We start from the raw sequence: 144,179 nt of genomic DNA, 5'->3' as shown, positions 1-144,179 counted from the left end.
CCATTTAATCTTATCAGCATTTACAACCTTTTGAACTTCACATGCATACTCAAATGCATTCAACCAGTCCATAATGTAATTCTTCTCATCATACACACTGAACAGATCTTTAGGAAATCTTGGATGAGAGGAGGAGCCAGACCCATGTTCAGATCCATTGGATCCATTTGAAACTTGAAGCTTGGCAAGTTCCAACTGGTGATCCCTGCCCTTCAGTTTTTCTGCCTGCTCTATCTTCAGCTTAGCCATGTGGAATTCAAGCTGCTTCTGCCTAAGCAGCTCTTGCTTCTTGAATTCTAGCATGGCTTCAGCATCAGCACTTGCAGAGGCAACATTGGACATTAGTTCATCCAGATCCTCATGGGCACCATGGATGAGGGCAGTGACAGAACTGTCAGTTCTACCAGTGGGAGCAACCCCACCTCCTTCTGCACCTTCATTAGAAGTTATGGCACTGAGTTGCAACTCTTGCCATTCCATGACTCTCTGGATCATTTCCAATTGTGTACCTTGAGCATGTAAAGCCCTCTCAGTACACATGTTTCTCAATGTTTCTGATCTAGAAGCATTTTAGGTTATAAAGGTACTTGTTTCCATTATATTAGATAGTTCTATGGCCTTTACAGTTATCACTACAAAGTCACTATGTGTCCTGGGTAGGAATAACTTGAAATGCCTTCACTAGTGTGCAACACTAGATACCTTGATTCCTATCCCACCGGTGTACATCAATTTGTTAAGACGGATTTCTGAACTCTGACCTGGTGGGCAGAGGTTCAGAAGGCCAGCCTCATTTCTTGGAACAGGGTAACCTTCTGGACAAGCCAGACCAATCAAGGTAGCTTGGCAGCGGTCAAGACTAGGTATCAGGAGGGGTGAGGGTGACTGAAAGACCTCATTGAGTACACAGAGCAAAAGACACTCACAAATCACCCCAGGCAGGTGTATATTTATTAAAAATACAAATACATTTATTTCAAGGCTTTTGAGTTTCAACACACAAATCAAATCACAGTAATAATTTTAAGCCAACACAATCCTATCTAAATACACATATGCAAGACCAATGGGGTCTAATGGGTTAATGCACGAAATGGGTCCACAACCTAAAAGGGGAAGGAGACAGGCAGTGCAAGTAGTCTTTAGTCCCTTCTGCATCCAATGCACTCCTAACTAAGAGGCAGTCCAATCCCTAAGAAGAGTGGAGCCTTTTGCTCAAATATATTTGCAATGCTGGTACACGCGTTACTGCAGATTGGGCAAAACGGGGTCTCTTCAAGGGTTTGTAGCAGCTCAGGAAGGTGGGTGAGCTGATGAAGAATATTTTCCCATTATTCGAGGAGGGCATCCACTTGTGGGCAGAGTCGATTCCAAGAGTTGGAAATAGTTTGCTAGTTCGCACTAGCAGTGGAAAGGAGAGGGGCCCTCAGGGGCCACTCATGCATAAAAAAAGATGGAGACGCTAGGGGCCACCCTTTAGAGTTGTGATTACTCACCAACCCCTGGCGCACTCTTGCCCAAACTTCGGCAGTCAAGTCCACTTTGGTTGCAGGTTCAAGTGCGGCAATTTGGCGACTCTACGGCGTTCAGCGATGAAGATATAGTGATGATTACCAAACAGGACAGTGGCGATTTCTCTGCTCCTGGTGGATGGATCAGGCCAGTTTCACTGCAGCAGGCTTCAGGGGCAAGAAGGGCACAAATCCAATACACCTGCAAAGTCCGTCACCACGGCTGGGCGACACGGTAACCGCTTATGCTTTGGTTCGGGCACACTCACTTTACTCCAGACCTGGGAATGCCAAGTGTACAAAATTTGGTGTGAGATTGCTGTGAACATAGAGCTAGCAACCTACCAAGTTTCTAGTATATCCTTGAAAAGGCCGCAGTATCAGGGCAAAGAGTCTGCGTAAGATGTCAGCCCACTGGTTGGACCAGGGACACTTCCGAGATGGCTTAATTGCAGGGTTTGATGAAGGTGCAGAGACTAGTTGATCCCACTATTCCAATCGGTCAAAGCATATTTGCAGTCCTTCTAGGACGACCAGATGCAGAGGGTCCCACGGGATGACAGCGGGCTCAGGGTGCCAAACCTTCCAGCGGGTGACCATCGGTTCCTTGACTCGGCTTCTTAGTTTCAGGATACTTGGATTCGATCCTATGTTCAGTGAGAACTCCAGCGATCGACATGGTATGGGTGTTTGGACCCTTCTCTTATCCATAATCTACTTTGCGTCAAAATGAAGAGGACCCGGTGGGAGATCTGCTCACATACAGGCATACCATACGTGGACCAATCACAGACCACGGTGGTCCCAGGCATTCACAGCACCTCAGACTCTCTGGCACCCAGGATGTGTATTGGAACCAGACGTTCCAGCCCACATTCTGGAGGTACACACACAAGGGATGCAGAAGCCTGTGAAAGCTTGGCAGTTCGGGGGAGAATGCATGCCAAATAAGGACTGACCCGGGTTGGCTCGAAATGGGGAAGGTGAAGGGGCAAGATGGCCAAAAGACAGGACAAAGAACCTCGTGGCATGGCCATTTTGGAGCCAGGCCACCTGTGTGTGCCAAACACAGTAATCACGGTTTACCTGGAAGCAAAGGGTTAAAAATATACAAAATGATAAGCTGCCACCAGCCCTGTAAGGCACATCTACACTTCTCCTAAAGAAATCCTTTGAGAGTTATCCAGGGCATTTGGACATGACTATTAGACCCAAGTGCACTGTACTGGAGGGGACATGGTACACTTGTTACATGTTGCAGAAAAGTTGCAATATTGGTAAGGACTAAGGGAAACAAAGTTTCCCAGTACTGACTTTCTTAAGGGCATGTCAGTTTCCCCACAATAGGTGAGCGAAACGCCCAGGGGAGTGCAGCAGAAGTCTGGGCTCCTCTGGTAAAGTCAAACTATGGTGTTTAAACAAAGCAAAACATTGTGGAGTTCACAACTGGAGGGAAAATTACACATAAATGGGAATCTTTCCTAACAGTCACAAGTTTACATGGGAGGTAGATCACAATTTGACCACCGGTACTAGTACATATGTGTTCCGAACTGCCCTTAATTTGAGGGATGGATGACTCACTGACTTCCGGACTGCTAGGCTGCCTTTGTCACTTACAGCCACTTCCACAGTCGCATGCACATTCATGCTGTTTACTGTTTTTAAAGATACAGGCAGACTAATCACGCGGAGCACCGAGCTCTCAGGCTAGAACAGTCAATAGTGGATATATGGAAAACACTCCTCCAGCGTCTGCTTGCCAACAACCAGGACAGAATCCACTGCCAGACAGCCTTTACCACTCACAGCCACTTTCACAGTCACATGCGCATTCGAGCTGTTTCCCGGTTTTTAAAGATGCAGGCAGACTAATCACGCTGAGCTCCCGAGATCTCAGTTGAAAAATGTCAATAGTGGATAAATGGAAAGCACTCCTCCGGTGTATGTTTGCCAACAACCAGGACAGGATCCACTGCCAGACTCCCTTTGCCACTCACAGCCACTTTCACAGTCACACACGCATTTGTGCTGTTTCCCAGTTTTTAAAGGTGCAGGCAGACTAATCACGCTGAGCTCCCAGGTTAGAATAGTCAATGGAGGATATATAAAAATCACTCCTCAAGCATCTGTTTGCCAACAACCAGGACAAGATCCACTGCCAGACTCCCTTTGCCACTCACAGCCACTTTCACATTTGCCTACATTCTAGGCATGTAGCATATGCTATTATCCACTGTGTTAGACTCCCTTGCGTTTCTACCGCTCCAAAGTGCACGCTAAAGCCACTAAGTTGTCCAAATTAAAAGTACCATCTACTGGGAACGGGGTATGTCAGTTATCTTGCACTAACAGGTGCCAGACCTTGAGGAACTTGCAAATGGAACTATTGTAATTAGCAAACTTAAAATGGGTAGACGTGCCATTAACAGGGCTTCCATCTGCTTAGGCTGTTCCTTGACCCTGTCTGTCCTCATTTTAGTGTCAATCAATTTCACTTGCCCCTGTATCGCCCACGGTGTGTCTCCACTATTGTGGGGTCCTAGGAAGGGAGGGGACTTACTGAAACTCTGCAGAATGGGCCTAAAAGGGCCATGGGGCACTTGTTCTGTAGTCGCCGCCCCCCCAGCCATATTTAGACTTGGCAATATAGTTTCTCCCTTCCTAATGCATCCCATTTCATTGTCGCGTTTTATAGTTTTATTAATGTTACTAACTTTACCAAAAAAACAAAAATATGTTTAGGGTCCACAACCCTGTACCAGACCAGAAACCATACTATACCAGAGATCATATCGACCCTTAGCAGACAAGCCATTCCTATTCTAAAACTGCCAATGTTTTGCCAGATTTATACCAGAACATAACAAATATATGACACCTATAATCATGCCAATAAGCCAGGCAAGAATAAACAGCAGAACTAGATACATGACACAACATGTCTATCCCATGTTCAAATAAGCCTGAAACAAATCTATGTCCAGCTTAACCATTGTGAACTCTCAGCTAACAGGAGAGGACCACACAAATGCTACACTTAAGACCGTCCTTCTCCCGACCACACATGGAGTTTTTTAACCAGGACTCTTTACGTCTTTTATCAGTCAGACACAAGGGGCTTCCAAGAGGAGGCCGTCTGGAAGCTCAGCAGTGCAGCCATGTTGCGTAACAGGTCCAAGTCACGTCACCAACTTCGGAGAAACCAGGCTCACACATTACATTTGGCGTGCTGGTAAACAAGTCATTTATTAATTGGCTTGTAAGCAAGGAAAACAGTGCCTGCCTCAAACTGGGACTCAACTACCAAACCTGACTCGCCCTCCAGACCCTATACCTTTCTAGTTCACCGATTACCTGACTAGGGAAGATTTAAGAACAATATGACTAGGCCTACCAGCAAACTTATCCCGCAACCCACCAAAACAATGACCTGCTGGTCCTTCCCTAATGTCCATAGAAAGAAGTGAAGTCCATCCGGTCATGCATGACTTGACGAGGGACGTGATCATTTTCCTCCAGCAGTGCGTCCGTTCTTTGCCTCCTCATCCGAGGTGCGTAGGTTTTCCACCCTCTTGAAAACGTCAGGGATTAATCAACAGTCCATTGAACGGATCCAGTTCATGCCAGATCGGCCAACTCAGCCCAGGCCTGCGGCCTTGCTCCTGTAATCCCAAGGGGGCCAGAGTCCACAGCCCTCAGTCCTGAACAAGTACTGACTTCAACCAACATAGGGAGAGAGGTGGCCTAATAAAAGTTTGCCGTGTTTCATAAAGGCTCCCCCAAGATTCCTCCTGCAAACGAAATCCCTTCCCTTCATCATGGCTCTCTGATATTTATCGATTGATTTATTTATGGATGTTAACAACACTCCAACAGTTCTAAGAGGGAAAAAGAAACAGCCTCTCTGCGCACTTTCAAGGAATAGCACAGAATTTGAATGCAATGTAATGTTAAGTGATATGTTATATCAGGCGTCCAGTTTACAGTGCCAAATTATGTTAATTACATCTCCTCAAGACTTCAGATAGTTTACTTTTTACTTTACGCGCAAAAAAAACTCCGAAGCATAACTTTCTGTCACGCCAGAGCCGGTGTGCAATCGTACGTCCTTGGCTGGACTCAGTTTCCTGTCTGATGGAACTACATTAGTAGAGATCCAGAAATGGGCACATTAAAATGAAACGGAAATGCTTAAGCGAGAACCATTGTTGACGTGCCTTTTGCTTTAACCACTAGACCAAACCACATCCTTAGTTTGCTTACACAGGAATGCGTCAGATATCCACAGACGTGTGTGCAGAGTTGGTTTTCCCACAAGCAAAATGTTTTCCATTATTTTGCCTATAAAATATGTTTTTCCGCAGCTGAAAAAGACCGCCTCAAACCAGCACCCACACCCTCTGAAAGAGGGTGATGGGGGGGTGGGGCAGTTCAACACTCGAGTCTACCTTCTGCTGCAGCCTGTAACACTCCCCGAGGACACGGGCGAAGTAGGGCACGGCGTACTCTGAGATCCAAAATCAGAGCCGGCCTGGGCCGAAACTGCCTACGTCTGGAATAACAAAGCTGTCAGTTTGAGCTTGTAGAACATTATTGCCCATGAATTATTGATCGTTATTGTACCCTGCGGGCCATACATTATTGAGGTGACATATTGAATGGAGAATGAGAACTTTGCCTTCTGGTTGCAGCGCGTGGTACCTCGCCCACCCCACCTTGCACGTATTGGACTGCTGCTGCAGTTCGCCCAGGCCCCCCACCTCTCTCCTCGTGTGAATGGCATTTGATAGCGGCGCGCGGGACTCTAGGGACGGCGCTGAGAGGTTGTTTCTGCGGGCCTCCCGCTCTGCTCTCAGGAGCAGTTTTCACAGAGGGCCCAGGGAGACTTGAAGTTTAAAGTTGATCTGCAAGCTGCTGTTACACTAAGTGCACGCACGCTTCACGGAGGGGAGAGGAGGAATGCTGGCTTAAAGCTGCAGAGCTCAAGGGAGAAATGCAGAATGATGAGCAGCTACAGCACCTATAGATAGGCCTTGATCTTGATCTATCGGAAAATGGCGGACTTGCCCCTTAGGAACATCGGTGGATTTCAACAATAGTGTGTGCGTCTGTAAAACAATTTCCGTGGAGAGGAACATGAACCTGTAGTGAAATGCTCGTAGAGATCTATGGGTCATTGAGGTCATTAAAATGCCCATCTATAAAAAGTAGCATGGAAGGGCAGTGCTGGAAATGGGAACAATTTACTGGGGGAACCCTCTCATCCTTGGAGGTGCAGGGGCCCTGGGAAGGAGGGGGTGGGGCCTAGGGGCGTGGTCACACAATACAGTATCTCTTCATAGAACCCAATTCTGGTGATTTGCGTAAAAGCAAAGAGCATTATGGGAACATAAATATGTTCAGAATTTTAAATTTGAAACATGTGGCTCTGCAGTTTGAATTGGTCACACTACTCACCCTATGAACAATGTGTGTCTACAGTGCAGGACATGTACACCAGGCTGGACAGCTACAACAAGTATATGAGGCTTTGGCTGTTTGTGTGTTCAATTGCTCATGCCTTTTCTACTGACAGTGGGGCTCATTACAAGTATGCCGTTTCGGAAGCAGTGCCGGTAAGCTTACCGGCACCGTTGTTTCTGGAAGGTCATACTACAGGTCTGCCTGCCGGACAGCGGCCATGGTAGGCAGACCATCACGGAAGCATGGGTACATTAGCAAGGGTGCCGGTGCTTCCGTGGTCCCCACTCACATGTCCATGGGAACTTACAAGTTACCGGCGCCAGCATTTCTGGGCTGCCGGGGTTGTAATCCCCCGGTGGCACAGGGACATCAGGCTCTGGTAAATATGTGCAGTTCCAGTGGCAACACGCAGGTATCACTGGCACGGTTACCACCTGACACGTAATGAGCCTTGGTGTCTCTACAGTGCTGTAAAGTCTTCCGAAAGCTGCCTGCAAGGCATGTCTTGTCGGAGATTCGCAAAGTAACTTGCAAGTCTTTTCTAAGCAATGTTTGTGGGAACTCGTGTAAAATGAGTGACACATGGTCTTTGGGACACTGTCATTGCTGAAAAAGATGGTAGGGGTTGAAGAAAAAAACTCAGGTTTGTTGTTCTTGCCGGTCATCATTTTAATGCTTTGGTTGTGATGTGATTAGTGGTATGCTTGCTCAGTTGTCAGCGCATTCTACCGGCCCATCTCCATTATACGATAATACCATGTACGCCTGAGTTATGGTAAAGTTGCGGTCAGTGCTTTAAGTGGGGTGGGAAATCGAGGGGGATCTATAACCAGGGGGTGGGGCATAAATGATGGGCCTGGCCTGATGTGTTCCCAACATGGGACAATCAATAAAGTGGCTTTCTTCACTGTCAGTTATCCAGTGCAGGCTTTGGTGTCAAGCAGCCTATTAAATGAAAGAAAAGTAATCCAGCATCTGCCAAATAGCACAGTACGATGTAACACTGGCTTGTTGTCATCGAAGTAGCAGCACGGAATAATAATAAAAAGTGGATTTCCTCATCTTTCTTTTATTGTTCTGTGCTGGGGATTCAGACCCGAAACCTACTTGTGAAACACTTGTGTACAGGCATGCTATACAAAAAATATCATATCATACTGCTGATAAGCCAGTATCACATTGCACTGTGCTATTTCATAGGTACTTCATTTCTTTTGTTTCAATTAATAGACTTGTTGAGACATAATGCCCATTACAGGCTTCATGTGTCAAGCAGTATTAAATGAAACGAAAGAAATCCAGCACCTATGAAACCGCACTGTGCTATTTCATAGGTGCTGGAATCATTTTTGTTTCATTCAATAGACCGTTTGAAACATGAAGCCTGTCACTTCAAACAGTCTATTGAATAAAACAAAAGAGGTTCCAGCAACTCTGAAATAGCACATTGGCTGGGACACTGGCTTGATACCAGCAGTGCTTGGCTTTGAATCCCAGGCTACTGCAAAAATAACCAACATTAAAAAGTGTCCTTTGTTGCTGGCAGGGAGGGAACCCGGCTTGACCAGAGATTTGGGAGACGTCCGGGGATCAGCCCCAACCCACTTAAATGCCTGGTTGTGGGGTCTTTGAGGTGCAAATATGCATCAGTAGGAAGGCCGCAAATAATTTGGACTAAAAATTGTGTTTTTGTATGTGTGTCTGGCCAGAGAAACAACTGAAATGTCATCGCTTCGCGTAATATCACACAATTTAGGCTATCAAGGTATAAAAGCTGAAACAATAATGTTTTCTTTCTTAATAAAATAAATCTGGCCTCTTTGAAGTTTCCGAATTCAAAAAGGCTGCGCACAGAGGTTGCAATCGGTGTTCTGCTGGCCAAGGGGTGGCAACAATAACGACCCATCCTCCTACCCACCCTAATCATCAAACTTCCCTCCCTTACCAACCACACACCTTGACACACAACTCCTGAACCAAAAACATGTTTACACGATGAAACGCACACGCCCAAAGACATGTGTCTACACTAAATTATCCTACACATTACACTAACGCAACATGAACACACCAACACAACTCTTCAAACTCTCCGAAGACAACACTCCACCACCAAACACCGGAGACAACCACACGCTTTGCATTGCCCACCTGTAGTGTACATTAAGCCCTGCACCAGCCAACTTGCAAAATATCTAAAATGTACACACGTCACAGAGCTCTGTTGTTTCAGATCGTCCCACATCAACATTGCATTAAAGAAACCTTGCCCTTTCACCCTACCCCTATGTTAGATCTCCATCCTAACCCCTGCTCTTGCAAATTCTAAAGCACCAAGAGACCATTAACATTGACAAAGGCATAATTCACGATAGCATAACATAAAAAGGCATAGCAATGAGTTTCACTCACTCATTCCAACCTGCAGACAAGCCTCTCTGCTTTCAGGTAACTACAGTGGTGATTTGGCACAGTATAAAAGCTTGGTAACTTAACATTCTACTGTGGGTGGTGCTCCTCTCAGCCCATGCAACTCTAGTGACTGGCAGCAGGAGAGGAATGTAATGTTGGTCCTGCTGTGGTCAGTACGCTACAATAGACCATTTGGAGCACTGACTGGCTGGTGTGCATGTATATCCTCGTGTCAAAAAAGGGACATGCATGGGGCAGGGCTAGTGCTACAATAATGCAATTCTAGGTGACACCCCTGGGGGCCATTCACAGAGGAAAATGAGGGTACACCACTTTGTCCACAATCACATTAAATAAGGCCCATTGTAAAGGAATAGAGTAAAATGAATTGCTCCTAGACTCCTCATTTTTGTAGATACGGCACAGTGAACTTAAATTATTTGCCCAAGATCACACACTTTGATTGACCTTAAGTAGTGAAGCCAGTATTGCAACCTACTCTGCGATATTTGCACTTCGACCACTAACATTTCAAGCTCTAGTAGGTAAAAATATTCATTTTTGAGATTTCAAGACCTATAACAGTACTGTTGACTAGAGTTTACTTGAAAAGTGCAGAAATCACATGGCAATTTGATACTTCGTAAGTCCTTATAGAAACACGTTAAGCCAAAACAATATCATTGTAACCCCATGTTTCACACCCTAAACAGAAGACAAGCCACATGATGCAAAGAAATGCGAGCCTTTAAATCTCTTCTGTTTTGCACCACTATATTCTCAGCTCTGAAATGCCAGATGAAAGGAATTTTGCAGTAGGTTTACCTGCCTATACTGTTTGCCGTACACTTGCAGATTGTTCTTATAGATGATGCTGATAGTATTTCAATATCTACATAAACGAACACCATTTTTGTGCATGTCTCACTAGCAGACGTACATCAAGTCAACTTTTAAAAATGAGTTTTATTATCTGACTCATGTTGTCTTCGAAGAAGGCACAAATTTGATGGGAAACTGTGCTTTGTGTGTGGGCTTTCAGGTGTTAATATCCTGTCACAATTCTAATTGCCGTAACATTCATTCATAAGGAAAGGTGCTACTTATAACAGGGAGATGAGTGAACTAAGTAATTGGCAAGCCAGTGGTAAGGTGATTGCTGTGTAGCATGGTCAGAGGTTACCAGTTTATCCTGGGCATCCTGTCTGCCCAATGAAAGCTCTGGAGACCAGCAAGGTTCAATGAGCAACGGGGCTGCCCAGAAATGTGGGCAGGAAAGGCTAAAGCTCCATTAGCCCAATGCTATTATGCACCTTGTCTCTCTCCAGCAGATACCCAGAGTTACTCCTGGTAACTTGTTTGTGATTTGGCTACATAACGAGCAGAACTCTCCCACTGAAAGAATGTGTTATGCTAGGATAATGTAAATGGGCTTGGCATCATACTGGTAAGTATGAATCTTCCGGCTACAGTGCTCAAGGCACGTGGTAAAAGGCCACTGTGTTTTCCATAACCTAGACCTGTGAAGTCGTTACAGAACATGCAATCTAGTATTGTGAGCATACACACAATTCTTAAGTGTGTTCATGTGGCCCCAGGTTACATGGGTGAGGTTAGCTAGACATTCTATTAGCAGCAAGGTCAGTTTCTAATTGCACCCACACTGCGGGGAAAAAACCAAGCACAGGTACATAACCGAGTATGTTTTCTTACTGATTCAGTGCCAAGATGCGTGGCCTCAGTCACGCCGACAGGAACTAATGCAAAGGGTAGCAAACCTGATTTGTAAATGGGGTTTAGTTTCGCTTCCACGTCCCAATAGGGAAACCCGTCCATTTACAGCAACATCTGAATGATGTCCCTGCCCCAAATGAGGTTCGGGTACTCTCTTGCCCCCTCTTACCGTAAGTACTTTGTTTGCAACGATGTTGCCCACTGTAGCCGCTCAGAGAAATGAATCTGCTCTTGAAAGCAGTCAGTAACTGACGCAAATTCAATACACCCATACTTTTAAATCAAGACTCTCCCACTAACTGGAAAATATAATTGAAATCTCCACAAGATAGTATATGACAGTCATAATTCCTTTATTCAACATTGGGCCTCATTACGACTTCGGCGGCAGCCATGCCGCTATTGGCGGCATGGCTGCCGCCGAAATCGGGTCCGGGTTCCCAGAATGGGGAATTACCGGGCCATTCCGAGTTCGGATGGCCCGGTAATTCCTCCCTCCAGGAACCCGGGCCCGGACCATCCCCATTCCCATCTGAGCCCCAATAGGGCTCAATAAGAATGGGAGAGGGTGCAAACAACAGGCCGATTACAAGCAGCCCGTTGTTTGCTCCCTCTTCCCCTCGCAGGACCTGGTAAGGACACCTGGTTTGACCAGGCGTTACTTACCGGGTCCCGCGAGGGGGAGCTTGTAATGAGGCGGAACGGGTTTAACAGGTCCGCCTCCTTTAGCGGAGCCCGTTAACCCACTCCGCCTCAGTCGTAATGAGGCCCATTGTGTCTTCAGGTGCATACAAAAGACAAAGCAATCATACAAAGATGCAATAAAACCGTTTAAAAAGATAAAACAACATTAAAAACTCAGCAATAAAAATACACCCAGGATCATAGATTGTATCTAAGATGGCTGTTAACAATTTGTAACATACACGTGCTTGGCTAGTGTAGTGTTCTTTTACTCTGTATCCAAGTTCTGTGAATGTAGCGAGCCCTGACAAATGCTGCAGGTAGATGGGAGGTCTGCTTTCAAAAAAAGCCTAGCAGTTTTTAACATACACGAGCCAGAATCCTGTAGTATAGGGCTCAGATACAGGCACCTCAACCAAATTGTCGAGAGACAAATTAACAGGAAGTGAGACACAGTTTAATTAGCAACACCACACATTGGACATAGCTCTGATTCATATCCCCTCCATGAATGTGTGAAATCTTCAACTGGAAGAATACCCAGCCTAAAGCGGCCGTTCAGCAATTTTTGTATATGCAGGGGAGATTATGTTTAGGCACGTTTTCAGCGCCCTCATTGGCTCCTGACAAAAATACTCATGTTTCAATTTAGAGGTACCTATCATGAGCTGTTCTTTTTTTAATTTTTTTAATTTTTTTTCCCTGTTAGTTCAAAAAAGTACAAAAGTATACAATACAACATTTCTGTAAAATACATACATACATTTCCTTCAGTTTTCTATCTATTAGATTGCATTACACACAAAATTTCATTCCTTCTGCGTTTAAAGATTTTATTAGATGCATTAAGGTAAGCAAGGCCAATAATACAAACATCATATAATGAAAATAGCGGTAAATGTAAAACCAGGCAGATACAATAAAGTAAGGATTAATACAAAAGTAAGCTAAGCAACCTAATGACATATAGTTTCAAAACAGTTGTATACATTTTTGAATCTTAATGGGAAGAACATTACACACAACAATATAAAACATCTGGATAGAACATACACAAGAGGAAGAAAGGAGGGAGGGGAATGACGAGTAGGGTACAAGTATCACAAATCGTATAACAGGATAATGCTTTGCAGGATACTAAGGAGACTTTACAAGGATAACATTGCCATTTCAACTGATGTCTGTCTTGCAAGTCAGGTGTGGATGCATTACAGCTTTCTAATCTATGTATGTTGCATATGGAGTTCCACCAAAATGTATACTTAATTTGGTTCAGGTTTTTCCAATTACGTGTAATATTTTGGATTGCTACCACAAAGCATAGGTCAAAGAGGTATTTAGCATATTTGTTGAGAGAGTTGTTATTTAGCATGGAGCTACCTAATATAAGAAAATCAAAGCTGAAGTCCATATAAAGGTTAAAAATACATTAGATAGTTTTCCACACAGAGTTCCAAAAAGGTTTAACATATTGACATTCTACGAACATATGTTTGAAATAACCATGAACCTGCAAGCAGGTCCAATAATTATCATTCGGTGATAGACCACATTTGAAAAGGGAATAGGGGTGATAAAGGCTCTGTGATGAAAAAACAACAAAGTTTGAATAAGACTTGCAGAGGTGATAATTTTAGAAAAACATTGCCATCGGAGGTGCCAAGAAAACCGATGATCCAGCCATGATCAATCTCTTCTACAATTGTTTTGCAGACATTCAATTCTCGGGGCGAGAGGCGTGCTTAAAAGAATGTTATAATATGTAGAGGTGGTCGAATTGGAGTTCAACATTTTAATTAATTTTAGCGGATCAGGATTATTGGAACTATACAACAGTGTCTCAAATCTTTGTGCAATTGCAGCAATAACTGTAAGAAACTGCGACAAGAAAGAACCAGGCATATCTAATTTGGCAATACATTCATCAAATGCAATGGGGATGCCACATTTAAATAGTTGATTACAAAATATGATACCCTTAGAGAGCCACAGCTTCCAGTAAATGGATTTACCTTTAATTTTATCATGAGATGTTCTAACGACCATGTCCAAGATGATGCCTTCAGAGCACCAATGTTTGACAAAGTAATAGACTGTGGATATGCCCATAACTCAACTGTGTAAAGTTCAAGGAGCATCTTATTAATATAGACTAGACATTTCAAGATACCCCCCCATCCAGGGATAAAAGAGGTAAAATTGCATCCCTGAACTGACCCAGGCCTGGTTGAGTCCATGGTCTGGCCCAGAAGAAGACCGGCTTGCACATGGCTTCCACACTGACTGAGGTAGTTCCATATTCCTGGTAGAATAGTGTGCTCTTATTCCAGAGGAGGAGCGCGCTGAGAAGAGAGCATTTTTCTTTCCTGCCTGTTGTGCCTGTTGCTAGTGAAACACGCATTTAGAAGCAGCAAAAGACTTTGTTACGAAAACGCTCGCTTCCTGGAGGAGGCGGAGCTTGGCCAGATCAGCTGTTGGATCACGTGACCTTCTGCCCAGACAAAACGAAGCACAAACCACCCTTGCGGCGTTAAGCCCGACGGTGTCAAGGGCGCTGACTGTTTTGCGGCTGTTTGGCGCGGGTGGCGCATATGGCCCCATAAAGGATCACCCGCCATACCTGTATTGGAAACCAAACAGAGTCTGCACTATCTAACAACAAATCAAGTGGAACCGAGGTAAGGGGCCTCATTATACTTGTATAGTATCGTACCTGAGATTGGCTACCGCGCGAGACTGCGGGATATTATTTCCTTTGATCGCGCTGGTTTTGCCCAATAAAATCTGGGATATATTTACCTCTCTGGCCTTTGGAAAGGGCTCATCGATAGACTATCGTGACACACACATCCCAGGTTGCAAGCATCTCTGACACAGAAAGCTTCCATTCCATTCAGGTCCCAAACTACTATATACACATTATTTTGAAATTTTTATAGAGTGTTTTGCAACCCAAAAAGAGCTGAATGAAACTACGTAGCACAAAAGAAATGGAAGGAGCAGGGGAAGGATCATATTTAAGTAAAAATCAGGAAGCAAATACATCAATTGTTCGACATGTGCAGGAGAATGTAAACCCAAACACCCCGCAGCAAATCCAAGTACTGATACATGCTGAAGAATCTCACACCACTCCAGTAAAAAGCTCCATGGAGAAAAGCCCAAACATTGCAATAGTGAATAACTGGAAGCGGGGTTTGGAATATACTGTTACAACAAAAAAGATACAAAGTAAAATAGAAAGTCATTTTGGAAGAAAAAGACACAAAAGTCATAGCGACATCGAAGGAGATTCACTCATCCTCTGGGAAGATCCAAGACAATCGCATACTCTGGCTTCTAACACAGAAATGCATCCCACATTAACAAATGTGGAAAAAGAAGCCCCCATTCAAATGGAGGAGGATAATATGACTCCTCCACCGCTACAAAATCTACAAGTAACAAAAAATGCTACACATTTCTTTCAGGAACAAAGTGAAGCAGATCTCAAAGATGATGAGAAGACAAAATCAAAATTAAACACAGACACATTGAAGGCCTTAAATTTCGTTCTTAGCTCTTTGGTCACAGTCTTTGAGATGTTAAAAGGAGAGGTCCAATCGCAAAGCGGGACATTACTAGAAATGACAAAGGAAATCGCATCATGTGACTCTACCTTAGTGGGCTTGGCAAACATCTTTAATACAAAACTGAGCACTTCAATTCAGGCTCTAAATCTCAAGATTGTAAAACAAGGACTTGATATTTCCTCCATTCAGCAATCATTAAAGGAAAAAAATGAAATTGGAAATCTTAACAACAGATTGTTACAAGAGGTTCTCCTAACCTTGAAAGGACACCCGTCTTCAGCCCAAGCAGAGAAAACACCAGAAAAAAATCGGGAGTACTCACTTGATGATACACCGCTGTCAGACTCGATTATGGAAGAATTTCTAAGACTCGCTATCGTAATGGAGGAATATAAGAGACTGGAAATAACACACAAGAAACAGATAGTGATCAACAGAAAAATATACAAGCGGGTGAATCACAAGAATGGCAAGAACAAGGGGAACAAACATCAAGAGGTAGAAGAAAAAGAAGGAATCGTCTCGCAAAGAGAGAAAGATCTAAATCTATACACCCTGAAGGAAAAAGGAAACAAAATAAAGGGCGGAAATGCAACAAAACCGGAAATGAGATTGGAAAAATACACCATAAAATACAACCAAATGGGTACAATGAGGAACAAGAGAGTATTACGGGCGACTTTAAAACACCTCAAAACCACACAAAAAGAAATAAACCCGTCGCAGGAAAGGGAAACCAGAAGTGTAAAACTGCCACCCCCGTAAGAAGATCAAATCAAGGGAAGGGAACAAATTGGATGATATAGCTTTGGTAACAAAAGCAAGCATCGGTCTGCAAACAGAGGAGGAGACAGAGCAAAAGGATAATCTAAAAAAAAATAATAAAGAGGCTGATAAGGATCTGAAAGGGCAGCCAAATACAGAAAAATTACTAGAAAAAAACAACTCAAATGATCAACTCCAAAAGGAGCCCACAGTAAAAACAGTAAAATGGGCCCCTATCTTTCTAAAAAAAAACCTCCAGCTCGAAGAAAATAAATCCAAAGGGAAAGCCATTGCTCTAAATCAACACGAGAGCAGGAAAATCGCCCCTATCTTCCTATCAAAGAAACAGGTGGCTATCAAGGACTCAAGCCTAACTCCCTCCAATTCAATTATCTTAGCAAACGGGGTGGAAAAAAATATATCTCAAACAAGCGAAATTAAAATTCAAAATGGAGAAGGGAAATTTGTAAGACTTGACATCCCTACAAAGCATGAGGAGATCACTGCAGGCAACCAAACCCCCTCTATAATATCCAATCACCCAATCCAAAGCATACCAAGGGAAAACATTATTCAAAGGGTTTGGCTGAGGCTGCGATCAAACTTTGGGCACCATAAATCCTTGAATCGGGGAGTGATTTTAGGCATAATGCACAAAATTAAAAATCTTCATTCCTTTAAATCTGAGGACATTGAGAGCGTGAAATTTCCAATGTCAAACGATCCATTTCTGGTAGAACTTATTCTGACGTGTGAAAAAACAAAAAACGCTATCCTACAAAACTCAATTGAAATGGAATCCTATGGTTTAGAGGTCTCATGCAATGAAAAAAAAACAACCCTCATGAGTGAAGATCGCAATCCTGCATGCCCAAATAAAGGTAGATCATTCCAAAATGAGGCGATTGTTACAGAGAAGAGAAGTGCAGAAAAAGACACCAAAACAAAAGACAACACTCTCATGCTCCTTCCAGAAATACTGACAGAAGTATTACAGAAACTGGGATTGGGCACTCAGCGACTTTAGAAGGAAAAATATAAACATGTTTAGTTGGAACACAAGAGGCTCTAGCGTCATCAGAGGCAAAGAAACACGGATACATCTATTCAACCAGGGAGATGCAGTCCTGTTACAAGAAACCTGGCTGGTAAATCCTTTAAATATAGAAGGATATACAGTGAACTGTTTATCAGCTGCACAAAAACCATTAGGGCGTCCCTCAGGAGGCTTATTGATAGCACTGAAAAATCAAGTCTTTAAAAACGAAATAGAAATATGGAAAAATCCCCAAGGTATCCAGGCATGTAGAGCTGAAGTAAACTTACAAGAAACCACCAAAACCTGGATCTTTGTAAATATTTATTGGAACCCAACGACATCAAAACTAAGTTGTTTTTTGGAAGATCTAGCATCACTTTTTGAACTATTAAAAACAACCTTAACAACCAGTAAAATTGTGGTAGCAGGAGACTTTAACTCGAACTGTTCATATCCACAGAAAGGAGATTCAGATCGAAGAGCACATGGAAAAGGGAGCAGGGGAAGAAAATGGCGGGATTTCATGGAACAATGGGATCTTCACATGGTAGCTGGCACACAGGATGATGAACCGTATATAACATGGCGGAGAGGGAATTCATCCTCTGCATTGGATTTTATTTTTGTTTCAAAAACCTTGCAGGCTCTGCCCTCCATTTTAACAATAAAACAAGAAACTGGTAGTGATCACAGCAGATTGGAGCTGTCATTTGAAAACATTTTTATAACAGAAGCTGAAAGAGAATTACAGTTGTTAGAGGAAAAAAAAGGAAAACTCAGAGTCGTCAAATACAAAGATGGGGGAGAAAAACTAAATGGAAAACTTAAAAGGATCCCTGAACATATCTGGAAAATACAATGTAACCCAGACCGATTCACCAAATTTTTATGGTCGACTCTGCAGCCCAAATATTCAGCGGGAGAAACAAAACAGAAACATCTACATGCCTTTGACGAACCCACACAAAGGAGAAAAAGAGAGCATAGAAAAGCTCTGAGAGATATTCGAAAAGCAGGATACTCGTTTGAAGAAATGCAAATCGCGATAAAACACCAAAAAGTAAACTATAAATCATGGTCAATCTCACACAAAGCACTGTGGATGCAGACAGATGGGGAGCATATACTCACTACCCTTAGAGAAAGCAACAGCAAAAACTTCTGGGAAATAATGAACCAATTCGAAGGGGATCACAACCAATCACTATGTAATTTAGTGCCAGAAGATGGTTGGGTGAGATATTTGACAGAGATATATAAAAGTGACGACAATCGTGAATTTACAAACAAGCCAAAACTCCGCTGGCAACTTGATTTCATTGAAGAGGACATATACGAAATCATAATTAATTCATCAACATCTAAAGCCTCGGGACTAAATGGCTTGACCTTTCAGGCTTTGAAAAGCGAACCTATCCTGTGGTCAAAAATATTATTCGCTCTCTTTGATGAAATACTACAAAAACGGACTTTCCCAGCATCTTGGAAAATGGCCCTTATAATACCCTTCTTTAAACATGGGGATCGTCGTGCAGCAATGAACTATAGACCAATAGCATTGCTGGACATTGAAAGCAAAATTTTTATGAAGCTTCTACTAAATTACATCTCAAAATGGGTGGAAGACTTCAATATCCTATCACGCTTTCAAACAGGATTCCGTAAAGGACATTCAACATCACTAAATGGCCTGATTTTAAGCATCTTAAGTGAACAAAAAAGAGGGGGAAGAAAAACATTGTACGGAGCCTGGATAGACTTGTCCAAAGCCTTCGACCAAGTAGAAATAGTCTTACTTTGGGAGAAACTCCAGAAATGGGGACTGCCAGAGCCACTATTGTCCATCTTAGTGGAATTACACAGAGAAACTAATCTGAGAGTAAGGCTCGATGCAATGGGACACCTTTCAAGACTGGTTGAAGTAAATAGGGGGGTCAGACAGGGGTGCTTGGGAGCGCCTCTGTTCTTCAACCTGTTCTTAGCAGATATGGGCCTTTTTCTGCAACCATCTGCTTTATTAAGTCCAATATTAAACGGGAGAAAAATATGTTGGCTTGCGTACGCGGATGATATAGTCCTCCTCGACAGAACAGCAATTGGTTTACAACATTTACTGGACAAACTGAATGAGTATGTGGGAGTAAACAAACTGACAGTAAATCCGGCTAAATCAAATATCCTGATTTTCAAACATCCGCTACTAAAAACAAAACACATAAACTGGAATATGGGAGGAGAACGGATAAGAACGGTAGAAACTATAAAATACTTAGGATATAACATCTACGCCCATCCAGCAATACACAAAGCAGAAAGTGAAATCATGGCTAAAGTAACACAATTCACATTACAAATGATCAAATTAAACTATAAACTCTGTAAATTCTCTATTCTCCCATTGGTAAAATTCTACCTTGCCAAAGTGGTCCCAGTCATCCTGTATGGTTTAGAAGCCAAACCCGATCTTTGGCTCTTAAACTGGGACAAATTTGAAAGCCGCCTATGGAAAAAAGCTCTGGGTCTCCCAAACTGTGCCTCTTCACAAAGCTTGAGATTTGAACTTGGTCTAAAATCGCTGAACTGTATGGCAGACTCGAAGCTGATTACATTGTCTCGAGAAATAGCAACAAGCAAGGACTCGACACTGTACGGAGACCTCAGACATGAAACAGCGCAAAAAAAATCAACTATCCTCACCTTGCTAGAGGCGAGAACACTGGAGAGATTGAAGATTTTAGGCATAAACAAAGAGACCTTAATCCTAAACCCACTCAAAGTGAAAAGAAAACTAGAACAATGGGATTGGATCGAAACAGTAGAGAGAGTAAGAGACAAACCAACCCAAAATCCATTCTTGAAGGGAGAAAAGAAGCTTGGGTGTCTCTCCAGCTATCTACTAAAATCCCCAAACAGGCAACTGCGCTCAGACTTTCTTAGAATGAGATTGAACCTTGTCCAGTGCGGGGCTGTTCTGGAAAAGCGCAACCAAGGGGATGTAGCAAAAAAACTATGTTCAATTTGCATCAACCCTGCCAAACAAACATTAAGGCATGTTCTAATGGAATGTGAAGGCACATGGCCTCAACGATTAAGACTTTTCAGAGACTTTGTGTGGAGAGAGGAAGATATAATTTCAGACCTCTTTTGGGATAGAATTATCTCAGGAAGCAAGCAGTTTTGACATTTGCAGCAATCCAGGTGCTAGCAGAAATTGGACTGATCATCTAATAAAGTAAAGGACAAAAGTCTTCAAAACATTGATACAGCAGAAAAATAGAAAATTGGCAGGGTTGGGGGAAGGTAATGAAATTTAATGTAATTTTTAGGTGTTTTATACTAACAATTTTGTATTATTTTTGTAAAGGCCTAGGCCAAAAAAAATAAAAAAAATAAAAAATAGTGCAGTGGGGTACTCAAGAGAAGTAATAATCATTTCTTCAAGAATGTATTCTATCCTGTAACCAATTTCCTTGACATTCATATGTCCCCAGAAGTCTGCTTCGTACAGTACTGCTGTCAATACTTGCCTGTTATATAAATTCTGTTATATAAATTCATGGCCTGCGATATGGCACTGCTCCCATGTCGCTTGTAAAAAAGACAAAACAGCTGCACTGTACTTTTCCAAAGTTAGAGCAACTTTTCTATCTCAGTCGCCCATCCCTGGCACTCCTGGAATATCACTCCCAAAATATAGAAACACTCAACCTGTACTATTGGGACACCCTGAACCCCATCCTAATTGATACATGTATCGAAGATTGGGATGTGAACACCATCGATTTGGTCTTATTGATGTTCAGTTCCAGTTGGAGATCCTTTCAGTTGTCCAAAAATATAGCCAAGGATTTCTGCAAATTGTGCAGTGTGGTGGCAATCAGGACTGCATTGTCAGCATAGAATAAAGCTGGAAATCAGACTGCAGCGAGTTTAGGGCAGTTCTGTCCCCCACTCACCATGGCATCTATGATTTCCTGAATGTAGATGTTAAATAAAAGTGGGCCAAGACACAACCCTGTCTGATGCCCCACTCGACATTAGAGGGCACTCACCGCCAAGCCAACAGCAAACACAAGCACTGGTATCTGAATAGAGCTTAAATATTATCGAAATCATATACAGAGGTGCCTTGCGTTTCAAAAGAATCTGCCACAGTTTTGCTCTGGAAACTGAATCAAAATCTGTCTTGAGATCCAAGAACAGCGCATACACCTTCATTGTCCACAGGGCAGTATACATTTGAATTAGCAAGGAAAGAATGAAACATTGATCCACCATGCCCCTACCTTTCCCGAAACCTGCCTGGAGATCACAAATAACATTGTTGCTATCCACCCAGGCTTGCAGGGGATTCAACATAACCTTTCTGAAAAGCTTTCCTGTGCCATCTAGGAGAGAGAGCTGCCTGTAATTGGAAGGCCTTTCTTATAAATCGGAACTATCTCTGCCTTGTGCCAAGAATCAGGGATCTCCCCCTGTTACATGATGGCATTGAATATTTTGCACAGCACAGGTGCTCAAATGAAGGCCTCATATTTAAATAGACCTGACAGGAATAGATCTGGCACTGCAGCCTTCCCATTTTTCAAAGATCCAATGGTATCCACTACCTCTTTCACCGTAATAATGTATATTTCCAAAATTGGCAAATTGTGCATTACTTGAGGGGGTAAGGATGGAGAAGATGGCCAATATAAGAAATGAGACCTCCAATCTTCTTCACGAATACTAAGCTCAGAAGTCATTCACCCTTCAGCTCCCTGTCAGTTCCTTTTTAAAAAGACATTGTATCTGCAGATTGGAGGGTAGTGCGGAGAGCCTCCCACTTTTCCACTGCATCATATTTCTTTTTACTGATCATCAGGTTCTTGTAAATGGCTCTTAGCTGACGTAGTTTATTTTTATCCAACCCCAACTAGAGAACCAACACATTTATCAATTTCTTCTTTGGCTGCTCTACAGACCCCAGCGTATCAGATATCATGCCACAGTGTTTTCCTCTTAACCTGGGCAGCTCGAGCAGTAACATGTGGAAGGATTTTAGATTTTAACTTTTCTAACTCAGGCAAAATTGCCAGGTCCAAAAGGTCTAATTCATTTATCGACCTTAAGTTGTCAGCAATAGAAAAGTAGATGTTTCGTTTAGCTTTGCGGCCATGACATTGACCCCCTTCACTGCTGTGCATGCATGGCCATTAATCTCTATCTGCTGTGTAGCAGGGAAGACCCCTGCACTGCCCACCCCAGGATATTCCATGGGTATACAAACAAATAAAGGCAAATGATCACTCTCAGCCAATTCCAAAATTCCAAACTCCGCCACCGTCCCCCAGCGAACTGCCGATATAAAAATATAATCAATGAGTGAATGACCAATATGACCCTTAAAGGTCTGTTTCGCTGGCTGGTCATTGGCAAATCTTCCATTTTATGCTCTGAACCTGAGATTGTGCATGATACATGCAGAGTCAATTGCCAAACGGTCTGGTCTACGGGAGTAGGGAGCATTGAGGCTGGGTATATCCCAAGATAGTGTATATAGCCCAGACATTTCCAGTGACAACAGGAGTGTCTCAGAAATTGGTTAATGTAGCAATCACCCCCACTTATAGGGCGTACAGTGCCAGTAATGGTACGTCACCCAGAGCCTAGGTAGGCCCAAGCAAAGTGAGCTCCTGAACGAGGGCTCAGGCCCATTACTGACCTTATGCATCCCCCAAAACGGGGATGATTGCTTTTCATACCCGGTGCTAATAGTTTTATTTTATTATGTTTATGGGAGATGGACTCTGCATGTATTGTGCGAGCCCAATCTCCCATAAACAAAAGAAACAAATAAGATACTATTTCTATGGTGGTTGTGGGCGGGATGGAGCACTAGTAGGGTTGCACAACGTTCCAATCCAGCAGGCAGCTATGTGGGGAGAGGAGGAGAGGGTTGGGAAGGGTACAGAATGTCTTGGGAGTGGGTGGGAGCATCAGGAGACAACATGGAGCTTCCATGTTGCCTCCCTACAATCAATATGGTGTCACCCATTAAATGGCCTCAGGTAGCAGGAGACATGTGAGTGGTACACTGTGTGTCCTTCCCCTTGCATCATACATATTGTTAAAAGAAAGAGTTCCGCAAGCACCTAGGTTTAGAGCTTTCATTTTTACAAAAATGTTCTTGTCTAGTTTTAGCTTAGCACTGTCTTCTACACCCTGCCTAGCATCGAGACAAAACGACCTAATCCATGCAACAAATTTGACTGTCACAGTGCAAAGTCAGTATCTGTCATCCTCCTTTGGTTTCATTTGTGAAACAAATCCCATCTTCAACCATTGCACCGTAAAAGCCAGTTGCAAATAAAATAACTGTTGGACACTCTGGCCTGGGATATTGATATTAAAAATGGCTCTTAGTGGCCTAGGAAATTGTAAATATATATGTACGTACATTCACATGCCTTTTTTCGCTTTAAGGTTTGCTTGTTACATGTTGAACGCTGAATGCAACTTTCCGCCTCCCCCAAGGCAAATTAGGTCTGCATATGCAAAATATAAACAAAGACAAGACACCTTGAGCCCCTCCTAACCATTACCCAGTTCTTGATTTCTTTCTTAAAGGAGACTTTTGCTACGTGATGTGCCGCTTTGGGACTTACAAGAGAAGTGCCATCGGCCACAAGCCAAGACAAAAGGTAGACAGCAAAGACAGACTCGCTGTATAGACTCTTTTGACAAGGTCTAATACGATGAAACGCCACTGGAAATAGGTTTTATTTAAAATCTGGAAGGCACCCAGAGGGAATATGAGCGTGAGCGAACCATCACCCTGGTGTCTGCTTTAAGCATCTTAGCCTGGCAGGTGGGAAACTGGTTCTAGATGACGGAAAGGAAGCAGTAGGGACGTCTTACATGACGTATATTGATTACATTGTGTGCTTCTGCTTTTCTGGACCTCTGCCCTCGTGTGTAAGAGGTCAGCCTGTTCTGCTGAACAGCTGTAATGTGAAGCATGCTGAGATAACGCGTGGAAAGCAAATACGATCCTTCCTTCCTCTCTGTCAGTTGTTGTTTCTTATTATGTTTTACATTGCTCATATTTGGACATTCAACTTTGTTCCGATTTGAAGCTGATTTGCTCATTTTGACAAAACGAATCTGAATTTATTCTGTATAGTCTCACCCCGAAAAGAACCTCCAAAGTTATTGGAAGTATTATTTAATCTAAATCTGAAAAAGTGAACCAAAAAAAAAGAACATGAAAAAGGGAAATCGAGCAACTTCCCATATTTCACAGTTTCCAACTAAGAGATGCCATTAACATTGTATCTGATTTCTTGTGATTTGTTCATTTGAATCGTGTAAAAGGAACCATTACTGGTATGGCATGTTAAGTATTATTACCTTCTCATCCCTCTTTCTCGTTCCATAAAGGAAGTCTGCTCTTCCCCATAGACAAAAAAGTATCCCTGACTTGTCCTTTTTCGCTTTCAGTTGCACCCCTTAAAAGGCACCTTGCACTTTACATGTGTCCCTTGTCCTGATTTTTCCTTGGAAACTTCTGAGTAGGGCAGGCCTGCACCATTCAGCTCTGATGTTCATTTTTACAAACCATGTTCCCTGGCCGAGCCAGTGCTTAAAGTGGGCAGGGGCTAGCCAAGCTCGAGTAACTGTGGGTACTTGACCATCCAACGAAGTAAACGAGCTAGAAGTAGTGGACACTCATTTCCTACTTTAACAGTGTGGGCATGGAATGGATTGCACTCTGAGCTTCAGCTGGAAAACACCTGGTAACCTTTAGAACGTGGTTAAAAATGCTTCTCTTTCAGTAATCGACTTTTGATTCTCTTTCCGAGGATAGTCCTTGCAATAAAGATCTTATCCCCAACCCGGTGACTGGTTTAAACCTGGATTTCCCTCTCAGCTGTTGGTTTTTGTTGTCTTGTTTTACATTGTCCTTGTGTTTGTGTGCGCCCTGATGCCTGCAGGCATTTGGCACGTTATAAACAAATAAATAAAATAAATACTAAACGAAAGCACTTCAACTTCCCTGCAACTGGGAACATTCAAATATTGACCCCTTAAAAGGGAACAAATCATTACCGGGCTCTTATCACCCAGTATCTTCTTTGGACGTTCTTTGGACAGTGGAAGTTCTTTGGAAAGAGCTTCAGATATTTTGGGCCATCAAATTGATATGAGAATAATGCAGTGGCTTAATGAAAAAGCATTTTAGCGGATATTGCATGGGTCTCTGGAACGTCTGGGCACTATTAACCGGGCTATGAATCTCTATTTAGCTATATCCAAATAGTTAAATTCCAAGGTACAGCAATATGTGGATCTTTCAACATTTGTGGATCTCTCAAATGCATTCAATCTTATGGATTGGAATTAGTAGTGGGTGGTCATGAAGGCAATGTTGTTGCCCTACGTACCTTTCCACCTGCTTATTGCCTTTCACAAGGGCACTGAGGTGATGGTGAAATGGGGTAGGGTGGCAAGCATACAGGCCCAGTTTAGCTCAGGGGAGTAACTAGACTCGGCCCTCTCCTCTTAACATGTATAAAAAAGCTTTTCAAGGGATGATGGAAAAAGTGACTTCAGATCTTCCCCCTTTGCCATGTGCCGATTAACCATGCTTGAGTATGGTGCCGATGTGGTAGTAACGGGATGCATACCCAAGACATTACAGCTTTAAATTGCTGAATATACCCTTTTTATTAGAATAGAGCCATGAAAGGTATCGCTAAAAATCAGTTACATTACAAATTGTCAGGCCTTGGGGACCAAAAGGAAGAAACTAAAGGTAAAAGACATATAGCTAAACAGGCAGCTAGAGTGGCTCAGGCAGTGAGTGATTTGATTAGTTAATGAAGCATCAGGTGTGCCAACCTGCACAAGGTTCTACGTAAAACCCATAGGGTAAAAGTGCAGTCTTTGGCATGTCACTGGTGGAGATATTGGTAATTGAGACCCGGCAAGCATATGCCCGTATTGATCATAATTTATGTAGGAAACGACTGTCCCTCTCTCCGTTTGCTCAGTCATTTGTGATGCAAATAGAGTTAGGCTGGGAATTTATTAGCAATGTCTTGGAATTTGCACACACCTTATTCTGGCTGCCAATGCAGGGGAAACGAGCAAGCCTCATTGTCCCAAAAAATGTTTTTGTGGTTTAGGGAGAATTACATACTATATTCGGATAGCATGGATTAGGCAAGATAAAAAAAAGATCATTGTATTGTTAACTGTGAGACATAACCTTCATAGCCAAAAACCACCCTGGTGGCCACAAAACAGAGTAAAAAGCTGCTCTTGAGTCGAACCTAGTCAATTAGAGAAGAAGCCAAAATGTCCAAACATATGAATGGGGAACATGACATATTTTTTTTTATTTATTTACTTTTGTAAAGCGCACATCGGCCCTTAGGCATCGTGACCCAGTTGCAGAGAACTTACTTAGTTGCGATGGTAGTACAGATAGAAGACAATGCAGACATTTGAGAACAGTGTACAATAAACAGTGAAGATAAGTTTCACAAAGAAGCATATACAGTGTGTCACTTGGTTACATTGGAACCGGGTTTAGGCAGATTGTATGCACATTAAACAAACAGTTTGGTTTTAAGAACTTTGTGAAAGGTGGTGTAGGATGCTTCATTTCTGAGGGCTGTGGGCAAGGCATTCCAGTGTTTGGGTGCTAGAGGTTGGAAGATAGCCCCTCCTGGTTTAGCTTTTTTGAAAGTGGGGACAAACATCCTGTTGACGTGGTGTGAGTGGATGGGTCTGGCCGAAGTGATGGGAATGATCTTCTCAGCTAGGTAGGCTGGGGCATTCTGGGAGATGGATTTATGCGTGAAGGCCATGGTTTTCAAAAGGATGCGTTCTTTCACTGGGAGCCAATGTGCATCCCTCCTGGCTTGAGAGAGGTGTTCCCTTTTGGGGATAATAATGGTGTTGTTTTGTGTAACTTGTAGCCTATGGAGGTTTTTGGTGGAGGTGCCCAGTAGTAAGGCCTTGCAATAGTCAAGTTTCGCCCCAACTGTGGCTCTGGCTATTGCTAAGCGGTTAGTATTGGATAAGTAGAGTTTCACCCCATTAATTATTTTAGTGGTGAATGCGGAAGCTGAAGCAATGTCAGTGTCAGTGTTTGCCCTGGGTTTCAGCCATATTCATCATGGTGTGTCAAACACAATCAACGATTGTATTTCACAAGAACCAGATTGAAGTAGTTACAGTTGGAAACGGTGAACAGTGTTTGATTGGATAATAACCCTGCTACCTGATATTGTCTGTTTTGTCTCTGGGTGACTGAATCGTTACTAGATTGTCTGTTTTTGTGCCTAATGTACAGTGTGTTCAGACAGAAAGGCTTAGTAATGTTGATGTTTAGGCACTTATGAAAGGGACAGCGACCTGGCCCTGTCAAGGTGGGATAGGTACCCTGTAGCAGTGGGCCTATCAGCATGTTTGCCAGAGCCAGACCCACCTTAGAGCTGGGGTGAGTAGGGAGTTGGGAGGGCCTCATTATCTATCCTCTCTTCATGCACCTGGTTACAATTGAGGAGCACCACTTATAATCACATCATACCAACCATTTTTTATGCTGGCCATTGTTTTTTTCTTCTATTTCCAAACTACACATCGCTAAAGTCCTTGTCGCAAGGAAAGGAGTCTGTGATGCGGAGAGACGCTGCAATGAACACAGATCCAGCAGAACACCACTCGCTACAGACTGGAAATCAGAATGCAATTCAAGCACAGGAAACACATTTTGAAATAGAGAATTTCAAAAACAGGGAAGTGTGAGTTGTTCAGTTGAGGTCAAGGGAGGAGGTGGACTGTGTAACCAGGCAGAGGAAGGACAGTGGAGCGTGGCAGAGACTCACAGAGAGTGTGAGCAAGATGAGGCATTGGTTGGTGAGAGAAAGTGGTACTTGTGTGAGAGACTGTGTTAAAAGTTAGAAAGTGAGACTAAGTGGAAGTGTGGTTGGGAGAGTAGAAGTGGGGTGACTGGGAGAGAAGATGCGGAGGAGAGTATTGTAGAGCAGTGGGGGTGGGGAGTAGTAGCAGATAGGGTAGTGGAGAGTAGAGGGAGAGAAGGAATAGATGTGAGGTGGAGTAACATCAGAGGGACAGAGACTGAGACAATGAGGGAGAGAAAAGTGAGACTGGAAGGAAGAGAAAGGAGGGCAGTAGAAGGGTAAGCAGTGTGAGAGTGAGGAGATCAAGTGAAACTTCACTTGTAAGGCAGCATTTTCTGTTGTCATTCTTATTGTGGGACACCTGGTCAGGGTTCACCTAGAAGACCCCCAAAAAAAAGATAAGGCTGTTTCCTCTGGGCCCACACACCAAGCCGGCCAGATTCCAGATAATAGGGGTTACTAATTTTTAGTGACTATCTTGGGGATCATGGAAACTTAGCTAGGGTCGAGGGAGACCCAGGAATAGGAACGAAAGAGTGAAAGAGATGGATGAGCTGTGTTGGACCCTCTTGAAATTCATAATAAAAGCCCTTGAATAATCTTTGGGAGTTGGAGTACTCTTGAGGCCATCTGTGACACAGCGTAGACGTACACTATTTTTTTTTACTTATGGTGAATTGAAAGCTAGCAACTGAGTTTTACAAAGTTTTCTAGCAAAAGCTATTCAGGTGAGAACCAGGTAAATTAAAGTGTTATTCCTGATTAGCATCTAACGATTTATTTTATGATCTTTCCAGATTAAACTTTGGGCAGTTATGGGCAAATGTACATGTTATTATTATGAATGTATTTGAGTTTACTGCCCAAACACATTATTTTATAATACCTAGGATATATAAAGTGTTCTACTGGTTTTAAAATGTATTTTATTATTTTGATGTAACAGTTTTTTTTAATGTTATTGTTTGTAAAAATATGTGTATGTTTTATAGATGAATAAAGGACATTTTTGATTCTGGCATGAGCATGTAGCTTGTTGTTTGTGATGTTAACAGCGCATAACATTTAGTATTCCTGTACACATTATGAATGCAGGCCATCATTTACCAGAATTAATATCTCTGTAAAATACTCTATGAGTTGTCATATAAACACATTGCAGAACATCCTGTGTGATAGTCACCTGCATGTAGTCAATTTGTGACACATGCAAGGGCCTTGTTACTATGCACTACATTCATAACATTTGCACATCTACAAATAAAGGTGATACAAGTCCTTTTAGCTGATTCTCAGTTATGTCCTCCTATATAAGTATGCGCTATCAGTTGTCACTGGATTGTATCCAGGTATGTTTTAATAGCAAGCTCTTTCTGCAGATGCTCCTTTAAAGCAACGGGCTTTATACGTGAAAGACGTCTTATCATGATTCTACAGCTCCTCTGTGCACTTTGTTGAATTAACATCTAACATCAGAGATGGGAACGATGGTACAATACAGTGTGTGTGTTTAATTGTTTGCCCAAGCTCCAAATGCAGTCATGGAAGACACAGAAATAGGTGACATCATTCTATTGTATCTAATGAAGGGAGCCAAGTTGCAGGGAGTGTCCTGGCGCAGATGGGGCTTGCAGAGTTTATTTCCATCGTGTAATATGTGCTGATTCCTGTGAGATTGTTTCTGTACCTTTTTTTGTGTTCATTTATCCACACATTGTGAGCATAATAACAGAAGCAGGTATCTGCTCCATGCGCCCCTCAATCTCTACGTGTAATGGTGCAGGTTGGGAGCTAGGAAAAGAGGGCAGCCCTTGGCCCACTGCCAACAACCTGTCTTGAGCACATTCTAGAGGAGCTGCAAGCATGATTAATGGTTTTTGAGACAAGGGCTGGAAGAGGGATGGGGGTAGGAACACCAATGAAATGACCAGAACACGAGTACGCGTACATAAGAACAAACAAACAATGAATGCATGGATAAGCATTCCGGCGGAGAGCAACACGATGAGCTATAAGACAGGGAAAGGCACAAAGGCAACCATGCACACTTAGGGCTTATGATTTCCAACATACACAACTTAATATTAGTGAACCTCTGAGCGATGTCTAAGAGGGAGGAGGAGCAGCAAGAGGCTTCATTGTTATTCAGCTGTGAGGTCAACTGGAGTGCAGAGACTCTGTACCAGGGTCGTGGACACCAAGCCAAGAGGAAAGTGAAGCACGAAGCAATACCAAGCCTCATGCAGGAGTGACCTGTGCTGCTTAAAGTAGGAATACCAACACAACAGGGTAACAAAGTGTCAAGGGGGCTGACGTATCTGTCAATTCCAGGCACTGTGTCAGGAATCGTAGGTGGAAGCTATGGCATAGCTGGAAGCATTTGCCTTAGGAACATTTCCCCACTCTAGTCCTCATTCAAGATAGTGGACTTCCGTATTTAAGCAGACTCTGCCCCCTACTCTGTGTGTTGTATCTGTTTTTCTTCTACCTCTGTGCTTTCCTTCACTGCTTGAGGATATTTCCTTTAAAGTAATCCGTACTGGAACTCTGGGGTTTGTGTGCCTCTTTTACAAGATCCAGCTTCCATAGTCTACGGACATCCTTCCAGAGAATTTTGGATATCAGGGTTTTTTCCACCCATTGGCTTTTTCCCTGAATTTGGGGTTTAGCTCCTCGGGGTCCCCCAAGGGCAGGTGCCTATCCCTGCCAAGGTGGCCTCCGAGGGAGCCAGACCCTACTTGCACGACAGGAGATCCAAGGATAAACAACCTGCAGACAAGAGGAAGTCCTACAAGAAGACAACTTCTACAACCACGGACAAGTCCTCCGAAGATTCAGGTGAGGAGGAGGTTTGGGAAGGAGGACCGAGGCCTGACAGCATACAACGCCAAACAATACCCATGGCGTCCTTGGAGCAGTACCAGGAGTTGGTGGCAGCTATGCAAAACCTCACTGTGGAGGTACAAGCTTTGAGGACGGAGAACGCTGCACTTCGGCAACAAGTTGTGCTACATCGGGACAACTGTGGGGATCTACCACCCAGGACATTATCTTTTGGCAAGTACGATGGGCATCCAGGAGGACTCAAGGACTTTCTTGATGCTTGCCAGGTATATTTTACCTTCTGACCACATGCTTACGAAATGGCAAGATCACGAGTCGGATTTATCATTGCTAATCTGATGGGAAACGTATTAACTTGGGCTACTCCATTGGTAACCGGCAACCATCCTTCCTTAAATGACTATGAGCATTTTATGGAATCGCTTAAGGAGCGTTTTGACAGACCTGACCTATACACCACTTTGGAAGCAATCTTGGATGTGCGACAAGGAACTACGGATCTAAGACATACATTTCCCACTTTTTGAGTTTGGCAACTAAGACGGACTGGCGAGATTCAGCCAAACAGACCATTTTCAGACGTGGACTTCATGATGACATTAAGGATGAACTGGCAAGGGTGGCAAGACCAGCATCCTTTCAAGAACTGATGACTCTGTCCCTACAGATTGAGTTCAGATTGCAAGAAAGCCACCAAGAGAGACGAAGACCCATAATCACTCCTCAAGCAACCAGCCTACCTTCCCAATCTCCTAGAAACAGCCACGCTGCAGAGGAACCCATGCATATTGGTGCAACACGAGGACCCTTGACCTCAGATGAATGAAGGAGACGTAGAGAAGCAGGCCTGTGTATGTACTGCCGTTCTTCCAAACACTTACTAAGGAATTGTCCTGAAGTTCCACCTAGGAGGAAGGAAAACTCCAGCCCTCGATCTGCTGCAACGGAAGTATCGGGGGAGCTACCTTCAACCCTTGCAACGCTTCAAGAACAATAGAGAACATAGAGGACAGCCGACTTATGGTATTCCAAGTCTTAATCTGGTTGCCTGGTTCATACCCTAAGGAAATTCTGGCTATGTTAGACTCTGGTGCTGCAGGCAACTTTATAGACTTAAACTGGGCCAGAGAGAATCTGGTGTTGTCCATAACCAAGCAGAGACCCATACCAGTAGAAGGGGTTTACGTAACCCCTCTGTCGTCTGGTCCCATAACTAGAGAGGCGTTACCATTGAATATGAAGGTGAGAGAACACCAAGAGTACATGATCTTCGATTTGATCAGAGCGGCGCACTTCCCTCTGGTAATCGGAATACCATGGTTGAGAAGACACAACCCTCATATCGATTGGTCTTCCAATCGAGTGAGCTTTAACTCACAATACTGTGGATCCCACCGTATGAATCCTTCATTCAAATAGACAGAAGAAGAAGAGACTAGTATTGGTGGAACCATGACAATATCGGCAATTCCTCTTCAGTATCAAGAATATTCTGAGGTATTCCAAGATACCTTACCCAGATTGTTACCGCATCACAGAGCAGAGGATTGCACCATAGATCGGATTCCTGAAACTACGATACCTTTTGGGCGCATGTATCCTTTATCATTACCAGAAAGGCGTGCATTAAAGGACTACCTAGACGCCAACCTACAGAACGGTCTCATCCAAGAGTCTAAGTTGTCCTGTGGTTCATCACTGTTCTTTATTCCCAAGAAGGACTCCTCTGAACTACGGCCATGTATCGACTATAGAGGGCTAAATCAGATTACCATTCGAGACCGGTATCCAATGCCCTTAATACGAGACATTTTGGAGGTGGTGCAAGGTGCAGCCTACTTCACCAAACTTGACCTAAGAGGGGCCTATCATCTGCTGAGAATAAGGAAGGGTGACGAATGGAAGACGGCCTTCCGCACCCCGTTGGGTCTGTTTGAATACAGAGTGATGCCGTTCGGGTTGGTGATTGCCCCAGCGATTTTCCAAAGGTTCATCGACAAGGTCTTTGCTGACATGTTGTTCCTGTCCATAGTAGTATATCTGGATGACATCCTAAAATTTTCCCGGACGTTACAGCATCACCGCCATCAAGTGAAGAAGGTATTGCACCGCCTGCAATCACATAGACTACTGGTTAAACCAGAAAAATGTCAGTTTGAAGTTACATCTGTCTCTTATCTGGGATTTGTTCTTTCTAAGGAGGGAATCAAGATGGATCCCAGCAAGATCAAGGCTATACTGGAATGGAAAGAACCCATGAATGTTAAGGATGTACAAAAGATTTCTTGGACTAGCGAAATTTTATCGTCAGTTCATCCCTAACTTCTCCGGAATAGTATTACCCATCACATCTCTTCTCAAGAAGGGAGCCAAGTTTTCATTTGATCAGGAACCCAGAGATGCCTTCCAGCTTCTCAAGAGGCTGTTCACATCAGCTCCGGTTTTGGTACAACCGGATCAAAGCAGACAATTCACCCTAGAGACAGATGCTTCGATAGGAGCAGTTGGAGCCATCCTGCTTCAAGAGACAGCAGATGTCCTGGAGCACCCAGTGGCTTATTATTCAAAGACCCTGACCAGCAGTGAGCGCAACTACTCAGTCCTCGAAAGAGAACTATTAGCTATCAAGTTAGCCTGCCAAGAATGGCATCATCTTTTGCAAGGCGCGGCTCACAGGTTTCTTATCCGGACGGACCATCGCAACCTTTGAGTACTGCAACAGATGGAATGTTCAAACGCACACCATGCCAGATGGGCTTATTTTTTTTTTACAGTTTGATTTTCTTATAACCTACATTCCTGGGTCAGAAAATAAGAAGGTGGATGCTCTATCTCATTGTCATGGAGAAGACTCTGGTGTCTACCAGGGTCATGAACGGGTATTCCCAGAACTGAGAATAATTGCTGCAGCCACTCCATTTCTCCAATAACTGGTCCCACTTTATCAGGGTCTGGCAATCCTTCCCTCTACTGTCACACAAGGAATTGATGGGCTCTACTACCATGATTCTGCACTGTATGTCCCCACAAAGAAGCTTCAGGAACAAGTCCTTTCCTGGTGTCACGATTCACCATAGTCAGGACACCCAGGGATAAGGAAGATTTATGAGTTACTCAGCAGAGGGTTCTGGTGGCCTACACTCCAAAAGGATGCAGACGAGTATGTGTCTTCTTGCCCTGTTTGTGCATCCTGTAAATACCAGACGGGTAAACCTATCGGGTTGTTACAACAACCTCAGTTACCAGGATATCCGTGGGAACACATATCCACAGACTTCATTGTTGACCTCCCCAGCTCCTACGGTATCACTGCCATTATGGTTACTGTGGATTCTTATAGTAAGCTGGCCCACTTTTCAGCATTTTCTCAGATTCTTTCAGCCCCTGAAACTGCAACCACCTTTTTAAGGGAGATTGTTCGACTTCATGGTATACCCAGGACCATAGTGTCCAACAGGGGTACACAATTCACCTCCAAATTTTGGTCTGCCCTATGTCGGTTACTAGGTATTCACAGAGCGCTCTCATCAGGATATCATCCACAGAGTAATGGGCAGACCGAGCGCCTCAACGCCAGCCTCGAACAGTATTTAAGATGCTTCTGCAGTTCCCAACAGGATGAATGGTTCAGATTTTTACCTCAAGCAGAATTTGCCTATAATAACTCACTCCACACATCTATCCAGATGAGCCTGTTTTATTGCACCTATGGTTACCATCCACAACACTTACCTTGGTCCGGTTTACAATCTACAAGTGTTCCTACTCTTGACAGGGTGCTTAAAGACCTGCGCGATGCACATAATCTAGCTGAGAGGGCTCATGAGGCTAGTCAACAGTCGCAGAAGAGATGGGCAGGTAAGAAGAGACATGCTCATCCTGACTGGAAGGAAGGCCAGCTGGTCTGGTTATCTTCCAAATTCCTACCCAAATGGGTTCACGCTGGTAAATTTTCCCCAAGATTTTTGGGTCCTTTTCCTATAGTATCTCGAGTTAATCCAGTGGCCTACAGGCTAAGTTTGCCAAGGCATCTCCAGAGGGTGCACCCCGTATTTCACACTTCCCTCCTGAAGGCATACAAGGAAGGTTGCTATCACCAACACTACCGTAGAGTACAAACACCCACAGTTCAGGTTCCAGAAGAATACGAAGTTGCCTATCTAGTTGATTCAAGATATCGCAAGGGCTGAGTACAATACCTGGTCCATTGGAAGGGGTACCCGACGGCAGAAAGGTCTTGGGAACCATTGAGTCACATACATGCCCCACAACTGGTGAAGAGGTTCCACCGGTTGCACCCTGGAAGACCGGGGGGGTCCCCTGAGGGGAAGGGGGTATACTGTCAGGAATCATAGATGGAAGCTATGGCATGGCTGGAAGCAATTGCCTTAGGAACATTTTCTAGCTCTAGTCCTCATTCAAGATGGTGGACTTCCGTATTTAAGCAGACTCCACCCCCTACTCTGTGCCTTGTATCTGTTTTTTCTCACTACAGTGCTCCACTGCTTACTCGGTATCTTTACCAGTGCCTTTCTACCTTCTCTGTACTTTTTCCCTTTGTATTGGGGAATTTCTGCTTCTTTGCCCCTTCGGGTTCTGGCTACAATGTTGTCCATTTCTGTTTGTTTGTATGTCCTCGTTCCAGCATACTTGGCATTCAGGACAAGTTATCCACTCTTCTGAAGCCCCATTTCTTTCTGTACTTTTTGTGGTCTCTCCGCGATTCTATCGGGGTAAATGTCAGCATCTTCAGCCAGGCGCTGCTTGTTGTTCTATCGCTTGGTGTTCTACCGCCATTCATTCTTACCGAGTACCTTCCCTTGGTACCAGGTTTCTTCTGCGGCTCTCTGCGGCTCCACCCATGTAAGGGGCTCTGAGTCGTACTGCCTTCAAGTGCCTTACCGTTTTGGTTTCCTTTTTAGTTTTCTCTTCATTTTGCCATCCTTCTTCCTTCACCCTAATTCCATTTTGCTTGGGTAATTTCACACAGGGAGTCTATGCTCCTCTCACCTTAAGGGGCAGTCTACTGCAGCACGCCTTCGTTTTCTGTCTTCTTTCTTATTTCTGGTTCCTACGTCTTTTACCTCTGTGCTTTCCTTCACTGCTTGAGGATATTTACTTTAAAGTAATCCGTACTGGAACTCTGGGGTTTTTGTGCCTCTTTTACAAGATCTGGCTTCCATAGTCTACGGACATCCTTCGAGAGAATTTTGGATATCAGGGTTTTTCTGCCCATTGGCTTTTTCCCTGCATTTGGGGTTTGGCTCCTCCGGGTCCCCAAGGGCAGGTGCCAATCCCTGCCAAGGTGGCTTCCGAGGTAGCCAGACCCTACTTGCATGACAGGAGATCGAAGGATAAACATCCTGCAGACAAGAGGAAGTGCCGCAAGAAGATGACTTCTACAACCACGGACAAGTCCTCTGAAGATTCAGGTGAGGAGGAGGTTTGGGAAGGAGGACCGAGGCTTGACACACTGCTGCAGAAGCCCATGGATGTGCAGGAGTGTTTGCTTGTGATATTAACACAGGAAGAAGAGTCCTGTAACTGAGCGGCTTTGGCTGGCAGGCCGATGAAGCCTGCAGAAAGATCCAGAATAGCAATCATAGAGAATAAAGAAAATGAAAAAAAATCCTTTCACTAATTCAGAAATGGCACACTAGGAAATGTGATAGCTGTAGTCCTCTCTCTCCCATCCACCAATGAAAGCCAAACATGAATTAAGGATTTGCTGTCATGATGTGTACAAAGACCAAACCCTGGCTACACATGAACATCCTTCTTTTTTTAGGTTTCATAAAAGAGCAAACAAAATCCATTCTTTCCAGACCAAGAATGCACAAAACAACCTAATTCTGGTCAAAATGGTATGATATTATCAGACTCTATAATCAACTTAAGGACCAATGTCTCTCCTAAAGTTCCAAAGAAAAAGACCTTTCACTTCTTGTTAAAGCCGGCTCCATGGTCCATGCTGGCAGCTTAACACTATTAAACACATAAGGGAGTAGGTCCTAGATTTCACAAACAAAACAAAGAACTCCAAGGAAATTCCCCCCTTGTCATTTCAATTCAAACATAACTCTCCATTTTAGTCCACAGGCAGAGTGGCAATCTCTGGTATTCGTAACTGCCAGGTCAATGTTCTTGTGTAATTCAGGTCCATTTGGAAGACCTCCTAGTGAGAGACAAGTGCGAATTGGCGTCTGCTGGCTGTTTCTATCATCACTATCATGTTGGAGATGGCTTTTAAACAAAGGCCCAGGCCCATAAGAAAACAGATAGACAATCTATGGTGGCTATGTGGCTCTCAGTAGACCTCTCACTTCTTCCATCTCTAAGATCTACAGTTGTCCAATCCAGTCTCTCTGTCCTCTTGCATGGCTCGCCACGAGCGTGAACCTTCCTAGGACTGTTCAACAAATCTGCGAAGTAACAACCTTACATACCTTTTCCTGTATACCCCCAGGCAAATAATTAGTTCAACCTCTGCCAAACATATAAGGGAAAAAGTGGTAGGAAAAAGTGGTACTTCCCTTTTGAGATCCTGTGCTGATATGTGTTTCTTTTTTTAAGTAGTGTGCTGCTTTAAGTCCGGAGTGGGTGGGGTGGGTATATCAAGGGAACTGACTTAGAGAGGATCGAGTGTGCCATTACTGACCTCAGGACAGCATTGGCTGTGAGATGGGTGTCACCAAAATGTCAATTCCACACACTAGCAAGACCCAAATAACCAGTGTTGAAATTCAAGCATTTATCATTAAGGGAACTGCAATTCATTCTTCCAAATTACCCAAAGAGTGTGGTGGACCGTTGTTCCCCTTGGCACCATGCCAAGGGAACCTTTGCTTCAAATTCTCAAGCTGTCTGGAGTTCATAGAACTCTTATGTTGAGCTCATGAAGCAAAACACTGGCAGAGGATCTGGCACACATTCCTCACGGCTGCAGCCTACAAAACTCACAAGCAAAATTTCATCAAGATAAAGGAAGGATTTTATCCGCAGGTTTATCAAGGGCTTTCTTGAACACGAGATTACATGCTTCAGAGAAATTGTGTCCTGATACACTGCATAGCAAGCCAGCAACCCTCCAGGTATGAGTGGAGAGACATCTAGAGGTTTAAGAAGAGTAAGCAATCCAACATTGTGGCAAGCCTTAAAGTAGCCTCTGAGTCTACCCCCCTTCAACCAACATGATCTCGGGTATATGGATCAATGCCAGAGTAGCTCAGCCCACACAACAAAGCTGCAACTTGAGACTACAAGCACCATTCAAGGGGAGGGTGTCTATACAAAGATGGCAGTACAGTTTGGCAGTGTGGGGTACTGAAGAAGGAGCTAGTGGAAGATGTTTGGTGGAGATTGTTGTTTTTGAGTTGTATTGGAAGGATAACTGAAGCAGAGATTTTGAGGTTGGAGAAAGGGAGAACATGAGAAGGATCGAGGAAGAATTGAAAACAACTCAAAGAATGAGTTGTAGGGAGAGAGAGCTCAAGGAGCTTGAAGACTTTGGGAGAAAAATTGTTTATTCATCAAGGAGATAGTTGGAGGTTGGAGGAGAAGGATCAGCTAAATTAAAGCATGAAAGGAGGTCAAAGGACGAGCGGCCCAATACCGCCTGGGCAGAAGGACAGAGGAAAGGTAGAGGGGGAGATGTAGTAACAGCACATACGGAGGCGGGACGTTAGGTGCACTTGCTAGCAGAGAAAACACAGAGAGGTGGTGAAGGGGACCAAGACCTTCCACACACAACCCTATCCTAAAAAAGTCACTCTGAGTGGATGGGACATATGTCAGCCCTGCAATGAAAAAAGCCTGACGATTTGGATGAACTTGTGCCATCTGGACCATGAGAGAATCTTCCTACCAAGCAGAGAGAAGAGGTTTTGGGAACTTTGAAACCTGCACCCATAAGCCAAAGCAGAAGGAAATCTAAGTGATTGTCGATTTGGGCCAAATAGAGCACACCTCAACAACAGTGTAAGGCTTATGTATTTAATTTCTTTTAGCCCTTTTGGTTTCAAAAACAGTGAACTTCATTTATTTTGGACTTCTTTAGTGAGATAGAGACTATTTCCTGTCCCACTTGAGTTCCCTGAAACCACTTTGTGTGAGAAGAAGGGAAAAGGGCAGAAACATTTGCCCTTCTGTAATGGAGTGCTAAAAAGACGCTAGCGCTAGTGGAACAGACAGGCCAGGAAGTCCTGTGCCCAATGACGGAAATAATCAAAGTAAATGGCAAAGACTTCTTAATTAACAATCGACATAAAGAAGGGACAGCAATAAGCACACAAGTCTCAAAAGCTCTCTGTCGGTCCATTAAAGAATATAGGGGTTATAACCCCAAAAAAATCATAATTGACGTCACACCACAATCTTTGTTAAAGAAAACCTACGGGGTTGAGGGGTCGGTTAGGGGAACTTGTCTACATATAGTGTTTATATGTGTTAGTCTTTTGATTGCATATAACTATCTGATGGCCCCACCTTTGACCACCAATAAATTGATGAAGGTAAGGAAGACATCGTTTTAGCAACTAGTAATTGGCTAATGCAACAGTAACAGGGTGGTATCACATTGAGCGTTTAGATTGGTTGGCATCTATCTTACCAACCTTGAACACTTGGCAGGTCATCAGCACATGAGCAAAAATAGTGGTAGGGAGAGCTACATCAAGGAACTGCTTCTTCCAATGAAATAAGACAGCATCCCTTATTTCCTCGGCCACAGACCAGGGTCTCTAGCTTTGTATTTGTCCATGTTTGGCTCTCTCGCTTTGGGAATGTGTGGGGAGTCAAGCAGGTGCATGTCTGTGTCTGGAGTTAATGAAGGGAGACTGTTCTCCAATTGTAGTTCACGTGTGAGGAGACCATATTTTAAATTATTCTACTTGGCTTTGACTAGGATTTTAGCTTGCATTAATACGGGTGTCATTGCCCTATTTGGAAACTGGAGACTTGGTTTTAATTAGCCGGCACCTGCCTTTCAAAAGCGGTCTGGTCTCTATTTAATCTAAGAGAAATACGTCTTAGGCTTGGGAATCATCTTCTGTTCTCTTCTGAGCCATGCAGATCTCCCTTTTCCACAGTAACCTTGGAGGAGCGTCACACAGCCACTGCCTGGCCTGCATGGTTCTATATTTCAGCTAATTCAGCAAGTCGAATCTCCCTGCAGCTTTGAGGCTCCTTGAGGCATCCCATTCACTGCAAAACAAAAATGTGTATCGCTACACGAAAGCCACCTCTGCACTCCTAAGGGATCTACGTCCCAGGTCTAAATGTGTGCCAGGTTCAGAGATCCAAACACTCAGTTTGAACTCTAATGCCTGGAGTTTTTGTTTTTTAAGTTTGTTGTTGTTCTCTCTTAAAAAAAATAATACAGTAAGTCAGGAGAGGTCGATGGCTTCCCCCAACCGAAGTGATTACTTAACTAAATCCCATTCAGCATTTACATTCTGTACTGTTTGATTTCAATTTTGCCAAGTGTAACAAGAAAACAGTTTCAAGTAACAAACTTTTTTCAAATGAACCTAACGTTTTTAATTCAAACACCAGGTATATGTTTTTAAAACAACTTCTCACAATTCTTAACACATCACAATTATTGAAACCAATATTGAAACAAAAACACACTTTTCTTTTCTCTGTGTATAACCTAAGAATCGCCTTTACTTGGCGTAAACATCAACATAAGGTACTCTTATTCAAAAACCTTGTCAACCAAAGTATGTTGTAGGCACAGTTGTATATGTTCTCTTGACCAATGTTTTTTTTTCTGTTCTATGTGTATAACGGGGCCTATATGCCAAGGCCTTATTTCCTCCCTTGCACCTCAAAAATTCTAAAAACCAGTTAGTCTGGTATGATAACCCTAACTTAAACACATAGAATACATTTAGGTGTGCACCTATACCCCAATTTACCTTTCAGTTTTTTCAACTGGCGCAAGTCAGTGTGGAATATTCTGTAGGTAGCACCCTCACATATATCTCCGTTAACAACTATGTCATTTTCACGTATCAACAAACTTACAGATAAGCATGCTACAACATTAGTGTTCGATGCTAATGAGACAAAACGTATTCTGTCCTTGATCAAAGATACTGAAAAAATCATTACAGAGCACAGATAATCCAGAAAGACTTGTGTTTCAACTAGAGAAGCTTATCAGGCGGAAAATATCACAGAAACTTCACGCTTCTACTCTTGTGGAGTACTACAAATCTCAACGAATCCCACGTGGGTTAAGAGTTTACCTTAGACCAACGTTGTGCAGTGAAAGCAAAGCATTTGTAGCAAAGTGGGATCAAATTCTCAATAAGTGCTCTCTTGATTTAATCCTTCTGACCATTGAAGAGCTGTCCAAATCTCTAACAACAATAGCCACTGATATTAACTCTTTAAAAACCCAACTATCAGAATTTAAATCCACACAGGAATTATCAGAGTATTAGAAGAAATAACCATAAACTCAGTGGATATAAGTCTGATATTGAACAGAGGAAATTGAGAACAATTAAAAGGGACACGTTTGACTATCTAATCGACATCATTTATAACTGGCAAAAATATTACCAACGCCCCAACCAAAATAGAAACAAACAGCGTAATCCTAACACACCAGACTCAGGCAGTGACAGCAGCAGCGGTAGTATTGGTAGTATTGGTAGTATTGGTGAACCACTGAGAACAGATAGGACCCAACACCAATCGAACAACCAAGAAGGTACACCGGAGGACTCAACATCGAGATCTGGGGAAGTAACTCCGAGGGGCCCAGCAGAACCATCGGGAGCTTTTTTAGGCTTATGCGACAAACAAAGAGAAAACCCAGGAGAGGGAAGAAAGCCCCAAAAAGGAAAAAACAAGTAGTCGAAAATCTAGTGGTGAACATATCCAGCAAATCCCTAACAAGTGGACCTATTTTGAAACTGATATGGAGACAGAGACCATCACTCAACCAGAATCTAACTTGAAGATGCGCCCTAAGAGTACCTTCAACCCTCACATTCAGAATTTGATTCTCGATCTAGTCGAAAAAACCGTCCTGAATGATCTCAAGCAGATTAACTATCACAAAAAATGCCCCAATCAATATAAAAACCAGTTTACTGGACCATGTTGAACTATTAGCCAGGGATGAAGAGTTAACAATTAAACTGGCGGATAAAGGAGGTGCAATTGTTGTAATGGACTCAGCCTTTTACACATCTAAATGCTTGGAACTACTTGAAGATGATACAACATATGTGAAGCTGGACCATGACCCCATCCTAAGAATCAAGTCAACCATAGAAACAGCAATTGACAATGCTCTGGAAAATGGATGGATTAGCAAAAAACTGGGCAATACCTCATCAACCAACATCCAATCACTCTGGTCTTCTACGGCCTACCTAAACTACATAAAAATCCTTTAAACCGCCACTACGACCAATCGTAGCTGGAACAGATAGCATATTTGACACTTTAGCTATCTATTTGGACCGACTCATTGGTACAGCCATTTCAACCTATTTGAACGACACATCTGATTTTTTGAATTGTCTGTTGGAAATTTGAGCTGTCAGTGATGATTATATGATCTTTACTATGGATGTATGCAGTTTGTATACATCCATTCCTCACAATGAAGGGATTGAAGCAGTCCTATGGTTACTTTCGAACTCACCAGAAATCAAAGGAAACACAGAATTTGCCATAGAACTGCTGGAATTGATTCTAAAAAACAGCTATTTTCGCTTTCAGTCTAAATACTTTGGCCAAATCACAGGTACCTCAATGGGGTCAGCAATGGCCCCAGTATATGCTAATCGTTTCATGTATCATTTTGAGAAGAAATTTGTATTGGTCCATGGCCACTGGGCACCTCAGCTATTGATCTGGAAATGGTTTATAGATGATATTTTCAGGATTTGGTGCGGCACTAGATTTGACCTAGATCTATTCTTTAGCTATCTGAATCAAGTACATGAAAAAATCAAGTTTACTATGGAAATAGGAGCCCCATCCCTACATTTCCTAGAAGTTGAACTAAGTATCTTAAATGGCCAGATCTCAATCTCAGTTCATCATAAGCCAACAGACGCCAATAATCTACTACACCACACCAGTTTCCACCCTAAATCGATGCAGAAAAGTTTACCCTACAGCCAGATGCTGTGCTTCAAGAGGATTATCTCTGACCCAGCAGGTCTAGATGCAGAGCGATCCAAACTTATAGAAAGATTTGAAGCCAGAGGCTACCCGGAGGAAACCCTCAGTTCAGCACTTGAGAGATCCAACAATCTGAGTAGAGAACAACTCCTCTCACCTAAAACCCGAGAAAAATCCACACCGTTGCTCTACATTTCTAAATATTCTCGACAGAGTTTTCAAATAAGTAAAATGATCAGAAAACATTGGACCCTTCTACATAACAATCCTACATTACTTAAGCTTTTTCCTAACACCCCGATAATGGCTTTCAAAAGAGGTCGGAACTTAAAGGATAGACTTGTGAGAGCTGAAAGACCTATGAAGAATAGTCAACAACTACCAAGAACAAAGAAAAAAGGCACATTACCATGCTTAAACTGCAAACATTGCAACAATCTCATCAAGGGCGACACCATCTCTCACCCACAAACTGGGAAAAATTCAAGATAAAGGACTTTGCAACTTGCCTATCCTCAAGAGTGATCTATTTTATCAAATGCCCCTGTGGCAAACTGTATATTGGTCAGAACACTAGACCAGCAAAGGATAGATGGACAGAACATAAGTCCACAATTAGTGTAAAAGCAAGCGTTCACCAGTGGCACACAATTCTCTGAACAACAACACTCAATTGCCCAAATTAAATTCCAGATAATTGAAGTTGTTAAAAACCCCAAAGGGTAGGTAACTACCAGGCACTCCTATCCAGGAGGGAAACATTCTGGATCGATCTACTAGACACATTACAGCCCAAAGGGTTAAATGATGAATGCTCACTTACGTGCTTTATATAAACAGTATGTATGAAGTAACAAACTGGATTTATTCTATATGCATATTGTGACATATTATAAGGAGAATTAACTGTGACCCCAAGGGCATTACAAACAAATGTGTCGTGGAACTTATATCTGGTATAGATACATAACCACAAGAGTAATATCTATTGTTACTATGATGTATCTGTATTTTTTATTATTTGGACATTCCTTTAATATGCAGCTACCATGGACCTATTGATGTGGAGATATACCTGTCCTCAGATAAATGGCACCATATAAAATAATTAGTGGCTCAGAAGGAGACACCTTTTACTTCTTACATTAAAAGTCACATTTTTGCACATGTGTCTGTGATTAGAGATCCTGTTGTGATAAGTCTTCCTGACAAGTACTTTTAATGTTGTTGAATTTCTGTAGATGTATTCATTTATTGCGGAATGTTTCATTCCATACTTTCAATCAACCATCCAACAGATGCATTGTCCATGGGTTTGCATAGAATTAAGTAGATGGGTCTTTTGACACCATTCCATTCATACACATTCCCTTTTTACTACCACTACACTGGGAAACTACTTATTACCAGTATTCTCTTCATCGCTCTTCTGTATCTTTTTATATTTTCTACTCTTTACATAGTTGAAGTACATTTGAAGTGATTAGCAGAGTTTCAGCCCCTAACGGCTGGGCTACACCAGCCCGAGAAGGATGCAAGATTTATATTACGCAAGTTTTGCTACGGCTTAAGTAGCTTCAGGAATTATAAATTAAGGTATGCAATCTGTACACGTATCTTGTTTAGTTAATAACATTACTCCCCAGTTAAACAAAACGTGATGGCTATCTGAAGTTTGGCTTGACCTATGCTTAGTTTCTAAAAATGTTTTAACATTGTGCACCTGTATTGGCACAATCTCTAAAATTGACTGAAATTCATAGATCTGTAAGCATTGTCAGTAGCCTACTAACTATGGTAACCTAGTCCTTCTGTTGAATAGGTTTAGATGCATTCCACCTTTCTTCTGTAACTACTGGCGGCCATTGCTGTTTCTTCCTTTTATGAGACACCCACACACTAATAGGTGAGGTTTTTGTACCTTCCCATATTCCATTGGAGGCATATTGAATTCAGATCAGCCCATACACTGGGTAACTCTGCAATTTGTTAACTAGATGCCCTGAAGTATTTGAGTAGATTGATCATAATGGTACTCGGAGCAGGACCTTGCAAATACCCATGGACATAGACATCCTTGGACAGGTGTAGAGTTGGTTGACTCAAATCTTGCAGATTATTGAATGTATGTGCAGTATACGTAAATAAAATGGAGAATAAGTCATATGCTATAGACAGTAGCGAAAATTGAAGAGTTAGATATGACATAATTAAGTGAATGTTAACTGTTTGATCCATCATTTGAGTACAACTACTAATGTTTGGTGATTTTATGTTTATTTTTCTGTTCTGCTAATTATGCAATTTTGGAACATAAATTACAAATTATCATCAGTCCATACAAGGCTTCTGAAGAAGAGGGATACCCTCGAAACACGTAAAGCCACACTGTTATGTGTCTTGGAATTTTGAAGAATATGTTTACTTGACTTGTTTAAAAAACAATTTGTGTATTTTAAGATATCCGTTTTCTCTGAAATCTTTTTTCTGTTATTATTTTGAAATTATTGTGAATCATTTATCCTGACATCGATTGATGTCTATTAAGTATGATTTAACACCATTTTGGTGGATTGACAATAGTGTGCGAGAGACGGGAGGATCCCTATTGTTGGATCTTTTTTTTCTGCTCTTGACCAATGTTCACAGTGTCCTCCTTTGGTCATATAAAAAAAAGAAATTCTTGGGTTGAATGTCACCTATCCCAAATAGCACCAATTATTCAGTATTCTGCCAACGCGTTTCAGACTATACAAAAGTCCATCTTCAGGGCAAGGATTGCTAATGGTTCCATAACATTGGTGTATCCACACCTTAAGATCCTATGGAGAGATATGAAAAGGGATTGCTGTTAATACTATATTGTAGTCAAACTCTGTGTCAACTAAAGATACTAGATTGTCACAATCCTCTTAATTCCACTGATGAAATCTATCACTCTGACTTGACCACACTCGCTTGTTGAAATATACTGGGGCTCGTGCGTACTTGTGTGTTGTGGTGTACACCTCAGACGAGTGAATTCCAAAAAACTCTAGTATGTAAGCAAATCAATTCGTAAATAGTCTAAACTTCAAACATTCAAAGGACTCAAGTGTGTAAACCCACAATTTGTGAAGCTCCACCGCTCTACATATGCCTAGCCCTGTTTATTGAGTGTCTAGTAATACCTAGAAACCACACCCAAGCGTGCTGGTGTGGTCTCCTATGCTCCGAACCAAATGTTTAGTAGACAACAATATAGCCAAGTGGCATGCATCCTGGAGCAGAAAAGTCCCCCCGTGTGTCCATACCGAAAGGCATCATTCACTGTAACGTGGCTTCCCTATCTATTTTATTCAAGATGGCCACACTTTACTATAGCATTTCTACCTTTAGCAAGCTGTATATGTATATCGTGCGTGTTGCATTTCAGCGTATGCATTGATAATGTTATGTTCTTCATGTCTGTATGGTGCAGGTAATATTCTTCATGTCTCAATGCACATTTGAACTAGTATGCATGTTTCTTCATGGTGAGTGCACATCTGCTTCAAGACTATTGTACTCTCGTGTGTCAGTTTGGCAATGAGGTCACTTTCTCTCGTCGTGTTCAGTTACAGCATGTTCATTTCTTCTTGAGTTTCTTCTTGTATTGTTCCAGGATAAGGTTGGTATGGTTGTCTTAGTGCATAATGTTTTGTGAAAACAAAATCAAAATATCAAGGCTGAGTACCCCAAAAGAAAATACACCGAACACGGGTTACAAAGGAACATTCAAAGTACTTTATTTTATACTGAATCCAGTTACAAAAACAGAGCAAAATCAGATAGCTATCGGCCCTCAGTACAACACAACGAACTCCAGCATGGTTCAGTGTGCTCTGTGAGAGACGTTGTACATTAGAATGCATTCGCTTTTTATACACTTGGTGGGCACGATGTCCAGCCCCACTTCGGGTTAATATTCCATTTAATACATCACCGATCTAGGGTTCGTGCCAAGTCTCGAACAACCGCATTTAATTGGTTTGCCTTTAATACATGTATCAACAAGCCTATGCAATAACTGTGTATTCTAAGATTTTCCTACAGGCCTTCTCAAACATTAATACAATGTAGTTAAACAGATGTTCTATGTTCAGTATTTGAAAACATTGTTTCAACATATGCTCGTGGATTAGTTTCATTGCACGAGTAATCCTTTTACATAGAGGTCAATGAAGGACAAGGTCTCAGTTCACGACCTCAACAAGTGGCCTGCAGGCAAGTTACATATTAGCTATGTACAGAGGTCAAGACGGCCATGTTGTATTCTGGAATGACATCGTCCACCATTTTTAACTCACAGGGTGACTTTTACAAAGCGAATCCTAAAATGGCGGTTCGACCTAAAATGGCGGCTTACATTGATTTAAGGTCAGGACCTTGCAACACGGATTCTTTCGCAAGCGACTTTTCGAGGAGCTTGGCGTAGGCCAATATTTATAAATTTATTGCAATAGGAGGCACGATATGATTTCTCTTTTGACAAACCCTCCTTTTGGCCTATTCCAAGTGCTAAAAACTTCTTTGGATCTCCTTGCAAATAACTCCATGCATCATCGTCCATGCACCCTGAATCACTATCGGAAATATCTATTGCCATTAGGTAATTTGCTAAAATATCTTTCAACACATATTCTTTGGAAGTTTTATCCAGGGCATACACTTTATGTCCTATCAAACCTATCGCTTGTGTGCAACATCCCCCTAGCATCAAACACAAACCAGGCAGACACTGAATACAGCAACAAAGAAACAACAGGATTCCCAAAACCGCAAGAAGTCCCAGAACCAAGCGCTTAGATCCCAGTTTCCCTTGGGAACATGCACTTCGGAACTAAGGACGTGCAGATTCTGTATTGCCTTGAAGATAGTTGGGGAGGAATCTGGTACAAAAGCACAGCAAGCGGACCCCACTAATTTACACACTCAGCCAGAATGACATCTAATGCAATTCGGTTTTGAAGTGCTACTGATCTTATCGCCTTTTGTTCTAACGTCATATTATAGAGTATGTCCGTGGTCCGGTTGATGGTTCTCTCCAATACTCTCGCTAGTTTTCTGATATCTTCTGAATTCGCTATCTGCCCCCAAAATGGCACAACTGATTTAGCTGTATCTCCCAAGATTTGTGCTGGGGTGTCACCATTCTCGTCCCGCTGTGGACGAGCCTTCAAAACTTCTCTTGTACTAGCTATAAACACCCCAGGTAACAGGATCCCTAAATAAAAGTTTCCCTGCCAATCCCTGGGCAACCATGGGAATGCTACATTACCACAGACAAAGTAGACAGGTTCGCCTATATACAAAGGTCTGTTTTCCCCAGTCAAATTTGCAACATTGGCACAACCTAGATAATTTCCCATCGACTGAGTTCCATTCCTCTGTATGCAAAAATAAACTGAATCGGGGCTATGGTTAACAGTGTAAGAAGGAGGCATGGCATCCTTATTGCCTATTGGAGCCATCTTAAAGGAAATCAAAGATCGGAAAGGACGAGACAGTTTATCAGAAGGCCTAATAGATGCAACATTCGGTTTACTCCTGTTTGCAAAAAGCGAGCATCCCAGGGGAGTCAAAACACGTTTCTCAAAACTATTCAAATTGGTGCCATCAAAGTTCCCTGAGATGCTATCATTCCACTGGCCAAAGAACAGTGCTCTAAGAGAAGCATAGCAAGCAGTTGTCAACGGTAAAGGATGAATATACCAACCTAGCCCCTTATCCCCGTGTTGCGGTAATTGTGAGCAGACCCAACAGTTAGATTTATTAAAAATGCCATGCGTAGCATTCATGATAAGCAGTAGAGTATTATTGTGGTACCTTTGTCTGTGCTGAGAATCCCTAGGGGATAGAGTATGCAAATGTACAATGGGAGTAGGAACAATAGGTGCACTTTCAGTAGGCAAGAAAAGTTCTAAAGAATTAGTTTCCTCGAGGTACCACAATCCTAAGGCAGCGACTATTAAAAAAAATATATCATTATAAAAATACAGCAATACATTTTCGGGGCCCAGGCATTTTGTCCATTGTCCCGGTTGGTCGCCCCCTTATTTACAAGTTCCAGACGAGCGGTAGAGGAAGCAGGCATTGTAGTCTTCAAATGGATGCCCCAAAGTTCTTTGCTGGCGATCTCCCGGTCAATCTACTTCTTAGTCCTTCCACAACCCTAGCCACCCAAATCTCCTTTCTCAAATTTGGGCAAAAACAAGCCCTCGATGATCCTTTTCTTTATCAGATGCACAGCAAAACCGTGACGTAAGTCTATCAGATGCACAGCAAAACCGTGCCATACGTCTATTTCCTCGGACGTAGATTGTACCTTACTTTTCCCGGTAATGATTGATCTGGAAACAATATGTTGTCACTTCCTGCTGGAGGTAACGTGTCAGAAGCAAGTGAAGGTGCTGAATTTGAAATAGCAGTTTCCGGATGCAAAATGTTTAGAGAGAGTAGGGGGACAAAATGGCTGCTTCCACAAGCCTCACGGGCTCAGGGAGTTTCTCTGACACACTCTCAGTGCTACTTACTGCTTTGGGATCATTGGTTACAGTATCAGCGAGGGGTTCTGTTTCTTCTGTAACGTGTGGCACAGGGTGAGGAAGTTTCTTGACGTGGGACGCGTGGATCCAGTTCTTTCTCCCAGCAACCCGCACCGCTGTCTGGGTGACCAACAGGACTTGGAATGGCCCACGCCAGCTAGGCGCGAGGCAAGAGGAGCGCTCGAAAGATTTGATGAGCACCCAGCTTCCAGGCCGTATGCTGTGGCCCGGTCCCTCGTATCGCACAGGTAAAGCTTCTCGTACCTGGTGATAAATCAAATACAGGTTTTTAGTCAACTGGCTACAATAATCTGAAAGTAATACATTTTCAACATTTCTAAATGAGTTACATTTAGGAAGGTTCCAAATATTGGCAGGTCTCCCCATTACCACCTCAAATGGAGAGAGCCCAGTGTTAGTTTGAGGGGTTGTGCGCATGGATAACAACACGATCGGTAAGGCGTCCGGCCATTTTAGTTTAGTGCCGGCACACGTTTTAGCGAGCTTGTTCTTAATGATACCATTGTGTCTTTCTACTAGTCCGTCGCTCTGAGCATGTCTGTCCGAATGGAACCGTTTGTCAATGCGTAATGCTGTACATATCTGCAGAATTACAGCAGCGACAAAATGTGGACCATTGTCCAACTAGATAACTCTTGGTAGCCCGAATCGTGGGAAGTATTCCTTTAACATGATTTTTGCAGTAGTCATAGCTGTAGCATCGTTAACAGGGAAAGCCTAAACCCATTTACTAAAAGCACAGATAACCACCAGTACATATTTCTTATTATCGCATCGTTCCATTTCAATAAAGTCAAAGTGGATCCCTTCAAAGGGGATAGAGGGTGGCCCAAAACTACCCCTTGGAGTTACTGTCCCCTTTCCCACATTGTGTTGTAGGCAAATCATGCATTCCTGGACGTAGTGCTGGGCAATTTTCAAAATTTTGTAATTTACCCAAACTTTCTTTAACATTTTTGTCATCTTCTGGGCACATAAATGCATAGGACCATGGGCCATGATGACCATCATCATGACATACGCATCAGGGAGTAGCCATTTCCCTTCTACTATGTCCACCCAACATCCGTCACCGTCAAGTATCCCCAAGCCTTCAGCCCACCTTTTGGATTCTTCTAACGTGGCATCAGCTTGGATATCCCGTACAGGCCCAACACCCTCATCCATTGCATAAGCATTTACAGACTCCCTTGAAACATACATCTCCGTAAGGAGATCGGTAGCAGTATGCCTAGCTATCTGATCAGCGAAAGCATTCCCTTTCCCTATATCATGTGTAATCTTTCGATGTGCTGCACATTTCATAACTGCTAACTGAGTAGGGAGCCCAAGCGCTGAGAGTAGTTGTAATATTAGGGAGCCATGTTGAATTTTGGTGCCATGCGAAGTTAGGAACCCTCTCTCTGACCAAAGTCTCCCAAAGTTGTGAACCACCCCAAAGGCATACTGACTATGTTTGTTTGTTTATTTATTTATTGTGTGCGCCGGACCCTCGAGTAGCAGGGTGCATAAGACAAGGAGGTTTACAACTTAGATGCAGAAAGGTTACGGTTACAACATATGACAGAAAACAGGAAATTCTTGGCTCCACAGGGTGAGACAAGTACAATACAGAAAATACGCAGCCACGCAATCAATTTATAGCTAACGTTTGCATAGTAACAGGTCGGTGTATAACAGGTGCAATGCATGTAGTGGTGGGTGGGAGAGTGCAAGTTATATGGCATTTTCGGTAAGCCATTTCATTTCAGTGTTTGTTCTGAATTTGTTGAATGTTAGGTCAGATCTAAGTGCCTGGGGTAGGGAGTTCCACAATAGAGCTGCCTTGACAGGTAAGGTGGAACCTCTGATTTTGGTTAGTTTAAATCTAGGCACTAAAAGGGAATTAGGGCTGACTGTTCTAGTGAGACTAGTAGGGTTTTTTCTAGTAAATTGTTCTATAAGGTAGTGGGGGGGCTTTGTTGTTTAAGCATTTATGGGTGAGGGATGCAGTTTTAAGGTTGATTTTTTCTTGGGTAGAGAGCCATTTGTGTTTGCGTCTTATTTCAGAAATATGTGCTCTTCTCGGGATGCTTAGGGCCACTCTGAGTGCATTGTTTTGGAGCACTTGTATTCTGTTGATTATTTGTTTGGAAGTCCCTATAAAGAGGGAGTTGCAATAGTCTAATTTTGATAAGATGAGGGCTCTAGCTAGGATAAGACAGCTATCTTCTGATAAGAATTGTTTACCGGCTTGTATTAATTTGCATGTATAGGCCGTGGATGAGGCCAGTGAATTCACCCGTTTGGTAAAGGAGAGAGTCGAGTCAAGGTAAAAACCTAGAGTTTTTACTTCTTTAGCGACCTTAATAGTATTCCCATCGATGATAAATGCCGAATAGTTTCGGTTGAGTTTAGAGATGCGGGCTGCAGTGCCCAGTATGATGAGCTCTGTTTTGTCATCATTCAAGCACAGGCCGTGGTTGGCCATCCATGCTTGAACGATGCGTTAGACTCTGTTCACCAAAGCCAGATCTTCCCCATAATCCCCGGGAAGTGGTAGGAGAATCTGCGTATCATCCGCATAGTTAGTGTAGGTGATACCCAGATTGTCAAGATCGTCAAAGAGTGGCTTGGTGAAGATGTTGTAAAGTGTTGGCGAGACGCAGGATCCCTGGGGCACTCCGCAGGTGATGGGTATCGGGTCTGCTGCCGCTGAAGGGGAGAACACCCTCATGGTCCTGTCGCTGAGGAATGATTGTATCCAGACTATGGCCTCCCCTGAGAAGTTGGCTGCTGAGTCCAGGTGATTGCATAGGACCGTATGGTCCACCAAGTCAAAGGCGGCTGACAGGTCTAGTAGAAGGAGGAGAGCTACTTTGCCCTCATCTCTGAGTGAGTCTATTTGGGCCTTCAAGTCAATAAGGGCTGTCTCTGTGCCATGTAAGGGTCAGTAACCGGATTGGCGGACGCCAAGGAGCTGGTTCACCTCAAGGAAATTCTGAATTTGGGTGTAAGCTACCTTGTCTAGTATTTTTAGTAAGAAGGGCACCGTGGTGATGGGCCTGTAGTTTGTGGGGATGTTAGGGTCAGGGGTTTGTTTTTTCAGTAGGGGAAGTACCCAGGATTCCTTTAGGTTCCGTGGAATGTGCCTGTGGTAAAGGAGGCATTGATGAGTTTTGTGATAAAGAGAGCTAGATCTCTAGCAGCGTCCTTGATCAATTGTGCTGGGCATTGGTCACCTTTGCAATTAGATGGTTTGAGAGCCAGAATAGTTTTCTCTACTTCAGTCACTGAGACCTTTGAGAAGCTGAATTGGGTGCATTCATTAGGTTTGGGTGTAAGGATTTTGTCCCCGGGGGTTTGGGTTCTGGCTGGTAATGAGGCTTTTTTTTAGGGCAATTTTAGTTTGGAGGTTGAACACTTTAGTGGTGAGAGCCAGCTGTATGTCTGTGCACCAGGTTTTACCTTTGATAGAGTCATCCTGTACAGCGATAGGCGTTTCCAGTTCTTTTAGGATGGAGAAGAGCTCCTTCATGCTGGAATTGGCTTGGGTAATCCTGTTGTTATATGTTTCTTGTTTGGCCAAGATGATGTCCTTTTTGTATTGCTTAGAGATGTTTGTTAGATTGGATTTGTTTTCAGCGGTAGGATGTGAGTTCCATATTGTTAGGCATTTTCTTTTTTGTAGTCTTAGATTTTTTAACTATCAGTATATATATTTACTGCAAGACCTTCAGAAAGTTCACAAGCTCGGGTCAATGCTATAATCTCTGCGGCCTGCGCAGAATTCTCTTAGATCCACAACCGTGCTCAATGTAGTGATTGCTTAAGCAGCTGTGGATGTACCATCCGGAAGTTTAAAGCAGGAGCCATCACAAAACAGCTCTCCTTGCGGATTATCCAGGGGAGTATCTTCAAATCAATTGTACCCTTTGTCTCTTGTTCGGTCGTATACAAACAATCATGTGGCACTTCATCGCCGCAAGTAGTATCTTGCGGGAAAGGTAGGATTTCAGCTGGATTAAGAACACAACACCTCTTAATTTGAATGTGAGGAGCAAACAAGATCAATTCATATCTTGTCAACCGTGCAGAAGTGAGGTGTTGCGTTTGCGTTCGGTTCAGTAGAACATCTACAGAGTGAGGCACCATCAGGGTTAGATCATGGCCTAGGACCATTCCCTCACTCTGCTTTACAGACGCAGCAGCAGCAGCGTCAGCATGCAAACATCTTGGCAAAGCGCATGCTACAGGATCAAGGGCAGAAGAAAAGTAACCGCATGGCCTATTCTTCCCTCCATGTTCCTGCGTTAATACAGCCAAAGCACATCCATCACATTGATGCACAAACAACACAAAAGCCTTTTCAATGCAGTCTTAAGCAAGTCAAACGATTGCTGGTGTTCTGCGTTCCATGGCAATGGCGAAGAAATGCCCTTCTTTGTCAAAGCCAACATGGGTTTGATCACTAGTGAAACATTTGGGATCCACAACCTACAGTAAGAAGCCATACCTATCAAGGCTCTAACTTCCTTCTATGTATGTGGGACAGACATGCCAGAAATGTGTTTTATTCTTTCAGGTGTCAATCTTCTTCCCTACTTTGACAGGAGATAGCCTAAATAGGCGACCTCCTGACAACAATATTTAAATTTTTTAAGCAAAGCTTTGTGACCATGCTTAGCTAGATGGATAAGCAATAACATAGTGCCCTCCTTACAGGCACTCTCAGAGTCAGCAGCTAGAAGCAAATCATCAACGTACTGAAGCAAGGTACAGGTAGAGGGCAATTCAAGGGTATCAAGTTGTTCTTTCAAAGCCCTACTATAAATGCTAGGACTCTGTGTACCCTTGAGGTGCACGAGTAAATGTGAACGAGCGTCCCCCTAAGGTGAATGCAAACAAATATCTACTATCCTTGTGTATAGGAATACTAAAGAAAGCATTATTCAGGTCCACAAGACTAAAGTAAGTAGCTGTAGCTGGAATCATGGTTAGGATTGTCATTACATCAGGCACAATTGGAAATTGTGGTGCCACGACTTTATTAATGGCACGTAAATCAATTATAAAACGGAATGGAATTGCATTATCGCCTTTCTTGTACACGGGTAAAATCGGACAGTTGCACAAACTTCCTGAAATTTCTTCAATCACCCCGCGATGCACAAAATCGGAACCAATGAATTTCAAAGCTTGCTCGCCCTCAACTGAAATCTTATAGTGAGGAATGCGTGGCAGCTCAATTCCATGTTTCAAAACTATCTTGACAGGTTCAATCTGTAAAACAACAACATCATTGTCGTCGACAGCCCACAAGCTCTCTGGCACATCAATGAATTCTGGAGGCAAAGGTCTAGTCAAGAATTGTGAGACAGAAAATTGCTGTGGTGAAATCGTCAAGCATACTCCATCAGAAGAACAATAAATCACTGCATTTAATTCTTTTAATAGATTCAACCCCAGCAAGTTCTCTCCGCAATCCGAAGTCAACAGAAATGGACAATGGTCCGTAAAGGGACCCAAAGAAATAGGCACCGGCAAAGTAACTGGACAAACAACTGGTGTACCAGAAAACCCTACAGAAACATTGGTTTGCCCTGACAGTGGAATGTTTCGAACCTGTGAATGATCAATACAACACTTCTATGCTCCAGTGTCTATCAAAAACTGATGTTTCCTATTCCCCACCACCATTTCAACGTAGGGACCTTTCTGATTGACGGGAATAGGTGTAGGTTCCAAACCCTGCTTTGGGCAATCCTAACAAAACAGAATATCATCAAAAGGAACACCTTCAGATAAATATGCAGCGGAAGGATGATCAAATATGTTCCTGGTGTCCACACTCGGAGTCTGATTGTCCTGTGAGAAAGGTTGCTGAGGGTCCTGTGTAAATTGACCTCTACCAGGGCCCCCTACACCCGGGTGACCTCTGGATCGCCTACCCATATTTCCAAATGTATTATTTGACCTTTGTTGAAGGACGGGGCATTGTGCTCGTCAATGACCCTCTCGACGACAATAAGCGCACTGGTTAATGTTCACAGGACCCAAGGGCACATTCCCCTGTGGGACATACTGCCCTCTAACCTGAGAACTACCCCCTCCGGGGCCTCTAACAATTTGCTGCAATAGCACTTTAGTTTTCAAATCCCCTTTTCGTTTTTCAACCCTATCTCTTTCATTATTGACACGGTTCTCGTAGTACTGAGCCATGTGCAGTACTTCTGATTGTGATTTCGCCCGCCAAGCGCTCTCAGAAGACATAATTTGTGACTGGATGTCAGGCAGCAATCCATGCACAAATGTGTCCACGAACAACCTTTTCCCAGACTCTGTGCCTAGGTCTTGTCCACTGAAATCCGAGAATACCTGTTCGAACCGATTAAAGAACTCGGTAGCACCCTCAGACTTTCCTTGGACACAGGCCGTAAGTTTGTCCCATATCATTCTTTTTTCTGGAATTATAGATTTTGCAATAATTCTATCAGGCAAAGTTAGTATCACCTGAGGCGGTCTTTTATCAGCTGGCGTTTCTCCATCGAGTCTAATTATATTCACCCATGTATCTCCCAACCCTGGTACGTCGTCAGTAGTTCTAACTTATTTCCATAAATTTACGGGCAGGAGTCCAGGGAATAACAAATCAATATCGCCTAAGGTGAATACTGAGGATTGCAAAACGGACTATATTTCTTTATAGAATCCTGTTGGATTTTTCCTAATATCAGGAATGGATTGTCTAATAGTGTTCACTTCCTGTTGTGAAAACGGGACGTGAACAAACGGTGATACATAATGTGCGGGAATGTCCACAGCAGGTGTACCTGCTGCAACATTAGCAGGAATCTCAACCTTTGGGACAAATGTCGGAGGTACCTCTCTCATAGGCAACTGAGAAGTAGGTGACTCCGAATGCTTACTAAGCAACAGAGCTAAATCGAGCGCTAAAGCAGTCGAAGAAGTGTAAAGTGAAAAAGCTCTCTTGTAAATACTCAATAAATCTGTGGGACAACTAATCTTTCTTTTTACACAATCCTCCTGTAGGTACTCTATCATTACCTGTATTACTTCCCTCTGCATTTCTGGCGTATACTGACTATACGTGTCATATACTTCAACGGGAGTTATCGACATATCCGAAATCCATCTAAGTGCATCTTTCGTACAAATTCGTGCTTCCTCAGATATCGATTTACGACAAGGAAGGAACCGTTTCTGTACATACATATTTTCCTCCTCGTCATCCTCCTTCTGCACTTTTCTAACTCCTTTCTATATCAAAATAACCTCTCGACATGCTCATTTACCTTCTCCACAGTGTCTCTAGGAAGCGCTAGAGTATTTAGATACCTTAACCCTGGCGGAAGACCCGCATTATTTAATCTTCCCCACATTATACATAACTGAATCCCTAAACCTTCAATAAAAACATTTTTCTCAGGAAATTTATCCATTTTATAAAGTGTGGCAAAAACACTAACTTAATCATCCTTCTCCATACAATGCTTAGCCCAGCCCATGCAATTAACTCACGTTTCTTCTCCGGTGGTACAGTATTGCGAGTGACAACCTTTGACCCTGCACCTTGATCGATTACAAGCGGCTCAAGACCACTTGGAAGAGAGGGAGCAGGCAAATTCGATGGAGGTACTGTAACTGGTGCGATAAAAAGAGGTGGGGGAGCTGGAGGAAGGGGAACATTAGGAGGAACAGGAACAACAGGAACGACAGCAGGTAGAACAGGAATAACAGGTGGAAGAGGCAAGGTAGCAGGAAGAGGAACATATGGAGGTGGCGCAGAGGCACCAGGCCTTCGTTCATTTAATAATTTATCTATGAAGTCATCGGAAGCATGGAGGTCTTTGGACAGATATATTTTTTGAATTCCAAGTGAGAAAGCCCTGTCCATATTTCTAGTCGATTCAGAATGTTTATCTTGGTCATACAATAATGCTTTTTCATCGTTCGTTTGTTTGTTTGTTTGTTTGTTTAGAATTTATTGTGCGCACCGGACCCTGAAGTATAAGGGCGCAAAAAGTAAGAATATGTACAGCTTAGAGCATAGGTTACAGGTTACAGTTACAAGTTACAGACATTACCAGTTACAGAAATTACCAGTTACAGGTGCAAGTTTACAATACAGGTTTACAATCGTATGATGCAGATACTGTGTAGCAAACAGGCGTGAGCATTATCATGGGTTCAATTAGCAGTTGCTGTCGTTAGCCAGTTAATTACAATTTGCCTGAATTTGGAAAAGGAGTGTTCTAGCCTCGCAGTAGTGGGTAATTCGTTCCACAATTGAGCAGCTTTGACTGGGAAGCTAGCTCCGCCTATGGTGGTCAGTTTAAAGCGTGGTACTTGTAGGCGATTGGTGTAGGCAAGTCTGGTTTGTCTTGTGGGGTGTGTTCTGGTGAATCTGTCCTTAAGGTATTGGGGGGCTTTGTTGTGTAGAGATTTGTATGTGAGAGATGCCGTTTTGAGTCTAATTTTCTCGTGGGTGGAGAGCCATTTGTGTTTCCTTCTTATTACTGTAATGTGTTCTCTCCTGGGGATGTTCAGTGCCGCTCGGAGGGCCTTGTTTTGCTGTATCTGGATTTTGTTTATGATAGATTTATTGGCTCCTATGTACAGTGCGTTACAATAATCTAGTTTGGAGATGATAAGGGCTCTGGCTAAAGTTAGACAGCTGTGCTGGGAAAGGAATTGTTTTCCTGCTCTAATGAGCTTACATGTGTAGGCTGTCGAGGAAGCTAGGGAGTTTACCTGTTTGGAAAATGATAGGGTAGAATCAAGGTAGATCCCTAATGTTTTAACTTCTTTGGCAACTTGTATGCAGTTCCCATCTATGATAAAGGAAGAGTAGTTTGTGCTTAGTTTTTTGATGAGGGGTGCGGTGCCTAGGATAAGAAGCTCAGTTTTATCATCGTTCAGGCATAGGCCATGGGTTGCCATCCATGCCTGAACGATGCTGTATATTTTGTTCACCATTGCTAGATCTTTTTCGTAAACCCCTGTGAGTGGGAGGAGGATCTGGGTATCGTCAGCGTAGTTGGTATACGTGATACCCAGAAGGTCCAAATCATCAAACAGAGGCTTAGTGAATATGTTATATAGCGTTGGTGAAACGCATGATCCCTGTGGCACGCCGCAGGTAATAGGGATGGGGTCTGCAGCTGCTATAGGTGAGAAGACCCTCATGGTGCGGTCACTGAGGAAGGATTGTATCCATGCTATAGCCTCAGTGGAGAAGTGTGCTGCTGAATCTAGGTGGTTACATAGGACTTTATGGTCCACTAAATCAAAAGCGGCCGATAGGTCTAGTAGCAGGAGGAGTGCTGGTTTTCCAGAGTCTCTTACTTTGTCTATTTGGGCTTTCAGGTCAATCAATGCAGTTTCTGTGCCGTGGAGAGGGCGGAAGCCAGATTGTCGGGAGCCTAGTAGTTGGTTTTGTTCCAGGAAACTCTGGATTTGTATATATGCCACTTTATCCAGTATCTTCAGAAGGAATGGTACCGTAGTAATAGGTCTATAGTTAGTGGGTATGGTGGGGTCTAGAGTAGCCTTTTTTAAGAGTGGGAGCACCCAGGATTCTTTTAAGTTACTGGGGATAATGCCTGTGGTAAAGGAGGCATTAATTAACTTGGTGATAAATGGTGCTAGATCTCGTGCGGCATCTTTGATGAGTTGTGCTGGACATAAGTCTCCTTTGCAGTTGGACGGTTTTAGACCGAGTATTACTTTCTCTACTTCTAGTATGGAGACTTTGGAGAAGTGGAATTGCGTAGTGGGTTTGGAGTTAGGAAGTGTCTTGATAGGCGGTAATATGTTGGGTGCTAGGGTCTCACGTTTTAGTTCTATTTTCTTTTGGAGGTTTCGGACTTTGTTAGAGAGGGCTTGCTGGATTTCGGAGCACCACTTTTTATCTTTAAGACAGTTGTCTTGAGGTGTTATTGGGTTTTCCAGTTCTCTGAGTATGGCGAACAGTTCTTTAGTACTTGATTTGGCTTGTGTGATTCTGTTATTGTAGGTCTCTTGTTTAGCTAAGATGATTTCTTTTTTGTAATGAGAAGAGATTTTAGCTAGTTTCAGTTTATTTTCTGGGCTGGGGTTAATTTTCCATGTATTTTCCCATTTCCTTTTTTCTAATCTCAGATTTTTTAAGAGAGGGGTGAACCAGTTGTTCAGGTGGTTCTTTGGCTTGCTGTTTCTGAGCTTGAGTGGTGCGATGTTGTCAAGAGTTTTGTTCATGATATTGTTAAATTCTTCCACTAGGCTGTTAGGGTTAAGGTTGTCAGGTAGAGCGACCAAAGTGGGCATGATGCCGGGGAGTAGTTTGTCTAGTGTCATGTTTTTTTTATTTCTGGTAAGTGCAGGAGGTGCACATGGTTGTTGCAGTTTGGGGGTGGCAGTGTCCAAGGAGAATGAGATTAGATGGTGATCTGACCAGATTTGGGGTGAGATGGTGAGAGTGGCTATATTGCAATTGTGGTCAGCAATCCAATCAAGGGTTCTCCCTTTGATATGGGTGGGCTCAAGCACTCTTTGTGTGTAGCCCAGTTCTGTTAGGGTGTTGGAGGCTGCTGTGGCTTGTAAGTCGTTGATATCATTGAAGCCAATATTGAGGTCGCCTAGTAATATTGATTGAGTAGTATCTTTAAGGTTTTCTGATAAGATGGTAGTTAAGTCTTCTATGAAATTCTTGATTGGACCTGGAGGTCTGTATATCAAATGAATGTTAAGGGTTTGTGAGTTAGCTGTAGGTGTCTTGGTGGACATTATCTCACAAGATTCAATGGTTGGTGAGGGGGTGAGTCTCATCTGGAGTTTAGTTTTGACGATGATGGCTAGTCCTCCACCTCGAGCTCCGCACCTATCTGATCTGAGGATAGTGTAATTATTGGGCACAGCTAGGGATAGTGCTGGGCCTGATGTCTCATGTAGCCAAGTTTCTGTAATGGCTAGGAAGTCGTAATCTTCTGTCAGGATAACTTCCGATATTTCTATGGCGTGGGCGACTAAGGATCTAGCGTTTATTAAGGCTCCTTTGAGTTTAGGTGTGCGGTTAAGATGTGTAGCAGTATTTTTTGCAGCATTGGGAGTGGCAATTGTTTCTTTATTAGTTTGGTAGTTGTTGAGCTTAACGTGGTTATGGGTGAATGGTTTGCGAGTAGGTTCTTTTTTGGTTCGAGTAGTGTTAGTTTCGTATTTGATGAGCGGATCAAAGATTCTGGGTAGTCTTGCTCGTAATCTTAGGTTTCTGTCAGCTATGTTATATTGTGTAGTGGAGTGTTGTATTGTAGTTGCTATAAGAGGCGACATGGTGAGATGTTCCCATGGGGCGAGTGAGGAGGCCAGGTATACTAGGTAGGATAGTATAAGGAGCATTGTGTAATGTGTAAGCGTCCTGTGTCTGGATAGATGGCTAGAGTTTTAGTTATGGTGTAGTGCAGGCAAAGTAACTGCTAAGTCTGCTATGTTGTTATCTAGAAAATGAGGTCAGGCACATAGTGTTAAGTTGCAGTAATCATAGGGCTCGTACAGATGGCAGTGTGGTGAATATATGACCATGGGCAACACAATTGCTATAGTCTATGAGCGACCAAAGGGCACAACACAATTACTGTGGTCAATGAGCGACCAAAGGGCACAACATGATTACTGTGGTCAATGAGCGACCAGAGGGCACAACACAGTTACTGTGGTCAATGAGCGACCAGGGGGCACAACACAATTACTGTGGTCAATGAGCGACCAAAGGGCACAACATGATTACTGTGGTCAATGGGCGACCAGAGGGCACAACACAGTTAATGTGGTCAATGAGCGACCAAAGGGCACAACACAATTACTGTCGTCAATGAGCGACCAAAGGGTACAACATGATTACTGTGGTCAATGGGCGACCAGAGGGCACAACACAATTACTGTGGTCAATGAGCGACCAAAGGGCACAACATGATTACTGTGGTCAATGGGCGACCAGAGGGCACAACACAATTACTGTGGTCAATGAGCGACCAAAGGGCACAACACGATTACTGTCGTCAATGAGCGACCAAAGGGCACAACACAATTACTGTCGTCAATGAGCGACCAAAGGGTACAACGCAATTACTGTGGTCAATGAGCGACCAAAGGGCACAACATGATTACTGTGGTCAATGGGCGACCAGAGGGCACAACACAATTACTGTGGTCAATGAGCGACCAAAGGGCACAACACAATTACTGTCGTCAATGAGCGACCAAAGGGTACAACGCAATTACTGTGGTCAATGAGCGACCAAAGGGCACAACATGATTACTGTGGTCAATGGGCGACCAGAGGGCACAACACAATTACTGTGGTCAATGAGCGACCAAAGGGCACAACACAATTACTGTCGTCAATGAGCGACCAAAGGGTACAACGCAATTACTGTGGTCAATGAGCGACCAGAGGGTACAACATGATTACAGCGGCACTAGTAGGCGTGGCGCGATGTGTTGCACGAGAACAGTAGCAATAGGCTGATGCACATGAGTAACAAATAGTTAGCAAGAGTAAATTCACCAAGGTGTGTGTATATTCTAGCAGTAGGCAGTAGACATTCACATGCGGATCGTGGGTAGACTAAGCAGCTAAAAGTGTTATGCTTACTCACATTGGGTTGAGTCCAGATAGTGCAATTAGAAAGTACTGCTTCCTCCTCGGCATCACGGAGGCTGTCCCACGGTTAGACTAGACTCTTTCAGTGGGTCTGTCAGGAGGCCTCAATACAGCAGAATCTTATGGTGAGATGTAGAGTGGGTGTTACGCTCACATGCGCCAAACAGGGGCAAAACAGGGCCTTAGTATGGCCTTCGGTTGGCCGGCGATCCGCCTGCCGGCGGTTCTTCCTGGTCAAATCGAGGATTAGCCTCGATTTCGTGCCGCGATGCGCCCGGCATGGGCGAGTCAGGCACTTATATGGACAGGGTCAGGCAGGCCCTGGTCCGATGCACGCTTCGCTCCTCGACAGGATCCTCTGCTGGGCTGTGGGGCTGGGGGGGCTCCTGCCCTCGCCCCTCGAGGTGGATGCTGGAAGTGGGGGACCTGGGGCAAAACAGGGCCTTAGTATGGCCTTCGGTTGGCCGGCGATCCGCCTGCCGGCGGTTCTTCCTGGTCAAATCGAGGATTAGCCTCGATTTCGTGCCGCGATGCGCCCGGCATGGGCGAGTCAGGCACTTATATGGACAGGGTCAGGCAGGCCCTGGTCCGATGCACGCTTCGCTCCTCGACAGGATCCTCTGCTGGGCTGTGGGGCTGGGGGGGCTCCTGCCCTCGCCCCTCGAGGTGGATGCTGGAAGTGGGGGACCTGGGGCAAAACAGGGCCTTAGTATGGCCTTCGGTTGGCCGGCGATCCGCCCGCCGGCGGTTCTTCCTGGTCAAATCGAGGATTAGCCTCGATTTCGTGCCGCGATGCGCCCGGCATGGGCGAGTCAGGCACTTATATGGACAGGGTCAGGCAGGCCCTGGTCCGATGCACGCTTCGCTCCTCGACAGGATCCTCTGCTGGGCTGTGGGGCGGGGGGGGCTCCTGCCCTCGCCCCTCGAGGTGGATGCTGGAAGTGGGGGACCTGGGGCAAAACAGGGCCTTAGTATGGCCTTCGGTTGGCCGGCGATCCGCCTGCCGGCGGTTCTTCCTGGTCAAATCGAGGATTAGCCTCGATTTCGTGCCGCGATGAGCCCGGCATGGGCGAGTCAGGCACTTATATGGACAGGGTCAGGCAGGCCCTGGTCCGATGCACGCTTCGCTCCTCGACAGGATCCTCTGCTGGGCTGTGGGGCTGGGGGGGCTCCTGCCCTCGCCCCTCGAGGTGGATGCTGGAAGTGGGGGACCTGGGGCAAAACAGGGCCTTAGTATGGCCTTCGGTTGGCCGGCGATCCGCCCGCCGGCGGTTCTTCCTGGTCAAATCGAGGATTAGCCTCGATTTCGTGCCGCGATGCGCCCGGCATGGGCGAGTCAGGCACTTATATGGACAGGGTCAGGCAGGCCCTGGTCCGATGCACGCTTCGCTCCTCGACAGGATCCTCTGCTGGGCTGTGGGGCGGGGGGGGCTCCTGCCCTCGCCCCTCGAGGTGGATGCTGGAAGTGGGGGACCTGGGGCAAAACAGGGCCTTAGTATGGCCTTCGGTTGGCCGGCGATCCGCCTGCCGGCGGTTCTTCCTGGTCAAATCGAGGATTAGCCTCGATTTCGTGCCGCGATGCGCCCGGCATGGGCGAGTCAGGCACTTATATGGACAGGGTCAGGCAGGCCCTGGTCCGATGCACGCTTCGCTCCTCGACAGGATCCTCTGCTGGGCTGTGGGGCTGGGGGGGCTCCTGCCCTCGCCCCTCGAGGTGGATGCTGACGGCGCGCATGCTTCTCTCTACTTTTAAGGGAATAATGCCCTAAAGCAGGCAGACAATTTCCCAGGCATATCTCAAATTCTTGGTGTTACTTGGTCAATAATTGTGTCTGCAGATACAATGCGCCAAATTCAAATTGTCAGGATTAAATTAAGAATCGGGTCATGACTCACCTGACCAAACCTAAGGAGGTCCGATCGGATGTTAAAGAATCTTACATAACTAATCTTACCTCGTGTATGGTGATTTTGACAAATCTGCCCACCTCGATAAGTGAACCCTCGTCAAGATGCCGTCTCGGTCCACACGCTTATCGTCCAAGGATTGGGTCGTGCAGCACTGCTGAGGTGTCGCGTCTCGTTCAGTGTGGCCCCTTATGTCACACCGTTCGATCCCGGTCCGATAGCGTGCGTCAACCATCAACAATCCGGCATCAATCTTGAGGGTCCCTATTCGGGCGCCAACTGTGAAAACGAAATCAAAATATCGAGGCTGAGTACCCCAAAAGGAAATACACCGAACACGGGTTACAAAGGAACATACAAAGTACTTTATTTTATACTGAATCCAGTTACAAAAACAGAGCAAAATCAGATAGCTATCGGCTCTCAGTACAACACAACTGTCATGATCTCTGCTTCCAAAAGATCAGGACTTGCCCGACTCCCTTGGAAGCAGACCCATAACACCGGTTCCGAGTGCCAGCCAGTCCCAATTGGGACCTTTTGGACCCTGTCCTGGCGCCAGTGGCACCGGGCTCATAAAGATGCCCAGTCCCAGCGCTGGAAGCGCCGGGCTCATAATGCTTGGGGGGACTTACCTGCAGCAGACCATGCTGCTTACTTACCTGCCAGTTGAACCCCTGATCCTCTTCTGTTTGGGACTACTTTTCCTGTTGGGTGGGGCAGGAGCCACTCCCTAGGTTCAGAACACTGGAACTCTTCTGGAAAGCAGGAACTCTTTTCTTACCTAGGCGTGGCTGTGGAAGGAGACACCTAAGCACTACAGGAGGCTATTTAAACCACACCCGATGGATGAATCTTGCTTTGTGTTATTCTGCATTCTCTGCAGCAGAACGCTCATCGTGTCTTCTGCTTCTGATCCTGGGCCTAAGGGAACAAAGGCTTACCATCCTGGAATCCAGTCTTCAGCAGCACCTGTAAAGACAACGAAAGAACAGGTTAGCACTACGGTCTTCAGTGGCAGCGCATCTCTTACCTGGTCCATTGGCTGTCACCAACGCCTCGCGCTGCATTCCGGCATCTGAAAGACAAAGGCTTACCTACTCTTCGCATGCTCCGGAGGTCTTCGCACTGCATTCCGGCATCTGAAAGACAAAAGCTTACCAGCTCTTCGCACGCTCCGGAGGCCTTCGGCGCTGCATCCCGCATCTGAAAGACAAAAGAAGGTGCGTTTAAAGACATTGGGCAACTTTATTACTCACGTGCCATTACTCCTTCCCACGCCGAATCCAGTGGGTATTCCAGCACCCTTCAGCTTCTCTAAAGCTCCGAACTTGTACCTGCAAGATAAAAGGGACAGTTAGTGCGCATCGTGAAGCAGGCTACAAGCGCTTACTTACGTGCTTCCAGGCGCTTCTATTCCTCACGCGGGTTCGATCCTCAACTCTCATCAGCCCGCCATCCGCCATCGCCGGAACCCTGCAAAACAAGAGATATCATTACAAAAGACTTTTAAGACATTTGAAGTGCCCAGAACTTACCGTTCGTGCAGTTAACGACGGACAGCAGTCCTCTGAGGTCAAGAGGCCTGCACCCTTATCCAGTGAAGAAACTGGTTACGGCACCCTGCCCCGAGGCAGATGGAGAGCTCGGCGTTCACTTACCTAAGGTGAGGGCGTTAACCTTTGGGGTTCTACAGGAGAAGAGAAAGGGAAGAGGAGAGAGGCACCCAATAACCCCAGTTCATTAATCCCATATTTTCTATCTGCAGACATCTTACTCTTCGAGTCAGACATACAGTGCACAGAGGTCCAGCCCAAAGAGCCAACCGTGTGTTACACATCACCTTTGAAGATACGGCATTCAACCAGTCAAGACCGGCGCCTCTGCGGGAATCAGGTGAGCGTTACAACAACAAACTCCAGCGTGGTTCAGTGTGTTCAGTGAGAGACGTTGTACATTAGAATGCATTCGCTTCTTATACACTTGGTGGGCACGATGTCCAGCCCCACTTCGGGTTAATATTCCATTTAATATATCACCAATCTAGGGTTCGTGCCAAGTCTCGAACAACCGCATATAACTGGTTTGCCTTTAATACATGTATCAACAAGCCTATGCAATAACTGTGTATTCTAAGATTTTCCATGCAGGCCTTCTCAAACATTAATACAATGTAGTTAAACAGATGTTCTACGTTCAGTATTTGAATACATTGTTTCAACATATGCTCGTGGATTAGTTTAATTGCACGAGTAATCCTTTTACACACAGGTCAACGAAGGACAAGTTCTCAGTTCACGACCTCAACAAGTGGCCTGCAGGCAAGTTACAAATTAACTATGTACAGAGGTCAAGACGGCCATGTTGTATTCTGGAATGACATTGTCCACCATTTTTAACTCACAGGGTGACTTTTACAAAGTGAATCCTAAAATGGTGGTTTGACCTAAAATGGCGGCTTACATTGATTTAAGGTCAGGACCTTGTAACACGGATTCTTTTGCAAGCGACTTTCGAGCAGCTTGGCTTAGGCCAATATTCTTACATTTATTGCAATAGGAGGCACAATATGATTTCTCTTTTGACAGTTTCTCATATTTTCAGAACAGAGTAAGGGAAGGGGCAGGCCCCTCCTGTGATAACCATCCCCTCTTTCGCTGGGATTTGTGGCTTAGTCCCTCAAGAGTCCAATAGGATCCGGCCTTGCCCTATCGCCATGAGCACCCCCCCACACTGCCTTCTGGGCCCACACCCACCTGTCGGGTGGCTTGCCTCTGCCCTGCACTTATGTGTTGGGCGTAGACCTCCCCCCTTCACTTGGAACGTCTCTTCCCGTGCACTTACCTGTTTCCTCCTCAACAGGCACCCCTGAAACCCCTCGCAGAGGACCCCAACAGCACTTACCCCCAACCCCACCCACATATTTCTTTTCACTGCACTTGCATGTTCTGAATGTCACAAGGTCTAATAGGACCGCTTTTTTGTTTCTATTCATTCATTCTCAATTTTCAATGTTTGTATGCTCCCTTGCTCCATTCCCTCTTGCCTTGTGGCACTTTGAAACACTGGGCCTCATTACCAGGTAGGCGGCCATGGAATGAACGGTGCCGGTAAGGGACCGGCACTGTTCATTCTGGGCCGCCCTATTACGATGTCTGCAGCGGGACCTGCTCTGGAACGCCTGGTCAGACCAGGCTCCTTAGCGGGACCCACTAGCAGACCACGATGCTAACAACGGGCCCTTCATTAATGGGCATGTTGTTAGCATCCTCCCCATTCCCATTGAGCACTATGGGGACTCAAGTGGGAATGGGGATGCACAGTGTCTGGGTCCCGCGAAAGGGATTTACCGGGCACTCCAAGGTCGGAATGGCCCGGTAAGTCCCCTTTTGCAGGACCCGGTCCCTGTACCCAGTATGGGGGTAGCCATACTCGTAATGAGGCCCACTGTCTTGCTGTATAAGTGCCTTATGAATATCCAATAAATAAATAAAATACAATGATGTATTCATATCACTCCTACGGAATAGAGGAGGAGGAGGGGCAGACACCATGGATGACTTATTTATCTGCCTCTCAACAGTTTGTTGAACAGAAACATCTTTTTCATTATTCCGTTCATGAGAGCACTTAGATACTCCCAATTACACAATTCTGTCAAAGCCACGATACCTTTATTTCTCTCACCAATAAAATTCCTGGTACAGCTTATCTTGTCTTGTATTGTGCACCCACTCAGTGTCCTCTGTGAGACAAAGGACCTAATTTAATTTGACAAGGGATGTCAGACATCGATGATACTTTTCAACTGTCGCCTGCATGGTTTATAATATTTCGGTAATTTCACACTTGAGATCTCGGATGAGAAGTGCCTATTTTCATGGGGATAAAGATATGACTTGTTGAAATGTGAAGAAATATTTCTGATTTATTTAGGGATTGTGGCATGCCAAATATTGAATGTGACAACATAGATATGCTCGTATGTTGGTACATTTCATGGTGATGATGTACATTTAACATAAAGAAGACAACAATACCAGAACATTTTTTATATATTTTAAAGGGGGGGTGCTGTTAAAAATGTAATGTTTAAGCAACTGTCTTGTGATGCTATTATCTAACTTAAATGTAATGTTTGTTTTTTGTTTAAAAAAAAGTACACCCTGCGTGCATGTAAGAATTTGAAAAGCAGTTTCCAAGCCATTCCTATTTTTCTTTGGGAGATTTTTTGTGAATTAGAGCTGGGGTTTGCAGGCTTTACTCCTTGTAAATTCTCTTGCTTACCCTATGACAATTGTTCTGGTTATGAGTTGGAATGAACAGCACACCATTTAGATCACAAGTGTGTGGTCCTCCAATTGCATGTGACACATTAAAATAGCAAATGAGTATGAAAAAATGATATGATATGATATGATAAGTCATTTATAACGCACCTGTCCACAAGTGTTTCCAATATAAGTATTCATTTGCCAGTTATTTCTGATGCCAAAACTAGTATAGAACAAACATAATAGGGCATTGATAGTATGTTTCCAAGGAACTTGTTGATTCACAAAAGTCATGCAAATGCTGATGTTATACACGCACCCACAGCATTGAATACAAAAATAATATCCCTTTGGTTTGCCCATCCACATGCCAATATGATATAATATCTTCTCAAATTGATCACGAGTATAAATATATTTGACACTGCATGATCTACTGTATGAAGTTTACACGTTTGGGCAAACTTTTTTTCAGATTCAGATCTTCAACTTCCTTAATGTAATGCTAATATCTATGCAGGATGGCTCTAATGTGTTGACCAGCTTTCCCAAATCTCATAATAAATCAGCTGTCAGACTCCGTCTGAATAATCTTTTCCTTGGTTTTAATGTGTCTGTTCTTTGTAAAGTTTCTTTCTTAAGTACAATCTTGTCAAACCTACCCCACTGTAATTATAATGCTGTTGCTTTTGTCTTAACTAACTTACACTTGTGCCCTGTAACCAGTAAGCTCTACCATATTCCTGTAACTTACACTGTGATACCTCTGGGTTTGGCTGTATTAACAAATGCATTAAATGAAATAAATAAATAAATTCTTATCTAGGGCCCTAGAACAGATCCTCAGTTGATTCATCTGTCATGCATATCTTACACATTTATATTAAATCATAGTCAAGAGTAAACCCTTTTTTGAGTACTAGTAGACATAGGTGGTTTGAACATTGTAATTTGCACTAAAAAGCTCTGGTTAGTTAGGGATATTTTGGCTGCTTCAAAATATCCCGGTGATGACAGTCCAAAGTGTTAATATGAAATAACACAAAACAGATACAATTAAATTTCCCAGGCCCAGTGCGCTCTTCGCACATAAAATGCTACTATTGTTGAAACAACCGTTTACATTACTACATTGTATAGAGTCAATAAATATTTCCTGGAGTCCTGATGAAAATATTCTCATGCTTGCCAACAAATGTTACTTTCAATTGGGCTTTTTCAAGGCTGCAAAAAATCAAACATTATTGTATCCAATCTATATGTGATAATCATAAAGCAAAATAAAAATGTTTAGCAGTTTTTCTTTGATAATTCCTCAAAACGTAACTCTCATGACGGTGATGTATGGATTAAAATGATGGTATAAATACCTTGTGGGGAGCATCAAAGGCAAATGAAGACAAAGTGTGAGGTCAGTGAATAGTGTTTTTCCCTGCTTCACGTGCATCATATTTCTTCCATTGCTATGTATTGGTGCACCTGTGGATTCAGGTATTCACATGCACACCTAAGAGACAACAGTTGAGATAGAGCACATATTTAAACAAAAACTAAACCATCCCAGGAACTGTATTGGCCCTTTAGTACATTTCACCCAAAGACTGTGTATTACCAATTTAAAGTGAAAAGAGGATTGCAGAAAGTCTAAGGGCCTGATATACAAAACTGTTTCAATGGGACTTTCCCATGTTAAAACATGTTGGTAAATCAGGCCCTGAAATCTTAAAAGTGTGATGACGCTAGAGTGGGCCAACAATATGCTCAATCTAGCAAAAGTATGCAGGCAAACCTACAAAAACATTAGTTATACAAAATGACAAAAGTCAAGTGATAGTATGTTGTCATGTATTTTTAATGGCACAGGTATGCCGTTTCCCTGATTTAACTGAAAAATGAAGATGAAATAGACTGTATGCATTCAAAGCCTCAAAGTGTCAAAGAAATTTCATAATGTGACAGTGTATTCCTTTCTCCCAAAACTTTCAGATTATTGTACAAAGCTTATAATAAATTGGTGGACTTCAAATATTGATTTACAATTTAAAGGATCGAAAAGGAATTGTTTTGTATTGGTTTTAATAACACTGGTTTTCATTTCAATAGCCCTTTAATGTGCTGATTTCAAGTTGACCAATGTTTCAATCCAGAGCAAACCCAACCGACTACCAAGTATAAAAAATAAACTAAAATACCAAACACTGGAGATTTGCAGTGTGGATGGAGATCAACATTTAAATTGCCAAGATGGTTGGAGCCCATTCCCTTTTTAATGCCAGCTTGAATAGAAATTCCCTACATTAGCGTGCACCTTCTGAAATCTGCACAGTAATGCAACTGGCCGTCTATTAGGATAATGCAGTACAACAAAACAGGCCTGTCATCTCATTTCAAATCAATCGTTCACTACATACTGTGAGTCATGTGCAGAGCAACTAGACCTAAGTCCATGGTTCAAATGCTGGGTATAATTGGTACCCAGTCAATTTACTGAAGCAAATTTCAGAGTGGTACATTTCAATGCAACATAATACTGAAAATATTATATAAATATATATAGGGTAGTGGGGTAAGGGGTTACAATGAGTCAGGATGGGGTTGTGGTAGGGTTATAAGGATAAAAAATGGGGAGCTTGGGGGGACCCCGCAAATAAAAAAGACAATTCAGTATTGTATCGTTATATTAGTTGTGGTGGAATGTACCGCTCTGAAATGTCCTTTGGTAATATCACATATAACCCTATGATTCACATGTTACATTATATAAGGAAGCAATTGTGGTTCATAACTTTGGAACCATATGACATGGACAAATCGGATGGGGTGTGTTCCAAAGATAAGAGTTTTCTCTGTAACTGTATACCAAATTAGCATTCTCTAGGATTATCATAAATTGTTAAAATGATAGAAATTAATAACTTTATAAAAAAGTAAGCAGAATACTCATTTTGCATACCCAGTCATGTGTCTCTGTTGACCTAGTACAGCAATTCATATCATCAATATAGTAGGTTGCTTCGTAGAATTAGAGACCAACAATGAATTAGTATTTAAACTATTAAAAGCAGATAGGGCCCCCACTTTTGTACTTATCACAAATACCAAAATTATAATCGTCCAATGAAGATCGTGATGTATATTATAGGGTCATCTGACTGTGAAGCAGGCTAAAGGAAAGATCGGGCCAGTCACAAAGTGTGATACAATCATGATGTAACCATGAGAATATTTCTCATTTTAAAAGTGGTAGCACGCAGAGCACATTATTCTGTCTCTGGGAAAAGCTTCAGGAAAGAGCGCTGCATGTCCCTATTAGATGAATGCCAAATATGGGTATTGTCGGCAGATGAAGGCTGTGTCCATGACAGATCCTGAACCAACATAACTTGATGCAGACCTTCTTTTTCTAACTGAGACTTTTCTGGGCACACTTGAGGGTTTCTGCTGGCTCCATTCCACTAAAGATTAATTCCAAGTGAGTATGAAAAGTCCCTAAATTAGATGATATCTGCTCTCTAGCCACCATTTTTAGTTTTCTTGTTTAGTCCCAGAAAGGGGCTGGTTTGGGAAGGTTATACCAAAATATATTGATTAAAGGGGAAATGTACTGTGCATTCTCACAGCATTTAAAATCAAGTGACATGTCATTTCAATCCAACCCTAAATACATTTGGTGTGTGTGCAGTGTAAATGATATCATTTTTATGCATTTTGCTTGCAAATCATTGTAATTTATAATCTCACTAAATGGTACCCAATGTGTTTTCATAGAAATAGTTCACATTAGGCTTCAATATGAAGCCGTCCGTATGGTAGCCTAATGAAGATATGCTTGATGATGTGTAATCTGTGAAGGAAATAGCTATATATAAGGAATAGGGCATGAGAATTGAATTGTGTCATTTCTACTGTGATGAATCAGTGATGATTCCTCGCAGAAACCTGGTCTGAGACCATCCTCATGTGCCAGGGAAAGGCAGATTCCTCCTGATCCCGACCCTAGGGATCGATGTACTGCAGGAAGATCACTTGGGGTAAGGAGAGAACCGACCAGAATGACTGGGAAACACTCCCGCTTTACCTTCTCCTTAATCCCACACTGTTGATGTCTGTTTGCCAAAGGACAGAAGTTGAAAATGTTAACTTTCTTGAAGGGGACTACAAGTGCCATAATCCCATTAGTACTGGGGCGAGGAAACGGGCTGAAGAGGCATATTGTAGCAGTATTCAGGCAATTTAGCCTGACAACCCACACCAGAAGGAACACGGGAGGTATAAAATGCTCCCGCAGGTGCAGGCAATTGAAAGGAGCTGGAACTCTGACTGGAATGAGAGCTGTAGCAGTAGTAACAGAAGGAAGAAGGTGTCAGACTCTGAGTCTTCGGATTCGTGTCTCACCTGTTTGTTTCTTGTGGATCTCTTCTTGGAGTTCACAGGTTTCTTTTCCCTGGACGAGCGTGCCTTGTAGAGGTAAGGTCTAGAATCCTCTGAATCCAGTCTGCTGGGCTTCGATGAGTGCGCTGGACACTGACACCCGTGGCATGGTGGCTCCGGGGCTAGGAAGACTTTCAAAGTTCCTGGAAGGTTCTGGGATGGAATCAGGACTGAAAGGAACAAGGTAACGAGGCTCTGAACATGGGGAGTGGGTAGGAGAGCGGGTAGGAAAGGAGGCTGGGCACCAGGATTCACAAGGGAAAGGAAAAAGAGCTGAAAACTTAGAACACAATTTGCTGGGTGAGGTGCAGGCAAGCGAAGCGTTGAGACACGCAGAAGTGCGGGAGTGTGTCTGTTTTCAAGGAAGCATGTGAGTCAATACGGAAGACTAGACCGTGCCGAATCCTGGCATCGGCTATGCTGAAAGTGAACGCAGTAAGTGGTTATTGACTGAGGGACCAGGCAGACCAGAAGGGTCGACATCGCCGATTCATGACAGAAGGCACAAGGCTGGCAAACCAGGTAGAAGTGGGAGAACAAGAAAATGGTCCTGTTTGCCCTAACTATGAAATGCAGTGGCTGTGCCGCAGAAGATGTGCAGGAGAGCTGTGTTTCCCCACGTGGGCCGCATTGTTGTGGTTGCCGAGCAGTGAACATACAGGAGACCGAGGCAAGAAGCAGTTGTCTAGCCCTGGGTCCCAGGAGCGAGAGGGGCTCCCGAAACATGTGGCCAGACTAGAGCCTTAACAGAAGAAGGGAATGCATCCCTAGCAAGCCAGAAGCAGTAGATGTTGTGGCTGAATGTGTGGAAGCAGTGTAACCCACAAAGCAAGTGCTAAAGAAGCCGGTGAGTGAAGCACAGTGTTCTAATATCTTGTACGAGCATTCCCGGCAACAGTATCTAGTTCCCTGTTCTCTCGCGTAACATTTAAAGTGAGTAGAAGTTGTTCATTGAAGCTGAAATACCCCAAACAATGGAAATCTAGCACTTGCATATAACGTGAAAGTCATGTTACTCACGTGAGAAGCTAATGATGTATAAACCCATTGCTCAATCTTTAAAAGACTGTTACTACTTGAACGAGTGGTAATGTGTCCCTAATCAAGAAGAGTAAAGGCTGAGAAGACCATTCCTGATCCCAGGGTGCCAAGACCAAATGTTGGTGTCAGAACCATCTATTCACATAGTGAGCCAAGCCAGGACTCCTAAGATGTTTTTTTCTTCAGGATCACAAACCTGGAAATACAGGTACATGCTATCAGGAGAGAGACAGAGAGAGAGAGAGAGAGAGATGGGGGGGCATGCTGCAGGTGCCCAAGCATCACTAAAGGAGAGAGGTCTCAGAGGCCTCATAGCATAGGGGTGCGACCTGGCACCTGGAGATTGGAAGGGGCTATTTTTTGGAAGTCTAAGTTGTTTTTAGAAATCTTCCAAGAAAAAATATTTTGAGTCATTTTGTGGGGGTCTTACAAAAAATTATTTAATTATTTTGGGGAACCCTTTTAGAAAAGTTATTTATTTATTTTTGGGTAAAGAAAGGGTTTAGAGATTAACATAGTAGCATAGGATTGGGGCAAAGTAACTTGAGAACGATGAGTGTTGAATACTATGTAATGAACTTGAGGAGAGGCCAAGCAATTGAGTTATTGAGTAATTGACTTGATGAGAGTCCAAGCAATTGAGTTAATGAGTAATTGACTTGAGGAGAGGCCAAGAAATTAAGAGGTATAGTGAGGGAAGGTGCCACGGTAAAGGATACGCCCAGTTGCCTGCGTCGTAAAGAGGTAACAGAAGGAATCTTTCCTAGAGCCCTATTGACGGGTGACGTAGACGTAGACTACGAACTCGGTTAAAGAGGAGTTTAAAGAGGACAATTTACATGCCAATCAGGGTATTTTTAGGGGTAGGAAAATGTCGGTCTTGACTAGAGGACTGAGATATATGTGGCAAGCCAGTCTGTCATGTTGTCAAATTGTATTATTTGTTATATGTTGTGTACTGTACATTTGTTTATGTTGTTGAATTCAGAAGATATGTTTATTTAGTTGAGGGAGAATTGGCACCAAGCCACAAAATAAAATGTTCAATAATGAAAAAAAAGGATGAAAATATGAGCTATGGGCAAGGATGTAGAGATGTACATTGTTTAAATGATGGTAAATGCAATATTAAGCAAGCAAATGCAGAAACACGTTTGAAAAAGTGTCATCTTTGAACCCTTATAAAACCAGAATACAGTAAATATGGGGTTAATTCTTGTATTTGCCAAAAATAGACAGGTTAAGCAACTTAATTAACTTCACATGACATAAAACCGCACTAGTTTTGATGGAAACGAAGGCCAGATAATAATTGACAAGATATGAAAAATGGTGCCTTGCTTTAGGCTGTTTTGCAGGAAGCTGCGTAGCTCACAAGAAAGGGCTTTACATTCTGCCAATACACTCCTTTCTTGTTTATAAAAAAGTACAGATAACAAGACCGCAGCACATGACAATGTTGGAGACTAAATATATTCTCTTAAAAAGAATAAAAGTGAAGTGCGTAGCTTGGCAGTTGGCCAAGATAGACCGCGCACTGTTGAAAGTAGGACAGTGTTTGTTTAAAGGATTAAAAGATAACAGGCAATTCAGTTATAGAGATAATTTATGTTCACAGTAAACAGTTTTTTGAGTACAATGAAATTCAGGCAGTATGCGCGGGGAAACATGGCAATGAATAATGATGAAAAAACAGGTGTAAGGAAAGCCCTTGTCTGAGAACGGAGCAAGTTAACTCCTTAGTGATCGATATTTTGAAAAAGCTGATGTTTTAAATTGAAGGACTGAAAGTTTTGTTTTGTTTTGCATTTTTGGAACACTTTTCAGAAGTGTGTGGGCTGTGTCCTAGTATGACAGAAGTGTTTTGGTCGTATTAGCTAGCTGACAATTAATGCTTTTTAATGGGTGCACTTAGAGAAATGGTCCTAAGGTATTGATTTTATGTGTGGCAAAGACCTGGGACATTTAGAAATGTCCATAGGTTATTGAGTCATGCAGCGGTTGACTGTGTGATTTTTTACTGCACCATGAAGAAGAAAGGAGATAGATTGCTAAAAAGTAAACAAGAGGGTGCTTTAGATAACCAGAATGAGGGGAAGACTGGGAGTTGGAAATACAGGAATATTGCACTACAATAATAGCATGAAGTACAATGTATGCACATTTAAAAGTTGTATCAAATACATTTGAAACACAGTAGACAACTGCCAAGTAAGGGAGCAATGTTTTCCGTGCTGTATATTATGTCTGTAAAATTTGAGGACATTTGGAGACAAAATCAGAAATAATGTGTCCAAGATCACACAAGTGTAGCAAAGAGTCAAAATGAGATTTGGAGTGCAAACCGTAGCAAAAAAACAGACCAAGGTGCTAGTGGGTAGTGTTTGAACCAAGCACAGTAAATAGTTGTGGGAAATGACAGAAACAAATGAGGAAAAATGTTATTTCTTTTTGAGATTTCTTTGAGATGCATGACAAAAATGGAATAATGTTGTGTTTAGCTTAAGAAAGCAGTAAGCTTTCAAGAAGGTACTAGCAAGCTGTACCAATATGGGCAGGCATTCATGTAGATGAACTGACATAAGAGAGAATGCAAACACATACACAAACACTCATACACCATTGCATGCACATGCACACATGCACTCATGTATATATATATAAGCACATACACACATATACACATGTGATATTAAGGGAGTATAGGAAATCAGTACACTACAGAAAATGCATCCTTAAATGCATGTACAACACACACACACACACACACACACACACACACAGGAGGCTTTTGTGAGTAATCCATAGAGAAAAAATAGGAAGTACAGAAATGTGCATGTTTTTAAATATTGAGATGGATTGTCAAAAATGAAATGCAAGAACAGGATAAGATCGCTGCCAGGAAAAAGGCGGTGCGGAACCATTGTCCCTGCTGTGGATAGACAGACAATAGAGGAAAAAAATATGCCGGAATTAGAGAAAGGAGGAGCCAGGCCACAATATATACCATGGCCACAAATGGATAAGGACAATTATAGTGTAAACTCCCAATGTTTAATTTCTGGCACTGGGAAATGGATTCATTAGTTCGAAAAAATGACAGTAGGAAACATGTTAGTTATAGAAGACAGTAAAGGTCTTCTAGCCACTATCCTTAGGGAGATAACAGACAATGAGTGGTCGATAGTAGGACACTCGAGTGTCACTATGCAGAACATGGCTTGTGACAGAGCACCATCTAATAACTGTACAGCGGCAGTTTGGAAAGCGCTTAGAGTGCTGTATACGGACATGTCAGATATGGGAGCTATAAGGATCTCAAGTGTTGCCAGAGCCAGTAAAGAAGCAGCACGAAATAATTGGTGAACATGCAATCAAAGCCATAGTCAGAAACACAGCTGACCATTGCGCATTATTGCAGATTACTGAAGGAGAAGAATTGGCAGAAAGATGATGCTAGGAAAGGTGAAGAAGTGAAATTAGTGCAGAAAGAATTGTCAAAATACGCCATTGAAGAGGCAATGTTGACTAGTGGGGAGGGGTCAGGTTCACAGCAAACTATAGGCATGCCACAGGTGAATAACCAAAGGCAGTTTGATCAAAGTAATAATGGATTCATACCACAAGGTAGGGAAGGCTTCCGAGGTAGAGGCTTCCAGAATAATCAGGGACATTTCCAGAGTAACCAAGGTGGGTTTCAAAGAACACAGGATGATAGTCAAAGCATGCAAGAGGGGCATAATAGGAGACCTCCTGTATGTCAGACATGTGGTATGTCAGGGCACCTTGCACACATGTGTAGAAGTCAAGGATTTGTAAAGAAATTGGCAATTCTCAAGAGGGGGGACAGCACACCCCCTAGTTTATAGCTCACAAGTCAACGAAGGGTTTGCCCAAGATCAGACATTATATTAGACATAAGCGCTGAGAGTGCAGCAGGTACAGCAGCTCAGAAAAAGTGCAAAACGGATTTACTGCAGAGGGCAAATGTAGTGAACCCATATGCAGATTCAGCAACATGCAAACATGAATAAATAGTGACACACAGGAGTGAAGGTGTCAATATGAAAGGAAGAAATGCTTTTGCAAGCACAAGGTTATGCATGCACCCACAGTGGGAAAGCCTCATAGCGCGACTTGGTGTGTTCAGAATTGTTAGTGGCAATAAGCCTCAAGGAGTGCCGAAAATTAATATGGCAAGGGGAGAACAATGTTTGTTCTAGTGGAAGACATTAGGACTGTATGCTCATACAGCAAAGACAGAAAAGTGTTGAAGGATTATTAGAACAACTGAGTATTTTGTTGAAAACTATAAACACACAGGCCTATTCATGGAATAAATGTGCGCCGAAAAGCGCAGCGCAAGCATGAAAATTGCAGTGCACCTGTGTCAAAACCGCGCACATCGATTCATGGAATTCAGTGCGTGTGTAAATCCTAGGAAGTGCGCTAAAATCGTGGGTGGCGCACACGGGTGCACATGTCATTAAACGGCGTGCGCTACACGCACAGGGAAAGCGCACATAGCGAGCGCACACAACAAAAGTGGGCGGAACACGGGGGTAACACGCGGAATGGTGAACAATGCATGAAAATGTGGGTGTTACGGGGGAAGTACAGGAGGTAAATGCTCGCAACGGCCACACGCGCCCCAACAACACGTATTCATGGAATTGAACAAGGGAAAGGCATGCGCCAAAAAAGACGCGCTAATCCAGAAACAACAAACAAGCTCAGACGCTACGATTAATATACCGTTCCTCTCAGCAGTGGTCGTGGGATACCGCAGGAGGAGGAGGATAGCCAGGCCCCACATTTTTTTACCCAGGACCAGCCTTTTTGGGATGCCTGATGACCAGGTGTATGGGAGGTACAGGTTTCCATCACAAATAATCCTCGACCTGGTGAGTGAGTGGGAGGATGACCTCACATCACCCACCCTGTGCTCGCAAGCACTGAGCTCCTTGGAAAAGGTGCTCAATGTACTGCACTTCTTGGCTACTGGTTCATTTCAGCAGTCAAGTGCCATAGTGGGGGGTGTGTCACAGGCCACACAGTCATGCTGCCTACACCAGATGTTGGCCATCATGACTGCACGCCCCTCAGTCCGCAGGCACATATACATGCCCAGAACACCTGCAGAAAGGCAGGCCGTGGTCCAGGACCTTTACAGGGTGGCACACTTCCCCGAAGTGCTAGGTGCCATTGATTGCACCCATGTGGCTCTACGTCCTCGTCAGGGCCACTGAGCACATCTTTTAAAAACCGCAAGCACTGGCATTCAATCAACGTGAAGGTAGTATGTGATGCCAAGGGAATCATCACTTCACTATATGCCAACTATCCAGGGACAAGCCATGATAGTTTCGTTTTCAGAATGTCACCCCTAAACCGGGACCTGGAAGCTGGGCGGCATGGCGACACATGGCTGATTGGTGAGTATAAATGCCTCTGTACATGCATGCATGTCCGATACGGAGTAATGTGACAACCCCACTAATGATAGCCATCATCACCTCCCCAGGGGACAGTGCCTACCCTCTGAGCACCTACATGATGACGCCAATTCGGAACCCCACCACACCACCCAAGGTAAGATACAACACAGCCCATATTGCAACCCGGGGCATAGTGGAGCGCACATTCGGAGTGCTCAAGTCACGCTTTCGCTCCCTTGACCGCTCTGGTGGGCAGCTGCTATACGCGCCCCCAGTTTTGTGCAGGGTCATAGTGGCAGCATGTGTCCTGCACAATGTTGCAACCCGCCGAGCAGTGTCGGTGGACATGGTGGTGCCCTCACATCCCCAACCACATGCACGCCCGCTGCGCATGGGAGGTGAAAGGGCACGTGGTGAGGCAGCCCGTACCCAGCTTGTTGCAAATTATTTCACCTAAAATCCCACCCCTGCGGAGTGCACACAGGCCTGGTACATACCAGCTGACAATCAATGACGATGACAAAAGGGACAGCCAACTGTCACAACCATACCAGCCTGAGATGGTTCACCTGGAAGTGTTACATTGGGCCTCATTACACGGATGGCGGCGAACCATGGCGCTATTAGCGCCATGGTTCATGCCGGTAAAATACCGGCACCGCCTTGGCAGAAAGGGGAATTACCGCCCCATTCCAAGGTTGGTGGGGCGGTAATTCCCCCTCCCACCATTGCCCTTCCCCATTCCCATTTTTGCCCCATAGGGCTCAATGGGAATGGGGAAGGCGCTAATTACGGTACCGCAAATTGCGGTACTGTAATTAGCTCCCTGGGTCCCTTTGCGGGTTGGTTTTTAACGCCTGCAAAAAGCAGGCGTTAAATCCCCCAACCCGCAAAGGGACCTCGTAGTACGGCGGTAAGGATTTACCGGTACCGGTATTTTACCGGTACCGGTAAATCCTTACCGCCATCCGTGTAATGAGGCCCATTGTGTGCATCCCTACCTACTTAAAGACACCCAATGCTGTGTCACAAAAAGACACACATTCATGCAGCAGGAATGACTACCCCCTTGCAAAATACCACATCGAAATAGTGCCATGTCACCCAACCTCTCCCCATCTCAGCTACCCAACACACTATGGCATGGCATGCAATGTGAAAGCAACCAAATGAATGCACAACACATGACACAAGTGTCACAAAGTGCACTATCCCTAATGTAAACAGGCCACAGACAATATGCTCTCAGTAATCAATAAGAAACAGCACACACAAACAAACACTTACCAGCAACACAAAACATCAGTACATGATGAAACCGTGGCAATATATGACAGGAAAAAATTAAAGTAGTGTAAGTCTCACAACCTGACTAAGGCAGCACATTGACCCCTTCCAACTGCAGAGTGTTGCTGTCAGGTAAATGTCTCAGTGTACTGCATACAACATGAACTGCATCTGCAAAGGAGACGGCCCTGTGATGACATGAAGAACCTACATGTATATAAGGAGAAAGACATGGATGTACAAGCACATATAAATACACCATGCTGTGTAGAATCCAACAACAAACCCCACTAGGGATGTACACACAGTTTTGACTACAAACTGCCCACACAATTTATGGGAGCCCAATGTCACTGTGTAAGTTACTGTCACTTGGTCACACCCTTTGCAAGCCCATGGAAAGGGAAGCAGGAGGGGTGTGTGTGTCAGGAAACCAAGCATCTAACCCAAAGACAGGACAAGCCTGCATGTGCAGAGCTGGAATACACAGGGGATGCCCACGGGAGCCACACAAAGCAACACATTGTAACAAAAAAAAATGTTCAAAAAGAAAATAAAAAATGGCCATGTGTGGACCGGGGTGGGGGAGGCCACCCAGAAGGGACGAGGTACAGGGTGCACCCTAACACCCACATGCGTGGATGTTGAGAAAAAAAAACCTCCATTGGCTTCATGGCCTGCACGGCTACGCTACAGTGGGAGAACTGCCGTCGCTGTCATCACCCTCTGCTGCTACATCAGGAGGTGGCCATGATACCATGGCAGCAAGCATGCGGGTTTGGAAGGTTTGGTTCTGCAGGATGATGGTACGGAGATCCCCATGCAGCACCTCACGGGTAGCACACATTTCTGCCTGCATGGACTCGCGTGATGCCCAGATCTCCTGACGGGTTGCCTGGAGCTCAGCTGAGAGTGAACGTGTGAGCTGCTCCAGCTGCTGTTCTGACCTAAAATTCCGGGAAACCTCAAGTTCACCCAGAGTATCTCTGAGGGACCCGTGTTCTAACCTCAGGGCTTCCCTGTGGGCCTGTGACTCTACAGATATTGCTGCAAGCAGTGCAGCCCGTCGGTCCCTGTTGGACGCCAACATGTCCTCCCTGTGTGAGTGGCAAATGGAGTCTGTTGCCTGCTGCTGGAGCTCCATCTGCCTTTCAGGGGGGAGAATGGAAGTGGCCACCCTTTCCATTGCCTGAGCCATCATTTCACATGATGCCCCCTGTTGTGCTGCTATACTGTACATGGAGTTCTCTCACACAGTATTGCCTGGTGGCCCATGGCCACCGTGTTGGCGAGCACCACACCTGTTTGGGGCAAGGCGATCTGCACCTTGCTGTGCTGGCACTGCCTGAGGCTGCAGGACTGCATTCCTCCTTTGATCTGCTGGCCCAGGAACAGGAGCAAATATTGTGGAGTGTGACCCTGCATCCGTAACCGCCAAAGGCGGACTTACCAGCACTTAAATCCCCATAGAGGGGTCTACCCCCAGTGCAGGTGGGTTGGACAGAACAGCATCCCTGCCAGAAACACTCACCTGCGACGGCACATATGTCTCACTGTCCGATTCAGCACCTGATTCATAGAGGACTGCGGAGGTGTACCCAGAGACACCTGTGGACAGTATGGCCTACAGGAGGATTGGGTTTTCACCCACCAAAACCCCATGTCCTCCACTGGTGCCCGGTTGTGGGTGTGATTCCTCCTGGGACTGCACAATCTCCTCCTCCTCCTCAAAAGCATCAAGTGCTTCATCACCTGCAAAAACAAGAAAGATAACAAATGGAAATAGGCATGAGCACCATAGCATACACATAGGCCTGACGAGGCAGAGATCCAGTACATAAATTGCACATGTCCCACATGACTATAACCCTGGCATGCATTCACTGTCAATGAGTTGGAAGGGGAGGCAAAAAACAGACACTGAGGACTCCAGGATGGAAAAGCAACACATGTGCAGCATGCTGGATAGCACTGCCTTCACACATTAGCCTGTGAGTGGCATGTCCAATACACATACATGACACATGCCATCACACAGATGGCACATAGCATAGCCATGGTACATTTGACAAGTACAGCCATATGGTAGGAAATCAGTACTGCCACCCATCCATGTGAGATGGACATAATGAGATAAAACATGCAAAATAGTGTTCAAAAACACGCATGTGCCACACGCTGCAACAGATCCAGTGTTCACTGATAAAGTGATGGCAGGCAGATGAATACATCAATGGTTGGTCACTTCAACATGACAGAAGTCAACAGTCATGTTCAACATTCAAACAGGGCCCAAAAATGATTGTGTGCAGCCCATTACTCAATCAGCCTGAATGGTTAAATCATTCCCATAACAAGGTAATTAATGTGGGCCATTGTGGGGTGTAATCTATGACAGAAGTATGTCACATTTGTGACAGTACATCAAAAAAATGTGTCCTAAAAATGGCAAGGATTGAAACAATCAGGCTGAATGAACAGGAAAACATTTTGAACAATGTTGTTGCAAGATGACAGTTGAAGGGCAACTGCAGTAATCTGGTACAATTTGGCAACTGTGGTCAGAAGGGATACTGTCATACCCAAACCCAAGTCCGGGGAATGGTTGGAGGGACCACATGGGTGACCCATACCAGTCATGACTACACAGCCTCACCTGGCACTCAATCAGAACACATCACCCAAGCAACATACACATGGATTGCACACACATGCATGCATGGCCACTCACCGGACAATGCTTCAAGATCTAGTAGGTCTCCCACGCCTCAGATCTGATCCTCTGTGATGAAGCCTCCAGCGACAGACTTATGTTCAGTAAGTTGGTTGTCCTCTGGTGGAGAACCACCGCAAGTCACCAGAGTAGAGGCATGATTGGAAGCCAGCTTGTTCTTTGCTCTGCGTTTCAGGTCATTCCACCGCTTATAGCAATCATCAGCTGTGCGCCTCACAAATCCGAGGGCACTAATGTGGTCCGCGATGGTCTGCCAGTGGGCCCTACTTTGAGCAGGCGTAGTCTTGCACCCAGCAGCCAACACATAGGCCACAAGTGCATCTAGTTTGGTGTCATTGAAGCTAGGCTTCCTTGACGTGCCGGAGTGTGTAGCCGTGTCTGGGGTCCCAGCCTGTAGTGCAAGAGCACCCTTCTTCTTCTTGGAAGGTGGTGCGGATCCTGAGTGGCTCCCGCCGCTCTGGTTGGTAGGGGCAGAAGCGAAGAAGGACTGGGTACTGGAAGTTTCCAAAGGCACAATTACCAAAGGTCTCACTGCAGGAATTGGCTTCAGGGTGATATTGGCAGGACCAGCCTCGGTGTGATGGACTTGGACCGACACTGTCCCGGCTGGGAGAATTGGAGCTGGGGTGGATTGAGCAGCAGCTGCCCCTGCAGCCTCCTCACCCTGGCTACTTGGGGCAGCAGATGACATTGCTGCCCCAGATCCACGTGGCCTGGTGACAGCAACTTTCACTGCCACACGTGGCTTAGACTTGGTGACACGGAAGTCAGCCTGGGAGTCATCCTGTGCCGCTCATTTGACAATATGGGCCGGTTTAACAAGGGCTGAGCTGTGATGGTGTCAGCTACATTTCCCCCAAACATTGGGGGGGCGAAGGTGGGCCTGATTGTTCCTCCACACACTGGCCTCTTGGGCCACCATGCACATCCTGGCCATGTCCCCTACCGTGCCCACCTCCTTGAGCTCGGCCACCTTTGCGTCCCTTATTGCTTGGTCGCCTCCCAACCATGGCACTGGTGTTTTTGTGTGTATTGGAGTTGCAGTAAACAATTGTCCTGGGCAATTGGGGTGAAAGGGGTAGGGTACTAGATGGAATTCGTACCCTAGTGCTCTAGCAAGGCTGCCTGTGACCCCTGGGGGAAGATGACGGATCACGCAACGCACAGGCACCCCAAAAACAAAATGAAACGTGCACGCAACCCCTGGTAGACCACCTGCACTACGCTGTGGCACCCAGAAACACAAAAATAGGCATACGTATGATACGCGCAGCCTACAATGACCTGTGAAGGGGTACGCGACACACGGGGGCAACCAAAGTTGGAAAATAAGTTGGAAAATAAGTGCGCGACTCACCGTCTGCCTGGAAAAAGAATGTGAAAAAGACGCCCCCGCCAGAAGAAGAATTGAACGCTGTCTGAGTAAACAGGGAGTACGGACTGGAACCGTTGTGAAGTAATCACGTGTGAACCGACAAGAAGTACAAGAATCACCCGCTTGCTCTCCACAAAAAGCACGTACAATAAAATGGCATCCTACGCGTACCTTTTAAGCCAGCCCACATGTGCCACGTCACTTACGCATGTACAAGTTAACAACCTGTCCTCCAATTACACGCAGTGGCATCCGGACGTGCAGTTTTTTCACGTGTACAATGAACATGCACCCGCGTTGTGGGAAACGCCCTCACACGTAACGTCACAGGCACGCTCATGCGCTAAGGGCCTTTCCTCAAATTACACAGCGATGTGCAGTTTTTTCACGTGCCAAATCACTCTGTATCAAGCTGGCCACATGACAACACACGGAAGACCACGCTCCTGCCCAGAATGCCATTTTCCTGCCCCCCCAGATCCCCAAACACACTCCTACCTGCCATCTGCTGCTATCTGCCTGCCTGCTGCCCACGTGCCCTGCTATTTGGTGCCTGCACGTCAGCCATCTTTAGAGGTTCAGTTGCTGTGACCACCCCTGCTGGCAGAAGACTCCCGACTTGGATACCATCGCTCCACAGCCCAGCCCCAGGACCCAGTTGCCCACCCACACCTGCCTCTGGGGTTGCCATGTCAGACACAACACCATCTGGCACCACTGGCAACCCACAGCCAAAGAGGCAGACGGCTACCAGCTTCAGTGCCAATTAAGTTGGTATCCTGGTGGAGCAAGTCCGGGGGCAGTATGAAGCCCTCTTTGGAAGTTTGCGCGCCGACAATGAAGGACGGAAGAGGATCTGGATGGACATTGTGGCTGCTATCAACATGGAGGGGGTGGCAGCCCGCGACAGTCAACACATCCGGAAGCGCTGGGAGGACTTCAGGTCCAGGCCCCTTAACAAGGCCCGGCGCCTCTTGAAGGCAGTGGATGCTGAGGGGTGCCAGGTCTGCCTAGCAAACAACTAGATGAGGGTCCTGGAACGTATACACCCAGCACTCCACATCCAGGTCCTGGAGAGGCAGACCCGTCTGGAGTTGAGCAGTAAGTGTAAATGCGTACTGATTGGACGCTGTGCATGTTGAGGTGTGCCAGGAGTGTGCAGGTTCAGCATATGTCTTTGTAGGCCCATGTATGGTTGTGTATGTACAGGGACATGAGGATGCCGCATGTGAGTCCTGTCATGTGTGAGACACATCAATTGTGTATGTGTTCAAATGCATGCTGGGCAAATGCATGTGTGGGTGCACACATGTAAACATTTCTGTGTATGCACTGTGGCATGGTTGTGGTGTCACACATGGATGCTGGTTCCAGCTGCAGGTATCTGCACTATGTACATGTGCATGTGTGTGTATTTGACAAGTGTGCAACTGTGATGCAACATGGATGCTTTTGACACTGACATGTAGGCGGCTGATTGCCCGATGTGACAGGGATGGCGATGTTATCACTGCGACAGATGGTGGAGATGTGCAGATGCATGTAAGTCTGGTGGCGTGTGTGCATGTGTTCTGCACTCCCCGTGTTGCATGTGACGTCAGGCTCACCTTCGGCTTCTCATGCTGTTGTTTGTGTATGGATGGTGCTGCCTTTTGCAACATTCCTGTTGATTTGCTCATGTGTGTTGGGGAGTGTGATGCCATGTCTGAAAATTGACACTGCCACTCATGTACAACTATGATGTGTGCATCAGACCATTGTACAGTTCCCTGATGCCTGTGTTCTATCTCTCCCTGTTTGCAGCGTCAACTGATGAAGAGGGCGGAGAGGGTGCTGTTGAGCAAAGCGGCAGGGATCGCACCGCCAGCTGGAGACGCAAGGCCCAGCTCCCCTCCCATGTTGTCATCTCGTCGGGGAGTGAGGAGTCTGGTGCCGCATCCCAGGCTGCAGCTGCCGAGGATGGGTCCAAGAGTCGAAGGTCGGAGGTGGACTCCTCGGCAGCAGAAGGGGCAGCTGAGACCCCAAAGGGTCCGATGGAGGAAGATGGCATGGTGTCATCCAGTTTGGTGGGGTATTTGGTGGAGGAGGAGGCCGTGGAAGGGACACACACGGGGTCTGGAGGGGGGATTCCACTGGTGCTAGTGGTGCAGTCCAGGTGCAGGGACAGGAGGCAGCACATTCCACCGCGGATGTGCCTGTGTGTAATCCTGTCCCTGATCCTGTGACTGCATCATCCCGCACCAGCAGGGATGCCTACGTCCAGACCTGTTTTCAGGGAGGGGATGAGCGCACAACAACTGGCCTTCCTCTCCCTGCGCATGTGGCCATCTGGGACCGGGTTGAGCCTGTTCTGGCTGGGATGGCGTTGCGTCAACGGGGCATGCGAGCTGACCTGCAGTGTTTTCGTGAAGACACTGCACATCATCTCAGATGCCTCTTTGACCGCGTTGACCTACTAGGACAGGTCACCAGTGCTGGATTCCTCTGTGTGCTGGACCTTCTTCCGACCCCCTCCTCACCTGAACCCCCTATGTGCCAGTCGTCCTCCGTGCCATCTTCCCGCCCATGTATCATCTGGGTACCCTGTGGAGCTGCCTCTGACCCAGCGGGTAGGCTGGTGGAGGACACATCCCTGCCACAGTCGGGAGTCGGAGGTCGAGTAGGGGTGGCCACCTCAACAACTGGACCCCAGCGGGAGGATGACGTGCAGGCAACAACGGGCAGGGCACATGCACAGCAGCAGCAGGCTGAAGGTGGGTGCGATAATGGCTCGGGGCCAACAACATCAGAGGGGAAGGCATCGGCCGGAGGGCAGGGGGACCCTTGATTGGGAGTGTCTTCCGTGTGGCAGCGGTTGAGCCATGCCATAGATGCGGAGCGGCAGCGGGCGGAAGAGGCGCGGCTCACAATGGTCAGGGTGGAGAACTCCATGTGCAGGGCGCTGAGGCGGGCCGAGTGCCTCGAGGCAATTTGCAGGGAGTTGAACATGGCATCGTCCCTGCGAAACCTTGGGGCCATGGAAGAGGTCCGCCTCCAGGACATACACGAGGGTTTGATGATGCCCTGGCCCGGGAAATCAAAAAAGTGAGCCGTCGGACTAGCCTGCCGCCATTGTATATAGTCTGTAGTGTTAGGTTTCATTTTCGTTTTGCTTTATTTTGGGGTGCTTGGACAATGCCCCACCCTTTTGTATATAGTTATTTCTTAGGTAGTTTTTTTATAGGTTTCATTTCATTCATTGGGCTCATGGACCCTGGATTGAATCATTGTACATAGTTGAACTGTGGATTTATGAAAACAAATTTTTTCTAATCACCATGGATCAATGGATTTTACAATTTACGTTTCCTTTGGATTTACTTTGGTGGACGGAGAGTTTGGACAAACTTTCTTTTGGATTGCTTTGGATTGAGACTTCATTTCTTTTTTTCATTTTTGGACATGCATTTCTTTTCTTGTTTAAAATGTTTTCATGTTTTCATTCCATGACATTCATTTTGTGCAAAATACATTTTGATTTATTACTTCCATGTGTGGTATTCGCTCATTGGTTTACTGCATGTCACAATGTGGGTTTACACAATCACTGGCACCCAGTGTGTGTGTGTGACGGACATGTGTTGATGTACATAGTTGACTTTTGGTTTGTGTCATGTAATAGGCCTTTCAGTGTGGGGTGGATGGGAAACTTGATTGGGTCTCAAGACTGGGGTGGCTTGCAGTGTGATTTTGGTGGACATGAGGCCCATGAATGTGCATCTTTATGACATGTTGGGGGGGGACATGAGTCGGGGCCTGCTGGCAGGTGCCCGTCAATGCTGGATGGGTGAGGGTGCAGGGGGACATGAGGCGGGGCCTGCAGGCAGGTGCTCGTCAATGCTGGATGGGGGGGTGCAGGGGGACATGAGTTGGTGCTAACTAGTTCATGGTGACATTTGGGCTAGCTGGGGGGCATGCCCAGGGTGGATGGGCTTCCTGCAGGGCATGCCCATGGTGGATGGGCTGCTTACGGGACATGACCAGGGGTGCAGGGTAGTCCCCTGTGGTGTGGGCTGCCTGCAGGGGCTGGGGAGGGGGTAGAGGGCACACCTGGGAGGACCCACACTGCCAATACATGTGTGTAACTCCCCACGCACCCCTCAGAATACATGTACCCCACTCGCCCAAGGCCTATCGCATGTGACACTTCCAGCGCACCCCAGAAATACACGTACCCTGCTCGCCCAAGGCCTATCGCCTGTGAAACTTCCCGCGCCCACCAGAAATACACGTACCCCGCTCGCCCAAGGCCTATCGCGTGTGACACTTCCTGCGCACCCCAGAAATACCCGTACCCCGCTCAGATAGCGAAATCGCATGTGAAGCTCCCCGCGCACCCCTCAGAATACACGTACCCTGCTCTGCAAGCGAAATCGCGTGTGAAACTGCCTGCGCACCCCACAGAATACACATACCCCGCTTGCCCAAGGCCTATTGCGTGTGACACTTCCTGTGCACCCCAGAAATACACGTACCCCGCTCGCCCAAGGCCTATCGACTGTGACACTTCCCGCGCACCCCAGAAATACACGTACCCCGCTCAGACAGCAAAATTGCGTGTGATGCTCCCAGCGCACCCCTCAGAATACACGTACCCCGCTCAGACAGTGAAATCGCGTGTGAAACTGCCCACGCACACCACAGAATACACATACCCCGCTCGCCCAAGGCCTATCGCGTGTGAAGCTCCACGCGCACCCCTCAGAATACACGTTCCCCGCTCTGCAAGTGAAATCGCGTGGTTAACTGCCCGCACACACCACAGAATACACGTACCCCGCTCGCCCAAGGCCTATCGCATGTGACACTTCTCGCGCCCCCCAGAAATACAAGTACCCTGCTCGCCCAAGGCCTATCGCATGTGAAACTCCCTGCACACCCCTCAGAATACACGTACCCCGCTCTGCAAGTGAAATCACGTGTGAAACTGCCTGCGCACACCACAGAATTCACGTACCCTGCTCGCCCAAGTCCTATCGCGTGTGACACTTCCCGCACACCCCCAGAAATACAAGTACCCCACTCGCACAAGCCCTATCGCATGTGATAATTCCAGCGCACCCCAGAAATACACGCTCCCTGCTCGCGCGATTGCAGTGTAGCGGCACTCTAAGCTGGTCCATGGTTAGCGCATCCCTTTGCGCTGCATTGGGGATTTCAATGGCTTTTCCTTGCGCAAGGGGCGTTCTTAGGGGCGTAACTGGTGCTGCAGGATGTTCTCTGCGCCAGCGCTCATTATGGCTTGGGAATTCCATGAATACGCGGTGCGACAGAATGCTGTTTAGCGCACACGGCTGGCGCACGCTGGCGCACGCTCCCTCTCTGTGCTGCTCGCGTGCGCTGCCTCTGCGCTGAAATCTATTAATTACCCTGACAGTCTTCTTGCCTAGTGATCAATTAGCAGTCTATGGAGGAGAGTGTTTTATGACAAATTTTTGTTACATTTGTCACAGGCACCTGTCAATGATTTGAGAAAGGTATTGGATGATACAACCCTAATCATGATGATTGTTTTTAGCTGATTAAAGGAAAGTGTGATTTGTTTTGAGAATGCACCATTTAAATATGGGTGAGTTCATAGTGGCATGTACAGGGCAAGAGGCCCTATGAGACGTTTCTGGTAGAGCCAGAGGTTTTTATTGTTGTAATAAAAGCGCATTATTGCAGATAGCTGAGTTACTGAGTGGAAAAGTGGTGAGAGTATTTGATGAATTTAGTCTCAGACCAAAGATATATACGAACAAAGAGGAGGGACAGATGACCCCCATAAAATTAGAAACAGCCATAGTATAAGGAAACATGGTGATGGTTCTCAAGAGAAAGGTCCAGGTTGATGAAACGTCACTAATGATGACATACTTAGAAAGGGTTTACAGAAGGATGAAGTGGTGTTTCTTTAGGAACATCACACACTAAAAAGAAAGGAAAGGAAACATTTTATTACATATGCAATAATGTAGTAGCATTCAGTATAATTTAAGGAATATTTGGAGAGAGTGCCAAAATGTAAGGTGGACTTCGGCCCTTTTTGGCCTGGGTCCAGAAAAATGAATTGGGAGAAGATGAAAATAAATAATGTACTTCAAACAGTATAGGAATAAAGAGCTCAGTTTAAAAACATTGACATCATTTGGATGAAATAAATAAATAAAGAATGAATGAATGAATGAATGAATGGAAAAATGAATGAATAAATGATTGGATGAATGGACAGTAAAGTAACAGGGTGCATAAAATAAGCAGAAAATCCTAATTTGGAAAATAAACAGCACCAATGAAGGATGACGGACAAAAATTGAAGGAAAAAGTTGCGCAGTGCAATAAAAAAGAATGATGGGATTAATAAAGGACCAAAAGGGTATGGTTGACCAAAATTGAGTTAACCATACAAGGAAAGTTGTGTACAGAGCCAATTCAAGAGAACATACAAGGTAAGTAAATGACCATAATACCATTATTTAAGTGTATGTAATGATGTTGGTTTATTTTATAGATGAAGATCATGGACCTTTCGTGAACATTGGAGGAATGTCTGCATGGCCATAAATAGGGGAAGAGACAGTATATCACAACACAGGTACGTGTTGGTGAATAGGGAGAGAAAAACAAGGTGAGTACTGGTTCACACCACAAGATGTAAACACACTGATGATCATTATTAGGAGTAAGTGAACCCAGAGAAGTAACAGAAAAAGAGGCAGATACAGACACAGTGTTTCAATTATGTAGGCATTTTTCCAAAGATAGGTGTAAATAGGTGTGACAAGAGTAGCATATAAATACAAGTATGGCCACCTCAGACTAGCGCAGGATATAGAAAACGTCAAATAAAAGGTGGGTAACCTTTTTATTTTTTGATAGTTGGCAGGATGCCAACAAGGGTAGATTTGGCAAACGTATAAGAAATGTTTAGAATAGGCAAACAATGAAGTTTCATGATAAAATGCGAAGGCCTGCAGTAAAAATTGGTGCCATGTTCTAGGAAAACAGGAGTAGGCTAGATTAGTGTAGTGTGGTAAGGATAAGATAATGCGTAGCGAGATGTTTATTGTGTCTCAAACAGGATAAAAATACAGCGCAGAAGAAAAATGACCATGGTGTAATGCGTTCGAAAGCAAGATGGCGAAGAAAAGGTGAAGCACATGTAGCAAAGCAGTTTAAGCACATGCAGCAAAGCAGGTGAAGTACATGCAGCAAAGCAGAATGAAGTATTTACAGTAGAGCAGGCGAAGAACATACAGTTGAGCTTGGAAAAAAAACAAGAACAGGTTCAAATGTTGTATAGGTCCAAAGAACATTATTTTAATTCTTATGTGCACCAACGAGTCAGGGAAGACCTATACGTTAAATGGGCTGAAAAAAGCCAGAAACGAGTCTAGTAAACATTTCTTATTAGCAGCAAGGAGAAAGAATTTAGGTTAGGAAGAAACTTGACCCTCTTACAAGTCCCCGAATGACTTTTGTCTCTATTTTGATTTTCTACAGACAACAGGGTTCCCTGACAGCGATGTCCTCTTTGGCTACGGATGCACCTAGGAGATGGGGAAGACGACGACATGTTTTTTAAAAATGTTTTTAAAATGTGTTAGTCATTTATTATTTTTAGCACCTCTACATCTGAGAATGTCCATGTAGAGGGGAAATGAAAAAGTTCCCTGAAAGGACATACAATTTTGTAATGAAAGAACAAGCTCAGAGAAAGTAAGGGCAAAGATGAGATAGGTGAATGTATTTATTGCTTAGAAATAGATGTAGCTGAATATCTTCATTGAAAACAAACCAGGTCCCAGTAATCAGACAGCATACAGTAAGAGAAAAGTAAATGTGTATGAAAAAGGGAGAGGATTAGTAGCTTTGGTATATAAAGAACCAAAATACATGTTGAAGTTTTTTTTCTAGGAGGAAGGGGTGCTCAATAGTGAGATAATGGTGTTTATTTAGAAGGCAGGAGGGGGTGAAAGACATAGAAGAGTAGATTTTTTAAGGGTTGGGTTGAGAAGAAATGTATTGATGACAGAGACATACTTGTTTTTCAAAGGAAACTCATTCAGTCTCATATTACAGATAGGCTACGAGGAATCTATACGCTTGGAAAATTGGCAGCACACAAACCTATGAACAGCGAGAAGGATTGAGGGACCTAACCAGATGCCCACACACAAATATGTCTGCTGTGCAGTTTGACAGCAGACAAACTTTTGTAAAAATTCCCATATCCTTAAGTTCCCCAAGAAGTTATTGAATGCCCTCATAGTCATAATGTCGTGAAAAAGACATTCAAAAATGAAAAATAAAAACAATGGACCAATTGGTCTATGCATTAAAAGGCCCAGAAATGTGCTGTAACGAAGCCTAAAACGGACAAAACCAACCGGACACAGGCGATCTATGGAGTCCAAACCAAGATGAGTCAGATGGAAGATATAACAACAAACAATGAATAAAGAAGAAAAAGAAAATGCTCTTGTAAAAATGCAATCGGGGATGACAATGGGGAACCAGGAAATGTTCTGAAATGGGAGTGGGGGAAAGAATGTGGAGTATGAGCCACACGTGGCTATTGTGTAAAGAAACGGGCTGGTGGGTTACCTCGAAGAGAGTCCCTCTCTTAAATTCTCATAGTGGCTGTAAAACTATCTGAGGCATATAGTTAGTTTAAAGTTAAATGGGTAATGGGGAGGGGACTCAGATAAAAGTAAACAAAGGTATTCTTTAGGGACACATACATGTTTAGACTAGGATGGTATCATTTGTTAGTCCTGACGTAGACATTTTTAGGATACCTCCCATATTGAAACAAATTATTGCACAGAAAAGAACGATTAGGACAGAGATGTATAGGTACACTGAAAGTTGAGGAGGGTGGACATGGGTGTAGTAGTATGTATTGAGTAAGTGACTAAACACAATCGAGAGGGGGTAGTGTAAAGGGACATGCCCCCTCCCCCTCAAACCAAATATATATGAAATAGACCCCAACCCCCTCAAACCGAATATCGATAGCTTATCAGGATGATCAACAGTCCAGAGTGTGCAAAAATCAGATTTTTAAGGCTTAAAAGGGCAGAAAACATATTTTTAGGGTGACGTATATTGCTTAGGGGCATAATGTCTTGTGCGATAGAAAGTATGTTAAGTAGTACATGCTTATCATAAGTTACTAAAAATCTAGATTCAAATCGGAGTAGGTACCAAGTTCTGATCAAAAATAGGTTCATCCACCATTTTGTGATAAGCCAGGCATGGTCAAAGCAATTTCTAAGATGGAGGATTTCTGCTAGTTATGATGAGGTCAGTGCATAACGTTTTTCATAGAAGTTCATGAAGAATCCACTGGAGTAGAATGAGTCAGATGAAACCTGTTCAAACTAGTTCTGAGTGGCAGGTAGGCCAACTAATCACAGGCAGGAAAAGGGGTTGTACATTGATCATTGCATTACCTCACCTTTCTAGATTGTATATAAGGGGCTGAGAGCTCAGGCAAGTTGGGAACTGCAGATTGTTCTTCAGTATGCTGTATGCTGTGTCCTGATCCACTGAAAATATTATACTGACGTCTCTGGAAAACCAGCTTGAGTGTCTTGATGTGCTTAAGCCTCCCTTTCCTGAACCCGTGGTGCCAAGACCAAAATAGGGTGTCAGGACCCTCTATTCACCAGCCTTTCTCAAAATCAGAAAGCAATCTAAATGTACTTTGAAGTTGATAACTGTTCCATGGCCTATAACACAAGTGTGCAAGTATTACTTGAAGCTAAGAGAGCGGCACCAAGACTTATGGGTAATCACTTGGGGTTATAACTGTCAAAAACGTGCAGGTAAAGTTGGGGAAGGGAAATTGGCTGCTTGTAAAGACCATTTTGAAGCGGACACAACCTTTAGTGCTAAAGACTGTGGAAGACAGAGAGAAGAGAGTCTCAAAGGCACACCCAGGTTGTTATTGTAGCAGACAGACAAGCAAGGCAAAGAGGCTGCCCCTTTTGAAGAGAGTTATTCAGAGGAAGAGCGCCTTGACTGCTTGATGTTGTTGAAGTACTATAAAGTGTACCTTGTTCAACCCTGTGAAGAAGTGCAAATCACCGAAGCTGTGGTAGCAGTCCAAAGTACTGAAGCTATGGTGGTATATCTGGTTGTCAGTAGATGCAGCATTGTAGTAGCCTAAACCAAGTGGAGTACTATGAGACAAAGGTGACTGTTCTCCTAGTGAATCAAGTAGAAGTGAAGTTGTTAAAGTGTAAGCAGCAGCACTAAAAAGTCATCCTGACACATATACCATTGTGAATACTAAAACTGTAACTAAGAAAATGCTAACTGTTAACCAAGAAATGTATATTGTAAAGGCTCACTCCTCCACTTACACATGCATATCCCAAAAACATTAGACACCCCGATTGGGAATGAGACTAAGAGAACAGGTTGCAAGATTTACTAAGTTTATATAAAATTGGCATCCAGCGAACTCGCTGCCTCGAGAGCGCTCTGGTAAATAATACAATTACATGAACTTATAAGGGGAAAAAGCATCATCAGTGACATCATTACATAAGAGACTACAATAGTTCAGGATTGGTGGTGAGCAGGGCAACATATGTATCCTTAGGTGCTGCTCCCTTCGGGTTGGCTGATCAGTTGGCAGGAGAGTGAGCGTCTCCAGATCCATCTGCATGTATCCGGGCGGGGTGAGGGTTAGGTCACGATGATATAGGGTGGACACTAACTAAGCTAGCATGAAAAACTACCACTAGACATACAATAAACAATGATCATTAGTATACCTTTGAATAAATCTAGAAAACCTATAAATTGCATGCATATGATTATACCATCTTTCTTTTGGACGCTTACAGGGTACAAGGCGTAGAGGGCATGTTCTCTGTGATAACCTAGGTGACTGGGTGGTTCTTAGGACATAAAGGCAAGTGGGGAGTTATAATGACGTGTTGGTTTTAGGGCACAATATACTGAGACAGAGGTCTGGGTTTATTGGGGGGCACTGTGGGGTGGGCTGCACAGCAGGGCCAAACTTCTGGGAGATCAAGAGAATACCTTCGGAGGGCACAGTGTTACATTGACACTAATTTTCCAACAGCGGGGCCATGGGGGCAGGTGCAGGTTTTTTGGAGATGGATGAACTACAAGGCATGGTTCAAGCTGGTTCACACACAGGACAGTGATCACAGAGGAAGAGTGAGATGATACATCAAGTTATTTGTTTCAATTATCCCTGGCACATCCGTGAGAAACGGAGTTGTGAAGCTTTCAGACAGGGAGGAAAAGGTGGGGCCATGAGCGTGTTGTGCGCAGCACTGCAGAGGGGAGAGAAGCCTTTTCATACTATCGAAGTGAGGCCTAGTCCAATGATGGAGTCGAGGGCACACAAAATGGCCGCAAAGTGTGTCCTGCAATAGCACGATTTATGCTAATGTTAGCATATGGGCAATGGAGGCGTCCCCCACTATTGCACGAGCAAGTGGTCCATAATGTGCAGAATGTGCGAGGGGGGCGCAAACGACCCCTCACTCCCACACATTCCCCCTTTCGTTACATCTAAAGTAACAAACTAATCCTTACGGTTATTTTCATTTCAATAGTACTCTGCTTCTTGCACTGCTTCGTCACATGCGGGTGTCCCTTTAATTGGCATCCAAGCCCTGGAAACACTTCGTAAGCTTTGATCTCTCCTGGCGTATTCATCAGGTGTGCAGGTCATATATATTCCCCCATCCACATCCAGTTCTAGAAAAAGAAGGTCAGGCGCGCACTCTAGTTCCCAGTCATTTAATCCTGATGTGAGTAATAACAGGGTTAAATCCCAATTCTGGGCAAGATTTGTGTGTTTGGAGGGGAGTTGGTGCCTGGTCTCCTGAATGAAACTCTTGTGCCATCACTATAATAACCAGAATCCCCTGAGACTGAAATTGAAAAAGTAATTAGCAACACCTGAAAAGGAGCACAGCCAACACAGCCTCCCTGATGAGAGTTTGAGACTTGAAAGTACTTGGAGGAGTTGAACTATTGTGCATTTGAACTGCAGAAGTTGGGTTTTAACCCTGGTAATTTTTTTACATTGTTGGGACTATTTACATCTGGGATTCAACCCTGTTATTTTATTTAACTTTATTAGGATTTAACCCTGTTATTACTGACATCAGCATTAAATGACTGGGAACTAGAGTGGGCGCCTGACCTTCTTTTTCTACTTAATGTTGCAGGAGACCCGGGCTCCATGGGCAGCAGCACCAGGGTTATTATGCCCTCACTTTGGAGAGCCATAGTCATGGTTTTCCTCGTCCCCCAATTTTGGGTAAGATTTGTGTGTTTGGAGGGGAGTTGGTCCTGGTCTCCTGAATGAAACTCTTGTGCCATCACTACAATAACCAGAATCCCCTGAGACTGAAATTGAAAAAGTAATTAGCAACACCTAAAAAGGAACACAGCCAACACAGCCTCCGTGATGAGAGTCTGAGACTTGAAAGTACTTGGAGGAGTAGAACTATTGTGCATTTGAACTGCAGAAGTTGGGATTTAACCCTGGTAATTATTTAACATTGTTGGGACTATTTGCATCTGTGATTCAACCCTGATATTTTTTTAACTTTGTTGGGATTTAACCCTGTTATTACTCACATCAGGATTAAATGACTGGGAACTAGAGTGTGCGTCTGACCTTCTTTTTCCACATCCAGGTCTACCCACACCTCCCTGTACCATTGTAACTCCTGTGGCTACTTAATGGTGGTGTGGTATAAGTTATCTACCCTGTCCCCATGCTGGTGATATACAGCTGTCAAGCGATACTTTGGTGGATTTGACTCACCAGTCTGTATTTGAGCATCTATCATGGTTGCTACCATTGTCGATTTGCCCATTGTTACCATCATCATTGTTGAACTAGGCATAGATTTTGCACAACATCGTATGCCCATCTGGCACACACAGAAAAGACAAATGATGACTTGAACAAAAATGTTCATCATGACGCTGAACCACGATGGTATCCAATTAAAAACGTTGTCGAACCAGTTGCTCGGCTCGATTCCTCCTTCCTTCAGCATTCTCTCCCCCAAACTGTGCACAGCCGAGATGACGTGTGAGAGGGTCCCATTGTCTGCATCTTTAGAAGGTACGAATGTGCAACATGCACTCCTGATTTTTCGGCAAACACCGCCGTCCATTGCTGTGAGGAGATCCAGGACGTACCGGTTCTGCATTGTCATTAAGCGCAGAGCACGAAGTTTCACTTTTATAACATTGAACCCTTCTTCAGTGTTGTTGGCCAATTGGATCAGCTCCCAGTGCACAATTTGCAGCCATTTGGAGTTTGTTCATGCTAGAAGTCCCTGCACCAGGAGGGAAGCAAAGAAGGTTTCAGTAGAATTGAACAGTTTATATTTGTCTGGGATCTCAGCAAGGAGTTCTGAAGACTTGCTGGAGATATAGTTGGGTGACCGTTGTTTGCGGGACACCCTGTCTTGCAGTTCGTTTTCAGACAGAATGTCGTATGTGGAAGGCTCTGTTGTTGCAGGCTGGAGTGCTGCCGATATGTCAGCCAAATTTTTACCCCCTTGGATATGACTTTCTGGAATCACCATTAACGCTGAGTGCAGTGTGGCCAGGATGGTGGGAGATGCAGGTATGCTTGTTTACCAGATACCCCATACATGTCCATGAGTGCTGCTGTGCCCTTTTTCATGTCTGGAATGATAATTGTTTTGTTGCATTTTCTGTTCGAGCCCATTTGCACCTTTCACTCGCCATGGAAGCAAAGTTTGTGTTCATTTTCTTTCTGTGTTTTGATGGGTTTCTCAAGAGCTGTGACCCATGTGAGCTTGGCAAGGTGTTGGGACCAGACCGGAGTACATGTTTCCTTGACCCATTGAAAGTTCTCCTCAGTAAATCCTCGCAACACCCCTGCTTTGCATGTGATTGTCCATTTGTTTTCTGTGAACCGTGTCCCTTTGATAACAAAAAATGGTTCTTTGATGCAGATCACGCCTTGCAGCTTACTCGTGCATGTTTTTTTCATTCTACAGCATTTCTAATGTAACTGTGTGTGACTGGAAGGTGCTCTGAATCCTACACAATACGAGATGAATTAAACATTGGGCATCCGACAAGGGCACCTCTTGGGGCATAAGTATTTTAGGTGTGCCTGAGTCATGTGGTATTAGAGAGCAGACACAACAGCTCTCATTCACTGCTTGTTTGGCTGTTGCACTCATGTCTGAGTACCATTTGTTTGACTGATCCAGGTGGCGGGTTTCTTCAATCTCATCTAATCCCAGGCCATAGTATGCATCATCATTTTTCCATCCCACCCCCTTTTCCGCCTCCTCCTTCCCTCTTCATTATTATTTATCATTTTCACTCTCCAGTACTTTATGGGAAAGACATCTGCCCACATTACATCACTTAGTTCACTAGCAGTTTGCCAAGATTGTGATTTTGGAGGGTCTTGGGTAATTGGAGTATCAGGGTTAAAGTGCATTACAGTGACTTGTGAGGTAGGTTCTGTGGTTGCATGTACATTTGTATGTGTCCGGTCAGGCTCACCGAACAAGGAATAATCACCATCGTATTCATTAGTCTCATTATCTTTGTCGAAACCCATAGCAGCAAGTGAACAAAAATTTTGACAGTTTTATGCAACGTAGTCAGATTATTATTTACAGAGCCATTGTGTTTCCAAATTGTTGTAACTCCAGCCCATATGAGGCTTGAGCCTTCCTGTATCAGGTTTACCCCACTCCCCCCCTCTTTCATATCCCCAGTTATGAAAGTAAATGTCCAGTACAAGGCAGCAAAAAAAAATCACAGAAAATACTATTGCTGCAAATGCTAGTCCGCATTCATAATTGTACCATTTATTTATTCTATCATCTACTCTATCACTATCTACATGTCATGCCGTTTGCAAAGAGATCCCCTTGGAGTCTGAGAAGCCAATGGCAACTCCGCCGCCATTGATTGTTCCATTTTTTCCCCCATTTCCTGTTGCTACGCTCTAGTCTTTTTCCGGCCTCTTCCTGGTTTCACTCTTAACCACGCCTCTTTGTTTTGCCCGGCGCGTTGCAACTGAAGCTTTCACGCTCCGTTTCGCTAGCGCTCTCTCTCCAGTTCCTTGCCAGCTGCCTGACCGGTGTTTTGCCGGTTATAGTCCCTTTCTGCCTTTCTTCGTAGCTTTTCTCCTCCTGGTGCCCTTTCCCTCCTTGGTTTCGTCGCTATTTCCTTCGTCTTTCTGCTCTTTGCCTCCTCTCCCGTTTCCCTCTCTCCTCGTCCTTCTTTCTTTCCCCGGTGCCTCGGTCCTCCCCTTTTTGTACTTTCCTTCTTCCGTGCTTACCTGTTTCCTTACCTTTTCTTACGGGTTTATCTATCTTCCTCCGTTCTGACCTCTTTCTTTCTCTCTCCTTCTTCCTTTTCGGTCTCCGCTGTCATTCTTACGCTTCCCGGTCTACCGCCGCTCTTCCGGCATACCTCTCTTACCTTTTTCCCTTCCAGCTAGGCATTTACGTGACCCTCTGCGGTCTCTGCTATCCTCTCCAACCCGGAACTTCCTCTCCTTCGGATACCTGGAGAAACAGCTTGTCTGGGTTACCTGGCTCCTCATCAAGATCGAAATATAAGAGAGAGGTTTTTTTTAGCTAACGCTTTTTTCCTCTCCTACGGCTTCTGCGGAAAGGGTGTCCCTTGCTTCCCTGGTTTACTAGGGGGAACAGGGTGGCTTCTAACCACGGAAGACCATATCTCTTCTCAAAAAAGAAATTCACAAGAAAAAAGGGGCGAAGACGCGAGGAGCCTACTGAAGAATCAGGTGAGGAGGAGTGGGTTCTGCATAAAGACGATTCTGGTTCTGACGAATCAAGTGATCAGCCTGACATTCATGACACTACATTTGAATCGTCGTTAGTGAGGGCCCTCCTTTCCATCATATTTCCACCTGAAGAGGTGATACAAAAGGGTTAAGTACATTACAACAATGTTACACTTCATGTGCATATTTTCATTACCACATTAATACCTAATTTCTGTACTAAACACTTTTTCCTCCTCTAACTCTTTGATTTCTATTAAACTTCATAAATGTTCTTTGAAAAAGATGAACTTTAGTTATATGACATGGGACAGTAGTAGTGACAGAACAATGGAGTGAAAGAGAGAGAGAGAGAGAGAGAGAGAGAGAGAGAGAGAGAGAGACTTTAAACTTTTAACACAATTCTTTACACATGTTTCTTAGTCACACAATTTTCTTTTTTTTTCATATTTCTCAAAATTCTTTGCTTCTTTTGTGCCACATTACACATCTCTATTTTAACCACTGCCAACTTCTTCACTCTGTTGTTGCTCACTTTGATGAGTTGTGCTATCGTGTGCTCTTCTCCCATCTGAGAGATGCACCCAATATTTCAACCCCTTCACCTTCACTGCAGTGGGTGTACAATAGATGACCTCATAGGGGCCATGAAACCGTGGGGAGTTCCATCTCTGCACGAAACTTCACACATACACATTTTATCCTTGCATTAATTGTCCTGTGGGGCTGTCTTGGGCTGGTGTTGTTGTATCTGTTTCATTATTTCATGTGAATGCGGGTGCTATTTGTCTTGCTATACTTTGTACCGCACGTGTCAGCTGGGTAAGGTATTCCTTAAATTCATCCCCCAGCACTGTGGCCTCTCTGTGAGCATCTGATGCTCATCTTACTGGTGACAATGGCATATGTATGCGCCGTCCAGTCACTATTTCGTGCAGGCTCAAATGATGGTCCTTACTCGGATGTGTTCTGAGGTGGAACAGTGCTAGGGGCAAGCAATACACCCAATTCTTGCCATTAACTGTCCTGTGGGGCTGTCTTGGGCTGGTGTTGTTGTATCTGTTTCATTATTTTGTGTGAATGCGGGTGCTATTTGTCTTGCTATACTTTGTACCGCACGTGTCAGCTGGGTAAGGTATTCCTTAAATTCATCCCCCAGCACTGTGGCCTCTCTGTGAGCATTTGATGCTCATCTTACTGGTGACAATGGCATATGTATGCGCCGTCCCATCACTATTTCGTGCAGGCTCAAATTATGGTCCTTACTCGGATGTGTTCTGAGTTGGAACAGTGCTAGGGGCAAGCAATACACCCAATTCTTTTTAAGTGTGTTACATAACTTGGCCAATTTACTTTTAAGCAGGCCATTGATTTTTTCTACCACCCAGTTAGCCTGCAGGTGATAAACCGAACATAATTTATGCTTTACACCTAAAAAGGTGGTCACCTCCTTGAAGAGGTCATTCACAAAATGAGGGCCATTGTCTGATCTGATCACATCACATATACCCACCTGGAGAAAACCTTCTGCACCAAAAACTTTACAGCGCACTTTGCATCTAGATGTGGACATGGCCCAGCTTCCACACACTGTGAGAAGGGACAAACTATTCCAATGAGATATCTTGCCCCATTGCATCATTCTCCAATGTCCGCATAGTCTATTTGGAGCTCTCTAAAAGGCCCCACAGGATGTGGCAGTGTTCCTCTTAGTTTTCGAAGAGTAATTCCTGAATTGTATGTTTGACATGTAGTGCATTCAATTGTTAACTTTGATAAGTGTTCCTGCAGATTTGGTACAAACCAATTTTCCTGAATCTCTGCTGCAATGTGTTGTTTTGTTACATGCGTTGGGAAGTGGAGCTGTTGGAATGCTATCAATAATAATTCTACTGTCATCACCACCTTCCCTGTCAGTTCTTGCCGCCATATTAAATCTGTTGCAGACTGTTAACATCCCCTCTTTCCCAATAATTCCTGTTCTTCTAATGGTGTGCGCTTTTGCAATCAATAACTTGTAGAATGTGTGTACAGTTGTATCCTTTCTCCTGTACTTCTGCACTTGTTGTTTTTACAATGCACTCTAATTGTTGTGGAACATTGAAGTATGCTGCTTCCTTCGCAGCAGCATCTGCTGCCGCGTACCCGAGCAAGATCGCGTCCGTGTTATTGGTGTGTGCCTGACACTTTATTAATGCTACCACTGACGGTTCTGCTAGTGCTTCGATCAAGTCATTCAATAGTGCTGCATGCTGTGCTGGTGACCCATCTGCCCTCCTGAACCCTCTTCCTCGCCATCGTAACAACCCTGAATGAACTGTTGTTGTCACATATGCAGAGTCAGAATATATTGTCACTGCACATCCTTTGGCTGTATGTAGTGTTTCAATTAGCGCTATTAGTTCTGCTGCCTGTGCTGAATAATGTTAGGGGAGGCGTTTCTGTACGATAACTTCATCCCCTTCTTCTTCCATTCTTACCACTGCCGCCCAACATGTTTTTCACCTGTCTCACCGTCTATTGATGCTGACCCATCCACAAAATATATTTCCCCCTCCTATAAGGCATTTTCACTTGCTTTTGGAATGTCATCTTCTTCTCTTCCATATGTGGCGCAATCATGCGCCTGCACGTCTTCTACCGTGCATGGCTCAGTAATGAATGTGGCTGGGTTCACTGTCTTACATCTCACCACATGAACGTTTGGACTCGATATTATGATCTCATATGCTGTTGCCCTTTGTGTGGTGATGGTGGATTTGGACCTTTCTAAAATGGCAAACAGTGAGTGCTCCACGTACAGTGTCACCGAACAACCCATGATGATGGTGGTGCTTTTTTCTATAGCAAAGGCCGCTGCTGTGAGAGCTTGTTCCCTGCTGCTGTAGTAGGCCAATGGTTTGTGGCCTAAAGATGTCTTTTATGTTAGAACTGTGGTCATTAATATGCCATTGCAATGTGAAAACAAGTAGAACTCCCAGTCATAATCCGGGTTCGCTAAAACTGGTGTATGCGCGATGAGGTCTTTTAATTTGAAATATTGGGTCATCATTTCTTATGTCCATTGTAGGGGGACGCTGTCCTTTTGTGCTTCTTTTAAGGCCTGTAATAATGGGCATGTGTATGCTGCATAGTCAAGTATCCATGCGCGGCAGTAATTGCAAATGCAGAGACATTTCTGCATTTCTTTAACTGTCTTTGGTATCATCAAGTGGCGGATTGCTGCTGCCCTGTCTGGTATGATTCTTTTGCAATCTTTCGAAATCAGTTGCCCTAAGTAGAGTACCTCAGCTAGGCAATATTGCAGTTTATCTTTGTCTGCTTCGTATCCTTTTGTGGCTAGTAAATTTAGCAATGATAATAATAATTCGGCATTAAAATGATATTGAATCAGTCCTGCACTGTTCTTCACTTTTACTGCAGATGAGGAGGTCATCCACATACGGGGCCTCATTATGAACCTGGCGTTAAGGGTTTAACGGCGCCGTAAAAGGTGTCGGCGCTGTTAAACCCTTAACGACTGATTATGAGGTCCCTTTGCGGGACCCGACCTTAACGGCTGGTTTTACCAGCCGTTAAAGTAGGGTGCCGCAAAGGGACCTTGGTGCTAAGTATGGTGCCGCAATTTGCCCACCGTACTTAGCGCCTTCCTCATTTCCATTGTGCCCTATGGGGCAAAAATGGGAATGGGGAAGGGCCCATGGTGAATGGGGAATTACCGCCCCGCCAACCTTGGAATGGGCGGTAATTCCGCCATTCACCATGGCGGACCACGACATGGACCATGGTGCTAATAGCACCACGGTTTAGCGCTGGGGTCGTAATGAGGCCCACTGTATTATTGTGCTCTTTACGTCCACATTTCCAAGATCTTCATGCAATATTCTATTGAAAATGCTGGGGCTCTCACAGTACACTTGTGGTAATCTACAATGCTCATATCTGTTGCCCCCCAATGTGAATGCTGTGAGATCCCGACAACTCGGGTCAAGTGGCACTGAGAAGAAGGCGTTCTTCAAATCGACTACAGTGAAACAAGTAGCATCTTTAGGTATGCTACATAAGATGGATGCTGGATTTGGCACTAGAGGGAATTCTTTCTGTATGATGTAATTAAGTGGGCATAGGTCCTGTATCATCCTTCAAGCCCCGCCCCCTGCTTTTTTGATCGGATAAATCACTGTATTACAAGGAGAAATTGGCAGCACTACTATACCTTGTTCTAATAATGTGTTTATAGTTTCTTTTATTCCCTCCTCTGCTTCTCATGATAATGGGTACAGTTTTACTCTAGGCGGTATTGCGCCTGGTTTCAATTTTATTTTTATGAGCGTGACCTCTTGTAATAGCCCTATGTCATGGGGGCCGGTTGTCCATAATTCTGGCAGCACCTTTTCCATATCTTCCTCAAATATAGTGGGTGGCACACTAACACTAGCCATGAGAGTGTTGTGTATTTCTCGGTGCTGGATCATTATGTCACAGGGTACACTTATTTCCATTATAATTTCCCCATCAGTATCATTGTCAGTGACCAATTCCTCATCAGTCAAATCACGCAACGCTATGTTTGGGTCTATGCACAGCACTGTTCTCCACTCACATCCATGCCTGTCTACTCCTATCACCACAATATGTTTGCTTGAAACTCGCACTGCTTCCAAATGGCACAATATCTGAGTGTACAATTGGGTGGAACACAAATTCAGATGGCACTCTCCATTCCTTCCATGTTATCTCGGGCACAACCTTGGCAAGTACCCGTATCCTATAAATTAACTTATCAATATCAATCGGTACCCCTCGTACTGCAATTTCATTGGTCATAGTGCTGATCATTAACATGGCCCTCACCATACTATCCCCCGTTCTGTAAAGGAGATGGTCATATTCAATTTGCTCATGAGGTCCCTTCCCAATAAATTTATTGGCGAGTCTTCGTGGTACAGTATTCGTGCACGCACCATCTTCCCGCCCACCGTTATGTCTACATCTTTTGTGTAAGGAACTTTTAAAATAGCCCCAGAGAACCTCTGCGCTTCCAAATTTTTTCCCGAGAAGGCCGCCTTCCATGAGGCATGATTTTTCAGATCCCGAGTCCACCATAAAGATAAACTGTTTGTTGCCTATCTCCGCCCCCACCAGTGGTTCCTCTTCTGCACGTGGGGTAGTTGATAGGACTGGACACGCAAGTGCTTTCTGTGGGCTGTCCTAATCTGCGTATGTTTCTGTTCCAGGGACAAAAAAGACATTGTCCCCTATTACAGCTATGCCGCTGAAAGGCGCCAGCGTGCCGTTTGTGGTTGTTGAAAAATGTTTAGTGTTTGCATTTCCCATTGTATTCTGGCATGCTACCTGTTGTTGCACCCCTTGCTGTTGGGGTTGTTGTCTGCGTGGCATTTGCTGTACCCTTGGCTGTTGTTCATTATAGCATTGTTCGTTCTGCCCACCCCGCCCATTAGTAACCCATAGAGACTACCTGTATGTGGGTGGCCATACTGCTGTTCGTTTCCCATGGGAGGCTGCCCTTGGTAATATCCCATTGGTCGCATTCTGCATTCTCTAGAAAAATGTCCCCACCTCCTGCAATTCCACCATGAACCGTGTGGTCCTCCCCTCATTCCTTGCCCTACAAATCCTCTATTTCCCATTCCACCAAATCCTCCTCGTTGCCCCCGGTACCCACCTCGTCCTCTAGCGGGTTTGCCCTGCCATTGGGGCCCCTCATATTGCTCCTCTCCTGCCCATTGCTCCTGTCCGTTTGCAGACCACGTTGTTGCCATCCTCGCTGGTGTACCTCCTGACCCCTCGTCTCCTTCCCCCTGCCTGTCAGTGGGTTGCGCTGAATTCATTGCCGGGACCTTCACTATTTTATTTTGAACCAATTTTGCTTCGTCTGCCAACATTCTCTGTACTCTCTCTTTTTCTCTTTCTTTGATTCTCCTACAATGGTGTACAATTATGCTCTGATTCTCCGGCAAGCCTATGGCTTCTATCCCAGCTATTTTATCCAAGGCCTTCTGTACCTCCATCGGGAGCCCTTTCTTAATTATGAAGTAAAACAAGGCGGTGGATTGGTCCCACGCCGTGCCCGTTTCTGATCTCCACAGGTCTTCCACCCGAAGGATGAATTGCGTTCGCTAATTAATAAATGACGACCCATCATGGAGGTCACAGTTCATTGTTACCCCCGGGAAGCTAGCCTTCACCCACACTCCGTCTGCTTGGTCACTGAGGGTGGACACCAGTAAACGTTTTACATCCCCTATGGCTAATGGTACTACTGCTGTGTTCTTCTCGAATGCGTGTATCCACTTCCCCGCCCCACCCGAAAGTGGAGGGAGGAGTGTCAACAGGTTATTTTTGTCCATCTGTGCACATGGTATGTAGTGTGATCTCACTCCTCCCTTATGTATCAGAGGCATCTGTAGTTTGGCCCTATCTCCTTTTTTACTTACCGTTTCCGTCTTTATTTTACTTATCAACATGTTTCCTACTCTTTGCCTCAACCTCCCTTGCCACCTTGGGAGGCTTTCCCTCCTCTTGGTCTAATCGAAATGGTAGCGGAGACCCTGCCACTGCTACCCCATCTTCGTATTCATCTAAATCGCTCCATACTTCATCTATTTCTTCTTCTGCCTCCCTGTCTCCCTGTCCCTCTCCTCCTTGGTTGTCTGGTGTCCCCGGTCATATTATTCTTAAAGGTTTGCCGTTTAAATGGAAGAGGAATTCTCCTGACTGCCACTCTTGTTCTTGCCCTCTCGGTATTGGTGCCGGTGGTGGCGGGGACGGTGTAGATCCCCTCACTACACTTGGCGGAGGTGTCAAATCAATTGCTACCATTTGTGGTACTTTCCCTCCCCGGGCAACATCTGGCCCTTATCACACAATGCTCTTAGCCGTGTTATTTCCATTTGGACGTGAGCGAGCTGCCTATCTAAATCTCCAGTTAACTGCGCTAGATTCAATGGAGGGGCACTAGTTGGTCCGTATAGTCCTCCTGTTTCATACGGTGGTGGAGCTGTGGCACCTGCTGCTGCTGGGGTGCTCGGTGCCGGCACATACCGGTGCTCACTGTATCCCACAGCAGGCCTTGTCAGTAACAGGTAAAGTTTAGTGAGGTCATTCTCTCCTGTTTTTACTGTACATTCATCCCCTGTGGCTCCCTCTCACCTCTCCGGGGCTATCAGTTTTTCTACTGATGTTTCTTTACTTCCCTCACCGCTAGGGGCTGCCTCCTCGAACATTCTCCATAAGTCTAATACTTGCCACCTATTTTGCAATTGCTTCCCCCTGTATTTGGCCAGCAAATGGGTTGCCACAAGATCTAACACTCTTTTCTCGAAAGACCCTCCCTCTGGCCATATTGTGGATGACCCTTCTCCTTTTATTTCAGTTAGCCATTGTTCGTGATATTTCTGTATTTTTTCACTATACAAATGGAGGTGTTGGCAAATATGCACTAACAGCGTATTCCCCCCATGACACCACTTTATTTTGTATTCTTATAGATATTTGCTCTTTTTATGAGTGTACTTACACAATGCAATTGATCAAATACACACCTTTTCTGACACCTTTTCTCAACCTTATTTCACTGTCATCATCATAAATACCAATAACCTTTTTTACTTACACATTTTTGCTGAAATCACAAATTATTACTAACACTTTTCATCAAAGCTTATTTCCGAGTACAGATAGACACACATGTACTTATCAACAAACCAACACAATGTACTTTAACAACATTGAACATGTAATATATACTACTTTTTGTTTTAGCTCACCCCTTTAATTTGTTTTAGTTCCTTACCCCTCCTTCTTATCTCCTCATTCACTCCCCACCTCTTTAAAGAATTCTGCTCATACGGAAAAAAAAGAATATTCTAAATTACTACTCCGAGCCTACTAAATATATGAGACTCCTACTTTTTTCTCTTTATTTCCACTTGTTCCCTGCACTGGTCGAGACAATGCTACGCGGCGCCGCCTTCTACCCCCCTTCGGAGCTACGATCCGTATTCCTCTTTATCTCTTTTTCCACAACAACCTAATGGCCATATAAAGGATAGATAAGAAAAAAGCCTCACAGGCCCTAAACCCAACTTCCAGTTTTCACCTTCCCACTATTTTCATCACCCTTGTCTTTTACACCCTTATTTCTCAATTTTTCCCTCTCCCCTGAGAATCTCGCAACCAGTACTCACGTGTTCAGCTGGATGGTCCGAGAGCCTCCGTTCATGGTCTATCCACAATCGGGTCCACACCCCAAACAAGCCGTGACCCGCTTCGGTGAGCAGTTAGTTGGGTATTTGCAAAGATGAGGGGGACCCTTGGAACTTTTTGTTTTGTGCGCACACCTGTCAACCTCGGAGGCGATGGTTTTGCTGGGGGCATCCCGGGTCTCACCGCATGGCACTGGGCCTCAGCGCACCTGTCGCGATCACATTGCGGGGGTCACCAAATGCAAAAAGGCTCACTCCCCGACTTACACATGCATATCCAAAAAATATAAGACACCCCAATTGGGACTGAGAGTAAGAGAACAGGTTGCAAGATTTAGTAAGTTTATATAAAATTGGCATCCAGAGACCTCTGCTACCTCGAGAGCGCTCTGGTAAATAATACAATTACATGAACCTATGAGGGGAAAAAGCATCATCAGTGACATCATTACATAAGGGACTACAATAGTTCAGGATTGGTGGTGAGCAGGGCAACAAATGTATCCTTAGGTGCTGCTTCCTGCAGGTTGGCTGCTCAGTTGCCGGGAGGATGAGCGTCACGAGGTCCATCTGCCTGTGTCCGGGCGGGGTGAGGGTGAGGTCACGGTGAGACAGGGCGGACACTAACCAAGCTAGCATGTGCTCATTCCATCTTTCATTGGGACTTTTACGGGGTACAAGGCGTAGAGGGCATGTTGTCTGTGATAACCTGGGTGACTGGGTGGTTCTTAGCACATCAAGGCAAGTGGGGAGTTATAATGACATGTGTTGGTTTTAAGGCACAATATACTGAGACAGAGATCTGGGTTTATTGGGGGCACTGTGGGGTGGCCTGCACAGCAGGGTCACACTTCTGGTACATCAAGAGAATACCTTAGGAGGGCACAGGGTTACATTGGCAGTAATTTTCCAACAGTGGGGCCACAGGGGTAGGGGCAGGTTTGTAGAGATGGATGAACTACAAGGCATGGTTCGAGCCAGTTCACACACAGGACAGTGATCACAGAGGAAGAGTGAGATGATACATTAAGTTATTTGTTTCAGTCATCCCCAGCGCATCTGTGAGAAAGGGAGTTGTGATGCTTTCGGACGGAGAGGAAAAGGTGGGGGCCATGAGCACGCTGTTTCACGGCACTGAAGAGGGGAGAGAAGCATTTTCATACTATCGAAGTGAGGCCTAGTCCAAAGATGGAGTCGAGGGCAAACAAAATGGATGCAAACTGTGCCCTGCAATAGCCCCACTTATGCTAATGTTAGCATACTGGCAATGGAGGCATCCCCCACTATTGCACGAGCAAGTGGTCCATAACGTGCAGAATGTGCAAGGGGGGCCCAAATGACTCCTCACTCCCACACAGAATCACTAACAGTTGTGGATGTGACATTTCTTTTGAATTGTGGCACCTTTTCTTAATGAGGTGACAAAGCGTTGTGGCTGGGATTACCATTGGTGCTATTTGGTGGAAGTTGAAAGCAGATATTTCACCAAGGAGAAGAGATTTGCTATCATTTGAATTTTGGTTAACAAACATTTACTGTGACTTTGAAATATCAAGAATTGATTTGAGACATGTCTTTCTTTGGATGAACACTAACATAACTGACCTTCAATCCTGGGGAAGGGAATTCACCCAGGACATTAGAAGGTTATGAACAGACTGATAATGTTGTTCATGGTATATTGTATTGCCAAATACTTTCTTTGTGTATTTGTTGCTTAGTGTGAGGGCCAGTTAGCCTGTGTTGGAGTGTTTTCCCTTAGCTTTGGTTAGGCAGGGAAACTCTCAGAAGAGTAGGGATAGTGAGGGGATTTTCATTTTTTTTTAAAGAATAAAATGTCATATTTTGATAACTCATCAAACAGTTGACTGCCTTGCATTGCTGACACCTCACATACTCCCATAGATAAGATGCAAATGAATATCCCATATACCCCTCACTCTTGAAACTGCACAGTGGCACTATATTGGGAAGGTGAGAGGGGAAGGACACTTACATCTCTTTAATAAAATGATCAAGCCATTCTCCCAGGATGGGTGGGTGAGTCAAAATAGCCTCTGCATTCTAAATCGATAACATTGCTTCATTAGCCCAAACCTGCAAGATTTACATGCAATGGACAATATCCTCCATTTAGTTACATGCACAACCTAGCACAACCTAGAAACCCACAAACCCTCATTTATACTAAGGATGACTCATTTTAATTCCATAAATTGCTGGTGTTACAATGGAAAACAAAACGGTATGCATCCTTTGGAAATGTAACCGTATGTGTAGTCTGGTAATGTTTTGATGGATAACGAAGTGTTGCTATATTAACCAACAAGCAGCAGAAGTGAAATCAGAAGGTAACTGTTACTCAGAGGACATTAGTTCACAGGTGCCTGCTTATTGTAGAAGCCAAACATTAACCAAATGTAACCTCCATTCAATATAAAGTGCTTCTTCCAGAAACGTATGCAAAGATGTTCATAGTTTGAATACATTTAGCCCCATGACTGTACCCTGCAACAGTAAATACAAGTTATTATCAAAGGTGATTAGAGTTCTTATGGCCAGAACCCCTAGGGCCTTGCAGGCCTTGGTCGATTAATATGCTACCTTTATGACTGGTTTGGGACTGAAAATCAATGGCAGTGATGGGTTGCATCGGAGGGAAGAGGCACATCAAGATGCGTCCCATAGTCTGCAATGGGATACATTATCCCTAGGGTAGCTGAATTTGACTACTTGGGAGTTAGATTTTCAGAGGTTGTGACTGCTAACGCCCATGTACAAAAGCAATCATTGAAGATGAATCAATACATGTGGGGTATATCCCGTTTTTTAGCCAGGTGCAAGGGTCGGCATATGCAATCGGTCCTTAAGGTTTATACCACACAAATAAAGGCAGCCACACTTTATGGAGCATCCCTGTGGGGCCACTCTAAGTCTGGTTATTTGCAGGAAAATGAAAATCGTTTTAAAAAAAAACTCTTAGGGCTTCCTGGCTCATCCTCTTGTGCCTCGGCTCACAGGGAACTACAGGTGGCCTACTGGGAGGATGAATGGGCAGCTTCCCTGAGTAACCTCTGGCTGAGAATATGGTGAAACAAGAATGCAACCTTGTGTCATTGTATTATAAGAAGTACGCTAGAAAAGAAAACCTGGTCTAAAATTCCTTGATCGATGTTTGTGAAGGAGTCTTTGTGCCCCAGTGAAACTCAGGCTCAGCTTCCTCCAGTGTTACCCACTTGCAACTGAGAGTTTATAAGGAGGCAGTGTGTCAGAGGATTGTAGTCAAACGGGCCCTTACAGTTTGGGGCACACATGATGAAAGCAAACATAGGATGATTAGCAGGATCCACAATATACAGCCTTATCTCGTTTGGGCCACGAAAAAGCAACATAGATGGCTCATTACGAGGGCAAGATTTGATTTTATATTGTTTAGTGGGTGGGGCTCCAAGAGAGGATTTGAGCCATTTTATACTTATTTTGGCCCGGTTATGGGGACATCAGAAAACGAACAATTCTGCAGATAGTATGGACTTGAAGTCTCTGTTGAGAACTAGTGGATCTGTTTTGGCGATTGCTGTATTCTGATGATTTTTATGCTATGTATTGTATGTGTTTAATGGATGTTCTTATATATGAATAAACTTAATGAACTGAACTGAAATCATTGTTATTAAGAGTAAGAGAACCCAGGTCACTATCAGTTCAATATGCAGTAGAGAATTGTCTAATCTGTTGCTCAAAAAATGCTTACTGTCTTTAATTCCCAAATTATGCTGTGTAAAGATATAAAGCAATTGCACATCAAATGATATACCATATCATCACCCCAATTAACATTTTCTAATTGTTGTAAAACACCTTGAGCATTTCTTATGTAGGACCAATGTTTTATGAAATTGTGAAATAGCTTGTGACAAATCCAGGGAACGTGTCCTCTCTTCCCCAGGGGAGCCACCCCTATGGGAAAAGGAAGGTGGGTTTGTTAGGCTGCACACCCCCTAGAGGACAGGGGAAGTGGGATCCCGATGGATTAGAAGACTACATTACTAGGGATATCTGTCATCCTCCCCTATCCCAAGAAGTCAACGTCTTCATTGGTTATTTAGGCATTTCACCAAATCTCTTTGAGAAGGTTAACCTGGCATAGTTTCCGACTTAGTGATATTGTCATCACAAAACCAATGGATTGTTTTATCTCTTTTTGAGATGGATGTAAAAGCTGCACAACACACAGATGAAGGAGAATGATAGTGAGCTGGATTGCCACTCCTCAGCCTACGGAGCCAAGGTGTAGAAAAGGGCCTGTCAGGGAGACATTCCGGAGGTATAAAAGAATAACTGGAGTGCACACCTCTGTATGATAAGTTAGAGTTGGTCTGGGTAAGGATTATTGTATGAAAATTCACAGGTGCAGGGGCGAGAATGCAACTCCGGCGCACAAAGTCACTAGTGCATGCAGAAGATTAAGTGTCCCAAACTAATGGACACTCGAGTCCCCTCCTGGTCACCACATTAACTGATCCAATTTTCAGTCAAATCTTGTTATACTTTTGGGATTGTTATTCATTTAATAAGGCAATATGTTTGTATCAAGTTGATGACCACAGTTAGTACCATTAGTAACACAATGTAATAAGTGTATTATACATAAGAAATATTAATTTCACACAAAATAGATTTAGACAGTCAAAAATTAAAATGAGCTCGATGTGTTTCGGGAATATAATCCTTGGCAAGATATGTGGATAAACTCCTCCAACCAATAGTGCATAAGAGTACTACTTATCTAAGAGTCACCACACATTTTCTATTATAATTAGAACATTTGCCTGAATTCAACCCTAACTGGACACTATTTACCCTGGACGTACGAAGTTTATACACATCCATTCCCCATAGCGAAGGACTCGATGCCCTTGAATGGGCCCTACTACGAGAAGAGTATTTTCCAACCAAAAAAGTCTTCACAATTGAATTGGCCAAGATTATCTTGTACAATAATTATTTCTGATTCCAGAAAGATAACTGCCTTCAAATTTTGGGTAAATCCATGGGTTCCACCATGGCACCCGCATAAGTCAATTTATTCATGTATGCTTTTGAAACAGAACACATTTTAGAACATCCCACCTGGAAACCCAAATTGGAAGGATGAAAAAGATACATTGATGATATCTTTGGAATGTGGAAGGGTCCCAAAGAAGAATTACATTTACTTTTGACATACCTTAATGAACGACACACAAGACTAATTCACACTAGGAATCGGTACCCCTAGTGTCCACTTGTAGATGTACCACCCTGTGGTAACCAACTTAACACTTCCTTTTACTGTGAACTTACTGATGTAAATAACACACTACATTACGCCAGTTATCACCCATCACATCTCAAGAACAACTTGCCATTGAGTCAATAAATAAGAATACGTAGGATGATCTCAGATGACCAGACCTACCAAGAGGCTACTGAAGACATCACTAACAGATTCAGGACAAGGGGCTACCTGACCACAACACTAGAAGAAGCCGAAAGGGAGAACAATACTACAGCTAGAAAGAATCTTGTAGCACCCAAATTATATTCAAATGATCCACCCCTTATTCACCTGAAATTCTCCAAACAAAGTAGTCAGGATAATCGACTAATTAAGAAAAACTGGAAAACAACGAGACTAGATCCACAGCTGAAAAAACTCTTTCCCAAACTACCGATGATAGCATACACACGTGGTAGGAATTTCAAAGACAGCCTCGTTAGGTCTGAAAGGATAACTCAGACTAAACAAGGATTCTTATCCAAGCCCAAGTATGGCACATTCCTGTGTCTACATTGTGGGCACTGTAACAACATCCAAAAAGGTGACTTTGTGAGGCATCCCTATGCTGGACAAAAATTGAAACTACGCCAGTTCCCTACATGCAACTCCAAATGTTTAATATATGTCCTAATATGCCAGTGTAAAACTCTACTATGTAGTTCAAACTATACATAAAATAAAAGAGAGGATCACTGAACATGAATCTAACATCACAATGCAAAATGTCAAATCTCTAGTTGCAAGACACTTTATTGAAAAGAGACACTAAAGAGCACAGTTAAAATTCATAGTGCTAGAACTTGTTAGAACCCCTCGAAGAAGTGGCAACACCCAGATACTACTATCCAAACGAGAAATGTTTTGGATCCACAAATTGGATTCAATGAACCCAACTGGAATGAATGAGGAATTCTCACTTAATCCATTCCTATGAATCCTAGACCCTACTGTACTCCTTAACACATAGATAAACTGTTGTTGGTATCTAAACCTAACCTGACTGGAATGAATGAGGAACCCATTCCTATGAATCCTCGCCCCTACTTCACTCCTCAACACCTAACCAAACCCAACTGGATTGCTATTTTCTATTTGCTATCTATTAGTTAAGTGGATTCCATTATCAACATATCACTGTATGTATTGTTCCATTTGGATTTCTCCTACCTCGAAAGATAGTACCAAGCTTAACATTTAATCATGTTACTGGGCCTCATTATTACCCTGCCGGTCGCGATAACAACGGTGCCGGTGAGTACAAGTTTGCGGGCGGGATGTCCTCCCGCCCGCCAGGTCTGACCTACACTCCTCAACACCTATACAAACACACAACTGGATTGCTATTTTCTATTTGCTATCTATTACTTAAGCTGATTCCATTATCAACATAATACTGTATTAGTATAATCCATGTTCCATCTGGTATTCTCCTACCTCGAAAGATAGTACCAAGCTTAACATTTAGCCTCAGTATAACCCTGCCTGGGTCTGACCTGGCGGGTGGAATGGCACCCGCCTGCAGCCTTTGGCAGATGCACCGGCACTTTTTTGCATATAGTGCCGGTGCATCCGTCTTCCCCATTCCCATTGGGACTTGAATGGGAATGGGGATTTTCATTTTCCGGCACCTGGGCGTAGTGACTGCCCGGGCTGTAATGCCCCAGTGATTCCCAATTACCATGCGGCAGAAAAAAAACATGACTCCAGTGGTAGCCTGCTGGTTTTACCAGCACGGCTACCTCTGGAGTCGTAATGAGGCCCACTGTGACTATCCACACTTTTCCTAATCACTTTTATTTGAACTACTGTTTCCTACTTCTGTAGCAAACATTTGCACCATGAATTACTGCATTTACAGTTGTTTTGAAAATGTGTCACCAGTTGAAGATTATCATACAGCAGTTGAATGAATGATTTGCTGAACATAATGCACTCTGTATGATTTGATTAATATAATGTACTCTATTTCATCTCACAAACAATTGTATGAAGAATGTGATCTTAATCCACAATCTATTACTTTAGTGGATTCCATGAACAAGTATCACTGTATGTATTGTTCCATATGGATTTCTCCAACCTCGAAAGATATTAACAAACAAACAATTAATTAGGTTACTGTGACTATGCACACTTTCATCCTAATCACTATTAGCGCCATGGTTGCCGCCGGTATTTCACAATGTCTGCCTTGGTGGATGGCGGAATTACCGCCCTACTCCAAGGTGAGCGGGGGCGGTAATTCCCCATTCACCAAGGCACTTCCCCATTCCCATTTTTGCCCCCATAGGGCATAATGGGAATGGGAAAGGCGCTAATTACGGTACCGCAAATTGCGGTACCGTAATTAGCTCCAAGGCCCTTTTGCGGCACCCTACTTTAACGGCTGGTAAAACCAGCCGTTAAGGTCGGGTCCCGCAAAGGGAACTCGTAGTAAGGCGGTAAGGGTTTACCGGTACCGGTGCCCTTACCGGTACCGGTAAACCCTTACCACCTAACGTGTAATGAGGCCCAGTATCTTTTTAAGACTGATATGTCATCATCATCCATTAGTCATGTCACCATTGGTATGTATTCTTGTTACACTTGTGAGCCTGTTCTCATTCTTGTCGGGGCTTCAGATCTTCCTCTTTCTTTTATTTTTTTATTTGTTTTATTGTAACATTTAGTTGTATTACAAAACTTTAATTACATGTAAAATGCCCTCAAAATGCTCTCAATCCTTTAAATTCATTCAGTTAAAATTATATCGTTGTTCAGGATCTTTTCCAGATAATCAATTACTGCACAAATTAATGGAGGCCTATTTCCAGATAGTAAATGAAACCACCAGTCCTCAATGTGAATCCCAGGAGAAATAAATCTGCCTAGGATGGACGAACGACAGGACGATAGTTCAGCACACTCTTGTGATTAGGTGTTTTAATGATTCTGTAGATTTTGTACAGAATCTACACAGATTATCCGTTGACTCTTTGTAGTGTTTCATCCACATCATTTCTTTTGTGTTGTAAGCATTAAAGCGAAATCTTAAAAACTTGTTTCGATGATACCTCGAGGGGAATCTATCCAAATATTTTGGTAATTTGTCCAAATTGTTACATGTTACGCCTGTAAAAAGGGAGGTCGACATGGAATCACGGATCTCATTGTTCTTTATCCAGTTCCACTTTGAAGCTTTTTTTTAGCAAGTTGCGGTATGTCCATTACCAAATCCCAGGATATGACGGCCACTTCAATGATCTTCATGATTTTGTTTACCCACATCAGCAGAATCCCAGAATGTGGGTGATCAGTTGTTGATTTAAATATTTTGTAGGGTGGAGCAACTTTATATGGCCAGATTTTGCGTAGCATAGCGATGGATTTCCATTGTATGATTCCATACAGAGGCTCTAGACCTATTTCATGTCTAATGGCTACGATGGAAGTACCTGAAGGCAGATTCAACACCTTTCTCCAAAAAAGGCCAGAATTTATAGTCTATATTTAGACCAGCCTCCGCTCCATGGGTTAGTGCCGGAATGACCTTCTGCACGTAGAAAGATCTTATTGGGGCGAGTGTGAATTTGCCATATTTGGAGTGCAGCCTTTGACCTTGCATGGTGAATGTTGCCATGCGATGTTTCAAGTCTGTTGTCCAATCCCATTCCCTAATGGATTTATTGATCTGCACTCCCAGATATCGAACAACTGAGACTGATTCAATTAATTTGCCGGCAGCAGTCCATTTAGAGGGTTTTTTAATGGGCTGTTTAGATCCAAAGGCTATGATTTTTGATTTGCTGGCATTGATAACAAGATCATTGGCTGTTAGATATGTGACTAGTTTGGTTAATAGGCGTTGTAGGCCAATCTCTGTTTGATCAAACAGCACAATGTCGTCAGCATAGAGGGCCCAACTAATTTGTTGGCCGTTCACTTTCAGTGGAAAACGTCGCACATTATTCAGGTCTTCAGAGATGTCCGAAATATATAATTTAAACAAGAGGGCTGCTAAGGGGCAGACTTGTTTAACACCATTTGTTTGTACTTCGTTAGTAAGATGCCCACTCCTATCAATTCTGATTCTGTTTGAGGTTTCATTATGTAGAGCCATTAACGGATGAAGTAATGATAACGGGCAAGACCGTGCTAATAATTTTTTCCAAAGTATAGAGCGATTGATAGTATCAAAGGCTTGTCTCATATCAATGAAAGCCATAAACATTTTTTTGTTGGAATTCATTGCTTCAACTTTTAGAAGATTGACAATTAACAGATTTACTTCAGTGCCAACTTCTTCAGTGAAGCCAGTTTGCCGTCAGTCAATCAGGCCGGTGTTGGTGGCCCAAGCAGTGATCTTGAGTTGTAGGCATGTGGCGAAGATCTTACCTATTATGTCCATTAAGGCAATGGGACGATAATTTACTGGATCTTCCCTGTTGCCTTTCTTGAATATTGGGATATTGACTGCAGTCTTCCACGAGACCGGAATTTCCTTGATGTAGCTATGAGAGAAAATAACTCCACAATAAAATCTGCACATTCTTCTTTTTTTTCTTTTAGCATGATGTTAGTCAATCCGTCAGGACCTGCAGCACTTGAATTTTTTAATTGTTGAATCATTTTTACAATGTTTTCATAGGATTCACATACATTCTGTATTGCTCGCCAAATGCACGGACAGTAATTTATCACCAGTACAGCCGCAGAGCCAAAACATGTATTGCTCGCCAAATGCACGGACAGTAATTTATCACCAGTACAGCCGCAGAGCCAATACTTTGAACGCAGGTAGACAACGCAATGACTTACAACCACACGCACGCTTAGAGAGTAAGTAGCACTTATACGGCTATTTATTCGTAGTTAGGCATATATACAATACAATCATAAATCAGATAAATCATAGGAAATTAGCAGGAATACATCACCATGGGCGTAACTTGACAAAACCTCATCTCGCCAGAAGCGGCTGAAAGACCCCGATAACAGCCAGGCTAAGAGCACAACAGCCCACAGGTATATCGGACCAGGGCGTCCCCCCTCCGACTGAGGTCTTTGTGCATATCCCGTCTGACCGTTGAGGGTTTCCGCATATATGCCCTCCTCAACAAGGGGTGGCAACTTCTCGAACCTTCTGGCAAATGCGCTTGCGCATTGATGGGTGACCGTTGGTTGCCAGCTGGGTCAACCGACAGTAACCTCAAGGAGCACAGCGCTTCCCTCTCCTAAACGCCCCGGAAAACAATTCCATAACTCATCTCAAAACCTTGGCACAAGCATAGCAAACCAAAACAAACTTCGTTATCAGGTACCAGCCGGCACCTGCGGATCTTAGCTTTCCCAGCGCCGTGTCCTTGGCTGAGAAGGCCTGCATTCCAAACCCATCAGCGAATAACGTTGAAAACATGTTGTTTCGCAAAGCAAGTGCAGCTTTCCACTGAGGCATGGATAAATATCCATTATGGCTCTGAGTTCCCCCAGAATGCACTGCGCACCAGCGCCATGTTTTTTAGCTCGAACACCACAATTCCAAGGCTCCAAATCGAGTTGAGACATAGGGACTCGACAATCATGGCCTCTATTGAAAACACTTTTGAAGTGCATTTCCCAAGCTGAAGCAGAGTTCCCATTTGATATTCTTACTTCTTGGTTTACATTTCCATTTAGTATTTTCCATATTTCTTGGGAGTTATTTTGGAAAATCAGAGACAAAATGGATTCACCACGTTCTTGGTCTCTTAAGAACTTAAAAGATTTGAGCCAATTATGATATTTTTGTTTGCAATTCTTTATCGCATAAGAGATCTCAGAAGGGTGACTTGTCCTTTTTATATGTCTTATCTTCTTATTCATTTTCTTTTTCTCAAGACTGTCTTGGGCACTAAAAATATATTTTTTTGGCTGTAGCTGGATCTTTATACAATATTTTTTAGTGCAGTACTGAGTCAGAAAAAGGGCATAATTCATTCTGGAAAATGTAGAGCTTAGATTTTCATTCAGATTTTGTCTCAATAAGCTTATGTGACTTTCATTGATTCTTAGTCTGTTACCCCGTTGGTTCAGTTCCACTGGCCCAATGTAGATCTTCAAGTTCACTGCCCGTTGTACTGACCAGGTTAATTCAAGTAAGTGATGGTCACTACTGGATGTCTTATGAATTTTCAGATTGTCGATTTTTGACCAACATGATAGGGACATCCAGATGTAATCTAGCGTTTTCTTACTTGGGCCTCTTTGCCATATGGAGCCAGCTGGTATGTCGCCTTTAACTGAGCCGTTTAACATCTCACAGTTTCTTATTTGCAGAGCCTGTCTCCATAAATCTCCTCTTGTGGTGCGAATGATCTTACTCGATGCACATGTTTGTTGTACCTCGAACCAGGAAAAGTTCATATCAACACAGATTATTATTACCAGGTCTGAATAGGATGTCAGGCATGGGTCAATTATCGAGATCACTGCTCTAATGAAACCAGTTGTCGAGATCATTAAAGGGTTCCGATATGTATTTATCAGAAGTAGATGTTTCGTTTGATCCATGTTTGGAATTGGAAGATACAAAAGTGTCCCCTGAATTAAGATATTTGGATTGAAAATTTGCTCGACTGTCCATCCATAAGAATTATTCACCATGGTAATAAGACCAGAGAAAGGACGACCGCGAAGATTTCTTCCTGACATGTTTAGCAAAACAGTGTAGCCATCTTTGATTGGTGTTTCCCGCATCCAGGCAAATGGCAAAGTTGTTCATTAGGGACAGTGGGAAGTCACGAAAAAGATGATGAAATCCTCTAGTGTTCCATGAAATAATCCCACATAGTACTTCTTCGTAGGATGTCTTTAGTTATGGGCGGGTATCGCTATTGTGACCAGAGCTGTTAACGTATGAATTTTTATCTCTGCGTCGAAATTCAGTAGATGACCTTGGCGATTTTACATTGAATTGTTGTCTCAAAAACTGGCGACGCAATTCGGAGGGTGAGATTTCTTCTTTGTCCTGTGCAGAAGGATCATCTTGTAGTTTGTGGTGTCCTTTCTCAAGCTGAATGTCAAAGCCATATGTTAAGATCTCCTCTTTGGCGGCTAACAGTGTTTTTTCCACAGCTGTTGATCTTATATGTAGAAACACCTTATCAGCTGAGTCCTCCGATATATATTCCACAATTACTATATCATCTGAGGTAATTGTACGAAGTGAAGGTATGCTGTGAAGCAACCTCATCACGTTTCTTCTATTTAGATTCACTTCATTTTCATCGGGAAACAGGTTTTCTACTCGGATCCTCCAAGCCGAGCGATTTTGTTCTTCTGAGCGCCATTGAGATATTCTTGGTTGTAACGCATTTTGATTTTTCAATTGAGCAAATGTCATTTTTGGATTGAAATTTATTGAAGAGTTTTTGGTTGGCTTTACACTTGACGCTTGAGAGATTGAAGCAACAGTCTTAGTTGGTGAGATGGCTTCACTGCTATGTCCGACTTCCAGGGCACCAACATTTTTCTTGTTAGAAAACGAAACTTCAGTTGGCTTGGCCGTATTGCTAAGTCCTAGGCTCAAATTTGAACCATGTTTGTTGACCACTTTCCGTTGGATTCTTGGTGAATCTTCCGTACTCTTTGAGTCTTCTGAGTCAATGGAGTAAGTAGAATATTCACATAGTTCCAATGAATTGTCCTGTGTTTCACTTATTTGATCTTCTGATTCCAAACGTGCCCGCTTGTTTGGATTTTGTTTTTGAGAAACGGTCAGAATGTTTCTACTATTCTGAACTTCACTTGTGTCTTCGTTTACTGCTCCTTTTCGAGTTGTTTTTTTTCTTCTCCTGTTTGCGTTCAAACAGGCCTAATTTTTGTGGTGTAGATAGATTTCTGACAAATTTCTTGACAGTGCCCAATTTCTTTTCTCTGACCTTTTTACCATTCTTGCTTGATGTTGAACTCACTGAATTGGGCTTAGACAGTGCCTTAACTGTTTTGGTTGCAGTTAGAGTTTTGGCTGTGCCAGAGAAAATTCTAAAAGTCAATTGCTTATTACCAGGCGCACCTTCGTTTTGAGCGGTGTCCTTGATTGTCTGTTCGGATGGAAGAGAATCATTGGATGCCACAGGCAGTGTTTGCAGGTTCCTAGCCTCGATTGGACCACTTGGGATCAGGGTCAGCTCATTTGCTCCAGGATTAGAAATGTTACTGCTTGGCTGATCGGTCTGTGTAAAGTTTGTTGGTTTCGTCACCTTAGCATTTAACTGTGGAAGCTCTTTCGTCTGAATGTGAGGTTGATCAGCTGGAACTTGAGAGAGCTGCACATTTCCATTATTTTGTAAACCGGCAGTAACCATAGACGGTTGCGTGGACTTCTGATCCTTATGTCTCAGCCATTTCATGCTTTCAAGTATAGCATTCATAAGGGAAGAGTTGTCTTCATGTTGTCTTGCAGCCAAATCACCTATTAGATATTGCAATTGAGATGAGATTTCAGCTTCTCTCTCGATTCTCTTTACTATGGCAGCATTTGTTTGGTCCATATTTTCCACTTTTGTTATGAGAGTGTTTAATAATGCGCCTTGATCTTCAAGTGCATCATGTAAGGAGTCATATAGTTTTACAAAAGGAATGAGTGCTAGGGATGTTGCTGCCAGCACATTATTGTGGATTTGAATCCCCGCAGTAACTGACAGATTGGATTTCGTATTTGGATCTTTATTTTGCTCTGGGGAACGTGTTAAGTGCGAGCTGTTATGCTATTTTGATGCCGCAGAAAACTGACATGTTTTTTCATTTGATTTGAGGTCAGTGAAGTTCGCCAGATTTTTTCCAGCTGATGCGGAAATTTGGGCCACTCAGGGGTGAGGTGACTTGTCCATCTGTTTGTTTCCAGCAATGTCACCTTGGTGAAAGCATTGGGATAAGCTCCTCGGGGTGACCCTGATCGGTGGAGTGGGTGACATTTGACTATTGCCTTCCTTTGTTGCACGAGTACAAGGCGACAAGGACGTGTCCCTAGATGCGTTAGAGAAACTATTAATTAGTTTCTCTTTAATTAAGTGAAAGTCAGCAGTCAGGCGCTCTGTTAGTCGAGCTTCTCTCCTGACGAGATCTATTTTGTGCAAACTATGTGGCACGGGCTCGTATAAGGGCCTTTTGGGCAGCTGCGCAAAAGTTGAGGCTTGATGTTTGTTTGTTTGTTTATTTATTTATATAGCGCTCTTGACCCAGGGGTATATGTGCGCTTAGAACATCAAGTTACAGGCAACAGTGGGGAAACAATAGTACAGAATTAATGAGGCAGAGTAACAGATAGGCAGATAGTGCATAGTTGATAATGGGCAAAGCATAATAAGAAGCAATTATACATTGGGAATGCATATATACATGGTTGGCTATTTGTTGAGTAACCAAGTGATGACCTTATTTCTGAAGGGTTGGAAGGTGGGAGTGGATTTGATATCCAGTGGAACAGTGTTCCAGAGTTGTGAGGCCAAGGTTGGGAAGCTGGATCCACCACCTCTATTGAGGGAGTATTTGGGCACCGTCAGTTGAAGCGTGTTAGAGGATCTAGTGGTTCTGGTGTTCTGTCTTAATGTAAATTTGTTAGTGAGATAGGGTGGGGCTAGGTGGTTAAGAGCTTTATATGTGAGGCATAAGGTTTTGAGGTTGAGTTTTTGTTGGATGGAAAGCCAATTACAGGTGATTCTAGTATCAGAGATATGTTCTCTTCTAGGAATATTTAGGGCGGCACGGAGTGCGTTATTTTGTAAGACTTGCAGTTTGTTGATTACTGTTTTGTTGGCGCCTACATAGAGGGTGTTGCAATAGTCCAATTTGGATTGAATGAGTGCCCTGGCTAAAGTAAGGCAGTTGTTAGGGGAGATCAATGGTCTGCAGGCCCTGATTAATTTGCCAGTGTAGGCGGTGGCTGAGGCAGTCATATTGATTTGTTTGGCTAGGTTGGTGTTCGTGTCTAAATAGAAACCGAGGGTTTTTACACTCTTGGCAGTGGGTAAGGTGTTACCATCAATGGTGAAGTTAGTGTAGCTGGGGCAGAGTTTCCGGATGGTCTTGGGTGAGCCTACAAGGAGCAGTTCGGTCTTATCATCATTCAGGCAGAGGCCATGTGTGGCCATCCATGCCTGAATGATGGAGAAGACTTCATTGATCCATTTGGTATCCGCGTTGTAATTACCAGATAGGGTAAGGAGTATCTGGGTGTCATCTGCGTAGTTCGTGTAGGTGACACCCAGATTGTCCAGCTTGTCGAATAGGGGCTTTGTAAATATATTGTACAATGTAGGTGAGACACAGGAACCTTGTGGGACACCGCAGGTAATGGGAATAGGGTCCGCCGCTGCTAGGGGTGAGAAGACCCGCATGGTCCTGTTGTCCAGGAAGGATTGAATCCATGTGACCGCAGAGTGGGAGAAGTGTGCTGCCGATGACAGGTGGTTGCACAGGATTTTGTGGTCAACCAGGTCAAAGGCAGCGGAAAGGTCGAGTAGAAGGAGAATGGCAGCCTTACCTTTATCTTTTAGTTCGTCTATCTGGCACTTGAGGTCGACAAGGGCCGTTTCTGTCCCATGTTGAGGTCGAAAGCCAGATTGGCGAGTTCCAAGTAAATGGTTAGTCTCAAGATAATCCTGGATTTGTAGATAGGCCACTCTGTCAAGAATTTTTTGTAAGAATGGGACGGTGGTAATGGGTCTATAGTTCGTGGGTATGTCCGGGTCGAGAGTGGTTTTTTTTAGTACAGGTAGGACCCAGGATTGTATCTGTGAAAGATCGATTGTACCGATCTGACACACTGCTGCCAGCTTCTGATGCTGGCCCTGGCAGCCTAGATGCTTTGCTGCAGCAGAGCTAATGCCGGCTTCGGTCACTGCATCTTTAGTTGCGTTATTTGTAATAGAATCCCTGGTGTTACCAACAACCGAAGGCACGAGATTTGTTACTTGAATCATGGAGATGCTGTGTTTTTCTACGCTGGCCTCATGTGTGTCAAATGTAGATTTGATTAGTGGTGAGGATAAGGGGCCTTTGTTTGGTGGAAGCGCAGTTTCATCGTCAACATTACATTCCTCCGGTTGAATCGGCAGCTCCATGTTGGACACGGATGAGTTGATAGGAGGAACGAAGACAAATCTAACTTTGTTATCATCAGAGGAGATGTGTATTTGCATAAGTTCTGTGTCGGTCACATCAAACGGTGATTGAAACGAAGAGGTATTAACTTCGATGGCTTGAGTAGTATTGATGACTGGTACTTCAGTAAAAGGGGCCCTAATATTTCCTGGTTGTTGGGGTAAACTTTCCCCAATTGAATCACGGTCTGCCGCACTTTCCTGTAGATCAGCCGACAAGAGCAAGTCCATCGCTTGCGTCTGTAATGCTAATACGCTGGAGGGTGGCGTCTTAATTGCATTGTTTAGCGCCTCGTTCGTGTTCTCATTTGATAAAGTCGAAATGTGAGGTGTGTTAGGCAATTCGCTGCAGGATGGATTTTGAGTGACATGAAGCGAAATAGAGTCTCCCGCTCCCGTGACCACACTTGCTATTTCACTTTTGTTTTCACATGCACTTGTCTCGATATAAACCACGTCACTTTTATTCAATTTCCTATCCGTACAAGCATTGACAGAGGCATTATGCGACGTACCTTGGCGCTAGAGTTCAAGTTGTGTCTTTTGCTTTTGCTGCGTGTGTGGGGCCATCATAACAGTTGCAATGGCCCTTGGCTCTGGCCCTGGTTCCCGGGGTGGACTGGGGTAGACTGGGACTCGGCGTGGCGCGCACACGTACACCTTTTAAGGTGGAGTCTATCGAGTGAGAGCCAAGTGTTAAAGTGACAGTAGCAGCAGAAAACAGCGATGAACAATTGAAACAAATGAAGCAGAAGTCGCTGCAGCTCCTCTCACGTCTGTGACTGGGGTAGACTGGGACTCTCTTCGGGACTTCCTCTTTCAGATCCATCTTATTTTCATCCCCCTCCTCCTCTCTCTGTCCTGTGTCCCTTGGTATATTTCTTTCTGATGTGATTTGATTAAATTCTCCCAAAAAGCATTTTTTTTATTTGGAGGAACCAACGCACTTAAAATACTGCATATCATCATCTACCAGTGATAAAATTGTCAGTGGGAACATTGTATTCGCCTTCCCACGTCTGCCTAATTGGAAAGGAGTCCAGAGATCAGCATTCTGGTGTATGGGAATTACTTTGTTATGTCAGGACTGCCTCTGAAACACTGTTTCCCAAGGGACCTCCCAGAGATGGTTCATGTGCCCTGGGAGGAAGGTGGCACCTTCCTCAGGGGGATCAAAGAAACTGCTTCCTGAGCCAGAGGATAGCAGAGGGACAGCGCACTGGTCTTGGAAGCAAGACCACGCATAGCAACATAGGTTTCTAATCCAGTATCCGCGCTTAGAAACCAAACTCAGGTATGGTATTAGGCGCGTTGTAGAAAAACCATTAAATAAATTACATAAAAGGGTCTCATAATGTTGTTACTGAGATATCCAAGCCAGACAGCTAGTATTCATCACCCCTATCATGGCTAATTCACTACAAGCTCATCTAGATTTTTTCTGTACATTTTTTTTTCCGCAAAAGCATAAAACTCATCTTAAATAAATTAAAGTATAAACAAATAACACAAATATAAATATGCATCATGGGTGCACAAGCATGATCAAATATTTGTAGCACCAACTAAATATCTTTCCACTGCAAAACATACTGACATATCGTTCAGCATTAATAGAAAATAGAGTGCTGGCGGACACTGTCTAAAACCATATTTCCTTAAGACAGCAATAAAGTGGATGTCAAGGAGTTCCCCCTTTCTCACCGGAGTTCGATCTTTGCTGGGTTTCTTGGTCGATGCCTTCTTGCGAACTGATCGAGTCTTGAATAAAGCTGCACGAGTCTCTTCTGACTCCAGCGTGCGTTCAAGGTTCCGGGATGCAGGGATCCAGCAGTCCGGGAAAGTAACAGGGTGCGGAACAAACAAGCACACGAGTCCAGGAACCAAGAAAGGAAGGAAAGGGACTAGGATGGGGTAAGCTGGAAGAAGCAAAGGATACAATACCGCGAGCTACGGAGCACACGTCTGGTCGCTACTTCACAATAGCATTCTGACGCGCGGGGCCGTGGGGGCGTGGCACATTTATGGGACGTACAACGTCCGCCCTGAAGGCTGGTGCGAGGCGTGTCACGTGATACCGCCATGTTGGAAGAAACAATGAATACAAGCCCCGTCGCGATAAGGACCAGGAATTCCAGAAGGGGTGCGTTCTGTGGGTCATGACAGCATGCCTCCTCCGAAAACCTGTTCCACCAGGTTTGCCCGGGTGTATAAGGTGAAATCTTCTGAGTAGTCGAGTTGCCTTGAGATTAAAAAGTGGCTCCCAGGTTCTTTCACTAGGAGGATATCCTTTCTATTCAACCAGGTATTGAAGCTGACCCCGTTTATACCTGGAATCACATATTCGGGATACTTCATACTCCAATTGGTTGTCGACCAGTAGAGGAGGAGGTCGGCAGGATTTCCGGGAGGATTGGTTGTTGGGTTTTAATAAGGATGTGCGGAATACTGGGTGAATTCTCTTCCAAGAGTCTGGTAGTCTAATCTGGTATGAAACTGAATTGATAATTTCCTTGATGGGAAATGGACCATAGTACCGAGGGGTGAACTTGTTTGGCGGTAGATGCCGGGGTAGTAATTTCGAAGACAACCAAACTTGATCACCGATAGCATAAGAAGGACCTGGTCTCCTTTTTAAATCTGCATACCTCTTAGTCTGTGTTCTGGCCCTGTCTAAGTTTTCTTTGGCCTCCTGGTGAACGTTGATGAGGGTTTCTATCCAGGAGTCGACAGTAGGTACTGGTGTAGGATGAGGGAGAACAGAGGGTAGAACCGATGGATGGAAACCTTGGCTACAAAAAAAAAGGACTGGTCTTAAGTGCTGAATGGTCAGAATTGTTGTAGGCGAATTCAGCCACGGGTATCAGGTGCGACCAGTCATCTTGAACCTTGGTGGCGAAACATCGAAGATAATGTTCTAGGGTCTGATTAGCACGTTCTGTGGCCCCATTGGTTTGGGGATGATAACCAGACGAAAGGGCGCGTTGGATTCCCAAAATGCGACAGAGATGTTTCCAGAATTGAGAGATGTATTGAGGTCCTTGATCAGATATGGTCTTGGAAGGAAGTCCATGTAAACGAAATATGTGTTCCAGGAAGATTCCAGCAAGCTCGGACGAGGATGGCAGCTTACACAGGGGTGTAAAATGAGCCATATGAGTGAACAAGTCTATGGTTACCATGATGGTCGTGTATCCTCGGTTAGGTGGTAATTCCACAATGAAGTCTGTAGCAATGAATTCCCATGGTCTTGTTGGCAGCGATGGTTGCAGTAGAAGACCCGCCAGTCTCTTGTTATCATGTTTGTTTTGACTGCAGACAGCACAAGCTTTGATGTACTGTTGTACGTCGGTCTTCATTCCAGGCCACCAAAACTGTCTTTGTATAAGACGGAGGGTGTTAGTTATGCCATGATGTCCGGAGTGAAGGGTATCATGGCAGAGGTTTATCATTCTTTGTTGTAATTTCTGTGTAGAAATGACCAGTGCATTGTCCTTGAATAAATATCCTTCCTTAACTCTTAGGTTCCATGGATTCTTCCTTGAAATATCCTTCCAGAGGTCAGAGGACTGGGTTTGCACTCGGATTTCTTCCAGGAGGTTGACTGCTTGAGCTACAAAGATTGTGTGGGGAAACATCTTAGGATAGGCCTTGTCTTCAGTAGTTACATAATAAGGACGTCGCAATAAGGCGTCAGCAATCATGTTTTGTGATCTGGGAACATGAGTGATTTGGATTTTTGGTACTGGGCAAAGAAGTAGGCCCAACGCACCTGACGACTGTTCCTGCACTCCAATGACTGTAGAATTTGAAGATTCTGATGGTCCGTGCGGACCTGAACTGGATATCTAGCACCCAGAAGCAGATGTCGCCATTCAGTGAAGGCTTGGCGGATGGCTAACAGTTCCTTTTCCAGGACGGAATAGTGGGTCTCACTGGGAGTCAGGGTTCGTGAGAGGTAAGCAATGGGGTGTTCCAGTTTATCCTCAAGTACCTGTTTCAAGACCGCTCCTATGGCGTAGTTAGAGGCATCCGTTTCCACTAGGAATGGGCGATTTATGTCGGGTTGGGCCAGGATGGGGGCTTGCGTGACCTCTGTCGTCAATCGTTGAAATGCTTTATCTTGCGGTGTAGACCAGATAAAGGGGTGTCTTTCTTCAAGACACTGAACGATCTCGGAAAAGGTAGAAATGAACTTCCGGTAGAAGTTGGCAAGCCCCAGGAAGGATTGAACTTATTTCACAGATGTGGGAGCAGGCCAAGCCAGTATGGCATTATCTTTGAAGGGTCCATACCAATTCCTTCTGGGCTAAGGATGAATCCTAGGTAGTGAACAGAAGTAACGTGAAACAAGCATTTTTCGGGTTTGGCTAAAAGTTTGTGTTCACAGAGTCGTTGTAATACTGCCTTTACATGTTCTTCATGCTTTAGAGGATCCTTGGAAAAGATCAATATGTCATCCAGATAGACAATGACGAAGAGGAATAACATGTCAGAAAACACCCTATCCATAAAACGTTGAAAAACTGCGGAGGCATTAGCTAGTCCAAAGGGCATGACTAGATATTCATAGTGACCAAAGGGTGTTCTAAAGGCTGTTTTCCATTCGTCTCCTTCCCGGACACGGATTAAATGGTAGGCACCCCGGAGATCCAACTTCGTGAATATTACGGCGCCTCTCACAGCTTCCAGGATATCCGAGATCAGGGGCAGTGGGTACCGATCTTTGAGGATGCATTGATTTAAGCCACGATAGTCGAGGCAAGGTCTGAGTTCCTTGGTGTCCTTCTTGGGAACGAAGAACAACGAAGCATCCGCTGGAGATTTTGAGGGTCTTATGGTGCCGTTTTCAAAATTGGTGTCCAGGTATTCTCGGAGGGCCTTTTTCTCAGGTTCAGAAAGAATGAACATTCTGCCGAAGGGAATCACTGCTGAGGGATCTGTATCTATGGCACAGTATTCAGGTCTGTGAGGGGGTAAGGCCTGGACTATGGCAGTTGAAAATACATCAGCATATCCCTGATAGGCCTCTGGGACTTGTATGATATTGGAAACCATGAGTGGTGTTTTCTGGTCTCTTAGTGGTTCTTTAGGAGGTGTTGAGGAGGGATCCAGGGATAGACAGTGGGACATACAAAACTCAGAGCCCAGGAATAGTGATCCTGCTGTCCAATTGATATAGGGATTGTGCTTTTGTAACCAGGGCATACCCAATACCATAGGGTAATGGGCTGACTTAATGATGTCGAATGTAATCCGCTCTTGGTGATGGTTTATGGAAAGTTGGATCTCTTTTGTCTGCAGGCTTATGAGTCCTGAAGAGAGGGGTCTTCTGTCGATTGCTTCCACCGGCTGCATGGTGCTTCGTGTCTCGTACGGAATATGATGACTAACAACCCAGTCTTGATCAATGAAGATTCCCATAGCTCTGCAGTCCACCAAGGCCAGAATGGGATAGGTCTTATTCTTGGAGGGTGACAGGAAGGCCCGTAGTATCACCAAATTGTTTTGTCCAGGAGAGTTCAAGGATGGAATTGATGTGGAGCAAACATCTCTCTCCCGAAGCTCTGCTCCATCTAGGATCGGGAGCTGGCGTTTCCCGAACGCCGAGGAGGGGCTAGAGGACACTCCCTAACTAAGTGTTTGTCTGAGGCACAATACATGCACAAGCCCGTATGAATCCTTCTCATTCTTTCTTGCAGGGATATAGGTCCACGGAAGGCTCCTATCTGCATGGGTTCAGGTTCAGAGATTGAGCCTGAGTTTGTGTCCGTCTTGGTGGTATTCTCGAAAGACAGCTTCGGAGGATTAGCTCTGGATTTCTTCTTCTCTGCCTTCTTTTCCTGGACACGGAAATGTATTTGCAAGGCAAGGTCCATTAGTGCCTGAAATGAGTTTGGGCGAGCCACTCTGCCCAACTCATCCTTAATCTCCTCATTCAGTCCTCTCCTGAAAAGGGTAAAACTAGCCTCCGGGGACAAATCAGCTTCCTTGACTAATTGCTTGAATCAGGTAACATCTGTGAGCATATCCTGGGATCCTTGCTGGAAGTCTAACAGGCGTTCCTGGGCACTATAGACCTGCTCTGGACAGTCAAACATGGTTTTAAGGGCTAGTATGAAGCCATCATAATCATCCAGAAGAGTATCGCCAGAATTAACGAGGGGCGTAGCCCAGGTCAATGCATTTCCTGAAAGGTGGGAAATTATGAGCCCCACCTTAGCCCTGGGAGTTGAAAAGTAATAGGGCTTAAAAGTAAAGGGGACCAAACATGAATCCAGGAATCCACGAAGGGCTTTTGCTGAGCCATCGTATTTGTCCACTATGCCGCTCAGCAATACACTTTCTTTTGTGGCAGAATCACGGGATAGAACTAATTGTTTGAGAGCGGTGTTTTCCGCCTTTAGATTCTGCACCTGGGTTGATAGCTCTTGCATGCCACGCATCAAATCCTGGACAGCCGCTTCCATGTCCATATCGAGTTCGGTCAGGTGGCATCTCAAACTGTCAAGGAATTCCCCCCTTCTCACCTAAGTTCGATCTTTGCTGGATTTCTTGGTCGATGCCTTCTTGCGAACTGATCGAGTCTTGAATAAAGCTGCACAAGTCTCTTCCGACTCCAGCGTGCGTTCAAGGTTCCGGGATGCAGGGATCCAGGAGTCTGGGAAAGTAACAGGGTGCACAACAAGCACATGAGTCCAGGAACCAAGAAAGGAAGGAAAGGGACTAGGATGGGGTAAGCTGGAAGAAGCAAAGGATACAATACCGCGAGCTATGGAGCACACGTCTGGTCGCTACTTCGCAATAGCATTGAGACGCGCGGGGCCGTAGGGGCGTGGCACATTTATGGGACATACAACATCCGCTGTGAAGGCTGGTGCGAGGCGTGTCATGTGATACGGCCATGTTGGAAGAAACATTTAATACAAGCCCCGTCGCGATAAGGACCAGGAAGTCCAGAAGGGGCGCGTTCTCTGGGTCATGACAGTGGAAGGACTCATTTCAACATACCTTGCATAGAAAAACATACAATTCAGAAGATCTTCTGACACGGTCACGATGTATGTACATACCATTCATCTAATGTGCCACCAAGAAAAAACAATTTTACCCCATTCAGGTGCAATGTATTCAATATAAATGTGGTCAGGGTTGAATGAGAAACATGTTTTTTCCCCAAATTTAATATGATTCTATTCTCAAAGTTATTTTCAAAGGGTAAGTACGTCTTATAGTAGTAGCTTTTAATAAAACATGCATCTTCTGTAACAAGCTAATGATAGTCCCCATGCTTAACCTTGATTATCTGTTTGTATGTTCATTGGACTAAGTACATATGTATACCAATATGCAACCCTATTTTATGTAACCTTTTTAACATGGCACAACCACAGCATGCAGCCTCACTCTTCTTGACATCCCATAAAAGGTCCCAGTTCCACACACCTCCGAAATGACCCAGATTGAACACCATAATTAAATTGGTTGGATTTTAAACAGATCCTCAATATACGGGACCCCTAGTTCAGCATGAAGAATGAAACATGGGATTGATTGGGGGACCTTTGAAATATACTGGGGAACATATGTTTTACTATAAATACATGTGTGACGTTTGTGTTGTCCCATACACCAGCTCCATAGTATGGGATCCCAACAGTGTTTGCTTGGTATGCTTCCATTATTGCCATAATTAGGATATTCTTGTTTGCCTTAGTAAAGCAAAGAAGGGCTGCATTTACCTGTCGTATGTGCAATAATATCTTATAAATGTGGTCCACCAGCTCAGATTGTTAGAAGATGAAATACCCAGATACTCATTGGTCTTTAGCCATTCAAATATCTCTTGTGTCTGCACAGAACTGGTCTTAGAGAGACTTGCTTTGAGCGAAGGATGTGACTTTGGAAATTGCTTTATTTGTGGACAATCCCCTTGTGACAAGGCAGAGGAAAGGAAGGAAGATCAGAGCTAGGACAAGACCTCTAGCAAGAAGCCAATCAGACCTTGGGGTATGAGGTCGTAATGAAGGGAGGCTACAACCTGGGAGACCTTGGGGGATGAGGTCATAATGGAGGGAGGCTACAACCTGGGAGAGAAAGACAATTGGACCAATGGTAATGCTCTAGAACAAGAAAGATTCCAAGGATGTCATACTGATACAGATCTCTGGTGTTTGTCTTTTGAATTAGAGATAAGAGTTGGAGGAGGGCCCGGGGCCTGAGGAGGAGGTGGCCTATGAGTGGGCCTATTGACGTTCGACCATAAGGAAACAGTAGTCCAAGATGCACCCGTTGTGCCCTATCCTGTTATAACCCATTTATAGAGACTTACTAAGACATTTATCCCCAAAGAAGAAGTTAGCCGTGAGAGAGTTGCTCCTGACGGCCCTAATGGCACTTGAGACCCAGCTGGAGGCGTCTGTCATCCGGAAACAAAGCTGAGTGTCGAGTGAATGAGAGGAAGACTGAATGAACAGAGAGGCAGAGGACCGTGCTAACAGTTGTCCAGGAAGCCTTCCCAACAAGAGGAGGGGCTGGGCCAAGGAGGCTGGAGTACAACCAACACCAGTGAGGGTGTGAGCTGGAGACCTCCTCTCTGGAGAACTACAGAGAAATGAATAGGGAGGCTTGAGAGACAATACGAGACTTTAAGGAATTGATGATGAATGATCCCTAGGAAAACAGTTTCCAGAGAATAAAAGGCAATAGAGTCTCATCTCCTGGAGAAGACTCCCAAACACTGTTAGCATCAACAGAATGATTTGTGAACAGTATCTTCACCTTTTTGAGAAAGAAAAGCAAACAGCATGTTGTCCCCCATTTTCCCCAGAACTAAAGAAGCTTGTTGTTTCTGCAAATACAAGTCAGTAGGTCTAAAGTGTTGAAGGCTGGTCTTTTCATTTCCAAGTACCTACATTTGGTGGCAGCGTTGGGATCAAGAAACACGATGGAAGAGTTGATAAAGTCACTAACGGAGGGACAACAACTGCTGCAACAAGCCCTTCAGATACAGAGCCAGCAAGCCCAGGCTGACCGGCAAGCTTTCCAGAAAGCTATTCAAATGCAACAGGCTCTGCTGCTAGAAGCTACCGCAGTTAGAGCCCAGCCACACGTACCTGCGTCAGTGTTGCAGAAATACTCCCCAGGGGAAGATCCTGCCCATTTTTTGTTAACTTTGAAAGGGTAGCCCGAAACGCTCAGTGGCCAGTCGAGAGGTGGACGCACTATATTGCTCCCCTTTTGATGGGGGAAATGCAGAGCGCATACCAGGCTGCTAAGCCCATAGGAGACACTACATATCCTGAGATGAAACGGGCCGTCCTAGAGAGAATGGGCCACCATGAAGAAGCCTACAGGATCAAGTTCAGAGATACCAAGCTGTTGCCCGAGGAAACCCCCCAACAGTTGTTTTACAGAATCAAGGAACTTGGGGACAAGTGGTTGCAAACCACTTCTGCTACTGTGTATGAGATGGTAGAGAAGATGGTCCTCGAGCAATTCGTGGAGGCCCTTCCTCCTCCAATGCAGAGATGGGTGCGACAACACCATAAACCCACCCTACTCGAAGCAGTGGACATAGCTTCCACCTACCAGAAAGCGGGACAGGGGAGATTGGCCTCCTATCCTCCTCAAGTTAGGGCTGTCGGAGTCCCTAATAACATAGGCTCTAGACAGGCCAACAATCCATGCTGGCCAAATTCGATGTTCCGCAGAACAGACTGGGACCCGTCAAGACCCTGACCTAACCATGAAACTCCTGGATCAACCTTCCCTTCCCGAACCCCAAGCGCCCCACTGCGGGGCCCCCAGTGTTTTGAATGTGGAGAATGGGGGCACTTGGAAGGTTATGTCCAAAGAAAATCAAGTCAGAGCCAATGGACATCAGAAGTTTTGAAAGAGCTGGGGGAAAGGAGTTAGATCCATGCAGTTCAACCCCAAGTCACAAGATCACCTATCCATTTGTTTGTGAGGCTGAAGTGGAAGGTCGGCCAACCAGAGCCTTGTTGGACCCTGGAAGTCTACAGACAGCAGTCCAACTGGAACTGGTAAGAGAGGTGAGAAGTTCAAATGAAAATATACCCATTCGATGTGCTCACAGGGATGTTAAAATATACCCACTTAAGAAAATCAAGATAAAGTTAGCAGGTGAGCAAATGGCTGTAAAAGCCGCTGTGATGCCAACGTTGCCTGAAACGCTCTTGATTGGCTCTGATGTCCCAGATCTTCCCCGCCTTATCCACAAATTGGAAAACCACTGGCTGAAAGAAGCCCCCTTTTATGACCAAGACCTACACGCCGGAAAGCCTAAGTTGAAGAAGAGTAAGTCTACCAAGAGGCTAGAAAAAAGGGGCTGGATAGAGAAAAATATGTGTCCGGTGGCGATAGATTGGAGGATTGATGAACAGGGGGACAGCTTTCGCATTGGCACAAGAGCTAGACCCAATCCTGAAACATGCACGAGCCTCAGTGGTCGACAAACCGGATGGAAGAATTCCATGCTTTGTGAAAGAGAACGGCTTATATATTCGCCTTACAGAATCTACAGAAAAAGCAACCACACGACAACTTCTGGTCCCTAGCAAATACTATCAGACTGTATTAGAAGTGGCTCATCTTCAAGTTAGAGAGGGACACTTTGGGGCAGAGAAGACCACTCAGAAGATCTTGGCGAGATTTTACTGGCCAGGGATTTATGGCCGGGTGGTACGCTTTTGCCAGCGTTGTCCTGAGTGCCAAAAGAAGAACAATTCCAAAATTTTAAAGGCACCCCTCCAAACCATGCCATTGATATTGGAACCCTTTCAACGTATAGGGATGGACATAGTTGGACCTCTGGACCCTTCAAGTCGGGGCCACAAATACTTATTAGTAATAGTAGATTATGCCACCAGGTACCCAGAGGCCTTTGCCTTGCGTTCTGCGAGTACTCAACAAATATGCGACGTCTTGGTTCCTTTCATGGCCAGAGTGGGGATCCCCAAAGAAATAATCACGGATCGAGGCACTAACTTTATGTCTAGTATATTAAAACAAGTATGCAACACCCTATGTATCAAGCAAATCAGGACGGCAGTATATCATCCCGAGATGGATGGACTTGTCGAAAGATACAACCAGACGATAAAGCAAATGCTGCGAAAAACCATCCTGCCAGGAGAGAGGAATTGGGACCGACTAATACCATGGATCTTGATGACGCTGAGAAATACTCCCCAATCATCTACGGGCTTCACTCCTTTCGAGTTGCTATTCGGCAGACCAGTAAGGACTCTCCTGGATATCCTAAAGGAGAGTTGGGAGGAGCAGCCAAGTACAGAAATGTCGTTGACCGAATATGCGGCTCAGCTGAAGTCCAGAGTGGAGAAATCGCAGGAGGTGGCACAGTCACATCTACAACAGGCTCAGGTCAAACAAGAGCATTATTACAACCAAAGAACGAAGTTACGTACCTTCCAGGTGGGGGACCAAGTCCTCGTGCTACTCCCTACTACAGAAAATAAGATGCTAGCATCTTGGAAGGGTCCATACCAGATAAAAAAAGTTTTGGGCCCTGTTACTTACCGAGTCCATCAACCTGGGAATAGAATTGCCTTTCAAACATACCACATTAATCTTTTAAAGGAATGTAAGGAGCCGGTGGCCACAATAGGGGTGTTCAAGACCGAAGAGATCCCACCAAAGCAGCTACTAAATCTAGGGGGTCACGCCGTTAAGGAAACTTCGGATATTAATATTGAGCATGACCAAATAGATCCAAAATATCTACCCTCAGCGGAAGACCACATAGGAAAAGAAGCCCTGAATGTCAACCCAGACCTTGGCCCACGTCAAAAGAAAGAACTGTGTGACCTAATCAATCATTACACAGGGATTTTTTCTTCAATCCCAGGTAGAACATCATTGACATGTCACCACATACAAACATCCCCAGGTACAAAGGTGAGGCTGAGACCATATAGGATCCTGGAAGCCAGGCTACAAGCGGTTAATAAAGAAATAGAAGAGATGCTACGCCTGAAGGTAATAGAACCATCTCACAGTGAGTGGTGTTCACCATTAGTTATGATCCCTAAACCAGATGGGAGCACTCTCTTCTGTATGGATTTTAGAAGGTTAAATGAAGTTTCAAAATTCGATGCATACCCTATGCCCAGAATTGACGATCTGTTAGAGAAGCTGGGCAAAGCGGAGTACCTGTCGACAATTGACCTGACAAAGGGGTATTGGCAGATACCACTGTTCCATGCTGACCGTGAGAAAATGGCTTTCGCATCCCCGGCCGGATTGTTCCAGTTTACTGTGTTACCCTTCGGGCTACATGGTGCCTCAGCCACATTCCAGAGGCTAATGAACTATTTGATAAAGGGCCATGAAGAATACATCGGAGCATATCTAGACGACATAGTGGTATACAGTCAAAGTTGGCCGGATCACTTAAAACATTTAAAGGCAAAATTCCAAACCCTAAAGGAAGCCTGCTTACATGTCAATCCCAAAAACACCCATTTGGCCAACACATATACCAAATACCTTGGTTACTAGGTCGGTTGAGGAGAAATCCGTCCTCAACAAGAGAAAGTAGAGGCCATCAGTAAGCTACAGTTCCCTGTAACGACAAGACAGGTCAGAGCCTTTCTGGGCTTCGTAGGATACTACAGGCGATTCATCCCACACTTCTCGACAATCGCTGCCCCCCTGACGAACCTTCTGAAAGCCAATGCACCACGTAAGAGAGAATGGAGGAATACAGAAACCGAAGAGGCGTTTGTGGCCCTTAAGAGTGCCCTATCGGATAAGGCCATTCTAAGGTGTCCGGATTTCGAGAAACCTTTTTACCTACATACAGATGCCTCTGGTTCAGGATTAGGCGCTGTACTCTTCCAGAGTAAGGGAGAAGAAGAAAGGCCTGTCTTGTTCATCAGCAGAAAGCTCTTACCTCATGAAATGAATTACGCAACCATCGAAAAAGAGTGCCTGGCAGTGAAATGGGCCGTAGAAACTCTAAAGTACTATCTATTGCGAAGAACATTTACTCTGGTTACGGACCACGCTCCCTTGGTCTGGCTGTGCAGGAATAAGGATACAAATCCCTGTGTCTTGAGATGGTTTCTCTCGCTACAACCATACTCTTTCCACACCATCCATCAGCCGGGCAGGAAAATGGCTCAAGCTGATTACTTATCCAGATTGCATGCCTTTCCCGATCGAAAGGGCTTAAGCGGGAGGATTTGTGACAAGGCGGTGGAAAGGAAGGAAGATCAGAGCCAAGACAAGACCTCTAGCAAGAAGCAAATCAGACCTTGAGGGATGAGGTCATAATGGAGGGAGGCTACAACCTGGGAGACCTTGGGGGATGAGGTCGTAATGGAGGGAGGCTAAAACCTGGGAGAAACAGACATTGGACCAATGGTAATGGGCTAGAACAAGAAAGATTCCAAGGATGTCATACTGATACAGGTCTCTGGTGTTTGTCTTTTGAATTAGAGAGAAGAGTTGGAGGAGGGCCCGGTGCCTGACGAGGAGGTGGCCTATGAGTGGGCCTATTGACGTCCGACCATAAGGAAACAGTAGTCCAAGTTGCACCCGTTGTGCCCTATCCTGTTATAACCCGTTTATAGAGACTTACTAAGACATTTATCCCCAAAGAAGAAGTTAGCTGTGAGGGAGTTGCTCCTGACGGCCCTAATGGCACTTGAGACCCAGCTGGAGGCGTCTGTCATCCGGAAACAAAGGTGAGCATCGAGTGAATGAGAGGAAGACTGAATGAACAGAGAGGCAGAGGACCGTGCTAACAGTTGTCCAGGAAGCCTTCCCAACAAGGGGAGGGGCTGCGCCAAGGAGGCTGGAGTACAACCAACACCAGTGAGGATGTGAGCTGGAGACCTCCTCTCTGGAGAACTACAGAGAAATGAATAGGGAGGCTTGAGAGACAATACGAGACTTTAAGGAATTGATGATGAATGATCCCTAGGAAAACAGTTTCCAGAGAATAAAAGGCAATAGAGTCTCATCTCCTGAAGAAGACTCCCGAACACTGTTAGCCTCAACAGAATGATTCGTGAACAGTATCTTCATCTTTTTGAGAAAGAAAAGCAAACGGCACGTTGTCCCCCATTTTCCTCAGATCTAAAGAAGCTTGTTGTTTCTGCAAATAAAAGTCAGTAGGTCTAAAGTGTTGAAGGCTGGTCTTCTCATTTCCAAGTACCTACACCCCTGTTGTCCATAAAACTCTCAATGATATCTATTGCAGATTGAAGTTACTTAGACGTACTTGCCAAAAGGACTGTGTCATCTGTATATAGAATACACAATAAGCATTACCCGCCATGGTCGGAACCTCTTGGATATTAAAAGAGGCGTAAACGGTGTATGGGCTAGGCGTGCAAGGCCCACCCAAAATCTGTAAATGCCCATTCAGCAGCATTGTGTGAGCATTAACAGATGTTAATGTCACTGTGGTGGGCCCAACTACATTAGAGTCAGGTCCCACTTGTTAGACAATCCTGACTACGCCTCTGGATATGAATCAAAGATCTCTCCAAATCATAAGCAGCGCTAACATGCACCCCTGTCTCACACCTTTTTTAGAGCAAAATGGAAAAGTCAATTTGCCACATGGACCATAGCATATGCACATTTAAGAATCTGTTTATAGAGCTGGAAATTATCTTAATAAGGGATCAGGTAACGTATGTCATTGCCAACAATTACCATAAGTGGTTCCTATCTACACTGCCAAAAGTGATTTAGAGATCCATAAATGCTAAGTAGATTGAGGAGTCACATCCAACACTACATTTTGTAATTAATAGCAGTAGATTTAATGCCTGTCCCTGTGTTCCTAGCCCTTGCCTAAGGTGATGTACTGTATTTCAGATAAAGGGTAGCAGATACAGGAACTTGCCAGAAGTCTGTTGTAAATCACTCTTCCAAAACGTTGACTTGCAGTGTAGCAGAGAGACTGGCCGATAGCACACTGGATCCATACTATTTATTTTCTTAAAGATAGATGCAGGGATGGCCAGTTTCCATACGGCTATTTTGCCAATTGACGAATCAATAGAAATGCATCGCTACCATTTTTCTATCCCCACAAATCCTTATCATCAAGGGCAGAACTACTGATATAGAGTGAATACTTTTAAGGTAGGCCTAATGGCTAAGACACCATAATTAGAGTTAAAATGCATGATGGCATAAGTGTTTTGTGAAAGAATTACCTTACTGTGGACTATTTATTGAAAATATTGCAAGCTTATTTGACTCGTAGTATTCAAACAAGTCCAATACCTCCAAGGTTGTTCCCCTCCTCAAGCGTTTAATTTTAGGAATTCTATTTCACTTCTTCTTGGACAGCTGCATGATTTTAAGTTTGGCCACACTAATGCATTGAGCTTCATATACAATACTGACTGAATCCCCCCAAATGCACACTGAGCAATCTTTCCATGCATGCAATAACCGCTGCATTATCTGCAAACAGAAGTATAGCGTAACCTGACTTAAGATTGTCAGAACATCCAGCCTCAACCTGAGTTTACCCATAAATCAGCAATACATCCTCTGACATACCACCAAGTTTGTTTACTATTACTGCCACCTGGTCCTGTTGTTTACCCTAGGGCTCAGCATGATGGCAACGTGGCGTTAGTCATCATTTTTGGAGTCCATAGGACTCTATGGGGAATTTTAATGGATTTGCTGCGAGTTGTGATTTTGCTTGGTAAATCGGGTGATATCTGGCAGTAAGGTGTAAGATTTATCTCTAGCTTCTGTGACAAATCTGGACAATTTGTCTCTTCTCCCCCAGAGGGGAGCCTTCCCCTTTGAGGCTAGGGAGGAGAGCCCACTACAAAAGACCCTCCCTAGGGGCCTGGGCAAGTGGGACCTCACTGGGAGTGACTCCCCTCTTGGTCTTGGGGACAAGGACTCCCATTCCAGCATGGAAATCCCTGTCCAAAACACCCTTTCTGCATTTATGGGTGTCAGAAAAACAGTTGCAGTCCCTGGTATAACTACACAGAGATATTTTCTTTACTCTATTGGCTTGACGTTATGGCGAACCTCGCATGAGGGCCAAGATCAAGCAAGACGGACAGCATTTTGTTGATTCTAATGATGCATATAACAGGAGAACGAACTGTGTATGGAAAAGGAACTCCCCCACTGGGAGGAGGAGAGCAACTGCTACACAGAGGCGAGCTCCTGGAACACAGATGTCTTGGAGGGGCAGAGACACGTCAAGCTGCACAGCTGACGTGCTGAAAGAGAAAACCACGAGCTCGGGGCTGGAAGGTGGGTACCTTTACTGAGAAAGTGGCTCCAGTCAAAGAGAGGATGGAAAGCCAACTGTCTTCGTGGGTGGTGTGAACTGAAGGGCAGTGGTGGGCCTGGCACCCAAAAACCAACACTGAGAACCAAAAAAGAGAGGATCCCAAGGACTCAAGCTCCTGCCGACAAGTGCCTTTCCAGGTGGGGGAAGAGACACTGCAGATGGGTGGAGACGAGCAAGACATAAGACAAATTGAATATAACGGGCACCCTGTCCCACTAACCCAGGATAAATGGATACAAACAATGTGATGGAAGGCTGGTATAGCCGCCAAACATATGAAAGGTCATGAAAATGTAACGGGCACCTGGTGCAACTAATCCCGAGAAAAGAGGTATGAACGCTGTAATGCTAGGCTAGAAGAGGTGGCGAAAGTATGAGAAGTGAAGAAACCGAGACTAGCACACAACCCCAATAAATGAGAGTGGAAAAGATACAGACACGGAGTATCCAAGTTGCAACAACTGCTAAGAGTATCAAGGAAGCACAGACATGGGGTCTATGTTGCAACTGAGTGAACAGAAGGTGAATACACTGTAACCCTGACAGCAAAGTGGATGAAATCACAGGAAGCTGTATTTACCATCTGGGCAGATGCCCTAAACTAGGTTTGTACAGAGAAGTAAGACTCTTAACCACAGAGCTACTGTACTTTGAGAAGTCCTACCGTTACAAAGGTGGGAAAGGAAAATGTATCTTTTCAAGGCATCCTGAAGGGATTGGAAAAAAAAAATCAGAAACGGTTTCCTTATCAAAGGGAGAGTGAACCCCATGGTGACGATATTTGTTAATTTTCCAAAAGGATTTGATACTAAAGCTGTGAAGACAATCTGCAAGAACTGCTGGTCTTAGAACAAGTCAAAAACAATTAGGCCAGGCAGAATCCCATACCATGGCTATTATCCAAGCCTCTCTTTTCTTTTAGTTAGGTATTTTTTGAAGTGGTAGGGGCAGTTAGGTACTTAGGATTCAGACAGAAGACTTGTTTTGCTTGTACTTGATGCACACCCTTAGTTTTACTTTCATTAGGTAGGGGACTTCCCTCATTGCGATAGGGCAAGTTAAGTGTTTCTTTTAATTTAAAAAAAAAAAACTCTTTTCAGAACATGCCACTAAGTTGTACGACTCCTTCTTCCGGTTCAACACACTTCTTACTAGAGATGTATCTTCCATTCTACTGCCAAACTCATAGTATGGTGGTGTGTTAACACATGGTATAGTGGTGGTATGGGAATGATCACCACTTTCCCACCTCTTTTAGCACACCACCGTACACATAATGAGGCCCATAATGCCTTGAATAACAATTTAAATTGAGAATGAAAAGGTTCAACACCTACGTTCACCTACATCTAATATTATGTGTCTCAATATTTCACTGCAAACTATAAAATAAAATTGTGCTTTGCATAGGTGATTTTATGGTTTCAAGTACACAAATCACGCCTCATCCATACCCTATTTCTCCAGAGCCTGGTGGTTGGTCATGCCTCACTGGTTTGATTCTGCATGCACATCTATAAATACTAGATACACTGATTTTTTCTAACTTTAATAGATTAGATAATTACCTGTCCCTATATTCGACCTAAAACTGCTTGCTTGATGGAATGAATGCCCTTAGCTACTAAGTAGAATGTTCATTTTCAGGATTCAGACATGGGCGCTGGCAAAAAGATGGATGATAGGGGGATAGATGTGTGATTACTTGGGCTAGATCTATGACTTTTCTTAAAAATAGGCAGTAAACAAGTCGTGTACCGTGGATTTCACTGCAACCGCATTGAAAAGTTGAATGAGAATGGGAGCCTAGATAGAAAAGTACCACAAGTAGAAGTTACTCAGTATAGAATCTGGACATATCACTTCAGCGGGTAGTAGTACTGACAGGGCCAGGGTCATCTTGTCGAAGTGTAGGATAGTACAGGGGCAATGCGTTTGTCTTGGCAGCAAGACAATGCACAGCAACACAGGTTTCAATCCCGGTCCTGTGCTTAGAGACTGGTCTGCAGTATTAAGCATGTTATAAAAGATTAATTAATTGAACTCGCTAGCATAGAACACTGTGATGGAATGCCATCTGTGAGGGCAGAGTAGCCTGAGCTTTTTAAATTCTTGAAACTTACAATGAAGCTAGTAATTCTACCTCTTGAAGAGTGCTCTGCTTAGCAGACCTCACTTTCATAATGCTCAATGCTGAAAAGTATAGCGCAAACATGTAACTCTTCGAAACCTGTCTAATATTACCTCTCATACGCTGCTGTGTTGTTTCTCAACATTAAAGTTACAGATTGACAGGTGCATGCATGCAAGCCTGGGGCAACCAAAAGTTCCATCAGTTAATGACTGCTTTTAACTGTCAGCTGCCCATATCCAAATTAAATAACTGTGTGCTTGCAGGTCCTGTTGCAGAGTAATAAATACATATAGGCCATGTCTAGTTTTGACATGGTGGCCTCTGGGAATATATAATTATAAAGGTCAGAACCTTTTGGTGTACTTTTACTGTCAGCTTTG

This window comes from Ambystoma mexicanum, chromosome 8 (genome assembly GCF_040938575.1).
Source record: "Ambystoma mexicanum isolate Mex_15411 chromosome 8, UKY_AmexF1_1, whole genome shotgun sequence".
Lineage (NCBI taxonomy): Eukaryota > Metazoa > Chordata > Amphibia > Caudata > Ambystomatidae > Ambystoma > Ambystoma mexicanum.
The sequence above is the reverse complement of the archived record's forward strand: the minus strand, read 5'-3'. Positions refer to the sequence as shown.